The sequence below is a fragment of the Thunnus thynnus genome, chromosome 9 (genome assembly GCF_963924715.1).
Source record: "Thunnus thynnus chromosome 9, fThuThy2.1, whole genome shotgun sequence".
NCBI lineage: Eukaryota > Metazoa > Chordata > Actinopteri > Scombriformes > Scombridae > Thunnus > Thunnus thynnus.
Window position 1 is genome coordinate 196,644 of NC_089525.1, and position 144,179 is coordinate 340,822.

The window sequence follows — 144,179 nt, forward strand, 5'->3', positions numbered from 1 at the left end:
AAGCCCTTCAGCAGCCACTATGTTCTTCACTTCGCCATCAGTACGTTCCTGCTTTAGCTGCTCTGATCTGGGTCCAATGTTTGACTTGTGCTCATTTCAGCATTGCCATTTTTGGAAATTGATTTTAAGATCCAGAGTTAAAGTGACTTTCAGTGAGACTGATGTGTGTGCTTTTTTCTTTTTGTGAACTATACTCTGACATTGTTTAGTTCTTAAATCACTGTAGTGATTAACTTTCTTGGTGATTCTTCGCATGTGATGTTGTCCTGAATATTTTCTGTGTAAGAATTTGTAAACATTGATTTCACATTATGCCGGGATCACTCAGCTGTTTGTTTGTGTGTGTGAGAGTGTGTGTGTGTGTGATGGTCAGACGGAGTAAAATGGAGGGAGGGCTTCCTGTGTGTGATTTACAGAGCCATGGGGGAAAGAGAAAGACAACCATATTAGGAAATGTTTGGCTCAACAGGAGAGATGGCTCTGACTGTTATCACAGCCTGTCACATCCCCGCAAGCACACACACACATTCCCACTCAGGGCTGGTAGACTGTCTGCACTGTCACGTGTCCTTCCATTACAGATAGTTCATATTTTGCTTTAAATCAACTCTATTGGCATGACATGAAATGCAAAGTGTTGAAATGTTTGGGCTTTTAATTAGTTATTTAAAACTCTATATAGGATTATGGAATAAATTTACATATGGAAAAAAATTAAATTTAGTTAACTCAGTTATGTTTGTGTTGGCCTTTAGATTGAATATATAACTAATCAATTTTAGCATGAGTTAATAAATTGTAATTGAGGTCAAATGCATGCCTGTACACAATGTAAAATATTATTTTTAAACTTTATATATGTGTGTATTTTGTGTCATACTGAGGCACTTGGGCAGTCTCCCTAGCATCATGCCTTTTCCTTTCTGTGATGTAGATTCTGTCTGTATACAGTTTTTTCGTGAACTCATCCTCTGTGATTGACCTGGAAGGTGACCAGGAAAAAAAGTGCATATCTACATCACGACTCATTTAGTGTTTAACAAGAGAATGGATAGGCAGAATTCAGTTAAGTTCAGCTATCACCCTACACACCTGACCCCTGATAGAGTTTAAAGGATCAGTTCACCAAAATCACAGATATGTTCTCACTTTTGACTTTTGACAAGTCAAAAGTTGCTGTCTCACTTTTGACTTGAGACAGCAACACAACAATTCATGGTGTCATTTTTAACTGGAAGGGGTGCATAGGTGTGATGTGTGTTTGAGTGATGGGGTGGGTATGAAGCTTGCTGTGTAAAACAATGCACTATGATATGGCACCATGGCTTAGAAATGTTCGGGCCTAACCTTTGTGGCTTCCCATCCACAACAGGGACACACAATCAGACTGCTGTAGGGCCTGTCTGCACTCTGTACACACATGTTGTACAACTGACACTGTCAGTTGTACAACATGTGTATTCTTCATAAATTAGAAATTCATACATTTATATTAAAGATCTTCACAGTAGGGTGGGACTGGATAATGTAGTAATCCAATGAGAGTCAGATGATTTCAAGTTTAATGTCAAACATTTTTGCACATTAGATGCAATATATGTTTGAAATGTTCTCCATACTGAAACTGAATGACATTATTCTGCAGATTTTGATGACATTCAAATGATATGAAATCATTCATACGTCAGTGCCAGTTTTACCCATGTATTATATACATTAGCATATTCTTTTTTTTAACTAAAAAATAATTAAATATGTTCTGAAAATACCTTCACAGAAACCCTCCTTACAACAGCAAAGAATGGACATGTGAAAATAGTTATATTTATGTTTTACCTGAAAGGTAATTTTATATTCTGTAATAGTGCTGTACATGTTTAGCATTCCACTAAGCTACACTTCCCTTTCAGCAGAAAGTAAGTTTCTTTGAAAGTTTCCCAGCAGCTCTACAGGCTTGTCTTGATCAAGTGTAGAGTGTATGGACTGATTTCTCTGAATATTTCTGTAATGATGAGGCTGTAGAGTTCCAGTTCAGTCTCTTTTTGTAATAGTAGTATTTGTAGTTGTAGTTTAATGTATGCAAAGGTTGTAAAGCCAAACAACATAAAGTTTTCATTTACTAGTCCTCACTTTACAACTTATTTTTGTTATCCAATTCAAACCCCAGCCAAACAAAACATCTTTGGATTTAAAAAAAATAATACCTATAGAAGTTTAATCTAAAACAGCTGGCTAGAATGTATACTAAAAAATTACACAAAAAAATGTATCTGAATCAAGGCTGATGAGGATGATGATGTGATGAGGACAAAATGAGGGATGTTGCCTGTGGTGTGAAACTTGGGAACAGGGTGCAGGCTTGAAGCTTGATGTCATTTAATACAGACACACACATACCGGCTGGGAGAGGGCAGACGTGCTTGTTGCTTTAGTTTACACAGGGATAACACCTCCTGAGGAAAAACCTCAAGACATGCCCTACTGTTAGACTGTGGCTTTCTGTGTGTGTGTGTGTGTGTGTGTGTGTGTGTGAGTGTGTGTGTGTGTGTGTGTGTGTCTCAGAGTGTGTGTATAAGAGAAAGATAGAGAGCAGGTCTTTCTTCTTAATATGGACTTCTTGAGCCTGGAGTATAGGGAGAAGGGCAGCGTGAGATAAAAGCCCCCTCTCCCTCTGCTGCCTTTTAAGTGAGTCTCTCCCCACTATGACTAGAAAAGGGAATGTATGTAGCCAGCTGGAAAGAGGAGGGGGTGGAGGGTGAGGGGAGGGATGACAAACTATCAGTGGGAGTGATCGCAGACTGGAAGAGGGAATGTTTATCCAAAGCAGCAATCCCATTTTCCATGATCCCAAAAATAAAAGGCCAGCTCAGGCCTTATATGGGCACACTGGGAGTTTTGAGCTGAGCAGAATCAGAGCATTCCTGGAAAACACCCGGCTTCTCTCTGTCTTTATATGTCTCCTCTCTTCTTGATGTATTAGGTGTGTATCAGTGATAGAGAAGGAAATTGTTTGAGTGACAGTGCTTGTGCTCAGAGGACATTAAAAGGTCATGAGAACATTGTAATTATTTTAATTTATTTTAAGAATGTGTATAAAATATGTGCTTTGTTTGTTAAGGTGTTGCTGTTGAGATGAGATAATGGAGATCAAAGATGGAAATCCAACAGTCTTCACTACAATGCTACAAGATGGGTAAGGCCTCAAGAATGACACACAGTGTCTTTTTTTGTTGGTTTCAGAAAAAAAATTTTTTTTAGGAGTTTAATCAACATCTGTACTTTTTATATGATTCTAAAAAAGTTCCCATAGAGGCTTTTTATCTTCCAGACCAGCACTTCATCTACTGAAATCACAGGAAGCTATTTCCACACAGTCTTTAAAGACTGCATAATATAATTCCAGATGGTATTACTGCAGATTAAACAATAACATACTCATACCATTCAGAAAGCCCTTGTGAAACTGTAGCATTCATTAAGTTTTCTCGCTCATTTATCCTGGTTTTTCCTTTAAATGTCTTTTGTCTGTATGTCTGCAATTAAAATTGAAATTGGATTTTTAATATTTTTGATATTTGCTAGTATGTGGTACATCTGTCTCCTAATAGCCATGTTAGTATTTAAAGGATTCTGTAAAACAAACTGCTCATTCACTCCAGACTCTAAAGACTACAACTGTCTCACCAAGGTATCTGTCTCTGAGATTTCTGCCTCCACCACAGAATCTGTGCTGCTCACAGCACTGAAAATGTCATTTGAAAAACTCAACAGCATGCCTTTTGAAAAACATTCTTTTGGTTACCCTGAATAAATCTGTAAACCATTTCCATTGAGACTATTTTCTACTGTAGAAATAATTCCTATTCAGGGTTCTTTTAATTTGTGACCCATCTGTATGTCTTTTTGTAAACTGTGTGAACTGACCCTTTAAGGTCTGTCTTAATTTACAGTAGACAACTCTACAACTTCTGGGTTTAAGTTAGAGAAAACTACATGGTTAAAGGAAACCATGAGGTACAAAATGGGATGTGAACCCTAGCCACCTACGTCAACATCAAATGTACCACCTCAACCTACCTATATCACACTTCTTCATGCGTTGACCCTGATTATCAAAAATAATCAGTAACTCCAGCTGTCAGTTAAACATAGTGAAGTATAAAGATTTCCATGTGAAATAGAGTGGAGGAAAAGTAGAAAGTCTCCTAACATGGAAATACGCATGTAAAGCAGCAGACATACTAAACTGTACTTGAGTGTGTATGTGCAGCGTCAGATGTCTGCCATTACAATGTCTCTCAAAGTATGTGTGCTGTGTTTCAGATGTCAGAGACGAGCAGCAGAAAGGTGAATATCACTCACTCACTCACTCTCTCACACACACACACACACACACACACACACACACACACACACACACACACACACACACACACACACACACACACACACACATTTTCACCTTTTTTGTTTTACACTGCTGTTTCTGACTTGTTAGTAGAAAGACATGTTTCAAAAAGCCCTCAAAACATTCAAAATCATTCTAATTAGACACTAAATTGTATCTTATCTGTAAATTAAGACATTGTTGTATCATGACAGGTCTTTTCTACCACGTGAGGCTGATAATGTGTTTGAATCTGTTGGGCCACATGGCTTAGTGTGGTTTTGTGAGATTAAAAATCAATAATATTTCTTGGTCAGCTACAAAGTATGAAGTACATGTTGCTTAGTCAGAACAGAATAGTACCAGTCTGTGAGGAGATGTCTGTGAGGACAGACACTAACACAACAACTCGTGTTAGTCAGATAACATTGAGATAAAAACATTGACAACAGACAACACGTAATCATCTTTTTATGGTAGTCTGTGAAGTTAGATTACTTTTTTATTGTGTATATATTGTTTTTTAATGGTTGTTAGTGTAAGAAATGTGTATATTGTGTAAATACAGTAAGATCTGCAGCTCTCTACAGATCTACAGTGTATTCTACAAGAATGACTCAGAAATGCAGCAGGGAAGATTTCAGTGAGCTTTATTTCTGACAGTTTATCTTGTTTTTTGGTTGAATATGGATGGATTTCAGTATGGTTATGATTTGGCAGATTGCTGTCCGTATAAATACATGTTAGTTTTTTAATAAACATAAACATAAACTGAAGAGTGTTGAAGTGAGGATGTAACCGTGTAAAATGTGCTGCAGATCCACAGATCTGCACACAAGAACAGAGTTGTTTGTGTTTGAGTGAGAAAAGTATCACGAAATTTGAAGGCTGTAGTCACTGAATGCTTTTTGGGTGAAAACAATGCAAATGTGTATGGTATGATCCAAAATTGTAGCTATTGTGTCAAATGTGTGAGGAGTTTTGAAGATGTGGACTCAGTATTGAACTGTGCAGGTAACCAATCACAAGAAACTGTAACATGGCATCTTAAATGACTGACTGTGCTTTGTTTACTGCTTCCCCTTGTTTTTCTCCAATTGACCTCCTGGTCCATCCCTGTGGCCCATGGTGCAGTGCTGCATCTCTGGTCAGTTGGTAGTCTGAGATGAAGCACTGTAGCTCGGGACGGAGGACCGAAATATCAGCCTCTACACATCCACAGCAGGACAACAAGATCCACCAGCAGGTCTCCAGGGCTCTGGTTTGCTTCAACAGGGAGAATGATATGAATGAGTCATGGGACAGTGGACTCAGCTGACTCACAGGATCACATGGCACTTTGTAGATCACTGTCAGGCAGGATTTTAGATTAGAATGGACTGTTTCACAAAGCTCACTAATGTTTCCATCAGCAGGAAAGTTGTTTCTGTCAAAATAAATCATATTTAGAGGACAGAAAAAATGTATGTTGTAGAATTCATCACACAATAAGGAACAGAGAGATACATGTGAAAAATTTACACATTTCCTTGATAGTGTTAAAATATTTTGTTTAAATGTATTATAAATTACCTTTAAAGAATGCTTACTGTCTCATTCATTTCTATTAAGAAATACTATCACGTTCAACTTTTAAGACCAACCATTAAGATTTTCAGATAAATGAGATTTATAACAACCAATATATCATACACCAGATTACACAATTTAGGTGTTTAGACATACCATCATCAGGTCAAAGAAAGAAAGAATCAGTTTTGTGACAGTTTCAAAGCTTCAAATGTCTATAAATGGGGAGTATGGAAACCAGAGCTAGACTTCTCCATGTGAGGAATGGGATCTATCAGTGTTGATGTGATGATTGATGATGATGAATGGATTACATCATTCTCACTGACCTCTTTTTTCTCCTCTCTCCTGGGGTCCAGTTTTCCCAGGAATCCCTTGACCAATCAGAAAGGGGGATTCCTGGAAATACTGTTCTTGGGGGCGGGGCTTACCAACAACTCCATGAGTGTTCTAATGATGGGTGATATGCGTTGTAAGCAACATCTATAGTGTAATATCGTGTTTTTACTGACTGGTTTTACTGATCAGACACCAGAGAAACACAAGTCATTATCGTTTCAGTCAAGAACAGAGTTTGAAGTCACATGTCATGTTCCTGTTTATGAGATGAGACTTGTTACTGGAGAGTTTGATCCAATCTGGGTGGGAAAGTAACTGACTTCCCCTCCCTCCTTCCTCACTGCTGTGGGGCTGCAATGTCAAGATTCTGTGTAAAACATATTCTTCAGTGTTGAATAAACATTCAAAACAGAAATATATGTAAATATTGTCATTTTTATGGATAATGCAGTTTGAGATTAGAGCAGGGTAGAAAACCTGATAAATTGTTTGAAAATATGTTTTTGGCCTCAAGTCAGGTGTAATAAAAAAATAAATAAATCAGACAACAGTGACAGAACTGAATTTTATTGAACTGTACAGACTAAATGTGCTTTTAACATCAGGCCACAACAAAATTATGACATATGATGTCAAATGTTAGTTAAGAGTGCTAAAAAATCTAATAAAAGAATATATTACATAAAGAATAAAAATAATACTAATAAATGATGTATATGATGAAGACAGGGTTTGTGCAACTATATTTCTGTAATGGTTTACTTACATCATATTATATAAGAAAAGTAAGAGAACGGAAAAGTGAATAAACAAAAAGAAAGAAGACCAGGAAAATAGAACATATTTACTGTATTGCTGCAAATGTATATACTGCATTGTATGACCTACATTTTTATTATCAGATCTTGATGGGGGTGAGCAACTGAAGTATAAAAAGGTAAAATTTAAGATGAAACATTAACATGGCTTTGAAAAAGTCGATATACATGCTTCAAATATATATCATACACCATGTATCCACCAAAATTTAAGCGACTCTTTAAAAAAAAGTATTGTAACAAATATTTTCAAATATATATTTTTGGCATTTTATGTCTTTATTATACAGCAATAGCAGAGAGATAACAAGAAACAAGGGGAGAGAGTTAAGGTTATGGTATGCGTAGGCTACCAAGCACACTAACGTAGGTGATTCTTGGCCTGTTTAGATGAACACAAAGCTGATATTCTGGCAGGAATTGATGAAAAGCACACACAGAGCTCTTCCTTGACAGCTCTCAGTCACTCTCTGTTTTTAGTTTTTATAGCAGTTAGGCCTGAAAAGCCATGCTCACATATATATGTTTTATTAATGGGAGCAATGTTGAAATAGCTCTGTTTGCCACAATTGGACACTCCTTGGCAGTGGTCAACCAAAAATTGTCCAAAGTTGGATCAGCATAGCTCAGTTTTAAGCCACGATCTTGTCTCAGTTCAATTAGTTGCTCTTGCTGCAGCAAAGTCATGTCCTTTTCGAAAACTACAGCTGAGCTATATGGGTACCTGACCCAGTCAAATAATTCAGTGGAAGCTGAGGGGAAATTTAAGGATAATTTCTCCTCTTCAAATTTTCAAATTTTTCAAATGTTTACCTAACATCTCACACAACGCAACAGTGTTAAACAAGTCCTTGAAATTTTTGGGTGAGGGGGAACATTTCGGGGAGTGGTCCTTTCCAGATGTTGTTGCCTCACAGAGACTTTTGAACAGAATCTGTTTATTTTGTCTGTGCTTATGAGCAGATTTTTGTTTTAGCCTTGCCTTCATGTATTCAGTTCATTCAGATATTGAAAAATATCCGCCTTGCACACTGTGTCACTTGCCATTAGTTAAAAAGGTTTTAAGTTCCTCCTTTTTAATTAATGGCATAACTAAAAGTGCTGGACCCATTACACCCATTACACGCCTGTCTCCAGCACCTTTCTGCGAGATGACCATCAGACCTCTGTATGGAGCAATAAGGCTTTATGCTCTGCTCCCATCTCCTCACATAAAGTTGCGAATAAGTGGCTTTTCAGAGGTCTTGTTTTGATAAAGTTTATGATACACACAACACCATCCAACACATCGGCTAGGTCTGCTGGTTAAGTCTTGGTAACAAGTGCCTCGCCATGCAAAAACAGTGTGTGACCACAGCATCTGGGTTTCTCTCTCTTACTCTGCTAACAAAGCCCTTGGTGCACCTGACCTTAGCTGCTGCTCCATAAGTGCAGACACTCACACTATTGTCCAACTGAAGTCCTCCTTGTTTGAGATACTCTGACGTGACCCGAAAAATGTCCTCCCCTGTTGTTTATTCGGGCAACGCCTTGCAAAAAATGAAATTTTCTCTGATGGTTTCTTCATCCACAAAGCATACATTGGCCAAGAGTTAAGCATGTCCACTGATGTCCATCAACTAATCAAATTGCAATGCAAATTTCCCACTGGAGGTATCTTCTCCGAAACAACACTTTCGAAGTCTGCAGACATCAATTTGTCTGGCAGTTGTGTTATCCGAGAGGGGAACTTTCAATTTCTTTAACAGCATCTGGGCCAAACATTGTGCTCACAATGGCTTTGCAGGCCGGTAATATTAATGTCTCTACCACAGTGTGTGCCTTTTTGGATTTGGCCACAAGTTCAGCTACTATATAGCTACATTAGAAAGCTCTCTCAGACACCTTTGTGGTCCTCCTCATCAAAGTTGCCTATGTGTCAGTGTGATCATGCAAACAAAGAGAATAGTCTTTGTTCTTGTTTTGGAGTGATGGGTGTTTCATTTGCAAATGGCATTTAAGCTAACTAGGGACCACTGCACTGTTGGATAGCTTATTTCCCACATACTAAGCACAACAGTCAGTGCAGCAGGATCCCCGGTGAAAGAAAATCCAAACGACAGATAAGTGTCACTGTATTGCCTTGAGCTCAGCATTTTTGCTTTCGTTTGACCCCCACTTGTAGTGTGCTCTTCATCTGGGTTAGGTCTGGAAGGACTTTGATCAGGATCAAGTCCAGGGTCTGTGTTTTTCCTCTTCAAATATTTATCTATATATCCATCTTTATTGTAGCATTGTCACTTGTTCTAACAGACTACCTGCATCTCTAATTCTATTGTCTGAAATCAGCAAGGTCATTAGCCTACTAATTGCGCTACCACCCCCCACAGGCATAGAAGAGTAATAGACATTGACTTTGCCTACTACAAATAGCGCAACTGTAGATGCTCAATGAGAGCTGTATGAAATCATCTCTTTGGCACAACATAACTTTCCTTTTTCTGGAACAATTAGGTGGAATTGGATTGAATAATTTCCCATGGCACACCTGATGACCACAGTGGTTGAAAAACACAGAACAAGAAAATCGTGTCTCCACATTAAAGTTCATATAACAGTACTGAGGCATGTTCATCACAAAAGGAGAGGAAAACCTCTGTGGACCTGCAATCTCAGCATTATTTCACTGAACAGTTGTGTGGTGAGAAGCTGTGGCTGAAGCAGAACTTGCAGGAGAGAGTGCAAGGAAGAATTCTGCTACCTGTCCTGAACCTCAGGTTTTTTCAAGTCTGTCTTAATACTATACTGATGTGTCATTATATACGTGGAAATGTGTCTTGATCACTGTTGCAATTCCTACTTTCCATACTGACCTTGAAGCTATTCTCTCGGAATGTGACTACACTGTAACAAATGGGGGCCAAAGTTTGTGAAGCATCATATAAGCATCAGCTGAACTTAAGAGTGCCTATTTGCACAGAATGAGGTGCTGTAGATTTCTTACAGTGCAGTCACATTCTGAAAGAATAGCTTCAGGGTCAGTATGGAGAGTAGGAATTGTTACAGCAACCAAGGGCCATTTCGATGTACATAATGGCATATCAGTATTATATTAAGACAGACTTGAAAAAACTTGAACCTATCCTTTAAGCATGGAAGCTTTCCTTTCCTTTCCTTTTTGATAAAGCTTATAGTTAGGGCCGACCAGGCTCGCCTTGGATCAGCCCTTAGTTATGCTGCTATAGGCCTAGACTACTGGGGGACTTCCCATGATGCACTGAGCTCCTCTCTCCTCCTCCTCCTCTCCATCTGTATGCATTCATGTAACATCAATGCATGTCACTAACTTTGCTTCTTCCCCGGAGTTTTTTGTGCTTTCTCATCTCACAGAAAAACCTGACTCCCGGGCCGAACCTTCGCGGTCCTTCACAGTCCTGATGGCATCCTTCCCTGGCTGTTGCTGCTTGTGCTTGTTGTTGTTTGTTGTTGTGATTGTTTTTCTTCTGTCCCCCCTCCCCCTTTCCCTCTCTCTTTCTCTCTCTCAACACAACCGGTCAAAGCAGATGGCCGCCCACCAAGAGCCGGGGTCTGCTTGAGGTTTCTACCCGTTAAAGGGGAGTTTTTCCTTACCGCTGTCGCCAAGTGCTTGCTCATGGGGGAATTGTTGGGTCTCTGTAAATTAAAGAGTACGGTCTTGACCTGCTCTATGTGAAAAGTGCCTTGAGATGACTTCTGTTGTGATATGGCGCTATATAAATAAAGATTGATTGATTGAAGCTCATTCTTGAGTTTGGGGTCATTATGTGCAATGTAATCTAAGCTCAATGTCCACTCTGTAGCTTTTTCAGGGCCTTCAACCACATCTCATGGTCTTCATCAGCGAATGGAACTTGTACAGGTGTCATCATGTGATTTAAGTGTGGATCACTGGTCACATGATAACAAGTGGTTGTATATTGGAGGGGAGTAGTAACCCCTGTCTCAGAGTAGATAATAATAATAATAACTTTATTTATATAGCACTTTTCAAAACACAGTTACAAAGATGCAAAAACAAACGAAAGCCATAAAAACTAAGCACATTATAAAAACACAAAGTAAAATAAACTAAAATGCCATAAAATATAATAAGATCACCGAAAAGAAATTTTAAATAAGTGGGTTTTTAATAGTGATTTAAAAGATGAGAGGGAGTTGGCAGCCCTGATCTGGCAATAAGAGATCTGATAGTTAGCTTGGGGCAAGGCCTCTCAGGTTTTGTAAGTAATCAATAAAGTCTTAAAATCTATTCTAAAAGAAACAGTGTAGGGAAGCCAGGATCTTTGAATGAGCTGGAGGCGAGAGAGAGATTTTTTGCTGTTGCCAGAGAGCATGGAATTACAGTAGTCCAACTGACTGGTTATGAGAGTGTGAATAAGAGTTTCCAGATTTTTGGCAGAAAGAAATGGTTTAGTCCTTGATACTGTATGTTTCTGAAATGATAAAAACAGGATTGAACCATTGAATTAACAGGTTTATCTAGGGTGAGGTTTTGATCAAAAATGACACCAAGGTTATTGAATGAGACGCTCACAATGCTGCACAACATTCTTGGGTTGTACTGATTGTTTTCAATTAGAGTAGCAAAGTAAGCAGATCTCGAAATTTTAACCTCTGTATTTAAAGTTTTAAGAAGAGACCTAAGATGTTCCAGGTGAACTGTGAGTTTAGATGATTTCCACAAACAATCCACCTTGCGGCATTTTTGTTTCAGCTCCTGCATATTTTCATTCATCCAGAGTATTGAGAGGCAACTAGATTTTCTGGTCTTGAAGCAAGCAATTGCATCTAAAATGGAGGAACAAGTATTATTAAAATTATTCAACAGCTCACTTGCAGAAAGAGGTGAGCAAGAGAAACAAATGGGCATATTACATAAGGCAGCAATAAATTTAGCAGTAAAGGATGAGTTAAAAATCCTATATCTAGTTTTGGGGACTGTGATGAAGGTAGCACAAGGCAACACTCACAAGGCACACAAGGGATCAGCGTATCTGTTTTTGTTCAACCAACTATCTGTTCAACCAATTATCTGTATCCGTATCCGTATTCAGAATGGGCGGGGCAGAGAACTATAGACTTGAATGAATAAACCTCAGTAAAGCAATGAATACAACACATGCAGTATTAAGAAGTTGACACTTTTAAATGAAGAAGGGTGCCAGTCAGAGTCACATCTGACAAATAATAATTATAAAAGAGCAAGAAAATAGATCTGTCAAACCATACAAAACAATAAAGCAAATAGCAGGTGTAACAGGGTCAGAAATAATTATTATTATAATTATAATTATGAACAAAACAAAATAGATATGCCTGTCTTGTATGTACATAGTTTTAGAGCCACCTGGTGGAATAATAGCGCAACTGCACAGATAGCGTTCCTCTCTGCACACCGTACGTGCCTCAGCAAAGAAAGATACTATCAAGCTGGAGGTGGGTACACATAAGCAATGTTGCAACCAATGTGCCCATGTTTGCTTTAATGCCCATGTTTGTTTAATGCTTTAAAATGCTTTTTGCAACAGTCAGTAGCATGCATTTTGACTATAAACACTAGTAGTATTAGCACTAGTAGCAGTCAGGAAGTTACGGACATTTTTGGGCAGGAATAGTAACTTTATGCACGAGTGGTGCTTTGATTAGCATGTTGAGCTAATGCTAGCTAGCTAGCCTCGCACTTGCTTGCCTGCTCTGGGGCGTAATGACTTCTAGTAATTATTTGAGATGGTCATCTTTTGACTCTTTGTTACACAGACCTGAATGCTTGCAGTTGCATTACACGCTATTGAGCGGTGACTGTGTGTTGCTGATTTTTGTACCAGGTAGGCTTTTGTTAAGTGTGGGTTTTACGTATTGTCCATACAAGGTTTTTGTAAAACAGAAATGACATGTTGCACTACATATATTTCATTAGTTGTTTATGGATATAATGTTAATTTAGGTTGTTTTAGAATTTTTTTTGTGAATTTAGAAGAAAATAGCTCTTACTGCTTAGGTGTTCAATAGAAAATCATACATAATGTTGCCACTATACGATCACATGTTTGTTTTACAATAGAATGTATAGGAATAAAAGACTGATAGCATTGTAATGTGAAGATGTATTAGTCTTTTGTAAAAATCAGCAAAAGAAAGATACTTTCACGCTCGACCTGAATGCTTACAGTTGCATGACATGCTATTGACGGTGATTGTGTTTTGCTGATTTTTGTACCAGTAAAGAGAGCCAGAGTAAGAGCAAGTCCTGTGTGGCCATGCCGTTCTTCCTGCACCATTGACATCAGGGATACATCCCACCATAAGTCCACAGAAAGACACAACCCATCACACAAGTAGCAATGAAATATATATGTGACCAAAAACCAGCACAGCAAAAACAAATAGACCACAACTCAATTCAGTTTTCAATAGGTGTATTAACTAACTCAAGCAAATAAATATTGGTGTGTGTGTGTGTGTGTGTGTGTGTGTGTGTGAAAGACTTGTCCCACAATCTCAGAGTTCAATCCACTTGGTAAAAAGTCTGTTTTGTTTTCCCCACAGCCCCAAAACAGTTCAGCTTAATCTAGTTCACATCCAAAAAATACATGACCCCCCCCCAACAATAACAAAAAAAAATCTAGTTCACAACCACAAAAAGAAAAACAACTCAAAATTCCTTTCCTGGTTTGACCTGTTTTATCTTTTTATTCTGACTGGGAAATACACATATACCTTCTCCTGATATAGACTCTAGACAAGTTTTACCACGAGTTGGCTACATTGACGTGGTACTTACAGCGCGATCTGGTGCCAAGGGTAAAGCTGGCATATCTCTGAGATGGAAAGGTTCAAACAGACTCAATAAAACAAGAATAAAACATTTTCATGACAGAGGTGTCAACATTATAACTTCTGAGCTTTTGCTAAAAGTACATACACTGGTGGGCCTTTCCACAGACAGCATCAATGTTAGAGTCAAATGTTAATTTGTTGTCAATTATTGTCCCCAGATACTTGTACTGTCGGACAACTTCAACAGCCTGGCCATGAATAAAAGCAGGCAGAGGCTTCTTTCTGAAGTCATTTATCATTTCTTTTGTTTTGGAAACATTTATGTCCAAGAAGGAGTGTTCACACCATTAACTAAAATCATCTACCGCTGGACCATGGTCAATGTCATCGTCACTGAGCAGGAATACGATCACAGAGTCATCTACAAACTTAATGATGTGTCTGCCCACTGACACTCATTAGTGTATAAAACAAATAATAGTAGTGAAAGGACACACCCCTGCGGGGAGCCAGTAGAAGATAAGAGGACATTGGATAAAATGCCATTGACTCACCTTCTGAGATCTATTTGTTAAAATCTCAATCAGCCAACATATTAAACTAGAGTCATGTTGTGGATGCTGGTAAGTTGATCTGCTAAAATGTGAGGTTGGATACAATTAAAAGGTGAGGAGAAGTCAATGAAAAGCAGTTGTACAAAGTTCTTTGCACCATCCAGATGACGCAGGACCCCTGCCTGTGGCATTCTCAACACCCCTACCTGCCCTGTAAGCGAATTGGAGTGGGTCCAATTTTAACTGAGTTGCACCCAAAATCTCATCTTTTATAATTTTCTCAAAGATTTTCATGACCAGAGAAGTAAATGCCACAGGCTGAAAGTCATTGAGGAATTTTGGTGCTTTAGTCTTGGGCACAGGTACAATTACCGAATCCTTCTAGAGGTGAGGAACCCTGTGAAGTTGAAGTGACTTCACGAAGATGGAGGAAAATATGTAAGCCAATGGCTCTGCTCAGTTATTAAGAAGGCAACCACCAATATTGTCTGGGCCTCTCTTTCACTCCCCTGAAGAGTTTAAAAACTATGTCCCTATCAACATATATCTTCTTCAGTTCTGAGCAAACATTTCTGTACATAGACAGTTCCTTACTAAAATGATTAGAAAAAACAGATCATTAACACACACAGTCAGACTTGCCAGCAAGGGAAACGGGACTCTTCTTAGTCTGCATGCATTATAGACTTTACGCCCTCCATGCAGGGTATGAATTTCCAGTGCTCAGTAGGGTTTCAGCTTTGCCTTTATATCTAAGTTTAGCAAGTTTAAGTTCCTGCCTAACTCCTGCCTCTGCAACTCCCTGCTTCGAGTGACATCCCCTGGTTAAAACTGATGTTTCTCTGATTAATTTGGATACCGATGGTTTATTGTTAGGAAAGATAAAAATTAATTTCTTGGGAATTACTAAATCTTCACAAAAATGTATGTATGCAGTAACAGTCTCAGGAAGTTCATGCAAATCGGAGCAAAGATCTTTAAACAAATCCCAGTTTGTGCAAGTAAAGCAATCCAGGAGGCACTGGATAGAGTTCTCTGATCAAACCGGAACCAAGCATCGCTCAGGTTTTGTTTTTTTCAGGACAGGTTTTTAGGTCAGAGCCAAATAAACAACAATGTGGTCAGACATGCCAAGAGGTGCTCTACGCAAGGATTTGTAAGCATACTGTATGGGACCATAACAAAGGTCCAGACATTTCATATTCCTGGCAGGACAAGTGACATATTGATGAAAGTTACCGAGTGACTTTGCAGGCTTACAATGGGTATACACGAGAGTAATAAATATCTGTGTAAATTCCCTCGGTAAATAAAACAGTTGTAAGGAGACAGACAAAAGTTCAATGTCAGGAGTGCACAGTGTTTCCCTGACCACAACAGTGCTGCACCAGTTTTTATTAACATGTGTTTATATGCCCACCCCCGAGTGATTTCCCAGTCACTGCTGGGTCTCTGTCAAGTTGCAGTGGTTCCCCAAAACCATCGATTTCCAGATCGGATTGTAGGTCCTGCTGCTTGAGCCATGTCTCTGTCAAGGCAATAGGGCAGGCATTGTATTCTGGCAGGCCTGTATTCCGATAGGAACTTGACATTTGGAAGAGGAATCCTCTGATGGCCTTGTCTTTTAGGCCTTTGGCACACTCTGGCGTGTCTGCCCCTTTTCCTCACCCCCGTTGGCCTAGATGCCCAGCTCCTACTCCCCGTGGAAGCACCATGCCGAATGATCTCTGTGGAGAAAGATGATATGGGGTCAATGACTCCTGTGCCTGAGTTCCTGAAGTAGCAGGACAGTCTTTCTCCTCCTGGCTATACTGAAGTGGCTCCAAAGTCCTCTCAAAAAGTGATAAAAGAGCGTCAGAGTAAGGAGAAAGACTGTTAGTCTGAGGTGAATTATCACTGCCATGATCAATCACACACAAGTTAAACAATAACTTAGTAGTGATGGTAAAACGTGGTTAAAAATCAACAGGGTATGGACAACACACAACAACTGCTGCTGCTTGTCGCCATTAGACCAGCGCCATGTAGGGATGGTGGTCTATTTATTACCAAGCATAGACAAGGAGAATTTCCTTTTATCAGGAAAGGAAAGGCTTCAGAGCTGCTAAACAGCCCCAAATCAATGCTGGAGCATTTGTAACTATTTTTATATAAAAGAGCAACCCCACCGCCCCTGCCTGTTTGTCTGGGATAGTTTAAAAAACAATAACCAGCAGGGCTGGCTTAAACATGATCATTTGGTTACAGTCAAGATTCTCTGATCATGAAGAGATCAAGATAATTTGAAAGAATAAAACTGTTGCATAAAAAAGATTTAACAAGTGTTCTCATATTGAGAAATGCCAATTGCAATGAGAAACTGGCAGAAAGGGTAGGGGATGTCAAAAAGGAAGGTTTAACGTGGAAAATATTATTCTGATTTTAAAAGTTGGGGTTCTTATGTTTAACATCCTGGTTATCACTGATTATGGCAGGGATATAACTATAGTTATAGAGTAAGTGGTTATCAATACTGTGTGGATATTCTGGAACTGCCAGCTATCATTTGGGGTTTTATTATTTGAAACAGCAGCACCCTCTCTAACAATAGTGGGTGTGTTTAGAGTCCAGCTGAGGATTTTAGGGTTATGCTGGGATGTGAGTCAGAAAGAGTTAAAAGCTAAATATTTGATAAGATTGTACATCAGTTTTCTGGTTCCCTTCCAATTTGGGTTTAAGCCATCAGATTTATACAAGTCACATTTTGTCCAAAACTTGTCAAAATGGCTGACAAAACCAAAACCTGTTGCTGTACAGAAGTTTTACAACCACTGATGGAGGCTAAACAGACGCTGAAACATACGACAACAGATCTGGCTAACATGTTGAGGAAAGGACTAGATAGGAGACAGTGATTGCCCAGGTTCTCAATGGTTAATGCCAAAGATTCAGTATCACTCTGGAGTTTGATTGATTGTCTGGCCATGATGTCATTTGTACCTGCATGCACTATGACTGTGTGAACCAAGGGGTGAAGATCAATCAGTGTTGGTGTGAGCTCAATAAAGTCTGCTACTTGGCCACCAGAAAGGCAGTATGTTGTGGCACCAAGAAGGTCCAGAGATCTAATAATTGAGTCGCCTAGAACCAGAACTTCGGGGTTATCATAGTTTCCAGTGGCACTACACACAGAGAGTTTGGGTGGAAGCTGATGATTAGAAATCACTGCGCTGTCTAACTTAGCCTCATTAACATTGCTGGAGTAGATGGCTTTGTGTGAAGAGGGAGGCATTGGCTGTACTTGCAGGGCATGCATGGAGTTACCTCTGGGACTAATACTACCCACTGATGTTGAGGCTGATAATCGGGGATGTTTGCCAATAGGAGAGCTATCCTGGGAGTTGGACATATTAAGTATATAGCGTCTTTTGGATGATGTTGCCACATATTTGGCTTTGAGAGCATGAGAGGATGGGGAAACTGGGTTGTCAGTGACCTTAGCCAGAGAAATCAAGTGGTTGAAGAGCTGAAGAGAGTTATCTATTCCATGTGGATCGTAGAGAGAAAGAGAAAGCTTCCTCTTGCCTTTCACCACCATTGCCCAGGAGGAGCAGCCGGGAGCGTCACCCACTTGTGTCATGATTGAGACCTCGGTTAACCAAGAAGAGAGTTCCGTTTGTTGCTGGAGAAGATCCATGATGAGACATTCAATGGATTGCAGCTCAGTTTTTATGTCTGTGATTGCTGATGTTCAAGCCATTCTTCTTAGATCATTAGAATTCTGACCCAACTTAAGACCAGAACAAACACCAGATACATCCCTTTGGCACTCCCACATCACAAGGAGTCTGAACTTACTATAAACCATTCTGCACCTCAAGATCTCTGCTGGTACACCCTAAAGACAGAGGAAGGTTAGAGTGGTGTATGACATCATACTGACATTAAATGTTACAGCAGTGAAAATGTGAAACAGTAAGGACTCTGGACAAGATACTGAATGAACACCAGAAACAGACATCAGCTGTCTGTGAACACCACAGCAAAACCACTCACACCATCCACTGAGAAGAGGTCAAAGGTCACTGGCCAGGATGACTGGAGAAAGATCAAGGAGGACATTCACATTTGGGTTGCGTTTACTATCTCCCTCCATATACAATCTGTGTGAACGTTGTGCTTAAGTAATTTTGTTAGACAGACTGTGCAGTGTTGGGATCTTACTGGAGCTCAGACAGTATTTCTCTGCACCATGTGGACCTGGACAGTATCAAGTTGTGTTAATTAAGTGTTAAACATTGATCTTGTATGTGCCATGAAATCCAATGAAACTAGAAAATAGATTTTGGGTGTATAGACTCCTCCTGCCAACTTAAAATCACAGACTTATGATGTTTGACCACAAGGTGGCGCAGTTGTATCATGTAGCTGCACACAGCCTTCTGCTGACTCAGCCCTTTGTTAATGGAGACACAAGGACACACAGACCTTCCTCTTCCTCCTCTTCAAGGAACTTGACTTCACATATTCAGACATGGAGTATTTGTGTTTATAGGGTGTTCTCAATTCTCAAACTGATTATGGTGTCCCATATTTTCACATAATATGTGATAAATGATAATAATTATTGTCATTGTTTTTTCACAAGCTGGATTGTGTTTATCCATCTACTAACAGTAAACAGACATAGAGGTCCTCCCATGCTGCAGCCTGATGGAGATGTATGAGACAGTTTTACAGAAACACTCCTGTCTTTCCTGTTCTGGTCTATATGACAACAGGAACATTGCTGCTGCCAATAGACCTGTGCATGCAATACTCTGCTCTGGCTTTTACTATGTTCCTTTTGTACTTGTTGGTGGTTGGATATGTGGACATGGTGATGCTGAAGGCCTTTCTTGGCTATGAATGACACTATAGACACTTTGTTTTGACATGTATGTTCAAGTTGATTGTACTGACAGGTCTTCTGATGGAGGGTACCTGTCCTAGACACTAATATGTCAGCCAGATGACTGTTGGATTTGATCCTGAAGAAAGCAGTCTGCTGAAATATTGATCTTTAGAACTAATTATAGAGGAGGAGGAAGAATGATGTTGTATTTTGTGAGCTTATGTCCTGTTTAATAAGTAACATAACTCACACTCAACACAGATGTCATGCAGAAAGCCTCCAAAATGGAAACATCCACATTAAGTAGAACATTGTTCTCTTTGCCCCTCCCTCATTACCACCACTGAGGTACTCTTGAATATGGCCCTTAGCCCCAACTGCTCCAGTGGAGCTGCTCAGTGGCAGATCAGACTGTGGTTGTACTGGGCAATTTCCAGAAGTGAATGTGTGTAACTGTGTGTGAATGTGATCAGGGCATTCCTGCAAAAGAGAGGCTACCTCTCAGTGAAACTTCCCTGAATAAATAAAGGTTTAAAAAACAACAACAAAAAACTGTACGTTAGTATGTTAAATGAGTAAATCTAACTTGTTTTTGACTCAATATGTGTCTTGAAAATCTTATGCCTTGTTTTTTCAGTCATTATATTATTATATCCATATGAAAGGCAAATCATCCAGACTTTAAAATCTATTTCACACAGATAAAGATAGAAGATATAAAGATAGTAATACTGTAAAGCACCACAGTATAAAAAAAGAAAGACTGAGAAGGGAGCTGGCTGGGACAGGAGAGGTCAGGATTGGTCTGTCAGTTTGTCTAACTCTAAACAAGACAGAAATCTCAAAGAACCAGAAGCTAGCTTACGCACTCATTGTCCTGTACTGATAACATGTTGGAGCAGGAATACTCTTGAGAGGACCTCTAACTGTAAAGAGAGCTGCTGTATTGCATATACTGTACATCCTGTACTACAGCACTGTACACCCTGTACTACAGCATGGTACACAGTACACTGGATCGTCATAGCATAGCTTCCTCACTTATGTAATTAATGGTGGAAACAATATTGAAGAATGTATAGTGTTTGCTTTTAATACGATATAAGTTAGAAGTAGATATTCAAACCCAAAATTCAAACCAGAAAATGGACTGCATGGTAAATTAACTGTGTTTTCTAGTCTACCGACCACTCAATGTGCTTTACACTACATGCCAACATTCACCCATTCACACACACATTCATACACTGATGGCAGAGGCTGCCATGCAAGGTGCCAACCTGCTCATCAGGAGCGATATAGCATTTTTTATCCAAAGTGCTTTACAATGTTTCTAGTGCTCGCTTGCCCTCGCCCACACACACTCACACACTCATGGCACAACTAATGGGAGCAATTTGGGGTTCAGAATGTTGCCCAAGGACTGGTGGAGCTGGGGATCAAACGACCAACCCCCTGATTGGTGGATGACCCGCTCTACCTCCTGAGCCATGGCTGCCCAACACCAGAAACTTGTGATACCAGTTCTGCACACATTAATCCAAAGCACAGTTTTAATAAACAGAACAAAGATTTATTTAGATATTTACATATTGTGATGTGATTACATTTAGATCACATTTGTAATATCACATTGTACAACTTTGTACACAACAGCAGTGTTGGAGGTTGTGTGAACACATGAATACTAATGATTCCCACATCTTCTGGTCATGTGAAAAGATTGATGTTATGTTATGATTAATGAGACATTTATGGTTATGAGATCCTGTAAGAGCTTGGTTTGTGATTAGAAGTAGTATAAGAAGCTCTCCATAAAACCTAACATGTTATGTGGGGCAGCTGTGGCTCAGGATGTAGAGTGGGTTGTCCACTAATCAGAAGATCAATGGTTCAATTCCCGGCTCCTCCAGTCTGCATGTCAAAGTGTAGAGTCTGCAAGTGAAAGGGCATGATACTGAACTCCAAATTGTCCTGATGGCTGCGCCAGCAATTGCTGTGTGAATGGGTGAATGTGGCTTGCAGTGTTGAAGTGCTTCGAGGGGTTGGAAGACTAGAAAGGTGCTATAGAGGTGCAGTCCATTTACCATTTACCTGTAAAAAGCCAATCACGAAAAACTGCTATAAAACTTCCCACATTTAAATAGGGAAGTAAAAACTCATGTTCTTGTACTTGAATAATTCTACTCCACTACATTTATTTGAAGGCTGTAGTTACTGGTTACTTTGCTGATTGACATTTCGAAAGCCTATACTGAGCAAATAAAATATCATGCATTGTTATACAGTAAGTAAAATAAGCTAACAGTATATAAAATACTTTATTTACTTTACTGCTTTAATTAATTAATGCCTTGACCAGGAAGAACATTCTCACAATCTAGTTAAACGCTGTACAGGCCATTTGGAGTTTCAGCACAGCACTGCAGTCCTGCACTCTGTTTTCTCATGTTATCAGTCAATCTTTTCAACAATTCTTCCAAGTAAAGAGACTGAACTGGTTGAACAGCTGGTTGAGTGTCACATGTCCTTGGTTGCTCTCACAAAAGAAAACAGTGCACAAAGAACCCTTGGTATGTGTCAGGATCTGTCTGATTTAGCTCTGTGGGTGACCTTGATTGATTGATTGATTGATTGATTGATTGATTGACTGATTGATTACATTGTAAATGCACTTTGCTGTTATTGTTTACAGCAGCAGGCTGCACTGTCAGAAAAAAATCTTACATTTGGATAAGTCAAGTTAAACAGCTTAAATCAGTCATATTCAGGTGGTGGGGATGTGAGAAGAAAAACTCTCCTCACAGTCAAAGGAGAGCAGGCAGCACCAGGATAAAAATATGATAATCAACAGCTGAACACATTTTTTACCCAACAGATTCTCCATCGAGCCTCAACAGAGTTTCTTATCTTTGTACTTGTGATGTTTGGAATAGTTTGAGTTGGATCATCATCCCCTTTACTTCTCTTTGCTTTGCTGGCAGTGTAGTATTAAAACACATTCTACATTCTGCCTTCTGATTGCCTCTGCACCATGTCTTATATTGTGTAAACTTCCCCTTTACAATTAATCTGTCAAGGCTTTCTGCTACTTTATGTGTTTTAACAACAGTCTATGGTTTTAACACATAAATGATAGATGGTTGATTAGACCACATTCTGTCTTATTTTTACTCAAGTAGTTATATCAGTGGCTAATTCTACATAATGGATGTAGAATTATTTGTACTAAGGATGTCTCAGAGTGACTTACTCTGTTCTAGCTGAATAACACTGAGTAAGCACCCTACTACTGCAGTTTGTAGTGTCCAACAGAAAGTAAGCATTGATTTTATATGATATTTATCTGATGTAACTACATAAGGCTGGTGAGACAACTTTACACTTGGAACTGTGTCTATGTGTTTGTCAGTGGAGGAGGCGTCCACAGGTAAAAGCATGTCCTACAATATACACACGTCACACACACCTGAGGCCAAAAGTCTGTTGAAAGTCAGCATGATTATTAGTCAAAAAGGAGTGGCCGAGCAACACACACACACACACACACACACACACACACACACACTTCCCCATATGTGTGTATTTACACAAATAGAAACACACCTTGCTGGGTGTGGCTCTACTGAACTTTCACTGACTCACTACACAGCCATGATCACAGACTGACTGTTTAATGTATTTTCAGCAGAAAGAAAATATGTCATACAGACTTTTTGAAGAGTGTGCTAGCTATATTCTTAGTTGCATCAATGAGTTTTATACATAGAATATATTTTTCTTACAGAAGAATAATGAAGAATTTTCAATCATTGGCAATTTGTTTATTTTAAAGGCTACATCAGGCTATATTCACAAACATAAATTCCTCTTATTTGCTGCCCTTTCTTTCAGAAATCTAGTGTCTCTTAAAACCACATTGGTTTCTTATTACTGTCTTGATGAACAGAACTCATATAAAACATGGATATATTATATTTTCCTCTGATTTTTCTGAGCATATTCGTTTTCATCACTAATGATGAAACAATAACATAGTTATTTGTATTTACTATAAGGTGCACTATATTTAGTGTCTGCCATTTTATTTTATTTTTTCTGGTTGTTTAATACCACTCTAAGAGCTTTGAGAAAAGTACTAATTTCTTGAATTTTTTGAATGCTGTTAAACAAGACTGCAAGACTACACTATTTGCAATTATCAATGAAGATGTTGACCAAATTAATTTGATTTCAAAATAAATGAGAAATTCTACATCATTGTTAAATGGAATGGTAAATAGACTGATGTATTTGTATAGCACCTTTCTAGTCTTCCGACCACTCAAAGCGCTTTTTACACTATGAGTCACATTCACCCATTCATATGCTGAATGGGTACAGGGACTACCATGCAAGGTCCCAACCTGCCCATCAGAGGGGATCTAATCATTCACACATATTCACACACTGATGGCACAGCCATCAGGAGCAATTTGACATGTGGACTGGAGGAGCCAGGAATCGAACTGCAGATCTTGCGATTAGTGGATGACCCACTCTACCTCCTGAGCCACAGCCCCCCTGTTTTTGAAGAACTGTCCACATATGACATTTTGTGATGTTTATAGGTGATTATGGATATTGTCCAAAATATCAATATACTTCTCATTATAGAGTAAGTTATTGTCTGTTTGATAGGGAGCCGTGAATGAGTGAGTGAAGGAGGGATTTCAGATGTCTCGCAGTGTTTCAGTTGGTAAATGACAGCTGAGCAATTCTTACTGTTATATATATGCAGCCAGTTATTTGCTCAAAAAGAAAGATAAACATATCATGATGTCAACATATTCAAACACACAGAACACCAACAGTAAGCCATACTGATATCAGAAACAGAGCAGGGCCTTGCAATCACTTAACCAACTAGTGGACATCACCCATACTAACAAACCTAAACACAGTGTGCAGTGAGTCAGTGTCAGCTAAAGGTTGCTGATGTGGGGAACGTGTCCTCCACACCGTGGTCAAAGTACAGACCAAACAAACTGCTGCTCTCTGCTGTGTCAGCTGATAAGACACCAACATGCATGCACACACACCCACCCATATGTGTGTATTTAAAACTACAAAAAACACACTTTGTTGGGTGTGGCTGACCAAACAATTAATGCTGAAAACACATTTTAAAATCAAAATCATTTATAATGACATTAACATTTCTGAAAAGTTGAAACCTGTTTAGACCTACTCCATGTGAAGTGCCCTGAGATAACTTCTGTTGTGACTTGCCTTGACTTGACTTACGACTGCTAATCACCATTTTCCCAAAACACCGCGCCTCTTTCTCGGTTTACCTTGCAGAGGTGTGGCTTTACAGGTTCAACTGGTTTCTACAGGTTCTTACTATTTCCATGACAGTTAGGTAGATATTCACCTGAGGCTTTCTATGACATTCTATAGCTGACTTGTTTGCCCTTCCTGTACAGGCAGCACGCTCACAAACTATATAATCACCAAGAGTACAAGTATTTTAAACCTCTTTTCACATTCTATTTACTCATTTACCTAAATACTGTTTTAAAAGCATTACAATTTTAAAATAGTAAAAAAAAAAACCAGGAAGCAATTTTTAAATCACTCATTAATACTAACAACGCTCACACTTGACATCTTTTCATCATCAGTTATGTAAAGGAAAACAGCCCTTCTCAAGACATTTATTATTTGTGCGAAAGCTCAAGGGGCGAGACTACATGACCACTGACAATATTTCATTATGTTAATACTCCTTGAACCCACTGGACTAATTCATGAATATTCTGTTGTTTCATAAATATTTATGGTTTTGGTTCATTTTGTATAAATGTACAACGGGAAAGAAAAGAAAATTCTGCTGTTTCTTATTAAATCACTGTCACTATGGAAAACAGCATGGGTATTCAGACAGAGAGATTTTAAACAGGTGAAAACCCCCGAATCTGCAGTACACAACCTGAATACAATAAATTCAGGTTGTCAAATTTGAACCAGGAGGTTATTCTGCAACATCTAACTTTACTATGTACCTCTGATTTTTTCATTTCCTACGTGAATGAAGAGTTTTAAATAAATATAGTTATGCTGTGGTTGGCTCTTTTTGGGGCAGCTGTGGTTCAGGAGGTAGAGCAGGTCGTTCACTAATTGGAAGATCGGCAGTTCGATTCCCGGCTCCTCCAGTCCACGTGTCAAAGTGTCCTTGGGCAAGATACTGAAACCCAAATAGCTCCTGATGGCTGTGCCATCAGTGTGTGAATGTGTATGAATGATTAGATTCCCTCTGATGGGCAGGTTGGGACCTTGCATGGTAGCCCCTGTACCCATTCAGCATATGAATGGGTGAATGTGACTCATAGTGTAAAAAGCGCTTTGAGTGGTTGGAAGACTAGACAGGTTCTATACAGTCTATTTACCATTCCATTTAACAATGGTGTAGAATTTCAAGTACAGTCCATTACCATTTACCATCTTATTTGCACTAATACATTCACAGACCAATAGACTTGTAAAGATGGGTAACACACTGCTGGATCCCTGTATCTAAGCAATGAACTTGGCGAGTAAAATGCACTGATTGGTGGATTGTTATGAATTGTTATGAACTTATGAAAGGTGTAGTTAACATCCTAGAGACGAATTCTATTAATGCTAGTCAATATGTACAAGTTAGACAGGCAGAGACCCTGAAAGCAAAGGCTACCAGGGAATTATGGTATTTTGAGGTTAATCATTCAGATTAAGTATTATCTGCTGCCAGCCAGTTCATGTCATATCTGTTTATTTATTTTGCTTTTGCTATTTGAGCTCACACTATTAGTGATTGGGTTAGGTTTAGACCTGATTCATGTCATCAGCACATAGAGAGTGTGATTGCAGACCATCGTACCACTGCAGGTATTGTGAATTGTCCAATAAGTTTGTTTAATTTTTTTTTTCCTGTGGAAGCTTCACTATGTATAGTTCACTCAGCAGAATAAAAACCATGCCTGGGAGAGGTGTAAACATGTGCATGCAACAGAGACTATTTCCACTTGATGATAACAGTTTACTAACAATGGTCTGAAGGTAGGCTATTCTCCCATTAGCCCTCTATTCAACAAAACTCTCAGTCAGCTCTCCCAAAAAGGATGTGATGTCACAGTTCCAATGTGGCTAATACTGAGTAGAGCAATCAGATAGTACAGGGTATGAGTGTGATGCTGTAGTCTGGTAGTGTAATTGTCATTGTCCCCTGTGTGTGTTTTTTTTAATGTTGAACTGAAATGATGAAGGCACATCATGTTGTGTAACAGTGGTTGCACTGATTTCTGAGGGTGAGAGCCAATTCTGTTGGAGATGAATGTTTTATTGTTATGAATTAATCAGTACGCATAAGTTTAGTCCTTAGTCATTAGTTTAGGTCGTTTGATGTTATTAGTTCAGTCTTTTTGATATTATTACCTTGTATAATGGACTGAGCTACAACAGAAAGCATTTCAGTGCCATTATTTATGGAACATGGAATTTATTTGATGCATATGTGACAAATAAAAACCTTGAACACTACATAGATAGCGCAGGCAGGCAGATAAATGAAAATTTTTAACTGTTGATTCAGTTAACCCAGAGCTGATGATAAGTTGAGACATGGTTATTCTAGTGTCTTCATGTTTTTTTTTTTGAAAACTGATAGTAAAAAGGTGGTCCATGCACTCAGATCTGATACAAATTGCCAACACGTCTCTTCTCTCAGATGTCTTTTGACAGGCCCTGAAAAGTGCCATCATCAAGCCACTCTTAAAAAAGAACGATCTAGACACCTCACTAATGAAAAATTATAGGCCCATATCAAACTTCCCATTTTTAAGTACAATCTTTGAAAAAGCTGTTCTTCAACAGCTGAACAACTCAAGGCACTAAACAACTGTTTTGATGTCTTTCAGTCAGGATTTCGACCACACCACAGCACTGAGACTGCTCTTGTTAAGGTCTTCAATGACATCCACATAAACACAGACAGTGGCAGAATTTCAGTCTTAGTATTACTGGATTTCAGTCATGCATTCGACATGGTCGACTACAACATATTACTAGACCGACTGGAAAACTGAGTGGCAGTTTCTGGCACAGTAATAAACTAGTTTGAATCCTACTAAAGTACTCTGTGTCTATTGGTAATTACACATCTGAGAGGACAAAAATCACCTGTGGAGTTCCACAAGGCTCCATCCTGGGGCCTCTTCTGTTCAACATCTACATGATCCCATTGGCTCAGATTATGAAAAACAACTAATATTACTAAACAACATTACTGTAATTATGGAGATGACACACAAATTAACATAACTATATCACCAGGGGACTACGGTCCGATACAGGCACTGAGTAAGTGCATTGAACAAATCAACAATTAGATGTGCCAGAATTTTCAAAACTGAATTGGAGCCAAGGAAGAACAATTAAAAGTCAGCACTCATCTTCAATAGATAATTAAGAACCACAAATCAAGCTAGAAATCTTGGTGTAGTCATGGACTCACACCTGAATTTCAACAGCTACATTAAGACCATAACAACGTCAGCCTACTTTCACTTTAAGAATATATCAAGGATTATGTTTCAGCAGGATTTGGAAAAAATTGTCTATGCATTTATCTTCAGTAGACTAAACTATTGTAACAGTGTCTTTAAAGTTCTACCCAAAAAGTTGCAGCTGACAGCTTAATGTTTTATGTAAAGCATCTTGAGCTGTGTTGTTGCTAAAATGTTATATATAAATAAACTTGCCTTGCTTTCAAGGCCTGGTTTATCTGTCAAAGTGTGCTACATAATACTGAATGTCCTCTCAACTTCCAAACACAGTACATCACTGTTTCTATTGGCTGACAAATTTACAGGTCCAAATTGAAGAGGTGAAGTCTGTGTCCCGGGAGTTCTCATCAAACAGAAAAATGCTTGAATTTGTGTGTTGTAGAGGCTTGAATTGAAATGAATGGGAGACAGAGTGAATGTTCACAGAACACACTTACAAAAAGAGTGACTGTGGGTGCCAGGTATGGTAGGCTTGAATATATTCAAGACTGCAGCTGCTGGGCTTGAAAGGCAGCAATGTCAATGATGAACAATGACCCAACCACAAGACATTGTTGACTGTGGGGAAATGTCATGTAGCTGGGTTTATAACATGGGTAGTCAGTTTGACAGGTAACATCACAACACAGAATGATGGAGTATCATTTCAGAACACACATTAACAGCTGATGCCAGGACATTACCTTTATCCATCACGCAGACCAGGGTTTTCCATTCATGGAAATCTTGTGTCTCTATGGAGTCAGGCCAATTCAGTAAGATAATGCTCCCTGTCATGGTGCAACCATAGCCTAAGATGGATGTAGTGCAGTGTGATGTCACTCATTGGTTTGCATCAGAACTGGTTTGAAGCCCAGAGTTACTGATTATGGTTGGTGTCATCATTTCTGTTTGGCGCATGCAGAAACTACCACAGCTTGAGGTTGAGGCCAGTATGGACGTACCTTAAAGTGCAATGCCACCAACAGCCACTAGATGCCCCCACTGAATCCCATTCAAAAATCATCAAATTTCTCTCTAGACATAATAAATCAATAATTTTTTTCAAAAAGTCATTATGGTCTAAATCTCTTAAAGTGTGCTGATGGTCATTTTGGAAATGATTGCTCTGTTAATAAGATTTGAAGACTTGTGGTAGCTTTGATTGGCGGTTGGCTCACTTGCTGCTCTCCCCACCTCCATGACTTGCACTGAATTGGACTACTGTCACAATGTTTCAGTAAGTTTAATGTTACTTGATTACAATACCTGCCCTAGCTACAATTTGGGCTAACGTAGCTAACATTAGCCCGGTGTTAGCTTAGGTCCAAGGTAGTAAGGCGTGTTTCCAGAGATTGAAAGGAAACACCATGCATTCCTTATTTGGAAGGTCCTGGCTCCAATTTTTGGTACCCCTAGATTTTATTAACCCTTGAAAACAGACGTCCCACGGGCCCTAGACTGGCTGCAGGGGGTCGCTGTTTACATAGTCCAATTCAAATAATTCTAAAATAAAAACCATTACAGCTAGAGCTTTCATTCTTTTTGCAGGTGAAAGCTAAGGCTCTCATCTTTTACGCAATCACATTGTACACTTGTGTCAGAAGATGATGACACAATTATATTACATTACGTGTGGGTAATAAAACCGGGTAAAACGTAATGACAACGTGGGGTGGCACGGTGGAGCAGAGCGGAGTGGAGCAGAGTGGAGAAGCAGGTCAAAGCCAGAGAGATTGAGAGAAAATTGAGAGATTCAGATTCAGATATTGATAGAGTAAGTGTATTTTTGGAGCATATACGTGTCTTTTTTTTGTCATGATGATGAAGAAAAGAAGGCTTTGGAGGTTTTGTTCACGGGTGGTGACCAAACAGAAGAGGCACTTTCTTCTGATCTGGACTCCTTCAGTGAGGATGAAGACCATTTTGCTGAAGGCATCGATCCATATCAGGATATGTAATATTGTACAACAATACAATGTAGTACAACAACAATGTACATTTTTAGGGATTATTATTTATTTATTTGTTTGTTTTTTACATTTTAGAAAGTTGTTTTTTGTGCTGTTTGTGTGTATGGCTGGTGTGTGTGATTTTTGCGGGTGTGGGAAGTTTCAGACTTTCTGCACAAAGCAGAATGTTTCTGCTTGTAAAAGGATTATATTTTCAATTTCATCATTATTTTTAGTGATATGTTTCTTATAATGTCATTTTCATTTATCTTTGTTTAAACCCCACTGGAGATGAAGGAGCAACAGACATCCCAACACACATTTTGTATTTTGTTTAATTTATGACACAATTTCAATACTATATCAATCATTATGGTTTATTGGCTTGCATAGCCTTTTAACTGTACAGATTTTAGGGATATGAAGCATTTTAAGATATTCTGGGAAATGACATTACAATAAGCAAAAATACCAATGCAGGCACTGGGGATGAAACTAACAAAACGCCTTTGCACTCTGCTCATAAAAATGAGCATATCTCAAAAACTAAAAAATGTACAGAGTTCAAATAACTTATGGAATGTTAAGAAATATTTTGTCCATGTTTCTACATTCAGAAATGTTTTGGATCAATGTGTTTTGTGTGTTTATTCAGTAAATTTTGATGAAAAAACATGTCGATTTTTGTATTTTTTTAAATATATGACACAATTTCAATACCTATATCAGTTATTATGGTTTATTGACTTACATAACCTTTTAGCTTAGGTTGTACAGATTCTAGGGATATGAAGATATTCCAAAAAATGACATCACAATAAGCAAAAATACCAATGTAGGCACTGGCGGACCATTTCTATTGCAGAGTTCAAAGGGTTAAAATAATGCACAATTTGCCCTGAACAGTGTTGAAATTAAAAGATCTTTTATTGTCAGTGCATGTCTAAGTTTGGTTTGCAGTGGAACAAAACAAAAAAGTTATGAAAATAACTGAATTCATGCTTTTTCCACAAAGACATTCTAAATAAGCTTTTATTAAATTATTGGTACCCTTTAGAAGTTGTAAGAAATAATCGATATGTAGTGGTACTTTAAGCAGATCATCGTGTTTCAATTAGTATCACAGGTGTTTTCAATCTTATAATCACTCATGCAGCCAGTTTAAAAGGAGAAAGTTACTCTGCTGTTTTGTACCACTGTGTGCATCACACTGAACATGGAAAACAGAAGGAAAAGTAGAGAGTGGTCTGAGGAGATTAGAAAAAAGGTACAAGCATGGTCAACATTAAGATTACAAGACCATCTCCAAAGACCTTGATGTTCCTGTGACCACTGTTGCCAATATTATTAAGAAGTCCCATGGAACTGTAGCCAACATCTCTGTATGTGGTCACAAGTAGTCGTGGCCTGAGATTGAACTGACGGATTGCTTGAATGGTTGAGAAAGAACCAAGGAAAACTTCAATACAGATCCATGTACAATATTTCCAAGTTGCACCATCCATTGCTGTCTGAATGAAAATGGGCTCCATGGTAGAAGACCCTGGAAGACACAAAAAAGCCAGACTGGACTTTGCCAAAATGTATGTTTACAAGCCACAGTCCTTCTGGGAGTACGTGCTTTGGACAGATGAAACAAAATCAGAGTTTTTTGCTAAATCACACCAACCATATGTTGACACAGGAAAAAATGCTTTGCTGCCTCTGGCACTAAGTGCCTTGAATCTGTCTAGGGCACAATGAAATCAGAAGGTTATCAAGGCACTTTGGAGCGAAACATACAGACTAGTGTCAGAAAGCTGTGTCTTAGGTCATAGGTCTTCCAGCAGGATTATGACCCCAAACATCCATCAGAAAGCACCCAGTTTGCTCAAGAAGAGAGGGCCAAACTACCCATGAAGAAGTTTAGAAACCTTATTCAGAGTTACAGAAAGTGCTTGTTTGCAGTTATTGTCTCCAAAGGCTGTGCTACAAAATATTAAGATAAGGGTAGTGATATTTTTGGCCATGCCATTTACTTTTGCTTTGTTATTTTAAATAATATGTTGAGTTGTAAATCAGAAACAAAGTTCAGATATATTCAATGTAAAATAAAGAATGATGGATACCATGTACTTCTGTCAGTTTCAACTAAATACACAGAAAATTGATTTTTCTTTTTTTTTTTAAAAAAGGTGGAAGGGTACCAATATTTTTGGCCATGTCTGTAAAAAGCGGGATGTAGCAAGGTGTGATGTCGCCTGTTGGTTTGCATTGGAGCTGGTTGAAGCCCAGAGTAGCTACTTATGTGCAGTGCCAACTTTTCTTCTTCTTTGGACCCTGGTCTTCAAAATAAGGAGTGCCGGGTGTTGCCTTTCATGCTTTCAACAGGGCAGTTATTGTAATCATGTAACATTAACCTTACCGAAATATTGCGAATATAGTCCAAATCCTGGAGCTGGAGAGAGCAGCAGTTGAGCAAACTGTCAATCACAGTCAGAGCTGTTTATAGGCATAGGGGAGCTAAATGGTCGCCTAGGGCGCCACCGGCTGGGGGGGAGCCAAAGAGGAAGAAGAAATATTTTGTAATTTATTCCAGATGTCTGATCTACTGTTAAAAGTCACACTGGCATCCAATGCACCCCTTACACAAAAAACAGTCACTGCTGACAAACACCTGATTGAAGAGACTAGAGGTAGACTGTAGAAACTTTATTGGGGGCTGACGCTCTGTTGCGCATTAACCTGCTGGCTGCTGGGACAACCAGGTTACTCCTGTTCCATGCAAACATCATAATATGATCCACAGAAAGGAAATTCATAACCAGGATATTGATAATACCATGTGTGCAGTACAGTACACAGTGCCTGTGTATGCACAGGTGCGTCCACAACTTGAGTCATGTCAGTGAGTCATTGCATTTAAGAAAAGATAGTCTGTGATTATAAACAATGATCAACACCTTGAAATTAAAGTAAAAGAATTGATGTCCTAACCCAGGTAAATCCAGGCATTTTGATTGATTGAACAGTTTATCCACAATAAATCCAGATGTTCACACAAAATGGCAGTTTCAGTTAATGACATGACGCAGCAGCAGTGAACAATGTGAGCAGAGTTTTGCATCTGTTTCATTAATGTTTTGCAGGTGAACCACACCTTTGAAGTGCGGTTGTTGGTGAAAAACTTTTGTTGTATTTTGCTAATGCAGAAGTTAATTAGTGTTTCTAAATCCTGTCACAGCATATTCACATTGACATCCTATCTCTATAGATATTACAGAAAATACTATATGAACTTTAAAAAAATATTATAGGGAAACAAGCACATTATATATTTTTAATAAATTTATCTAAGTTGCTTTTCTAATTTTAATGCACACCTGAAATGTGCACTGTAAGCTTTATAATGAGGTAAAAGAAAGGGATTACAATAAATATTGGATCATAAATGTGGTCAGAACAGTCATAAGTGAAAGTCTTGTACAAAGAATACCTACAGCTCAGTACAGAAATGACAGACTGTGCTGAGGACAAGGATGTGCTGCAGTAAGCATATTGTCTCATTTCTGGTTGCTGTGTTACTGATAGCAGTTTTGCTGCTCTCAGCTCAGTTAATTTTGCTGTATTCTTCATTACTGTTTCCATTTTAGCTGCTGTACATTTAAACTTGCACTAGTTCTGCTCAAGCACTCTTTGCTCTCTCCTCCTTTTAATGACTTTCTCGCTAATCCCACAGTTGGTTATATGCTGTTCAGATCTGCTAGTTTAGCTGTTTAGATTAGCAGCTAGTGATGGCTTCTCTCTCCCCCTTTCATTCTCCTGCTCTCTCCTGCTTGGTGTGTCATATGTTTAGCTATTCCTCTCACTCCTTTAGAGATAGTGGTACATGTAATAAATATAGTTTATTTGCCATGTTGGAGGCAAGAATCAGTTCAGACTAACCCTAACTCAACCCCATAGAAACTGTCTGCCCCCGACCACTTAAACAATTAAATCTAAAGTAAACAGAAGAGGAGTTATATATAAAAACCTAATCCACATCCCAGTCATAGTAATACTCACATTCCTTGAGACACTGGCTGAGGAGGTGGAGTTGCAGCTATTTTCAAATCAAGGCTATTAATTAACCCTAGACCTAAACTTAATACCTCATTCGAAAGCTTTGTTCTTAGTCTTTCACACCCAACCTGGAAAACTTTACAGCCAGTTCTGCTTGTTATAGTGTACCGTCCTCTGAATTTTTATATGAATTCTCAAACTTCAAATGTAGTCCTTAGTACTGATAAAGCAATTATGGTAGGTGACTTTAATATTCATATGGATGTCGATAATGATAGCCTCAGCACTGTGTTAATCTCATTCTTAGATTCACTTGGCCTCTCTGAGTGTAAATAAACCCACTCACTGTTTTAACCACACCCTTGACCTTGTTCTGGCATATGGCATTGAAACTGAACATTTAATAGTCTTTCCACAGAATCCTATTTTATAGGACCATTACATAACTTTTGAATTCCTATTACTGGACTACATGCTATTAGACAAAAATGTCTTCACCAGATGTCTGATAGTTCTGTAGCTAAATTTAAGGAAGCGATTCCTTCAGCATTTAATTCAATGCTATGTCTGGATATAACAGAGGACTCTAATGCTAACTTTACTCTCTCCCAAATTGATAATCTCGATGAGGTTAGCTCCCAAATTTGCAATTTAAAGCAAACATCTCAAAAACTTCAAGGGATATGACATTCTTCCAAACTGGAGGAATCTTGCTTAGGCTGGTAAATTAGTCTTAAAAGGCCCTCTGTAATGCCAGTGCCACCATCATTAATAGAGGAAAAATAAAAACAGCCCTAGGTTCCTTTTTGGCACTTTGGCCAGGCTGACAAAGTCATAACTCTATTGATCCATGTATTCCTATAGCTCTCAGTAGTAATGACTTCATGAGTTTTCATGACACTTTAATGATAAAATTCTAACTATTAGAGACAAAATTCATCACCTCCTGCCCCCAACCAGCACCAATTTATCCTCAAACCTGATATATATTTAGACTTTTTCTCCAATCAACCTTCCCGAATTAACTCAGTGTTTTCTCTATAATAGTACAGGCCTGGCGGGCCGCCAGGCCAACGAGAACCCCTGCCAGGCCAAAAAATATATTTTTTAATTGCCTAAAATAACACCAAATACCCATTCATTTGCAAATCAATGGCGTTTGGGAGCCTCTGAGCAGCACTGTTTCAAAGTGTGAGTCAAAGTCTGTGTCGTTGCCTGGGAAACTGTAGGTAGCGTAACTCCTTTTAAGGAATAGGGCAGAGCGTAAGCGAGTGAGTAGTTAAGCGAGAGAGCGAGCGTCAGAAAAGTGACGGTGAATGTGACCGGAGCAGAGGAAAAGGTTCACAGTAAGTTGTCAATCTGACAGTAAATGTACAGTACAGGCTACAGTGTGTCAGTTAATAAATGCTGCAGCTTGTCAAGACCATGAAAGGTCACATCTGTTGTTTCCCCTACTTCAACGATTTCTTCATCTAAACCATCAACCTGTCTCTTTAATCCCTCTCAACTAGGCTGCTTAAAGAAGTTGTACCCTTAGTTAGAACTTCTTTACTAGATAGGATCAATCAGTCTTTTTTAACAGGCTATGTACCACAGTCCTTTAATGTAGCTGTAATTAAACCTCTTCTTAAAAGGACTATTCTTGATCCAGGTGTTAGCCAACTATAGATCTAGATCTAACCTTCCCTTTTTTTCCAAGATCCTTGAAAAGCAGTCACCAATCAGTTGCGTGACTTTTTATTTGAGGATTTTCAGTCAGGATTTAGAGCGCATCATAGCACAGAGAAAGCACTGGTGAAAGTTACAAATGACCTAACTGCATCAGACAAAGGACTTCTCTCTGTACCTTAGTGCTGCATTTGACACCACTGTCCATCACATCATATTACAGACTGGAACATTTAATTGGCATTAAAGGAAATGAATGAAACTGGTTTAAATCCTATTTATCACATCAATTCCAGTTGATACACGTTAATGATGAATCCTCCATGCACGCAGAAGTTTGACACAGTTCCACAAGGTTCTGTGCTTGGACCCTTGAAGTTTTTGTGCCCGATCCCCTTATCGACTCTGGCTGGCATTACCCTGGCTTCCAGCTCCACCATAAGGAAACTGGGAGTTATCTTTGATCAGGTTATGTCCTTTAACTCCCACATAAAACAAATTTCATGGATGGCCTTTTTTCACCTACGTAACATTGCAAAAATCAGGCACATATCGTCTCAAAGATGCAAAAGAACTAGTCCACACATTTGTTACTTCTAGCCTGTATTATTGCAGTTCCCCATTATCAGGCTGCCCCAACAAGTCTCTAAAAACTCTCCAGCTGGTCCAGAATGCAGCTGCACATATACTGACAAAAACTAGCAAACAGATCATTTATCCCATTTTAGCTTCTCTGCACTGCCTCCCTGTAAAATCCAGAATAGAATTTAAAATCTTTCCCTAACCCATCTACATGCCTGCAATAAAAAGCCTTTCAACTGTGGCGTGCCCCAACATGCAAAAAGGTGTGAGGGCCCAATCATCACTGCTTACAGCTTTAATTATTGTTATTATTGTAGCTGTGCTTCTGTGTCCCTCTCTCCCCCTCCCTCTTTCTATTTCAGCCCAACCAGTCAAGGTAGATGGTCACACACCTAGTGCCTAGTTCTGCTTGAGGTTTCTTACCGTTAAAGGGGAGTTTTTCCCTTGCTGCTGTCACCATGTGCTTGCTCATGGGGAAATGTTGGGTCCCTGTACATTAAAAAGTACGGTCTAGACCTGCTCTATGTGAAAAGTGTCCTTATATAACTTCTGTTTTGGTGCTATATAAATAAAACTAACTTGACTGTGATGTGGATGAGTCAACAACACTCCTGCACAGATGATCAGTAACCTCAATAATGTTATATTACAGGGATAGTAATAACCAGGTTATGTTCTATAAAATATCCTTATACAGTATTTACAATCAGAAAAGTCTTAACAGGAACCAGAAAATAAAACACTACCTGAAAGATGATGTTGATGACATGACAGAATAGGTTAGTGAAGTTGAATAGTTACATTTAAAATGAAGTATCAAAAAATTATGAGAATTGTAAGAAAATATTCTAATGAAAAGATAGAGTCTTTCAGGGACGCAAGTGGACATGTCACCTAACACACCAAAATGTCCAGAAATGGCCTTGATCACAGCTGTCAATCAACACCCACAAAGCAGAGCTACTGTAAGTCTTCTACACCTATTTAACAGAGCAATCATTTCCAAAATGACCACCAACACACATTTTTTTCATGAATTTAGCAATTGAGACCTTAAAGACTTGGTAAAAAAAAAACAAAAAAACAAAACTGATTTACTATTTCTAGAGAGAAGTTTGGGCTTTATGAATTTAAGTCAGCTGGAGCCAGCATCTAGTGGCTGTTTGAGGCATTGCACTTTAAGGTACTTCCGCATTGGCTTCAGCCTTGAGCCACGGTAGTTGCTGCTTGAGTGCAACAATGATTTGTTTTAATAGTTTTTGGACCACTATGGAGCTTCATGGCTGTGACAACCCTCCCACTGTCTAGGAGGCTGCTTTCTGGCAATTGGTGGACAGTGGAGGGTCTTCAAATGATTTAGTTTATCCAGGCCTTGCAGGCTATAAAAGCTGGCTATGTTCTCACTCTTTCAATTTTCTGCAGCTGGCATGCATCACCGTCTCTTCTGCCATTTGCACCTTGTTGTACACACTCTACAATTTGTATTAGTTTTAGTATGTTACATTTTTACATACTACAGTAAAATATACTATTGCATGGACGCCCTCCTCGTCACATTCCTTGAGCCAGTTTGTGACAATAGCACATTGGAATAAGATATATCAGGCTTTGGATACACACACAATACTTGTTGGTAGATCAGTTTATTGTTGGTTTGGCTATGAGTTTTGATGACAGACAAAAAAATCACCAGACTTATCCTTTAATGATCATCACTGCAGTCTCATGACATCAGGACCAACACTTTTGTGTTCAAGTTGAAGTAGTGGATAACTACTGCAGGATAACGGTGTTGTGTTGATTGACCAAATTGAAGTCAGCACCTGTTGCCTGCAAACCCTTCATCTAACCACTTTACTGTGGCTGCTGTCCTTTTACTATGCCTCCAAAAAGAGGAGTTATATGACTCAGCACGACCACATGGACACACTTATTGTGATACAAAGATGGGTCATGCTTTAGGTGCTTTGCAAGTTCAGTTTCATCTATTTAACAACAGGCAGCAAGAGCAGAAACAGCAATCTGAAGTGATGGCATTATTTTATGAGTGAAATTCCTTTTTCTTGACTTATTCTATGATTATCACCCATTTCAATTGTTTAAATAAACCTTCAAGAACATACAAATTGCATTGTATATTTATGATATATCAATATTGTTCAATGACATCTCTTGAGTATAAATTAAGGAAACTGCTTTTAAGTAGCATCCCTATACTCTTTCTAGCTTTGAACAACTCAGGATAAATGGAAGAGCAGAGGGCTCTGTCTGGATTCATTCTATGTATTTCCACTGTTTTTATTTTTGTTGCCATTCATGCAGAATAATGGACCTGCTTTGGGTACAACACACTCAACTAGAAATGTTTAAGATGTTCCCACAATAAAATTAAGGATTAATTTGTGGGTTTATGTACTTGGACTGTATAATGTTGAGTACTGCATGTTCAGCCAGTGTGATGGCAGCAGATTAAGAGGAACAAAACTCTACACAAATGAGCAGTAGAAGAGAAAGGGCATTAGAAAACATTTTTTCTTCAAACTACACATGTATATTGTACAAGTGCTAATGGTGTGGAAATGAATATGTTATGACTTTTATGTCATTGGCAATGTCATTATTTGTGCAACCTGAGAATATTAGAGTCAGTGAGTGTTCAGGCAGAATCATACACATTATGTTTCACATTTTCTTCTGAGTTTTCATTGTGTAAGAGGTTGATAATGACTTGTTCTTGGAGGTCTGAGTTATGTAATGTTTTTATTGGTATTTCTGGAGAAGACCATAGGTTTTACAACAGATTTAATAATAATAATTCAGAGCTCTAAAGAGAGGGAGAGAGCCACAGTATCATTCTACCATTGACTGTTGCCATCGGCTGCTTATATTGTCAACAGGCAAACTCCTAATCACCATAGGAAAACAAAAAAAGAAAAAAAGAAATCCAACATTTTTGATTTTTTTAGTAAATAACATCCAGGTTTGCATCATTCAATTTTTTCAGAAAAAAAAGGGAAACAGTTCTCAGGTTTACATGTTTTTAACATTTGCTTGATAAAAGGAGGGAGTGAAATAATTAAGGAGTGAAGAGGGGAAGAGATGTTTTGAGAGGTTTCCACTGGGAGAGAAAAACAGAGGGTCAGCTGACTATCATCATAACTTCAGTTTCCAAAGAAACCTTACAAAAAGTCAACACTGAAAAGGAGGACAGAGACAGGGATGGATGGATGAGGGTGTGTGTGTGTGTGTGTGTGTGAGAGAGTGTGTGTGCGTGTGCGTGTGCGTGTGCGTGTGTGTGTGTGTGTGTGTCAGGGTTGGGGGCAGGGGCTACAGCCTCCACATCCAAAAAACCTGCTTTTTCATTCTTCTTTTCTTTTGGAGTGGAGAGTTTTATTATATATACACATGAATATATAGATAACACAGCAGACAAAGGCGTGTGTAAATCTATACATTACCATTACATAGATAGTTATTATGGAAGGAGAGACACAGACTTTCTGTTTGTCGCTTGTCCAGGAAGAGAGACTTGTTGGTCCTGGTCACCAACGCTTCTGCAGGTCTGCTCAGGCAGAGACCACTCAGAAACCTACAGACACACAGAAACACAGGCAGTATCATTACCACAATGTTCAGAAGCCCACAGACAGTGGCTTCAGAGAAATGCTGGCTCAACAGCCACACAGCCACTCAATCTGTGTTGCTCACCAGCAGGGTACGGTCTAAAAGCAGGTCAGCAGTGAAGAACAGGATATACCAGGAAGGGAGAAATTATAGATTAAAGAATAGGACAGGTCTCTCTAAAGGCAGCCGGCTTTAAGAAAATACCATGGGCCATAACAAAGCAACACCATTATTAACATCATAGTTTGATTAACATCAGAAAGTTTGAGGATTCAGAAACATTTAAAAACACAAGTTATGCCATGTAAAATGAAGAAGAAATACTTAAGATTCTGCACTATTTCTACATCAGCAAGCAAATTTTAGCAAATTTGTGGCATTGACCAACTTAGTCCCTTTGTACAAAAGGTCAGATTTCCTGGACTTGTGTCCCTTCCATTGTGGCAGCACTTCACAAAACAGATGGCATCAGGAGAAAGGACAGGAAATTAAAGCGTGATTGCAAATTGGTCTTCCAAATAGACAGTGACCCCAAGCGTACTTCCAAAGTTAAGGCAAAAAGGTTTAAGGACAAGACAGACAAGGTACTAGAGTGGTCATCACAAAGCTCCGACCTCAATCCAACAGAAAATTTGTGGGCAGAACTGAAAAAGTGTGTGCGAGCAAGGAGGCCTACAAACCTGACTCAGTTACACCAGTTCTGTCACGAGGAATAGGCCAAAATTCCTGTAACTTATCCTGAGAAACTTGTGGAAGGCTACCCGAAAAGTTTGACCTAGCTTAAAACATTTTAAAGGCAATGCTGCCAAATACTAACTTAATGTATGTAAATCCTGACCCACTGGTCATGTGATAAAGGAAATCAAAGTATTCTCTCTTCTATTATTCTGACATTTGACATTCTTCGTTTAAAGTAGTGATCGTAACTGACTTATGACGGGGAATATTTAATAGGATTAAATGTCAGGAATTGTGAAAAAGTGAGTTTAAATGTGTTTGGCTAAGGTGTATGTAAACTTTCGACTTTGACTATATGTGCATTTGTTTCATTTCAGCTCAATGTAGAGAAATACACCAATACGAACAACCACCTTACTGCCTGTGGCTATGACAGCACTGTTGACACCACTTATTTGTGACGTGGCCGCCCCACAACTAGGAATGCCCCTCAAAACCCAGTTCTAATTTGGAACAGGTTTGAAAATTTAAAGAACTTGATGTGTTCTTTTGTCAGTATTTCTTCATGTTATGGTGTCACTTATGGTCGTGCTACAGTGCTGCTCTCTGTGTCAGTCTTTGACTGAGGCGGGGCTCAGCTCCTCCAAACACACACACAGTCTCATGGAGACTTATTCTAATCTTAACTATAACCACCACATGCCTGACCCTAACCCTTACCCTTGGTCAGAAGGTTGGTAGTTCAATCCCCAGCTCCTCCAGGTGCCCACATGTCAAATTGTCCTTGGGCAAGATACTGAACTGAAATTGCTTCAGATGACTGTGTGTGTGTGTGTGTGTGTGTGTGTGTGTGTGTGTGTGAAAGGGTGAGCCCACAATTCATTGTATCTGTGCTGCTTAATAATAGCCCATAAAAAATTCTGATTTGCCTATGTCAAAATCAAAAGATTCAGATTTAACAGTGTTTCAGGGAAGCGTCTATTTCAGATTTTATCCACTAGATGGTGTGATTGTTAATTGATTGTTGGAGTTATAAGCAGTGTCGCAAAGTTGGAGGAGCTATTTTTCCCACAGACATTGGGCTTCATTCACAAACAGTGCATAGGCACAAATCTGTGCTCAAACTGTGCGTATGAACGTTTTAAGTACAAATGCAGAATTCATCAATATGTTCTTACCTGAATTTGTTCTTACTCTGCTCCAAAATTTAGAACTGCCTTAGACCATGTGTATGCACAAATCATAAACGTCCCACGGTCTTCAATGGTGTGTTGCTCTTCATTTCAGAGCATTTCTTGCGTTTTTATGCTTCCAAATTTACTATTTATTTTTTTAAATTCTTTTTTGACCGACTGAGTATATTTAAAGCAACATTTAAAATGGAAAACTGTCTGGAACATGTTTACTCCATGTATTGAATGAAATGAATTTGCTCAATAAAGCTGGGAAAAAAGTCACACTTTAGAAGGAAGAAGGCCCCGTCTGCTCCTGTCTGCATCAGTGGGAGTACTGTGGAGATCTTGAACACTTACAAATAGCTGGATATTCATCTGAATGACAAACTGGAATGGTCAACCAACACTGAGGCCATTTACAAGAAGGGCATGAGCTGGCTCTACTTTTCGAGAAAGCTCAGATCTTTTAATGTGTGTCATAAGATGCTCAACATTTTCTATCAGTCTGTTGTGGCGAGCACCATCTTCTTTGCCGTGGTGTGCTGGGGAGGTGGCATCAAGGCAAAGGACGCCAACAGACTGAACAAACTCCCAAAAAAAAGTTGGGAGTTTGTCATTGGCTCGAAGCTAACCACACTGGAGGAGCGGTGGAGGAAAGTCTACTGGTAAAACTGCTGACGATCACGGCCAACACCTCCCACCCCCTCTATGACATTACAGCTAGGCAAAGGAGTAGTCTTAGTACCAGCATCAGGCAGACCCAGCCTCAGGGAGCAGCACTGAAGATCATTCCTGCCAAGTGCCGTCAGACATTACAATTCATCTGACTTTGCCAAGCCCGGTGACATCACACTGTCTGTGGATTAACTTTGACCTGACTCTTAACTTGATGAGAATTTATTTATTCACTCAGTCACCTGCTTTTTTAATCATCATAGCCTCTGTGTTTGTATTTGTTGTGTTTTTACTGTGTTTTAATGCCTTACTTGTATTTTCATGTATTTTTGTCATCTGTCACGGCTACTATGACAATGCAATTTCCCTTTGGGGATTAATAAAGTTTTCTATCTATCTATGTAAATATTAATGACCCACTTATATAGCAAAGACTAGTGGCAACAGGAAGTAAGCCTTATGTTACAAACTTCCTTTGATTTACACACATTTAAAGTGTGTTGTCCACATTTGATAAGCACTAACATAATGACATGCTGCTGTAAGCGTACTGTGTCATTTCCGGTTGCCCACTGTGTTACTGATAGCGTTTTTGCTGCTCTCAACTCAGTTAATTTTGCTATATTCTTCTTTACTGTGGATAATTACCTGCTGTACATTTAAACTTATATTAGTTCTGCTCAAGCACTCTTAGCTCTCTACTCCTTTTAGCAACTTTTCTTGCTAATCCCACAGTTGTTTTAGCTTAGCAGTTAGCTTAGCAGATAACTTAGCTAAGCAGTTAGCGGTGGCTTCTCGCTCTCCCTCTCACTCTCCTGTTCTCACTTGCTCGGTGTGTCATATGTTTAGTTATTCTTCTGCCTCCTTTAGTGATAATGATATGTGTAGTGTGTAGTTTATTTGCAGTGTTGGAGGTGAGGCTCAGTAAATTGGAAGCACGGCTCCGCACCATGGAAAACCAACCATTAGCTAATATAGTTAGCCAACCCCCAGTAGCCAGTGGGGGCTGACCTAGCGTAGCTCCTACTCCCCCGGTAGCTCCCAAGCAGCCGGGAAGCCAGGGTGGCTGGGTGACTGTCCGATGACGCATAGCCCTAAGCAGAAGCCCAAAGTTCACCATCAACCAGTTCATGTTTCTAACAGGTTCTCCCCACTCAGAAACACACCTGCTGAAAAAACAACTCTTGGCAGCTCCATAGTGAGAAACATGAAGTTAGCGACACTGGTGACCATTGTCAAATGCGTTCCTGGGGCCACATCGGGCGACACAGAATCAAATTTAAAACTGCTGGCTAAGGATTAGCATAAATATCGTATGACTGTTACTCACGTCTGCGGGAATGACTCCTGATTACGCCAATCACCAAAATGAATGTTGAGTTGATGTGTACGTATACAAAGACATGTCGGATTTGTAGTTTTCTCTGGGCCCCTGCCTAATCTGACCAGTGATGACATATATAGCCACATGTGATCATTTAACCACTAGCTGTCAAGGTGGTGTCCAGCAAATGACGTGGGCTTCATGGGCAACTGGCAGACTTTCTGGGGAAGACCTGGTCTGATTAGGAGACGGCATACATCCTACTTTGGATGGAGCAGCTCTCATATCTAGAAGTATGGCTGAGTTTATTAATAGACCAAAACCATGACAACCCAGAGTTGAGACCAGGAGGAAGAGCTGCAGTCCTACACACTTCTCTGTGCTTAATTAGAGCAGTTACCCACCCACAACCACATAGAAACCGTGTATGTCCCCCAACCACTTAAATCAATTAAATCTAAAGTAATCAGAAGAGGATTCATTCATAAAAATCTAATAAAAAAATAACACCACCTCTGCAATAGTACAACAAAATAGGAGAATTAAATATGGACCCTTAGACATTAGATCTGTCATGTAAAGCCGTATTAGTAAACAATTTAATCTCGGATTATCATATTGATTTTATTTTGTCTTACTGAAACCTGGCATGTCATGAAGAATATGTTAACCTAAATGAATCAACTCCCCCCAGTCATATTAATACTCACATTACTCAAGACACTGGCCAATGAGGTGGAGTTGCACCCATTTCCAACTCAAGCCTAATTATCAACCCTAGACCTAAATTTTATTACAACTCATTTGAAGGCCTCGTTCTTAGTCTTTCACACCAACCTGGAAAACTACAGCCAATTCTATTTGTTATAGTGTACCATCCTCCTGGCCCATACCATACTGTTTATCTCATTATTAGACTCAATTGGCTTCTCTCAGAGTGTAAATAAACCCACTCACTGTCTTAACCACACCCTCAACCTTGTTCTGACTTATGGCACTGAAATTGAACATTTAATAGTTTTTCCACAAAGTTCTATTTTATCAGACCATTACTTACTAACTTTTGAATTCCAATTACTGGACTACACACCGTTGGAAAAAACTCCTTCATGCAACATCCGATATTCATGAAGGTGCATATACCTTTCAGCTGACCTCTACTTAATATGTTGCTGCATTTATGACCCTCGTCTGTAGCACCACCTACTGACAACTGGAAATTTAGCCTTATGTGACCAAAATCATCCCATTCAAATGAAATTTGGGGTGGGGTCTGCACTTGAAATATAGCAACATGAAGTATGATTAGTTATCCACTACATGATAGTGCTGTAGCTAAATTTAAGGGAGCAGTTCCATCAGTACTGAATCCAATGCCATGTCTCAATACAACAAAGGTCTCTATGCTAACTTTAGCAGATAAGATTGTGTCGCTGGCTCAATGTGAATGCAACTTGACTCCATCGCCCCTTTGAAAAAGAAACAGAGTTGTAATAAAATTTAGGTCTAGGGTTAATTAAACAAACTCCCAAACCCGAAAATTAAAGCAGACTTCGTGAAAGTTTTAAAGGATCTGGCGTTCCACCAAACTGGAAGAATTTCACTTAGTCTGGCAAGATAGTCTTAAAACATATAGGAAGGCCATCTGTAATGCCGCCTATTACTCATCATTAGCAGAGGAGAATAAAAACAGCCCTAGGTTCCTTTTCATTACTTTGGCCAGGCTGACAAAGTCATAACTATTGATCCATGTATTCCTATAGCTCTCAGTAGTAACGACTTCATAAGCTACTTTAATGATTAAAATTCTATTAGAGACAACATTCATCACCCCCTGCCCTCAACAGGCACCGATTCATCCCCAGACACTGGAACTTTAGAAACAGCTGTAAAACCTGATATATATTTAGACTGTTTTTCTCCAATTGACCTCCCTGCACTAACTTCAACGATTTCTTCATCTAAACCATCAACCTGTCCCTTTAGATCCCATCACGACTAGGCTGCTTAAGGAAGTCTTACCCTTAGTTAGCACTTCTTTACTAGATATGATCAATCTGTCTTTAGGAACAGGATATGTACCACAGTCCTTTGAAGAGCTGTAATTAAACCTCTTCTTAAAAGGCCTACTCTTGATACAGGCATTTTAGCCAACTATAGACCTATATCTAACCTTCCCTTTCTCTCAAAGATCGTTGAGAAAGCAGTTGCCAATCAGTTGTGTGACTTCTACATTACGATAGTTTATTTGAGGATTTTCAGTCAGGATATAGAGTGCATTAAAGCACATAGACAGCATTGGTGAAAGTTACAAATGATCTCCTCACTGCATCAAAGGACTTCTCTCTGTACTTGTCTTGTTAGAACTTAGTGCCACATTTGATCATCACATCCTATTACAGAGACTGGAACATTTAACTGGCATTACAGGAACTGCAATTAAGCTGGTTTAAATCCTATTTATCAGATGGACTTCAGTTTGTACATGTTATTGATGAATCCTCCATGCACACAAAAGTTAGACAGAGTTCCACAAGGTTCTGTGCTTGGACCAATACTATTCACCTTATATGCGCTTCCTTTAGGTAATATTATTCGGAAACACTCCATAAATTTTCATTGTTAGGCAGATGATATCCAATTATATTTATCAATGAAGCCAGATGAATACAATCAATTAACTAAACTCCAAGCATGCCTCAAGCACATACATAAAGACCTGGATGACCTGCAATTTTCTGCTACTAAAACCGAAGTTATCATCAAACATCACATTATCTAATGATATAGCTATTCTGGATGGCATTACCCTGGCCTCCAGCTCCACTGTAAGAAATCTGGGAGTTATCTTTGATCAGGTTATGTCCTTTAACTCCCACATAAAACATATTTCAAGGACTGCCTTTTTTCACTTAAGTAATATTGCAAAAATCAGGCACATCCTGCACTAGAACACTGCATTCCCAGAATGCAGGCGTGGTTCCTAGAGTCTCCCAAAGCCTTCAGCTATCAGGTCCCTCTCCTGTGGAACCATCTTCAAGATTCGGTATGGGGGCAAACATTCTCTCTGTGTTTAAGAGTAGGCTTAAAACTTTCCTATTTGATAAAGCTTATAGTTAGGGCCTGCAAAGGCTTGCCTTGGATCAGCCTTCAGTTATGATGCTATAGGCCTAGACTGCTGGGGGACTTTGCATGATGCTCTGAGTAACTCTCTTCTCCTCCTCCTCTCCATCTGTACGCATTCATGTACAATTAATGCATGTTACTAACTTGGATTCTTCCCTGGAGTTTTTGTGCTTTCTCGTCTCAGGAAAATCTGGAGTCTGGGTTGGGGACAATGAGGGGCATGGCTGGGGAGATGGTGGCGTGGTCCTATGGGTGTCCTGCCTCAACACCTTCTCCTGCTAATATTGCTATCATTATTACTAGTCACATCTCTATTATCATCATCGTTGTTAGTCATTATCTTTATTATGCTTGTCTGTGTTTCTCTCCCCCCTCTCCCTCCTTCTTTCTCTCTCAACCTAACCCGTCAAGACAGATGGCCGCCCACCTAGAGCCTGCTGCTTGAGGTTTCTACCTGTTAAAGGGGAGTTTTTCCCCTTACTGCTGTCCCCAAGTACTCACTCATGGGGGAATTGTTGTGTCTTTGTAAATTACAGAGTATGATCTGTTCTATGTGAAAAGTGCCCTGACATAACTTTTGTTATGAGTTGGCGCTACATCATAAAATTGAATTGAAATGAATTTCGTGTGTGTTTTCTAACACCACATAGTCGACACAGGAAATGATAGTTATCTCCTATATGCATGTCCAATATTCAGAAAAATGTATATCTGTGTCTGTTGCCCTCTGGTAAATGTATTACTGCATCGTGTTGCTCCACAATAACAACACTGACTGCAGTGTGCCTTGACGTGCACAAAGTTGTGAGGGCCCGATCATTGCTGCTTGCAACTTAAATAATAATAATAATAATAATAACAATAATTATAATATTACTATACTTATAATACTACTATTATTATTACTATTATAGTGCTTCATTGCATTTTTGAATGAATATTGGCACACACGTCAGAACTGGTGAAAACGCACAGGCATGTAGGGATAAAGTTGCTTTGATGTTCATGAAATTTGGTGATCATTACTCTCATCATTCTAGACATAACACTTTCTCTTCGCCCGACAGGAAGTCATCCATTTTGGATTGTGTGTGTCAATTTTCATTTTATGAACTCTTGTTTGAGGCCTTTCGGATGCACAAAAACTCATGAAACTTTGCACCCATGTTGGAAGTAGTACATATTTCAATTTGATATCACAATGGAGCATGTTGGCTCTATAATGCCCCCAAATTACTTTTAACATTTTTGAGGTGCTATGGGAGCTCAAAAACTCATAAAACTTTGCACATGCAACAGAAGTGGAGAAACCCGATTTCTGATATGGGTCTTGGGCTTGGGTCTGGCAAAATGGCTCGACAGTGCTCCCTTAAAAATTTCAGTCAAAGCCCCCACCTTTAAATTTGACATAGATGTACAAAACTTAGTAGGCAAATGTAACATCTCAAGACATAAAAAAAAAAGCATCTTGGGGCCATACCTTAAGTCTAACATGAAGTCAGCCATTTTGAATTTGCTTTGTTTGAATTTGTGCAATTTTTTTGCAAAGTGAACCCATTTATAGGTGTTGTACTTGATCAACTCTTACAGAATTAACCCAAGAAACTTCAAATTTGGTAAGTGACATCTAAGTCATAATTTGGCATACACCACATGAAAGCATGGATCCAACCTGCCTTGTATCTACAGTTGAGGCTGGTGGTGGTGCATTGGTGTGAGGGACATTTTCTTGGCACACTTAGTGTCACTTGAGCATTGTTTAAATGCCACAGCCTACCTGAGTATAGTTGTTGACCATGACCATCCCTATATGACCACAGTGTACCCAACTTCTAATGGCTACTTCCAGCAGGATAACACACCATGTCACAAAAGCTCAAATCATCTCAAACTGGTTTCTTGAACATGACAATGAGTTCACTGTACTCAAATTGACTCCAAAGTCTTCAGATCTCAATCCAATAGAGCACCTTTGGGATGTGGTGGAACAAGAGCAACATGGATGTGTAGCCAACAAATTTGCAGCAACTGTGTGATGCCATCATGTAAATATGGACCAAAATCTCTGAGGAATGTTTCCTGCACCTTGTTGACCCATGCCACTAAGAATTAACGCAGTTCTGAAGGCAAAAGGGGTCGAATAGTACTAGCAAGGTGTTCCTAATAAAGTGTGCAGTGAGGGTATGTATGTTATGTTTTTGTTAAACTCAATAAAGATGTTGGGGAAAAAAGGAAGTGATGTATAGTTACAACTTCTTGTTGCCTCACCCTGAACAATGTTTCTAATCATTTCCATGTGTTTGCATATTTTAAACCCCACTGCACACTTGTTCCAATTTAAAAAAAACAAACAAACAAACAAACAAAAACAACTTTACAAACAGTGCTCAATATGATTGATTCAGATGCTGCCTTTGTCATTCCTTAAGTGATCAAAGCAAACATTCAGCATTTGCCATCACAAATCACATGAACATATAACATGGAAAATATTAATAAAATAATAGAGAGCTGTTATGCTATGAACAGATTGCAAAAGGCAAAACAGGAACAGGACAGGGATGTCAGGGAGAACAGGAGCAACATGCCCTTAGTAACCAAGAACATGGATTTCAGAATGAAACAGGTTTTTCACAAACCTGTCTAAAGACAAAAAGAACATCCTTAGAAGTTATTGTGATTTTGATCAGACTCACAGTTTACAGTTTTTCTGAATCCACCTTTTTAGTCCTCAGCTCAGTTCCAGTAACATTTTTGTGATGTCACAAGTGTCACATTAGTACTTTTAAGACCTAATTATAGCAGTAACAAAATATTTTACCAGAAGCCACATTTTAAGTATTGCATTGTCCAAAAATATATTATCAGTAATTCAATATATGTGCCCTATGACTGTTTATTAACAGTGTACTGACAGAGAAGTCAAGTGAAAATGAAAATTTATGTAGTTGTTTAAGTTTGTCAGAGGGTAGTGAAAAGCTTTTAAATGTGGATTCACACTACTGAAGGTTGAGTTCTCTCCAAAATTAGTACATTATTGTCAGTTTTACATGTTGCCCTTTTACCCCATCCTTGAGTTTAAAGGCCAATTCATAGTTCCTGCTGCAGACTTGCAGGTGGACAGCGAATGGAGTTCCATACATACTGTGATTGGGGGTCTGTGGACATGTTCCACCTGTGCACTAGTAAACAAGGTTGCCCACAAGCTGTGAAAACTTTCCAGAGCTGTAAAATCCAGTCAATGAATATTACAAACCACTGTGCAGCGTTTTCCTGATAAGCCTTTAAACGCAATAATATGTTACTCCAACCGGACTTGCTGGATCGTATTTCACTGTCTCACCCATACTTTAAACAGCACGCCCACACCAACACAGTCCCTTGTAGTGTTTTATACAGGGTTTTCAGTCTGAATGCAGCTGAGGAGTTCCTTTATGTTACAGAATAACAAGTCAAAAAAAAGAAGAATGGTGTGAGCAACAGCTTAATGAGAATTGGAATACAGTACACAAAACAGCCATCCTTGTCTGCTTTTCTAGCGCATGTGCAGTTGGCACACTTGCAGTGCGTGCAGTCCACAGCTCGTGGACATGGGCAGATGATGTACACAGACATGCTACACAGACACATACACTGACTATAAGGTTGCGGTTTCATAAGGCTCCGTTTTTGTTCAGTACTATGCTCTTTTTTAATTAAAAAAAAAAAAAAAAAAAAAAAAAAAAAAAAATCACACTCCATTCAGAAAACAGGTAAATGATTATGAATGTGTTAGGTGGAGGTAGAAATGTGACTGTCAGAACTACTGTCTGCTAATGAGCCTTTGGCCTCAGGTCAAGTGTGCTTGTCAGACAAGGTGTTGTTATACATGCCAACAGCAAACTTGCAGTCTTCTAGAAAAGATGGTTAGATTGTCCAACAAGGCAAGAGCAGTCAGGACCAGCAAGACAGAAGTGGGTCATGTGACCCTCACCCTGCACCCCCGTTGACGGGTAGTGGTCTTTCCAGAGACCAAGAAGTTTGCTCCACAAAGCTGAACAAAAGTGATACAGAATATATTCAGCTTGGTTTTACTGACACTGAGCACAAAAAGAAAAGAAATGCAGTGAAGTGCTGGCTTGGCTTGAAACCTAGCTTGATAACAACTTTTGTTTGTTTTTAAGCCCTATTGTCACTTTCTGCAATGCTTCTTATTTGATTGAGCTTCAAGTCTCCGTTGTGGTTATGTTATTTCAGCTTTCATTTTGTGAAGGGGCAGTAGTGGTTAGCCCTATCTCATCATAACAAGAAGGCTGAGAGTTTGAATCCATGACAGGTGGAATGGATGGGTGTTAAGTTGGTCATTGTGTGGACCGTTATCTGATGTCTAACTCATATTATAATAATATTATATTTTTCATTATATTATGTTAACTATATTCAGTAGGTTCACAAAGCTTGGTTACAAATAGCCCTTACAAACAGACAGAATGACCACTTCATGGGACAACACATTATCTGACCTGGCTTTGCAAACCACCGCACAACCAGGACTGGACCCTTGGCTTTTGTGGACTCTTGAGATGAGAATGTCAAGTAATGTTATTGATTTTTTAAGACATTATCTCTAACCAACCTACATTCAGTCACATTGATATGTTTGATTAATTCATTCCTTCATACAGGCTGCCATCTACCCCTGTAATGTACCTATAAAATACAACGACAAGTCTTACTGTGTATGTTAATTTCCTAAGTCAAGTCAGCACTGTTCCACCAGTTTTAAGTGATGTAATTAACCATGTCCAATCTAACGTGGATAGACAAAATGACTCAGGTGTTGTAGAATTGTGGCAGGTGCATATGAGCTGGTACACAAAACAAATGTCATATCAGTTGTATGGTCATGCTTTTTCTTCTGTCAACACAATGCAGGACAAAACTAAGCTAAATGGAATTACTGTTGGAAAATGGTGGAGTGGCGCAGCCTCTCAGTGCAGTGTTTGTGTGACGGGTGTGCAGGGGAGAGATAGAGAGAGAGGGAGTCTGTCCCCAGGACAGGCAGGTGTGTTAGCTGTCAAAGCAGATTAGGTTAGCAGTAAACCATGAGTGGAACAGTTCAGTATGAGCTAATTTGTCAGAAAATAAATGCTACAGCTACTCTAGAACCAACCATAGTTCTTGAGTTTTGTTTATCAGTAACTGAGGACAGTGATATGGTTATCCCTGACATTAGCTACAACTTTGCCCCATAAAAGTGAAGCAGTCTCCCCTGTGCTGCCTGACCATAGTCTGGAAATTAAGCAGGTTGTGTCAGATGAAGCAGTCTCACACAACGTTTTGTTGAAATATCACTATACCATGAAATATTCTGCTGATAGAATACTGAGATAACAGAAGTCATTCAAGTGTTATTCAAATATATTTATTTTACTTGCCTTCATAGTCACAACAGATTTTAAACAGAGCCCATTTTACTTTGACTTTCCTGTTTTGGTTAACATATCTAAGTGCATTTTCAAACCTATGCTTTGTTTGCTCTGGTACGAATCAGTGGATAAGTCAGTAAACTTGGTGCATTTTCTTCTTGGTTCAGCTTCTTTTCACACAGAAAAATCCATGCAAACCAAAATGCATCACTACAACCCACGCAAGAATGTTCACTCCGCTGATTGGTCAGATGAGCCTGGAGCAAGAGCAAGAACATAAACACAGGAAGTAATGTTCGCAATTTTGTTGCGTTAGTCTCTGGCTATTTACTAGAAACTGCTGGTTTCACTTATCCGCATGCGAAGCACTTAGCTCAAACTTGCAGAGTACGCATAGTAGTTGGGGTCGCATCCCATTCCCCACCACAATCGCACCAAGGGAGAAAACAAACCAGAGTACGATTCAACTGGACTTAACAGCGCATGTCCAAAGCCATAAAGTGTTGAATGTGTACTGAATGTTAAATGTTTCTCCTGTCATAACCCATGATTTTCTGTTTATTATTCAGTATGAAGAATTAAAAAAGTAGAGGAAGAATTAATAAAAAGATCCACTGTGAGGGTGGAGAATCTTGTGCACAGGTGTGTGTAATGAGATATAATTATTATTAATTATATATTTTTTTTTACCAAAGTAAATGTAACAATTTAACATGATATTGATTTGAGCCAATATCATGATATTGATACCCAGCCCTATGAGTATCTAAGCTGCATAAAACAGACAAATTAGTCAAAGCTGAGTACTTTTATATCTTAAAACATGTCTTCTGTAGACAGTGAAGTGTGGGCAGACACTGAGGTTCATCAAAACTGACGAAGAAATGTTAAATACTCAAGCCTGGAGAAATGTAGATGGCTGGTTGTGTCTTAAACAGGATTTGTCACCCTGTTCAAAATAACAATGACCTCAAAGGATTTCCTGTTTAACTGTGAACGTGCTTGTAAAATATTTACTTTTTTTTTTTTTTTACATTTCATTCAGAAAATCATGTGTTTTGTTACATAGATTCTTAAAATCTCGATTCAAGTTGTCTCTTTTCTATTTAGCTGTCAGAACTTGTTTTTGAATTCTTTCTGAGTGCGACTGTGAAGTCGATTACACAACAGCTCTTACACAACCATTTTAGCACTGTTTTCCAATCTTTTTGTTTCCCATGTGAATGCACCATGGCAGAAAAGACTTCATGTTTGCCACTCAGGGAAGTGACCGTGGCAACTTCTGCATTCAGTGACATCACTTACATACCCTTTAGTCCACTCTGGAAAGACCAATATTGCTCTGGTTATTGTTCCTAAAGAGCCACACCTGGTCTCCATCTTAACAACCAGGTGAAGATTATTAATGTCACAGTAAAATAGCACACGAAAACAAATGTTATGGAAGGAGAGATAAAAAATATGAAGATATTTTTAATATTATCTAGTTTAAAGAGGGAAGGCTGATGGAGACAGACTGCAGAAAATTCAGAGGTGTGTCATCAGAATGAGTTGGTCAGCATTAATACAGTGTCACAGTGAAGAGAGCCCATTGTCCAGCCCCAACAAAGGAATAGAATAGCATGGCAGCAAAGTTAGTAGTCAAATTGCCCAAGGACGTCTTTGCTTCTGCAAGACAGACCAATTGTATCAATTTGATTTAGGATTTTCTGTGCTTTTAGGGTGCCTCCTCAAACTGGTTTTTGGCTTCATCATTCCAACAAGAATAATTAGCTTTTTGGCTTTTGATTTCCAATTTGGTGTTTTTATTCTTTAAAAAAGGGGCACTGGGGTGTGGGTTGGGGAATAAAACAATAAGTAATAGTCCTAAATACAAAACTGAATGAATATATGAGCAATTGGCGTCTGTAAAAAACGTCGCTTGGCTGTTTGCTACTAACCTTTCATGTTAGGCTTGGGTTTGTCAGTTTGCTTGCCTGTGGGGGTTTGTGCCTGCTGGCCCTGGCCCCCGGAGGACGCCCCCTGCTGGGCTGCTTTCTGTTTCAGCATGGTCCAGTCAAATGTGTAGTCATACTGGTGGTTCAGAGTCCTAAAACACACAGAAACACATTATGGATTAAAGAGGGACACAGGAACATGAACAGGAAAGAAGCAAGGAAAACAAAGGCAGAGGAAAAGAAGCACAAGAAGGAGAGAGGGAACAGTCAGACAGGAAGGAAGGGAAGGAAGGTTGAAAGAATAGTAGGAAGTAGGGTTGTAATGGTACATTTATTCGTCCAGCTGCTAAATATCATTTATGTTTGCCTTTGTTCTTTCAGGCAACTGCCTATCTTCGACTGTGTAAGGCTATATTCAGACCAAATCAGGTGGTGCAGCGTTCAGCCGCAGGGTCGAGTGGAGGTGTGGGGGGTTGAGGGCGTGTTTATTTGTGCTCTAGAACACAACCGCTGTGAAACAATCGGAAAATAACGTTTTATTGATCTGGTAGCTTTCTCGCTACCAGAGCTCCCTCTCTTCATTCACGCTCTAGCTTGCTTGACCACAGCTGCTCTCTTTCTCTCTCCCGCTGGTGCTCTCAGCTCTCTCTCTTTTTCTCTCATCTTTTTTAAGATGTGTCAAGAAGCTGACACGAGAAGAGAAATGTCCTCCCCTCCTCCTAGTAGTGTCTTTGTGCTCCCTCATGGCAGAGTTTAAAGCTCTGATCAGTCTGATCTCCAGCTGTGATTGGCCACTGCAGCCTACAGCCGTGGTGACGTCAGGTTGTGTTTCTCCAAAAGTTGACTCTTTCCAGCCGCAGCCCAGTGCGGCACCGCAGCGGCCAAAATGGCTGCAGACGAAACGCACTACCCCTATTTGAATGAATGGGAGGACTGGTGTTTCCACCCCACTGCCATATTTGGTCTGAATACAACCTAATGATCAAACCAAAACAGCTAATCAAAGGTCATGGTCAGTATTCAAAGTGTGACCAATCAGAGGAGTGGACTGTATTTTTCATTGCCGCCTCCAAAGTCTCAAAAGTCAACCTAACGACCGAGCCTTAACCAGTTGCAAGCACAAAGGAAAGGTCGAGCTTGCAGCTCTGTGCTCACGGGACCGTATTTTTGTGCATGAAGAGCAGAAATGCTCTCTTGCAAGGATGCTTTTCTGCCCGCAGATACTGTTCTGTGTGCTCGCATAGCAGAAATGCTCACTCACAAGGATGGTTTTCCGCTCACAGATACTAACTTTGCGCTTGTATCATGTGCACATGCCTGGGGGAGGGTGGGGGCCATATTGCTTCAGATTTTATCGCGAGTGGTACAGAAGATCTGAATCAGCGCTTATTTGAAACTAAGGTGTGAACATAAAACACATTATGTCCTTTGTCCCTAGATATGTGTATGTGTGTATACCTGAAGAGGATGCGGAACAGTTGGCGCAGGTACATGTAGTCTGGAGCCTCCTCAAAGCGCAAGCCACGGCAGTAGTTCAGATACATGGCAAACTCTGCTGGAAAACCCTAGAAACATGCATTCATATCGTAAGTTGTGTACGTGTAGTAAGATAACTTTCACCAGTGCCCATGTTGAACATGGTCTTACCTTACAGAGGACCTCAACAGGGGTGGACATCTTCTTCTCTGAGATCTTCTCATACTTTTGCTTCTTTGTGGCAGCCTGAACAACATAGATTACAATTACATATATAGATTAATAACATAGATTACAGCATTAACAATGCTACTATAAGCGTATGGCCTCAAACAATATACACACACACACATATACATATATAGATAGACAGAAAAATAGATAGATAGATGTTCCTATTAATCGTGGCTAAAATGGCAAGTAATGAGGTAAACGTATGTAGAAGTAATCTCTGTAAGTAGGAACGTCAGTTTCAGTTAATTTTGTTTGACAGACCGACATCCATTAACCGGTAACCAACCAGTTAATTTTTAGTTGTGACGTAGCTTTCGTTTTTGAGAAAGCTTTCGGTAAAAGCTTACATTAGCTTGACTTTAAACTCATCCTTCTTCTCCTCAAAGTGTTTTTCAATGTGTTTAATCACAGTAGCTCTTGATCTTGATGGCATATGAATATAAATGATAAGAATATAAGACGACCTTGATTATAAAATGACCACCTTTTCCAACAGCTGTTTTTGGAAAAATAAAGTTACTTTTCGAATATAACTCACATCATAGTATAGTTACATAATGTTACTCACATACTCTCTTGGAAGCGGTAAAAAATTATTTTCTCTGGTTAGCATTTATACGACTGCCTGTTTGTCTTTTTGAGATCCTTATCTGTCACAGTGGTATTTGGCAGCTTGACATGTTTCATTTCTGCAGTAGAGATGTCCGAAGACACTGTGGACTCATTTTCACTTGTCATGAATGCATTTCCTCCGTGGCAGAAAAACACGTTACACGAGCCTTCAGAAACTCCTGCAGGTCTAACTGGACTAACACTTTAAGTTCTGACTGACTAACACACTCACTATAAACAGACTTTAAGACACTCGCTAGCCTATGCTACAAACAACCCATAGTGTAACACTCCATGTAGAAGTCAATTATACACGGTCCTTTCTCTATTCAAAAAGAATCTGATGTTGTGAACATGTAATTGTCTAGCTGTTAGCTGAGTGTGTACGCAAATTAACTGTTGATATTCCTATCTGTAAGCAAAAAGCACCAGCTTCAGACTGCTCTCAAGTATCGGTTTCCGATAGTTTTTTCTACTTTCAGCCCGAGCAGACGTTGGCTCTTGAGGTGCAATAAATGACATTCAGCCTCACTTGATGTCAGCAAACAACTATTTGCTATGTAAGGACATAGTGGAGTAATGGCGACCTGAGCAGTGAATGAAGTCACACTCCCTCTGTGTGTTGTTATCCGCCCTTCTCTGTTCTTTGTTTTGGTAGCTGGTCCCACCATGCACGAATGTTAGTGTGAATGCAAGCGTGTATGTGAGTCCCTCTGTGTCCTCCACATCCGTTTCCAAGATGGTGGCCGCGTCACAAACTTTCTCAAATTACAGCTAAACAGTACACTAAAAAATGCTTCTGAAAGTGTTTGAGGTCAGAAAAAGGCAATGCAACAGAATCTTGATCCGTACTTAATTAGCACTGCCTAACTTGACAGTTTGAGCTATCGATTCAAGGACCGCTTTAGTTGTTAGATGTAAGCACTGTAGTGCAACATCTTGTGGCTGAATGTTGTGTATTGCAACTTAAAGGGATTTCTTTATATGGTCAGCTGCTCGACGCACAGTGCGCAAGTTCACTGCTCCGCTCCGCTAACATTATGGCATTTTTCCATTGTTTTAGGGGTAGCCACACCGAGCCATGACTTCTGCTTGTACTATTCCTCCCTACATTATTTCTAACTGATCCGCTGAACTAGGAGCTCCAAATATCTCCAGATGTTGTTGTGTCGCCCAGTTTTTAGCATTGCTAATGAAGCTCTGTTAATTGAGTGAGGAACATGTTTCATTTCTTGTAAATTCTTCACAATAAAAGTTTCCCTTTATTTAGTCATTTAAAAGCTTTTAATATGAAGCAGTGAAGCAGGATATGTTGGGTTTACATCGGCGGTAACTTAACACGACTGATACGGCTGGCCCTCAGCAGGCTTATGGAAAGCTGGCCAATCAAAACAGAGTCAGCCCATCAGGAGCTAAGACTGCCCGTTAGAAGACAGACGCTTAACTTAGGGGCTCCATAAGACAAATAAGGAGTTTTTGATATGTGAATCATGGAATGCTAGTGGAGTCCCAGAATAAAAGAAGAGTTGGAAAATAGCATAAAAAGGTCCCCTTTAAAAAAAGCAACATGCAAAAAGACAATATAAAATACAGTTTAAGAACAGATATAGATGAAGGCAAGTTATATTTTCATACCTTTAATCCCTGCCATGGCAGACTGGTTCTGTTGAAGTACATCAGCACATAACCTAGTGACTCCATGTCATCACGGCGACTGGACAAACCAATAATGTCAGTTGTTAATTACAGAAGCGGGGCAACACTGCCTCTCCACATAATAAAAAATAATGTATATTAGATATTACATTTATTACTGTCATGGAAATTGAAAACTTTGAAAGGCTGGTTATACCTGTGTTTGCAGGACCAGGACAGGCTGCAACTTCAACATATTCATCTAAAAGTCAACTCAAGTCCTTCTTGGGTTGCTCTGCTCAACCCGAGAAACCAGCTCCCATGTTTTCAAATGCCAAGACCAAACACATTTTACTCATTAGCTTCATTGTAGAAGCTAATAAGTAAAATGTGCTTACTTCTAAAAAGGCAAACTTGTTTTCTTTGAAAGTTATCTTTGAGAATAAAATATGTTTGTGTGTATGTATGTGCACAGACCTCTGTTCAATGCCCAGGTGTGCATTGATGGAGGCATAGCGTGCTGTGCCAGTCAGGTTCTTGTCTTCTCTGTAGGGGATGTGCTGTCGTGTTCGGTTGTCTCGGTACTTCTTCGCCAAACCAAAGTCAATAAGGAACAACTGATAGAGAAGGAGAGAACACATGATGGTTGTCTGTCAGTGACACCCCACAGAATAATGATAATTATCTAAAAGGTAAGTCAGAAATGACAACACACAACATTACTTCAACATATTTTCTTAATTTTAAACTCTGAAAATTAGCTGACATCTGTTGGGTTTCATGAGTCCTGTGGTAAAACACAAATGTCAAAAAATATTACACTGGATTGAGGTCCTTGTGACAACATAAACATGCACAGGGATACTTTAGTGTCATATTAACAACTATGTCCCTAAAAAATTAAGTCTCTTCTGACTGTCCCAATGTAGCAACAGTCATCTTACACCACAGTAAAACTAACCAACGTCCAGATGTGTTCTGTGGAAGCTGTATCAGACACATATTTACCTTCACTGTATTATTGTACAATATGATATGCAGAGTTTTCCTTTTATACGTAAGGCACCTTCTAAGATATAAAAAACAACAAAAAAAAGTAAAACAAATTTAAGTTTCATTATTCTATTAATAACACTCTGTTGTTGTCATTAGGTTGTGAGAACACAGTCTACACTTGCCATACTCAAATACCCTTTTTAAATGATACAATATTTTTGCATATAACAGATTCTGCAGTGGATTAGAGTTATCACTGTGCTGATCCATTGTATGATTGACTAAGATTGCTCAGTTTGGCATTCAACACAACATCAAGTTGCCCAGTTTCACTTTCCAATAATGTATTCAGTGGCTTACTTGAGACTAATTAAGCGTCTGCTTTCCTAAACCTATGCTGTTCATCACTTTGCCCTTTTGTTGACAATTATGCCACTGAGATTAACTTTGAGAAGTTGTGTTACACAGGTATCTGTTGCAGAGTCAGATTTTTCCCCCTACCAAATAATGGTGGCATCATCTGTAATTCTTAATGATTCAGAAGATAAAGCACAGTAAAAATCCAAGGTATGTATACTCAGTGACCATGCACAAGTTGAAAACTTCACCAACAAGCAGACCAAAAGACACACTAAAACTAGACCATCACAAACTCACCATGCCTATGTACTGACTGCTTATCTGAACAACAGCCAACCAGGAAAGTCTGGGTTTCTAGGCCAAAAATAGCAATAATATGGATTCTGAAACCAAAAGCAAGTGTATCCAATTCAGCAGAAAAGAGTTCAACAGGGTGCAAAATGACAGGCAGATGGCTCTGCATTCATGTTCTTCTGTCTCACCTCCTCCAGCTGTATACTTTCTCAATAGTAAAGACAAGCCCTGTGGGCAAACCATCCATGGTCAGTGTTCGCCAGAGTAGTAAAAAGCAACATTTTACTGGTGTAAATAAAGTCCTGAGAATGCACCTATGTAGTGGGAGTCTGTCAGTTCAACCAGTTCAAACTCAGTTTAAGATTAATCAACACACCATATTCCATGTTTTATGCTACTAAAACTGCTTAAAAAACAAACAAAAAAAACTGTGGTACAATGTCATGTCAACAAGATCTCTAGAACTGGTACATTTAGTGATTGTTTTCATCATCTTTTACCTGATTAAAGCCACAGGAAGGTAATGTCTCATAAAAGCAATCTGTCACACAAATGTCTGCCATGTTGTCAGTACATATAAGTGGTATAGATAACAAAATATGTCATACATTAAGGTCCTTTAATAAAAGAACAGAAAAAACCCAATTTCAAGAGTTAATTTACAACCTTTACATGTACTTGAAAGGGAACACAAACTGAAGTGAAACAGAAGTCGATAAGTCCCCCAACACCAAACTCTGCATTCTCACAAAGAAACCCCATTGAAAAACTACCACCACTATGAAAAACTTGACATCATAAAGCAACTTTACGCAATAGATGGAAATTCCATATCCATATACACTATAACATGATAAGGACCAAATGTGACCGTACCAGACAATATGGACAATCAACTTACACATAATGTGTCTTGAAATTATGGTACATTTATGAAAGCAGCATTTGTGAGATTTTAGGTGCACCTCCTCCATAGTACACCTTAAGCATATCATTATACTCATCAGTCCATTATCATTTCAAATTAATCGTTAATTATGCTAGCTGGTTCAGGAAAATGTTTACCTGTCTGAATTTTAAATGAGACACTTGCAGCTAGTTCAAAGCCCTGAAGGGAGTTAAGCTTTCTAGTTTGTATAAATTAGGCTTGCTAAGATGTCTTGAAAGTGCTGCCAATGGTTACCTTCATTTGCACAATTTCACCAACAAATCATGCACCACACCAGTAAATTTCAAACAAAAACAAATTAAAAAGCAGAAAATCCAGTTAAAACTTTACAGATTGAAAAAATTTAATAAGATTGAATCCAAACAGAAACGTATCAATCCATGTTTGGGAGGGAGAAGCAGCCGTATCCAGTGTCAAAGGCTAATTCCTACCTTCCTTGTGATATGTGATATTTACATTGGCCTGAGAATAGTCTTAGGAACTTTAGGAACAGGTAGAGATTATTATGGTAGGGTATGTCGCAGAACCATCACCAAAGTTTAACATTCCATTTAAATTGAACTTTTTTTGTAATAAACAGGCCGCTACTGAGCATTTTAACATGAAGCAAACTGGTGCCTTGGTTTAGGGGGGTTGATTGTGGATTGAAGAAAATAGACAAACTTCAAAGCTTCAAAGTAGTTAAGCTTCTTCTCTTTGCAAGACTGCTTTCATCTTTAGACTTGGCCGAAATTATTGGTACCCTTCCATTTTATTTAAATAATGCACCATTAATCCTGAGCAGCGTTGAAATTAAAAGATCTTTTCTTATCAGTGTGTGTCTATGTTTGGTTTGCAGTGGAACAAAACAAAAAAAAGTTGTGAAAATAACTGAATTTATGCTTCTTCTACAAAGACATTCTAAAATAGCCTGGACAAAATTATTGGTACCCTTGAGAAGTTGTAAGAAATAATTGATTTGTAGTGATACTTAAGCAGACTATTATGTTTTAATTAATATCACAAGTGTTTTCAATATTATAATCAATCATGCAGCCAGTTTAAAAGGACAAAGTTACTCTGCTGTTTTGTACCACTGTGTGCATTACACTGAACATGGAAAACAGAGGAAGTAGTGAGTGGTCTGAAGAGATAAGAAAAAAGGTAATGGGCAAGCACGGTCAACGTAAAGGTTACAAAACCATCTCCAAAGAGCTTGACGTTCCTCTGACCACTGTTGCTAATATTATTAATAAGATTAAGGCCCATGGAACTGCCTTAATCTCCATATGTGGTTGCAGGAGGAAAATTGGCCCAAAATTGAACAGAAGGGTTGCTCAAATGGTCGAAAAAGAACCAAGGAAAACCTCAATACAGATCCAAGCTGATCTTCAAGTTCAAGGTACAATAGTTTCAAGTCGCACCATCCATTGCTCTCTAAATGAAAAAGGGCTCCATGGTAGAAGACCCAGGAAGACCCCACTTCTAGGAGGAAGATACAAAAAGCCAGACTGGACTTTGCCAAAATGTATGTTTACAAGCCACAGTCCTTCTGGGAGAAAGTGCTTTTAGACAGATGAAACAAAATAAGATTATAAAAGATTTTTGTAAATCACACCAACCCTATGTTTACAGAAGAGAAAAGTGAAGCCTTCAAAGAAAAGAACTCCATGCCTACCATGAAACATGGAGGCTCAGTGACGTTTTGGCGTTACCTTGCTGACTCAGGCACTAGGTGCCTTGAATCTGTGCAGGGTACAATGAAATCAGAACACAGCTTAGTGTCAGAAAGCTGTGTCTTAGTCGCAGGTCATGGATCTTCCAGCAGGATAATGACCCCAAACAACATCAAAAAGCACCCAAGAATGGATGATCTGTGGAAAGAGCTGAAACTTGCAACTGGGTGATGGCACCCATCAAACCTGAGAGAACTGGAGCAGTTTGCTCAAGAAGAGTTGGCTAAACTATCAGTGGAGAAGTGTAGAAACCTTATTTAGAGTTACAGAAAGCGCTTACTGCCTCCAAATGATGTGCTACAAACATTAAGTTAAGGGTACCAATATTTTTAGTCATGCCATTTATTTGTTTTATTATTTGGAATAGTAAGTTAAGTTCTAAATCAAAAGCAAAGTTTCAGTTATATTCAATGTGAAATAAAGAATGATGGATACCATATACTTCTGTCAATCTCAGCTTAATATAGAGAAAATTGACACTTTTTAAAAAAAAAAAAAAAAAAAAAAAAGGTGGACGAATACCAATATTTTCAGCCATGTTTGTATGTAATGGCTGTGACTCACCCACTTAAAAATCATTTGAATTTGAAGCATCATATTCACAAGCTGGACACACATTTTACACAAACAACCAGGTTTAAATTAGTTTGAATATTATTGGCCTAAGTCCTTTTACTGGCTTGTATATGACAAGCTTGCTTGGCATTTTAAAAATAAATATTAGTGACTGATTGTTTACTTTGTAATATTACCAAACATTTTATCAATAGCTTGATTTTTTCTAATATGCATCTTTCAGCTCAGTTGGGACTTCATGAAAGAATAGAAGGTTTGCAATTATTAATATTACAATAAGGTTCCAGAAGCTGCTTCTACGTTTAATCACAGCTTCTGCCTCCTCATTCTCAGCACAATAGCTTTTCTGTCCTTTCACATGCTGCTTTTGCATTTATCAGTACAATTGCTAAGAAAAGTCAGTTCTGGGTGACATTTTGCTAAGTCTTAGCCAGCAAGCCTGCCATCTAACAATATAGGATCAGATTAAATCAGGTTTAATACTACCTTAACCCTGAGATCAGGTTTGATTTTGGCTCAATATAAATTACTACAGAAAGAATCCTTGCATTCCACTTAGATGAATGCTTTCACTACTAATAGGCCAAACATCACATGAAAGAGACCGGAACTGGCCTTTAACATAGGTAAGAGGCCATCTGAGCCAGGATAAGAGGGGCTGGGTCCCCTTGTTTCAACAAATAGGAACAATAGCTACTCCCTATGCAATGCTAATGGAAAGTTTGCTTTCCTCTCCCACTATAATGAAGTGCACACTTGGTGGAGGAGTACATATATTGGGTATTATGAATGCAAGATGGGTGCTGGTGGTCTGATTCACTATAAACCTGTGTAGTTAGGTATGATTGCAAAGCGACAACTGCTGTTGTGAGGCAGCTGGTGTTGTGGTAAAGGTCACACCTGGTTTAATCCTGAGAAAGATGGGTCCTGAGAAGAGCTAACAGCCAAGCTTCTTTTCCTCTTCCCCACTGACGAGTCTAAACACTAGGGCAGACAGTAGAGGGGCAGGGGTCAAAATCACACAGCCTCTATCCACCTTCAGTCACAGTTAGCATGAGTACAACAGGCACTTCTGGTTGCACCCACATGGTTTGCTCCCTTTGATACAACTAACAGAGTCCTGTACAGCTAGGATAGGCACCTCCTTCTGTACATCCAAGGCTGGACCTACACAGGCAAAGAAATCCACTTTAAATCTTTGTGGTACAGATATGATCATTCTGGCCATCAGTCTAGAAGAAACCACAAGACTGTGATTTTCTTCTGTCAGGACAACCATGGAAAGATCAACCCTGTACAACAAGAAGCCAAAAGTGTCTATGGAAACGTAGAGATGTTGAAACTTCAATATCATGTCTGACAGTGACAATGAAGGCCAGTGCAGACAGGCAACACCACGGCTCAGAAAAGACCTTGGGGAGAGGGGGATTGGGGCAGCAGATGGTAGAGAGACCAAGGTTGTCCCTTTTCCACTAGAAAAACAAAGAATGCATATAGAGTATCTGCTAACAAAGAAGGCTGTAACACACTCCTGGCATAAAGTTAGTTGTGAAATAATGTGGTGGTTTATTGCAGAGCTCATTAGCATTTTAGAAACCAACAAATTAAAAATTTACAAACATTCTTGTACTGGAGCAAAACCACAAGTACTTGTGAAATTACATCATGGACAACCCAAACAACGGCAATCCCAACTTCACGACAATATATCACTAAATATACATGCTCCTTTTCCACAGAGCACCCCAAAATCTAAAACATGGATGGATCTATTGAGACCTCTTTTACTAAGTAAGCACACAAGACCGGCTGAGCTCAATCCTAACCCAAGTCAGAGAGTTACAATTGTAGTATGTATGGATATTGTGGTAAAATCCAAGAGTAAAGAAAGCATGTGAGACAGCATGGGCTGACCAACAATATATTTTTAAAGCAAGAATTCACAAAATTCACCTTATCTCATTAAAAATCAAGCGCAGGCTTCAACTATAACATGTGAGCAAGTGCCTGCTAAGCATACATTTTAAAGCATTATACAGTTCAGAAGCAACACTAAGATACTGAACAGCATCATTTAACTCTAAACACATCAATATCGACTCTAGTACTTATCAGGTCCTGATGTCAGTTAGGGGTGTAAAGATATATTGTTGCACAATATTTAACAAGAAGTGATGATGCGCATATTGCACACACTCAAAAGTGAATTGCAGTACACAACAGATAAGGTGTTTGGAGAGTGCTAGTCCAACAAAGTTTTTTATCTTCATAAGGACATTCTTATCTGGGCATTTTTTATTCCAGTTAAATTTGATAAGGATTTACTTAAATTAAAAATTTATAATGGAAAGTCTATGGGAGCAATGTTTGAAAGTTCATATCTCCAAAACTGAAAGTGCTTAAGTGTTCAAACTTGATGGACAGGTGTCCCATGTGAAAATGCTTAACATATAATAAAATGGGACCAACAGCGCCACCATGTGGTCAGTTACTAAGTGTTTTATGTTTTGGCTGGCCCCACCTTGTGGCCATTAGTGAAACACCACCATACTACTTATTAAGTACCATATATCTTTAATAATATTCTATGGTAACAAATTCAGCAAAGTTGAATTGATGGGGATGCCGAACAAGTCTGTAGTAGTGAAGACAATTTCACCTGCAGGTGGTGCTAAAAAATTTTAAAAAATTGCTGTTGCAGTGGCAGCAGCAGCTGGCAGCTCTCACACGCAATTTCTTCAGAAATTGCAGAATTTCCTAGTTAGTATTTCAATTTGTCATGGACTTGTGTTTCATGCAACTTCTCATATGTGGTAGTGTTTATCGTGTTGTGAGTAACTATGTGTGTGTGTGTAATTAATATATATACATATACGCGCACGCGCACACACACACACATACATACACACAGTGCATTCAGAAAGTATTCACACCCCTTCACATTTTATGTTGCAGCCTCATGCTAGAATCGTTTAAATTCATTTTTTCCCCTTCATCAATCTACACACAATACCCCATTAATGACAAGGTGAAGAGAGAATGTTAAGACATTTTTGCAAATTTTTAAAAAAGGAAAAAATGAAATATCACATTGACAGAAGTATTCAGACCATTTACTCAGTACTTACTTGAAGCACCTTTGGCAGTGGTTACAGCCTTGAGTATTCCTGGTTATGGCGCAACAAGCTTTGCACACCTGGATTTAGGAATTTTCTGCCATTCTTCTCTGCAGATCCTCTCAAGCTCTGTCAGGCTGAATGGGGACCATCGGTGGACAGCCATTTTCAGGTCTCTCCAGAGATGCTTGATCAGGTTCAAGTCAGGGGGCTCTGGCTGGGCCACTCAAGGAGATTGACAGAGTTGTTCCTAAGCCACTCCTGCATTGTCTTGGCTGTGTGCTTAGGGTCATTGTCCTGTTGGAAGGTGAACCTTCGGCCCAGTCTGAGGCACTGTGCACTTTGGATCAGGTTTTCATTAAGGATATCTATGTACTTTGCTGCGTTCAGCTTTCCCTCAACCCTGACCAGTCCCCCAATCCCTGCCGCTGAAAAATAACCCCACAGCATGATCCGGCCACCACTATGCTTCACTGTTGGGATGGTGTTGGGCAGGTGATGAGGGGTGCCGGGTTTCCTCCGAACATGACTCTTAGAACTGAGGCCAAACAGTTCAATCTTGGTGTCATCAAACCAGACTGTGAGAATCTTGTTTCTCACAGACTGAGAGTGCTTTAAGTGCTTTTTTGCAAACTCCAAGTGGGCTTTCCACTGAGGGGAGGCTTCTGTCTGGCCACCCTGCAATAAAGCCCAGATCGGTGGAGTGTTGCAGTGACGGTTGTCCTTCTGGTAGTTTCTCCTATCTCCACAGAGGATTTCTGGAGCTCAGCCAGAGTGACCATCAGGTTCTTGGTCACCTCTGTTATCAAGGCCCTTGTCCTGGGCGGCCAGCTCTAGGAAGACTCTTGGTTGTTCCAAACTTCTTCCATTTAAGGATTATGGAGACCACTGCGCTCTTGGTAACCTTCCATGCAGCAGAATTTTTTTGTAGCCTTCCCCAGATCTCTGCCTCGATATGCATTGTCAGATGTGAAACCTTACATAGACAGGTGTGTTCCTTTCCAAATCATGCCCAATCAATTGAATTTACCACAGGTGGACTGCAATCAAGATGTAGATACATCTCAAAGATGATCAAGAGAAATGGAAGGCACCTGAGCTAAATTTCAAGTGTCATAGCAAGGGGTCTGAATACTTATGTCATTGTAATATTTCAGTTTTTCATTTTTAATTAATTTGCAAATAAAATTTTGTTTTCACTTTGTCATTATGGGGTATTGAGTGTAGCTTGATGAAGGAAAAAGTGAATTTAAACGATTTTAGCATGAGGCTGCAACATAAAAAAAAATGTGAAGAAATGAAGGGGTCTGAATACTTTCTGAACTGTATATACACACACTTTCTTACAACACAATAAACACTACCACATGAGAATATTTTTTTTTTCGTTCTTATAAATACTCAACACTATTAATGTTTCTTTCTTCAATATAGCCTCCTAACCCTCCTCCCAGTTACAGCACTAACTAGCGCAACTGCAAAGCAGTCCCCCCACACTAAACTCCTTTTAACAGCCAACATGACTCATGTTTTAATGCTGTTGTTCATCATCTGTGCTGTGAAAACATCAGATTTCCACACAGAGAAATAAAAAGTGGGCAACTTGGTATTAGTTCAGTTACAAAATCTTCCACCACATAGCATCTCTCTTGCCTGGCTGCTGACAACACTGTCAGGTGAGAGTCAATCACACTGAATGGTAGAGGAGGTTGTGCCAGCGTCTGGTTTAAAAGTAGATTAGCAGACTTTCCTAACATTCAACGCTGGAGCTAAGAGCGTCAGGGTTGAAGAAGGAAACAGTAACTCTGCATCGCGCTATCCTAAAGAGAAAAAAAAAGGCAGTGATTCGACTGACAAAATGCGACTCAGGGGTTTCTCGACTGATGCATTTAACCATCAAAGTTTAGGGGCCATAATATTGAGTCTATCAATCGAACCATGAATTGACTGTACTGTTACATCCCTTGTACTGGTAAAACACTGCTTCTTTGTGCTCATCCCTGCACAGCACTCCATGTAAATCCTGGAAAATATCTGAACACACTGTATGACATGCTTCCAACACGCTCAGTCATATTCTTTTTCTTCATCCAAGAACAATCATGTACATTTGCTTCATACACAACTAAACCATACCCAACAGTTTTGCTCCTTCTGCATTTAGTACTCACACAGCAAACATGTTTTGCCACAAAACAAGCACCGCATTTGGCTTAAATTCCTACAATATGCACAGACACCATGGCCTACAACTGCCTAACACTGACATTTGATAGTGGGAAACATATCCTCATACTCTTTGTTTCTGCAGTCAAACTGGTTTTACAATAACCAGAGATGTCTTGAATCAGGGCCAATCAAGCCACAGTTTAATGGATCATATCAGCTAAAATAAATCTGAAATATAATCTCATCACTGTACTCTTTTGTCCACCTCGCAGTGCTACTGATGCAGCACTGCTCTCCCTTACAACAGTATACAGCACCAGCATTTTTCAGTATTTATTTTTAGTGAAACTTAGCAGTGTTTCTCCTATAATTGTACAGGCCCGGCAGGCCGCCAGGCCAACGAAAACCCCCACCAGGCCAAAAAATGTTTTTCTTCAATGCAAATAATAACGCCAAATATCTATTAATTCGGAAATCAATAGCGTTTGAGAGCCTCTGAGCAGCACTGTCCTGAAACATGAGTTAACCTCTGTGGCGTTGCCTAGGAAACTCTTGGTCACGTGGCTCCTTTTAAGGAATAAGGCAGTGTGTACTTTGTGTGTGTAGTGTGAGAGGTTACATGAGAAAGCCAGCGGCCGGAAAGTGACGGTGAATGCGAGCAGAGCAGAGGAGGAAACACTGGTTGGGGTGCATGGCTTTACTTGGGCACCAAGTTCTGACACCGAGGTTGGTGAAATACACTGATTCGCTCTGCTCTCATTCTTATTACCAAAGAATGGTAGTGTACAAGACATTTAGGTAGCAACTTAGTCATTTTTTATGCCGGTGATAAGTCATATCAATTTTCACCAAAGTTAATCCTGAGACTAATTTAATGACAGGCCACAATTAAACTTGGGTATTGACGGGTTTGTGTGTTCTCTGCAGCCAATGTCTGTACTCAGCCAGAGATCATTTGTGGGGGAAGATACTCTACTCTGTAACACCATTTTGCAAATCCCAAGTGGACTGAATGTTTTTGGAGTCCCAGCAACTCTTAACAGAGTGAGAAGTCTTCTCTCCAACTAATCGCTTCACGTCAATTTCAAGAGTCCTATTCTCCCAGTTTCATTAGTACATCTATAATTTTATCCAATCAATTTTGGGTTTTTTTGAGCCAGGGCCTTCTGTATTTGGAATAAGTAGTTTGTGTAAAAAAAAAAAAGAAAAAAAGTGTTATTTCAATGAGTCAGATATACATTTTAATAAATGTTTTATCAGATCAAACTTGGTATCAGCAGGTACTAAATATTAAAGTGACTGATCGGGACATCCCTAACAAATTCTTTCATTTGGCATGGACATTAATAAATAAATATAGCAGAGAACTTAACCCCACATTACAGTTCTTATGTAATGACTGGCTTATCTTGTTGAGAGATTATATACAACGTAACGTACATCATGGTAAGTTTGAGATATCTCTGACATACCATAAATTTTGTCCCCATTTAAATTGGAGCAGACAGATATTGTCCATTCTCTGGTACACAGTGAATAAACCTATCACCAAGAGCCCTGAAACACCAAGCCGAGCTCAAAAAACTTCCACCAACGATGGCTGATTCATCAAATGAATTGCATTGCCTTAAGCCTTCTGTTAACAGTTTCACTTCAACACACTGCAAAGACCCAGGCCAACAGCCAGCTGATAGCCAACACGCATGAACATTATGTATGTCAGTGGAAGAGGATAACTGCTTAGTATTCTGGATGTGCAGTACAAAAAAGAAAACTGAAAGATCAAGCATTATGACATCTTGTTTAAACTTGCACAGTGGTAGTTTGGATTTGCTTAAAGATGGACTTATGATTGGATTTAATCAGATAAAGATTGTTAAAAAAAAGTGTTAAAACATGTAAAAAAATTCATAATATATTCTGCTGTTTACTGTAACATGACTCATCTGTTAAATTCATAATTTTGCTAAGATGTTTCCCATTGATTTTGGAATGAAACAATTCTCATAAAAACAATTCCATTAAAATAATGCTGTTATATTTGATATTCTCCATATTAGCCTGAACCCTTATTGTCTGCAGTGTTGTATTTGTCTGCAACAAAACAAACAGAGTTAGACTGAACTGTCTGGGACGAAGGGTTGGCTGCAGCAAAGTGATCAACTCGTACTGTCGATAAGCAGGAAACATCAATGGAGGTTGGGCTGCACACCTGCTGTGCAGCAGAGTACAGATTCTTTTGGAAGTTGGTCAAATATACATCCCATGCTTTAACTTAACCAAATGTTGCCTGTCTGCAAAGGCTCAAAATAATAGGTACAGAATATTCAATTTTAATTTCAGGCAACTTAAATATACACACTGATCATATGCAAACAAATTATATCACAAGGAGCACTTTTTTCTTGTGTGGGTGGCCAGGAAATCTGCATCAAGGTCAAGCATGCAGAATCAGTTCTTCAGAAAAATTCCAGTACACAGAAACTGGGCTACACCGCAATGCAATATTTTAGTTACATCAACAATTATCCTTACAATAAAGAGGGAATCACATAACTTATGTAAACAAATGTTAACTAGGTCTTAATTTGATCAGTTTGGCCTTCATTCGTTTTATTTCCTACAAATCGTCTCAGTGATAACACTTGTATTGTGTGATGCACTACATTGAAAAACAAGATTTGTGATCACAAAGTCACCAGTGAATTACATCAGATTTTTTTAAAAAGGAGATTTTATCTTTTTCCTTTTGTTTCGGCATATCCTTGTGGATGGGCAAGTTTTAAGAGAACAATCTGATAAAACTTCTCACTTTTATCAGCAGTAGCGTGGAGTGGGTGTGAAGGGATGCTTTAAAAACGGTCAGTTCACTCAAATTACACAAACATTCTCTCAACTTTCTCTTTCTTCAGTTGACTCATAAATTAGTTTTTGAGTGTTACTTTTCAAACCTAAAAAAAATTCATTAACAAGTGAAAAATGAACGATAATTGATGCTGAGGAACGAACATTCACTTAAATTAAAAGTGTGGGCCCACTTTGGATTTAACAATACAAACAGGCCAAACAAACCTAAAAAAGTCTATAGTCTGTAAGATCTGTGTCATGAAAGTCTGGTGTATGGGCAACACACGGAAAATGTACATCTACCATGTGTATCACTATCCATAACATGGAAAGAACAGCTAATACCAAAACAACTCTATGTCAGCCTATACTATAATGTGCAAAGGGAAGCTACCTTTATGTCTCAAAAGGTACTGTGAGCCTTCTGCTTTGCTGCACCACACTTGTTGAACAGCCTTCCTAACCATCTGAGGGCAGCACAGACCCTAGACTCTTCTAAATAATGCCTAAAAACCTTTCTATTCAGGAAGGCATTTTCATCTTAACTCTTACTACTATTTTCTTTATCCTTTGACAGCTGCTTGTTAAAATAGGCCAAGAGGACACTAAACATTGTTTCTCCTCAGTCTTCCTATACTCTGTGAAAACATCCTTTAGGAAAAAAATGTGATTGTTCCTTGCCTTTCGAAATTGTCTAATTCAAAATGCAGGGTATTGTGCTGTGCGATTTGCTGCATATCACAGAACTGCCTGGGATGTTTGGTATTTTATGGTCTACTACACTGTGTGTAGCCTACATTTTACATGAGATTTAAAGGGATAGTTTGTATATTTTGAAGTGAGGTTGTATGAGGTAGTTATCCATAATCCATGTATTACCTGCAGTAGATTTGGGTTGGCACACTCCTAGTTTGGAGAAGCAGACAAGGGTACCGGCACAGAAGCTAAGCAATGTACTGCTGTGGACACGGCCAGCAGTAAAACATATTTGAGCCAAAAAATCAGTTTAAGTGTATGCTATATTAAGAATACTTTCACCACTTTACCATGCTGTCAGCTCTTTCCTTTCCCATATTACGCCGCAGATCTGTTCTGCAGTGTAATAAAGTGCACAGCACGTGTAGAATATGGAAGTTCTACAGTAGAGAAGATGCAGGACCAAAGGAAAGGGCTGTCTGACGGCATGGTAAAGCAGTGAAAATATTCTAAATATAGCATACACTTAAACAGATAGATTTTTTTTTTTTTTTAATTTTTTAAGGTGGGCCTTTATTTAGGTGGCTAAAATACATTCTGCTGCCAGCTCGGTCCACAGCAGTACGGTGCTTATCTTTCATGCTTAGCTTAGCTTCTTGTCTGCTTCTCCAAACTGGGAGCATGCTGACCCTAATCTATCTGAAGGTAATATACTCACTACCTCATACAACTCCACTTCAAAAAATACAAACTCTCTCTTTAATTTTCGCATCTTGCACCAGTTTATAATGACAGCGCTATTGTCATTATTGTTTATCTACTGTAATCAATTATAGAATTAAAAATGCCATCATGTTTATTTGCTGTTCTGCCAATAACTGCCTAACCAGATGTCTTGTAATTGTCATGTGCATCTGTTCCTAAGACTTGCATGCAGGTCAGCATAAACACTTTGATATGATAGATTTCAGAGATTATTAAAATTATAAAACCGAAATAGTAATGAAACTTATGGGGAAAAACATGGAAACTTTTTTTTTAAGTCATAATATGTTTTTACATAATATGTATTGATCAATACTGATACTAAATGATATAGACACTGATAATGCCGATTTTAGTTTTACATAAAAGATACATTTTGATTGCTTTGTACCTTTATATATAAGTTTGGAAATAAGACTTCAACCTGGGCAGTGCAGTCTTAAAAAAGATTATCTTTCATAGAGTTTCCACCATGAATACAGCACTTTTTCAGATCTCCCCCACTGCATAGGGGTATAACGGTACGTGAATTTGTCCCGAACTGTCATGGTACGGACGATATGGTTAAGTGCATGAAGTTGTACAAAGAATACACTCCGTGACCTCAACAATTACTGTCAAAATAGTTTAATGATCCACTTACTCTGACGTGCCGAACAATAATTCTAGAGCGCGAGTTCCACCCGGAACGTTATGGCAGCACACCACTTAGCTGTAGCACGCTCATGAAAGTATGCTAACCAGCTTACCCAAGGTAGCCTGGTCACCCTGGTTACCCTGTAGCCAGAATGACAAACGAGAGACCCATAACTCTGACCGAGTGCAACACTATTATTAAAATATTCTCAGTTATGTCATCATTAGATTATTAATATTGTTACTGTGGTGGAGGTAGCTTCAACTACTTCATATACAGTTAGACCATAAATCAGCATAAAAAAGCTGTCAGTAGGTGTCCTGGCTCCTTGCAAGAGGAGAAAGATTGTTTTCTTTTTCCACCACAGCACAACTAAACTGCTTCATAGTTCCAGCCAATGAGCCAGTGTTGGATGTTTACATTTTTCAAAATCAAGGACCAAAATATTATTTTCTATCTTTCTTTTTTTCTGCTATAACCAAAATCGTACCGAACCGTGACCCCAAAACCGAAGTACATACCGAACCATGAATGTTGTGTACCGTTACACCCCTACCACTGTTCTTAAAGCTATTACATGTTTAAGGATACTAACAGCAGATTAACTGTACAGGTTATGACCTCACTTCTTAGATTATTTTTCCATATAAAAAGGGACTAATCATAATTGGTGGCTGGAGGTGAAACCAGACAAAGCTGCCATTTGTCACAGGCACTAACATTGAGACATTTTATACGGTTTGCAGGCTTACAAAAATGTACTAAATACAAGTTTTTTTTCTGAGACAGCAGTTGTGGTGGGTCAAGTCACAGCTCTGAAAAAGTTCTGATGGAGGTAATAAGTATAAGTATGATATCATCATGGTAAGATCACCATTACTAAAGCTAAATCTGTAGATCAGCTAGGATTAACATGTCTACCATAACATACAGCTGTCAGACAACAGCTCTATATAGATCTTCAATTAATCTATACTTAAAATACAGATAGGACTTGTATGGGTCTTACCTTGTTACAGTGACGGCCGATGCCCATGAGAAAGTTGTCTGGTTTGATATCTCTGTGGATGAAGTTCTTTGTGTGTACATACTCAATTCTGCTGATCATCTAAGGATGAAAGAAAGGCACTGGTAAAATATTGACTTTTTTGTTTTTTTTAAACCAGCCTCTTAATTTTCTACCATGACAATGACATACTGAAATGTGTTAACATTTTAATGAAAGTGGTTCCATGAAAACATCTTGCAAACAAACAGCGTATCCTGTCCAGAGATGTAGGGGTGACATCAAATAGACAGGTTCACACTGACATTCACAAATTTGGGCAATTTCGTCAATAGGCCTTTTTCACTGCGGACATTTTGCCTTGTTAGAGATGAAAAAACATAGGTATTATCCCAGTTAGCCAAGCCAATAAACCAGTATACACAATAATACTGGAAAACTGTAATGTCTGTTATTAAAGTCTATTCACCAGACCTAAATGTCTTTGGCATGTGGGAGGATAATGGAGTACCTGCAGAATATCCGAGCAGAGATCATGCTTACTCTAAACAGACACCAACTAGCAGGTTGTAACCAAGAACTTCTTGCTGAGTGGTGGTACCACCCTGATACTTGTATCCATGTTCCTCAAGCATGGTCACTGCTTAAAAAATTGTATTAAAAAGGTGGATATGTGTATGGGTTAGCTACCTGGTCTGCAAGCATAAGGACCGTCTTCATGGTGAAGCGACGAGAGCAGAAGTTGAATAGGTCCTCCAGACTGGGCCCAAGCAGGTCCATGACTAGGACATTGTAGTCCTTCTCCTGGCCATACCATCTGGTGAGGCAACAGTGATATTATGAGGGTGGGTTTGTGGTCGATCTGAAGCAGCCAGAGCACATTGTCTGAACCAACTTAACAGGTTGAACACAGATCTGACACAGCTCCACTTTCTAATGACAGGGTTAACATGCATTTATAAAGGAATTAGTGTTGTCAAAAGTACAGCTTTATTGATACATAAACACTATAAATCACTATAGATCATGGCAAAAATCATAATCACAATTATTTTGGTCAATATTAAAATCCCAATCATTTAACACAATTACTCATTGACTCGCAACAGAAATGCTTCCATTTTATTGAATTTATCAATCCACACAGACTCCAAGACACATGCAAGTGTCCTCTCAGCTCCCCAGAAGCTTCAGCTGACGGATGCTTCTGTGGACAGAGGAGCTGAACACAGGTTGGAGTCGGTGTGGACTGAACGGCTGGAGCACGCTTAGGTGCCATGTCTCGCTTACTACCTAAAAGCAACAAATACAACAGTGTTTCCTCTACGATTTTTTCAGCAGCTGTGTAGTTGTGCGCATGCAGAGCCCACAACACCAGGCCCTATATTTGCAGGCAGTAGAATAACTTAAAACTACCTTAGAATTGTTCCAGATAGGTTTATTCATGTCCATCAAGTTAATTTACCAGGAGCTTTTGACAATAGAAGACCTTCTAATAAATGTAATAAATGTTAAAGAATGAAATGCCCCAACACAGAAAATGCACACCACTTTTAACTGCACATAGATATAAATAGAAAATATGAATGAATAACATTAGATAACAAAACACAATAACTGTCTCATAACACTACTGTCTCACTACACTGCACCACTACAACACTAAGCAGTCTCAGAGGCATAGGCTACATCACATTAACAAATTCTATTCAACAAATTGATACCACCCTAGGCTACACTTTTTACTAATAACAGTCACATCGTCATGGGCATTTTGAAATGTTGACTTTGTTTAACTTATTTCTGGTCCTTGTGTTATAATCCTACTGTCTTTGCTGTGCTATGTGTAGCCCATAGACTGTATAAAAATAAGTCGTAGCTGTAGTGTCTCTGGTTTAACAGAATCATGCTGGACAGGTGACCTCAAGCCGGAGTACATTATGCCACCAAAAGCTACTGTGACTAAACGCATTGAAAACAGCTGGAGATGAAGAAGGATGAGCTAAAAGTCAAGCTAACCAGGGCAGACAAGCTAGCTCAACCATCCACCAACTGCTGGAGAGCTCTCACAAACGAAGGCTACATCACAATTTTTCTTGAAAATTATCCAGTTACCAATTAATGGATTTCAGTCTATTAAAAGCAAAATTAACCAAAACTGGCATCCCTAACCTGTACCTTTGCCTCTATAACCTTTTTGCTTACACAGGTGCCATTGTTGGCCATTACATTTTTTGTAGTTCCCAGCTGCAATTGTTGCAAGCATTAATGGTGAAAGCTTTTTTCATTCATTGTAAGATTAGCTATTACCAGTGATTTGGTCATTATTTGTCCTCAGCGTTATCAGGCCTGAGAAATGTTATAGCCATTTAGGAAGAGACTGTGACACGTGTCAAACCCACGTAGATCATCTGTCTGATTGGGTCAACGTGCATCAGTCACATTGTAGTTTTCACTTAAACTAGATTTATTTAAGATATAATACTTTGTGAAAACAGAGACAGTCCAATTTCTGATTACAAAAAATGTTCAAAGTTAGCAAAGTGCATAATACTAATCGACAAATGCTCCAATTCAACTATTTGTACTTTTCATGATGCGTGACCCTAAAAATCTGAAAATCTGCGCTCTTAGCCTGCCAGCCTCTTACCAGTGAATCTGATAGGTCACTAAATATGGTGCAACATGGTGCAACAAGTACTTGAAAATTACAAGGCTACAAAAAGAAAGAGAGGCTTTCTACTTTTGTGGGAGCAACAATACTCCTAAGTAGAAAACAGCGACTGTGTTATGTCTTGTACAGTTTGCTGGTTAACTCGCCAGCCGGTTAGCATGCTCACTGTGTGACTTTGACAGCAGCAGCCTCTGCAGGAGACACAGCTCTGTTTAAGTGTTAATCACCAAGGTTTATAAATGACAACATATACAGTTTAGTTAAAAAAAAAAATGCCTGCTGCTGATCACCAGGAGTGTTTTATTATGAGAAAGCTGGCTCGAGCCAGCTCAAGCTCTACCACAGATATCACTCCTTCAGTACAGATATTACAGTTGTTGCTCTGTCTCCATTTGTTTAACTGCAGTTAATATAGGTTTAAACCTAGAGAAACTAACTTGAGGTTTAAGTCAGAGTGAACACAAATAAATGACATTATATTCTTTCTCTCACTGTTCACTTAGTACATCTCTGCAGATCACTGAGATTAATGTTGATGTTAATGTTAATTTGTTTGAGATTATTATCAAGGTCTTTCATACTCCCTGAAATGTTATAAATTCTGTTCTTTTTTTATGTATTCCATACTACCTGGCTTTATACAAAATATAGAGAAACCTACATTTATACACCATTCATTTACTGATCCAATATGTGCCTAATTTTATATTTTGCATATTTGTGTAATATATCAACATTACATATCAATAACTAAAGGAAAACAACCAAATCTAAAGAAAACTTCACTGTTGTACATATTATGTATAATGATTATGGAAAAAAAAAAGAGTTATATTCATTTTTTGGCTGCCGGACCAGTGAAAATATAAAAGGGGCCAGTAAAACTGATCTACTAGTCAAGTGGGCCAGTGGGGAAAAAATGCTATGTTGAACCCTGACAGTTGCATACACTTCACTGACAAGCCTTTGATTTACACCTAATTACATTGAATAAACACCAGATAAAAGTTTAAGATCCCCTCTGCACCTGATATAAGAGATATACTCTGAAATATATTCTACTTTGAAAAATGATTTGTCTGATATGTTTTATTCCACAAAAAAGTTAAATTACCAAGGTAAGGTCCTTAAAATGACATCTACTCTTTCTTCCCCACGAAAATCCATAATCTATGAATTTGCAAATATTTTTCATTTTAAAAGCTCAACTACTGACAGAAGATGTCTCCAAACCTGCGTTACTGTTGGTCTGAAAGGGCAATGAACTAACACTTTTAAAAAGGTGCATTACAGCATGTACACAGCCAGTGTTTTTTCAAATTCAACATTAGGCGTGGTTTATTGAATAGGGTTGACTCAGTGTGAAAAAATGCAACTAGCAAAATACAGAAACTATTGCAGGAGGTGACTGTATAAAGGTAAACCAGGTTATAGATGAGTGAAGGCGGGGCAGCAGTACCAGCAGGTTGGACAGGTTTTAACAAGACTTGGCTGCAGCATGAAACAAAAGCCCCTTTTACACAGCCCGTTCAAGATGGGAATACCGAGCCCTTCATCTGCCTTGCTGTTCTGTATAAAAAAAGTACGGACATGGGGTGGGGGGGCAGAGTTGATCCGCCAATAAGCTGGCCACAGAGGTAGTTACAGAGCTGGATCAACTGTTTGTGTAAAAGGGACAGCCGGCACGGCGGGACAAGAAGCTGGTGCTGTGGTGTTAGCAGGGTTGAGCGGAGGTGTGTTGGGATGTGGGCGTGTTTGTGCTTTGGAACGTAACCACTGTGAAACAATGAGAAAATAACTTTTTATTGATCTGATTCACCAGCTTGCTCACTACCAGTGCTCTTCATTCAATCTCTAGCTCACTCGACCACAGCTTCTCTCTCTCTCTCTCACTGGTGCTCTCAGCTCTCTCTCTTTTTCTCATCTTTTTTTAAAATGGGTTGGGAAGCCGACAGAAAAGTCTAATTTAACTTTTAACGTTATCAAACAAAAAGAAACGTCCTCCCCTTGTCCTAGGAACATCTTTGTACTCCCTCATGGCAGAGTTTACAGCTCTGATCAGTCTGATCTCTGTCACACCCCTGAATCCGGAAAAAGCATGTAAAAGCACACATGGAGGCAGCTTCATGCCAGCTTTGTGTGGTTCAATGTAAAAAAGCAAAGGTGGCTCAAAAGCCGATCCTCTTTACAGCTATAATGCGGGTTCTCTGTATAAAAGAGGTACAAACCTCCAGTACAAAGATTCAATAAAGAGTCTACTTCCACAACATTTAAAAAAGGTGGAATTTTTTGCTTCAAAATTTGAAAAAGGAAAAAGACACAAAGGGACCAAAACAACCACAAACATGGCTGGCCTTCTGAGACTCAACTGATATTCATTGTCCTGTATGGGGAAAGTTAATTTATGGTCAGTAATTAAAAGTACCATTTCTATCCAGCATAATAAAGCAGTATACGAGGCAGTGTTTCCATACAGGATATACTCAAATTGTGTTGTGTGGTCCAATATGTTCACCAAATTTCAAAATCACAAATTCAGAAGACACTAAGCAGCCAGACAATTCTCCGTTGTCTGTTTAATAGCAGCTGACACTGACACTAAAATAAGAATTGCTGGTCCACCTTAAAGGTCAGTCCACCTTAAGTAAGCCTTCTTCAATAGACGAGTCTTTTCTTGGTCTTGAGAAGCTGCAGCATTTATTAACTGACACACTGTAGCCTGTGCTGTACATTTACTGCCATATTGACAACTTACTGCTAACCTTTTCCTCTGCTCCCCTCACATTTAACCTCACATTTCTGCCACTCACTCAACTACACACTGACTACACACACACACACACACATTATGCACTGCCCTATTCCTTAACAGAGTTACACTACTCTTATAACAGTACCTTTCACGTAGATGTCCTTTGAAGAATGATGAGAGGGTGAATGACTCAAAACAATTCCACAATAACGTAGGGTGCCATCGTGTTCGCACAGTGTGCAAGTGAAAATCATTAGTAGACCATTGATACTAATGACTGAAATTTTAGCAGCAGTGCTCATAATTTTGCAGCTCCGGAATCTCAATAATGGAGCTACCTGGCTAGCTAGTGAGCTGTACCCAGTATGCCATTCAATGGTGTAATTTTGTAAACGTACAATTATTAGTGTCACAAATTGTGCGATGGTGTTTTGCACTGTTAAAGAGTGTTAGTTGTGGGTTAATAATTGTTGTTTTATAAAGTTATAACTATTAGTAAGAAGGTTATGCAGTTAACGGGGGTCCTTCAATATACTCTACATAGCTTGCCCCGACCGTCGCACTCTTCACAGTGAACAATATTACATATTTTACTGCCTAAGAGCTAAGTCAATTGTTTCACCTATGCACTGCGATGGTGAAATATGAAAAATGCATATTGCACAGGAAATTAAAACCACCCAACACTACAAACCATTATTACAACTCATTTCTTGGAGCCTACAAAAAGTCTTGAGTAGCCAGCACTAGAGCTCCACAATAGCCATGAGGTGCAAACAAATGTTAATTGACATTTAACCCATGTGTGTTTATATCCATGACAAGGTTACCTAACAAAGGTGGTCTCATTTGTAAAGGAGGTTCATGTTCAAAGTTCAGGTTTCAACCAAGTCACCATGCCTCACAGTCTCAAGTAAGCCATCTGAATACTGTATATGGCTGTGTGTGTTAGCGCTGTTAGCCAGATATTTAACAGGGAAAGAAAATCAACACCAGCAAAATGCTGGTATATTCTGTCTGTTTATCTGTCAGCCATTTTAACAGGTGCACAGACAGATACTTTGTCCTTAAAAAGATAGGTTCACAATTTTTCAATGCCTATATGAACCCTGAAACATGTTAAGCTGGCTGTAATCATTCCTCCTGTTCATACTGGCCATTAAAAGATGCCTTCCTAAAGCACTTTCAATGTAAGTGATGGGGGACAAAATCCACAGTCCTTGTTCCATGAAAAAATGCATTCAAATATTCATCTTAGGTATGAAACTTAAGCTGTCTGAATTAGTTATATCAAGTGGTTAACTTCCAGAGGTACAGCCCAAAAGTGACTTTTAGGGGGGTAAAATAATCTCCCTGGGACTTCATTTAGACCCTTGTTCCTCTGGTAGAAATGCAGGTAGGGTTTTCAGTCCCAACGAAAAGTTCCTGAATTTGAATGAGACTTTAGAGGCTGTTGACAATGCCTAAACACTTGCTGAACAGACTGAGATCACTTTTTGATTTGGGTTTGCAGTAAGAATACAGGGAGGACTGTCATGCCAGAGGTTGAGTTTTTCATTTTTCAGACAAATAAAGAACAACCGATCCAATATGAGGGTTGGTATGACTTTTAGAAGGTAACACCACAACAGGTACCTTGATTATTTTCTTCATTAGCACAAGAAGCATAACAGGGCCAAAATAGCGCATTTCACTCTTTGAAAGTATGCAATGCAGTTAATGGTACCTACTACATCATGCAAGTCTTTGGTATTCAAGACATAAAAAGGTACAAATGAATGTATTCTATATAAATATGTATAAACTTGTGAGGTAATCGATCACACTAACTGAACCATATTAATGCTAAGTAAAACCTGCACTATAGTTAGAATAACAGGCATTTCCTGTCACCTTAAGAAAAAAAAGTAATAACTTTTACTTAACAACTTTATGTGGCAGACAAGGGAATGAAAAAATAAAGAATATCAAAAGGAATATAATTGCTATTTTTGCACAGGAAAGGAATACTTAAACAGATTTGGTCTACAAGTATTATATTTGTTTGAAGCCAATGCGGAAGTGCCTTAAACCTGCATTCTTTCTAATGTCCAGCAGGGGGCGACAAAGGCAAAAAGAACTCCGATTGTATGGAAGTCTGAGAAAATGACTACTTGATTTATGATCCTAGTAAACACTTTTCTAATGACTTTATGGTCTCAACCGCTAGTATTAAGTCTTCTCCATGCATCATGATGTTCATTTTGTAAATTACAGCTCGATTTAGAGTAAAATAGAACATGGTAAAACAGCTTATGCTTTAGGGCGTGGCTATGTTGTGATTGACAAGTCGGTACCACAGCAACAACGTTGATTACTTAACCTAACCCCAGACTCACAGAGTATAGGCGTAGGTGCTGCTATTTCACAGATATTTTCAGTTCATTTAAGTTAATTGTAACATTTTGGTCGCTTAAAAAAAAGTCTTGTCCAGCGTATGGTTGTGATAAAAGATCCTCTAAGGAGTCAGATGTTCAGTTTTTTCGGTGAGTGCATTTTGTTGTAATGGTTTTAGGCCTATTTTGCACTAGCAGAAATTAGCATTAGCATTTTCACTGTTAACCACAGATTGTACATGCACCGTGCTAACCAAGCTAGCAGCTAGCGCTATGGTCAGCTCGACCCTCTCATCGAAATATGGTCACTTCAGGCTCCAAAAATCAAACATGACAACGATCAAATCCAAATTGACGATGGTCAAAATCACTAAACTCAAGGTTTCAAAACTGCAGTTCACAAAACCAACGGGTGACGTCATGGTGACTATGCCCATATTTTTTACAGTCTGTGGTTGAACCTAACGTGTGGGCATCTAAGGCCATTCTGCCTATGATGCCACATTGTAACATTAATAGGAGTCTAACGGTAACGTTACATGTTTTCACACTTAACTGTTTTGTTCAGGACTCGCACTTTGGTATGCCCTCCACCTGAACAATTCCAGTTGTTGCATTGACGAAAGTTAAAATATTAAGATCCAGTGTGTAGAATTTAGTGGCATCTAGCGGACTGGACTTGGCAGAAATAGAATATAATATTTAAGTGTGTTTTAATTAGTGTATAATCCCATGAAAATAATCCGTGTTTTGGTTACCATAGAAAGAGCCCTTTGTATCCAGAGTGCTGCTTGAAAGTTTGTGAACCCTTTAGAATTAGTTCTATTTCTGCATAAATATTACCTAAATTGTGATCAGATTTCCATTCAAGTCGTAAAACTAGAATAAAGAGACATCAGTTAAACATATGAGACAAAAACTTATACTTGTTCCTTTATTTATTAAGAAAAATTATCTAATGTTACATATTTTAGCATAGCAAAAGTATGTGAACCTCTAGGATAATTCATATGAGGGGGAAATTAGAGTCGTTTCAATCAATAGGATGCACCATTTCCTGTAGAACAAGAGGTTGCCGTGGCGTCAATGTGAACCGGGGGGTCACCAAGTCACTGAATTTATACAAAAAAACCCAAAACAATGTGTCATAAGTCGCTGAGTTTAGTTACAGATTAAGATTTTGCAAAGACTGGGGATCTTGCAGGGTCACTGTTTGCAAGACTACAACTAATTAATTTTAAGATTATTTACCATCCTGCTCCTGGTGAAGTTTACAAACAGAAGCTGCCTTCGTGTGTGCAGTGGTTTGTTTTGTAAAACCAGACAAAAAGAAAATGTCATTCAGTTATTACTGAACAACAACTGTGAAGAGAAACAAAACACACTACACAATGACAATGTTATTAACTAATTTTCATTTAACAATTTTTTTTTAATTTACTTATTTTTAACAAATAAAATTTTTTGGGGTAACGTTTCTTAGATCATATCAGCTAAGACAATCAAATTTCAAAAAGGTGTTGTCCTGTACTGGAAATTGCCTTAAATTTCCAGGTTTTCAGGATGTGTAGGAAAACTAGGTATTTTTACAACGTTAAAACAGCTACATAGTTTATACAGCTGCCCACAGAAATCACATTCAACCATTTATCTGGACACAGCACTTTCAGCTGCTGGATGCTGGAGTATTTCTATTTGGAAACCCCATAAACTACATGGAATACAGTAGAGACAGCAGCAGCCTGGATAGCAGAAAGTCACAGGTTTACTTTCTCCAACTGGACTGAAACCACGTGAAAATTCAGTAAATACACTACAGACACACAGCAGCTGACAGAAAGGGGAGGTCAACTTAGTAGCTTTAATATGAGCTTTGAAGTTTTATCAGGACATCAAGCATATCATGTTTAATTGGGACTATAGTTTAAGAACATGTATACAAAAGGCAACCATTTACTGCATACTGCCTTTAAAAACTGAGTACAATTAGCTGATAATCATCCTGATCAGCCACCATCAGTAATCAATACAAAAACACATTATAGGACTGTAAACCATTAGGGATGTTCTTAATTATTTATTTAATTTTGGCCAATTAATACTATCAGTCAAACAGTTAAAGCTGAAGTGCGGGACTTCTGTCTCCCCCTTCTGGTGGTGAGAGTAAAAGAAGGTGCTTGTCTGTGTTTGTCTGGCACAGGCATGCAAGCTCACTCTTATGTGCATGCCGAATAACAGATACACAGAGAGGGCTGGCAAGAGCGGATATGTTTTGACAGTCTACCGGCCCACAAACATGGGATTTGATCTAAAAATGAAGCCTTTCTTATGAAAAAAAAAAGTTTGCTGTATTTGTATGTTTTTTTAATGGGTCACAGACCCTCTTCGATTCTAAATGGTAGCCTACATTTCAATCTTGTCGGTTAACAAGCGTCGACTATTGGTCAGAAAAAAAAAATCAAAATGAGCACCCCTATAAATGATAAATCAAACCAATAACAGCAGTCAACATTAGACAACCTTATCATACTTTAGCAGTTACCTAGTGTTTCTGCGGTGGTGACAAAATGTTGAAAATATAAGTATTAGCAGTTTGAATTAAACTGAAGCTCCTGCGCTCTCTAGGGATAATATTATGCCAAACTTCCTTTAAGAAATATGACATTAATTCCTCATGTGTCCGCAAAAACACTTAACTCTAGAAACACAAGATAAAAGGTGCCATATGTCGACAGTCTTGTCAATTCAGCATTAGTATAATCCATAAAGATAACCTGTGTGTACAAACCTTACATCTTGGATTATTTTTGCCTCAACTCCGTTGGTTAGCTGAGTTGTTTTAGTGGGAGAAGACAGTGGGAATGAGAGGAGAACCATTTAAAAAAATTTAGATTTCTCAATAAAATACGTGACGGTGAATTAACAATGTTGACACTGTGAATTCACCATCTATCGTGTGTGCGTGTGACGGTATTTGAGGAGTTTTTTCAGCCGCTGCCATACTAACTACCCAGTTTGCTGCTTCATGTTTGGTGCTAGGGAGACATGTAATACTCCAGGAGGCCACAAGGGACTCCAGGGTAACATCTAGGAAACTAAAGGCCTCTCTTGCAGTGGCTACAGTCAATTTTCATGAGTCCACCATCAGCAGAACATTGAACATCAATGGTGTGCATGGCAGAGTTGCAAGGAAAAAAGCCACTTCTCTCCAAAAAGAATATTGTTGCCGTCTACAGTTCGCTCAAGACTACATGGATAAGCCAGAAGGTGAGTGGAAAAATGTTTTGTGGATGGATGAGACCAAAATCAAACCTTTCAGCTTGAATAAGAAGCATTATGATTGGCAATGAGCAAACACTGCATTCCAGCATAAGAACCTTATTCCATCTGTAAAACATGGTGGTGGTAGTATCATGGTTTGGGCCTGCTTTGCTGCCTCTGAACCAGGACAGTTTGCAATCATTGATGGAACTATGAGTTCTGAGTTTTACCAGTAAATTCTATAGGAAAATGTCAAGGTATCCGTCTGTGAACTGAAGCTCAACAAAAAGTGGGTCATGAAGTAAGACTACAACCCTAAACACAGAAGTTGTTCTACCAAAGAATGCTTAGAGCAGAAGAAAGATAATGTTCTGCAATGGCTGAGTCAAAGTCCTGACCATAATCCTATAGAAATGCTGTGGAAGTACCTGAGGCAGGCAGTTCATGCAAAGAAGCCCACCAACATCCCCAAGTTGAGATTGTTCTGTATGGAGGATTGGGCTAAATTCCTCCAAGCTGATATGCTGGGCTGATAAGCAGTTACCGGAAACATTTGGTTGAAGTTATTGCTGCAAAAGGGGGTCACACCAGTTACTGAAAGCAAGGGTTCACATACTTTTGCCTCACACAAATATGTAAGATTGGATAATTTTCCTTAAATAAATGAAAAAGTTTATTTTTTGTCTCATTTGTTTCATTGGGTTCAATTTATCTTGTTTTAGGACTTGTGTAAATATCTGATCACATTTTAGGTCATATTTATGCAGAAATAGAAAAAATTCCAGGGACCAGGAAGTACCCAGCCCGGTTCACATTGCCCCCACAGCAAAATCTCTTGTTCCACAGGAAACACTGTATATTTACATGTCACTTTTCAGAAAAATATTTTATAAGTAAAATATATGATCAGTTTGTTATATAATGCATTGTTATACGTAGATTAAACTATTCAACAGTTTAATGTACAGCTCTAAAATGACAACTTTAAAATGCTGCTCACATGCAGCGATCAGTGTTTCCCAGAGAATTAGATTCTATTGCGGTGGTAACTGACCGGAGACAGGGAGGGGGATAAAAAGGAATTTTAGAAATACTAGTGCAGGGCCTGTTCCAAACAGGCATGTTTGGAACGGGCTGATTTCTCAATACCTAGAGAGAGTTGTGCCCACCCCCTAAACGCCTCTCATTCAGACTATTGGTAGATGCTATAATTTACCGATGCTCCCTAAACCCCTGAGCTGCAGGCTATTGGTCGACACTACAATTTACCAATGTTCCCTAAACATCTCACATGCAGGCTATTAATAGACGTTATAATTTACCCATGTTCCCTAAACACCTCATATGCAGAATATGTGGAGACTACAACTTTGAATTGAGCTGAAGTTGATCGGATGAACTGTAGCACCCACTCCAAACGTGCGTCCTTTCTGAGACATCCTGCACTGTCTTGAACATACAACTTCCCATTTGTGAGGAATGGAAATAGAGCTTTACCCTCTAAACTTTCTCAACTGTCTCTGTGGCAGTTCTTATCACTACAGATGTAATCCCATCTCTGAAAACAATGTGGGTTGCAATGGCAGAGTTGCACTGTCCATATTTCCACTTGTTGAATCCATGTGCAGAAAAAGAAGAAGTAACATTGTTTATGGAGGTATTTTTACACATATTTTTATTTCTAAACGTTTAATTTCTGAACGTGCCAGCACCAAGTCTTGAACATACATGCCAAGTTCTGTTCACAGTACACAGCTCAATGGTAGAGCTTAAGTCTCTTACATGTTTTGAAGTCATTAATACTATGGAAGTAATCCTACCTCCTACCAAGATGTGGGTTGCAATCATAGACTGTAAAAAAAAAAAAATGGACGTAGTCACCGAGACATCACCCATTGGTTTGCAAACTGCCGTTTTGAAGCCTCGAGTGTATCCATGGGAGATTACTGAGGTAATAAATCAAGTGAGAAGTAGGGTCATTTTCTCATAGACTTCCATACAATCGGACGTCTTTTTACAGCCAGTGTAGTCCCCCCATGATGGCCATTAGAGAGAATGCAGGGTTTTGGCACTGCCGCATTGGCTTCATTTTTCAAGCCCAGAGGTTGCCGCTTGGTTGCAATGGTAAAGTGGCGCTGTCTGTATTTCTGCTCATTGACTCCACAGGCAGAAGAGGAGGTAAATCAATGTTATTTATGAGGTATTTTTATACATTTCTTGGGAGCTGCTCATCCAAACACCTTAATACATTGACACTGCACTTCCTCGTTTCCCCAGCAGTCCAGGTATGAAGTAGACTGGATGAATGGTTCTCAAGATATACGAAGGACAAACATACATACATAGAAACAGATAGACAGAGATGCCTACATAGCAATGCATGCATGTTATGTAAGACTTAAGCATGTAATTATTAAAAAATGTTGCAGGAAAAAAAACTTGAAAATTATCACAGAGGTACTTGGGGACCTGTTGTACAAGAATATGGTTATGATTGCTAATCACAATTTGATAAGACTTTTTTATAGGACTTTTCAAATCTGTATGTAGGAATTAATGGGATATTAATATAATTTTAGCATCCAATTATTAAAATGCAGTAAAACAACATGGAAAATAACCAAAGATATCCAGAGACTCACACAAGAACATGCTGGGTTTTGCTGACTACAACTGCTGCTAACAATTTGATTTGATTATTTTATGGAATTTTGAAGATTGGAATGTATAGCATTGAATGGGCAACTGGTTTTGCTTTGCTGTAGTGAAAGAACAAGAAAGTAATAGATGTATATATTTCAACGGAAAATAACAAATTTAGAAACTTTCTTGATTTAAACAAACTTTGTGGCCATTCAAATATAGATTCCTCAGTTTACGAGGTGCATTTGAATGCACCATGAAGTAACATAGGCTTTGCCATACAATGTAGATTTCAAAGTACACGAGGTGCACCTAAATGCATCATGAAATCCCTGTCAGCACCCACATGCTTTACAGCGATGTAGACACGCAATTGATTTTTAAGTGAAGATAGCACAGTCGCGCCTCTCCAAAGTGTAGATAGTGTGGCATAATGTCACCGCAGTCTTCTCTGCATCATGAAGACTCATGAAATTTCATTTTTTGATTCAGAGTGTGCACAGAGAGGATGGGCTATTCACAGATGGGTCTGTTGTCAATGTATTTGTGAGAGAGGGAGAAAGAGAGTGAGAGAGGGAGAAAGAGGCTGTGCACAGCTCTGCAATTAAATAAGATTTTACCCATTTTAAATAATAAAAAAAAAAGAAAGAAAATCAGTATGTGGCAGTCAAAGTTGATATTGTGGTGGGCCACCACAAATCAATGTAAGGGAAACATTGTTGGTACATTTTGCCGACAGAACTTATATACTTTTACTTAAGCTTTTGGATGCAGGACTTTTACTTGTTGAACATTTTTTCATTGTGGTATTATTACTTTTACTTAAGTAAAAGAGCCGAGTACTTCTTCCACCACTGGTAGAGATGGTAGACATCAAACACTTTGCCAGTGACTTCACTCGTTACTTTAAGTAATATCTTACATACCTAAATGTAAAGATAAATTCCTGTAGAGTCGGGCTCTACAAAATGTCAATATATTACACAACTCTATTGCAGTAAGTATAAGCTGCCATGACTGTTTGATAAATATTCACAATTTAATACATTTACACTTTTTTTCTGGCTAAATCTGAATGAACCTGCATTGATTGCAAATGACTTCTCATCACTTAAAAGCTCTTTTGGATATAATATACCTGTTACAGTGTACACAGCACCATATCAATGTCCATTGCACTTCCACTTCTGTACAGCTCGTAGCCACTATTACCACATTCCTGCACATACACCACCTTCACCATTTAGCCAGTTTATGCACAAATAAAAAGATGCCACAGAGTCCAAAATATGTCAGCAACTGCTTTTCAGTGACTATTCAATTTAACGAGCCCCTTCCTAATACTAACAACATGAAGTTAAAGCATGAATATGAATTCTAGTAGACAGTGTATATTTTACATTAACAGTATATTGTATTGAAATGGGGCACAGATTGCTCTGAGGGGCTACATCCCACTCTTAATAGGTACTTCAGCCCAACAAAATATTCTGTGACCGGTTGCAGTCTATGACAAAGCCAAGTTAGGCCTGGAATCACGCGGTTAGAATACACTTCTACCGTGGTGCTTTGATTGTTGTTTTCGCTCCTGTGCTCCGACGCCATTTTCTATCAGGGTAGAGGAAGACATGTTGGGAGCTAACACAACAAAAGAGGAGCGGCCATTTCCAACCACACTGTAGCTTTTCCTCACCCCTGACAACTATTATTCACGATAAAAGGCACAACTGAGGTCTTAACGGAGCTGATACACCCACTTAAAGTAACTAAAGATGTAAAGTGAAAAAAACGACGGGATTTTTTTTAGAGTTCGCGGAAAAGATATCGGTACTAGAATAGACTAAGTGATGTTAGGCAGATTAGCAGGCCTAATGCCAGCAAGGTTTCTTTCACTATAACATTAGCAGTCTTTTTCACAAAGCAAATGTTACCACAGTAGTGCATATAAATAATAAAATATAACGTTAATAATACTGTATTACTTCACTGTCTGCAACAACACAACTCACAACACACCATAAAAAGAATCCCCTTACCTTATGTGTGGAATCCCGACACCACCTTGTAGGATTTTGTACAGCTTGCTTTCGTATAACAACTGTGGATGCCTGGCTTTTTGTGACTCCAATTTGACTGCTACCTCCTGAAATTGAAACACACAACAGACGCTCATTTTTTAACCTACAGCTCATTTGTCACTGCGCGAGTTACAGAAGCTTTGATGACAATCATCTCGGCACACACCGTATACTGAATAATACCTATTTATGCATCTTGTAGCAGTTTTAGTCAATTCAACAGATCGAAGGCTACAGCCTGGTTAACATACAAAACTATGTTGCAATTTGCTTCAGAATTTTTTGAGCCAGCCGCCGTTCGGTCCAGGAAGAAATTAAACTACCAACTTCCCTACAAGACCATAGACAAATGTAACGTTAAATATTAATTGCGTAAATTACCTCTCCATTTGTGATGTTGATGGCCAGGTATATATCGCCGAAAGATCCCGATCCAATTTTTCTGACAAGCTTGTATTTTCCACCGACTATGAATTCGGCTTTTGAGCCGCTGCTGCTCGCCATAATATCCACCAAATGACAATCTCCACCCAATTCACTTTAGGAAATTCTGTGTGGCAGTCTAGCCCAATTGCCAGGATAACATACAGAGTCCCAAACCAGATGGTTTTGATGAGGGTAATTATGGACTAGCGTTAGCTATTACGCCACACAATCTTACAAATAACCTTAACGTTCGCTAACGTAACAAGCAAGTTGGAAAATAGATTTCTCCTGGCGTTATTCGCTTTATTCACAGGCTACCAGCTACTAAAGATCTTCCTTATAATTAGACCTCCTCCAAAAAACACGGAATACCGTGTCAGTATCAAAGTATATACATCCAAACCTCAATCCGAAAAAGCTTACGGCCTTCAACAATCACCCAGTAACAGCCACCTCTAAGTAGCAGCTAGTCAAATCTAACGTTAGCTAACGTTAGCATCAAGCTAACGTTATCGCAAGAACCACCACGGAAAAAAATGTCCCGGCCTCCTCCGTTCTGAAGGGAAAACGCCTTTTTAATTACACTTCCGATGGTATCGTTGTCTTTTCAATTTTCTCAGTCCTTAACAGCGTTTTGACAAACTTCAAGGGTCGCAACCGTCCGTACACAGTATAACCCACTCACTCCGCCATCTTGTCTTCTCTACCCTTTCTCTCAGCTGGTTTCCGTTGGAGGCGATTAGCTAAGGTTAGGTATCTCATGACCCCTTCAGGTGCTGTCGGAAATAATGAAATCAAAACTCGACACGTGAACGCCGCAATAAGGTGATAGATAATTGAGATTCCAAAATTAATGTATTTTCTATTGCACCCACAATGTACTCAGTCAGCAACTGCAAAGTTGAGAAGTGGTTTAATGTGCAGCAGTTTTCGGTTTAGTCCAGGTGATATGTGAAAATTATGTTCACTTTTTCATAAAAGCATGAAACTTGGCACACTTGTACAGTTTGGGGCCCTGAACATTTTCAGAAATGGAGCCATCGCAAAAACACTTCGTGGCGGCCATGGCGGACATTTTGCTTTCCGCCATAAACGAATTATGTATTTTGCACCATATCACCTGAACCAAACATGATAACACAGAAAAGGTGATGTCTACCCACATGTTTTGATGGTCAAGGATTACAGTAATACCATATACAACATCATTAACTGTTCAGGTAAATAGTTAATGGTGAATTAAGTAACGTTGTGAGAAGGATTATAATGAAATCGCAGTATCTGACAAGATGCAGAATGAAATTTCAAGCATATTTCATGTAATCTTTAATTTACAATCACTCTCTGGGTGATTACATTAATGTCAACAAGGGGGAAACATTGCCTGTCAGACCCGTGATGGGGACCAAGAAATCTTCTTCAAACATGAAAATCAGGCCTACCCCCATCACTCTCCCTTCATGGTGGACTACGCTAGGGAAACAAGACTGATCTGTTAACTTGCCTAGAGAACAGTATAAGCAGTGTCCCAGACAATGAGGTTCAAATACTAGATGGGTCAGCAGTCATAAACTTGCTGAAACCTTCAATGACTTTTCCAGTGAGATCTTTACACTTCATATCAAAGAGAAACTTGAAAGGGCCAACATAGTGGATGTTGTATGGGACAGCTATGACGTTAACAGCTTAAAGTCTCAGACAAGACAGAAGTGGGTAAAGGGGACAAGAACAAGAGTGGATGGAAAAAACAAGATACCAACCAACTGGAAAGGCTTCCTGAGAGTGGATGAGCACAAAACAGAGCTCTTTCACTTTATGGCCAGAAAGCTTGTGGAAATGTCGACTACCAAAGTTGTTTCCACTTGTGGACCCAATGTTCTATCATCTCACCCACAAGAAACAGATCAGATTGCCCCTTGCATACACGAAGAGGCAGATACAAGGATGCTACTCCATGCGGTGGATTCTGCAAGAAAGGGATTTAAAAAGATCACCCTGTGGACTGTGGACACAGATGTTGTGGTCCTAGCTATTGCACATGTGTCAGAACTGGACATTGAGGAGCTGTGGGTGGCATTTGGGACTGGCAAGAACTTCAGATACATACCTGCCCATGAGATTGCCAGGTCTCTGGGTCCTGACAAATCCAAAACCCTTCCTGTATTCCATGCCTTCACTGGCTGTGACACAGTATCTGCATTTGCAACCAGGGGCAAGAAGACACCATGGGATACCTGGAATGCCAATGACATGGCAGCAGAGGCCTCCATGGCTTTGTCAAAGCAGCACCTCAAAAGAGCAGTGACCCAAGGAGGACACTGTTGGGGACAAGCACTTGAGGTGGCACCAAATATGCCATCTCCAACAGACTGGGATTGGATGGACTCAAGCGATTTGAGACCATTGTGGTCACCTCTTCCACAGGCAAGACAGTTCATCCTTTAACTCTTATGCCTGGGACACACAGCCTGCGTGAGCAGAACCTCTTGCTTTTCATTTCAGTGCCCATGTTCACAGATTAGAGCAGCCACACAGCAGCGGTTCCTCATCAAGAGATTCAGGGTCTTGCCTATTTTTTCTGTGTGATATGTGTGGTTCTCAGCAAAAATAGATAGAGAAAAAGATCTGTTGACAGTCATATTAACATCATACCAGCAACATTACACCTTTCTCTATGGTTTCAATGTCTATATCTGTAGAATACGTCAAAGACATGAAGTGTCACCACTGCGGGTCAGCCTGTGCGGTGCATGCCGGGGCAGGGAGCCTCTCTGATGGGGAACTCCAGTGCGGAGAGTCAGTGACACATAGAGCTTCTTTTCTCGACTCCTGTCGCTTTCTGTTATATTAGTTCAAAGTGGAACTCCTGCCTGTTGTTTCACCTGCTTCCAGATGGAGAGTTGGTGTTGTCATTTTCCTTATTTGTTGTCAGTTTCCCTCCTGACAGTTTGGAGGTTTGTCTGTCCTTTGTGAGGGGTGTATGTGGCTGACACAGTAGCCCCAACCAGACCCCACCATATCCATCAGAAAGAAAGCTGCTTTCACCTCACATATTATTTATTTATTTTTAACAATTGAGCACACACTTCTTAATCTTTTTCTGACTAAACTAAATACAAATGAAATTTATAATGAAATGATATGAAACATGCTATTATTGATGGCCATTATCAAAGCCAAACTCTATATATAGAAAGATAGAGCTGACAGCATTAGCGCCTCAGCAGCAATGCTGTCTGTGTGGACGCTGAAAGCGTGCAAGGCGCAGCAGTTCAGCAACACACACGCACTGCTGAGGTTCACACAGGCTGTGTATCCCAGGCATTCGGTTGTGGCTGCAAGAAAGGCTGCCGGGGGCATTGTAAATGCAAAAATGCCTCATTAAGGTGCACAGCTCTGTGTCAATGTGGAGGAGACTGTGAAGGAGACAGTGAAGAATAGGTTCAACAACAAAACAATCAAACAAATGTGTTTCTGAAATACATTTTTTGAGGTAAATCTTTGTGGTTGACACATTCTTTTTAAGCTAAGTTGCTAAGGTCATATTGACTATTGTTCTACTCTTGTCAAGATTAATGAACAAAAGGATTAAAGGTGCAATATATGACATTCAGCTCCACTAGATGTCGCATTACAACACCAGCATCTCAGGCCAAAACAAATTTGCATGTTGCTTACTCAGTAAAGTTAGAAGAAAAAAGAAAGAAAGAAAGTGGCCCCTGAACCGACAGCTTATGAAGCTGTAACATGAGAAAGTTTGTAACCCAGCTGCCATTTTGAACACAGGGAGGACACAGAGAGACTCACATGCACTGACATGCACACTCACATGCACTAACATGCACGTGCAGTTGGACCGGCTATCAAAACAAAGAACAGAGAAGCTCGGATAACAACACACACAGAGGGAGTGTGACTTCATTCTCTGCTCAGGACGCCATCACTCCATTATATCTTTACATAGCAAATACTTGTTTGCTGCTATATTGATGTTCAAATTGTCTAGAGATGGACCCCCGAATACATCTCAAACTTGAACCTATAAAGTGGGACATTTAGCAAAATAACCTTCAAATAATCTTCAGAAAAAGACTCTAAAGAAGAGGTAACAGCATTAATCAGCAAGAATAGAAGAGGAAATACCATCTTTGGATATATTTTTTAAATCAAAACAACTAGCCAGAAGTTAACTGCTAACTCCTACCTGCTACTGTTACCAACAATCCAAAAGAGAAACTGCACTGAGGAAACTAACAGAAGAGTTATTTTGTGAAGATAAGAAGAGAAATTAAGGGGTCCTTGTTGGTGATATTCTCTCTCTCTCCTTTCTCCATGAACTGGTATGGCGGCACGACCAACGTTTGTGGAGGCCTTTCCTAGTTCCAACTATGCAGGTCTTTGTCCATGTCTACATCTACGTCTGTATCATGTGTGGAGTGCAAGGGAAATATGTCTATGATCATCAGTTTCTTTTGGACATTCGTAACAAAGACTTTTGCTACCAGAAATACTGTCTGGGAGAGCTAAATCAGCTGAGTGCATTTGGTCTGCTATGCCCAGTGGACTCAAAGGAGACCACGGCCTTGCCTGGAGCTGCACCAGAGAGGAAACACAGCGCTTGAGCGGGGCAAGTGCAAAGGAGTGCAAGCTAGGCTAACTGTTAACCCATACAAATCGGCAGTTCCAACAATCATGTTGCCTAACGTTCTCTGAACAGCAAAACAGATTATAAAACTCCCCCATGGCGGTCATTCATTGACATGCAAGAGCTGTCTAAATCAAACTGATACACGTATTTTTCTCTCTAAATGCACTATACAGCACCGCGCTGCTAACTACTCATTCTTTTTTTGTTTTTTTCTCTTGGGATTTTTATGTTTTTAACATCTTTTTAAAAGGCATTTTTAGATACACAGTATATCTTTATCCTCTCTGTTGTTGTTGCACTGCTGTGGGCTGGGAAGAACAGCATTTCATTTTTTACAAAAAAATGACAATAAACTAAATCTTGAAAGCTGCTAGACACCCTGGCTGTGGTCAGAAAGTACCTCCTATTGTCTTTTTCTAACCACTTTTCCTTGACCTCAATGGAAAACATGACAAGGTCAAGGAAAGGTGTGAAGGGGAATTCATAAGGGCTTAGGAAAAGGCAAACCTGGTTCTAAGAGAATCCGACTGCACTTACACTGGGCTATGTAACGGCGGATGTTATTGATATGGGTCTTCTGTGGTGAAACTACAATGTTCTGAAGATGGACTACAAAAAGCACACCTTAGACACTTTGCCCTGTGTGTTCTCACCATGTTGTTTCATGACAACAATAAATGTGGACAACACGGTGAAAAATATTATTTCATTACCAAGGTCAGAATTGAATTAAAAAAAGGAATGTAGGCTACCAGTCATAAAACTGAAACAAAATTGTCACACTAAGAATGCTTGCTCACGCTCACCCTCCTGAATCCAAATGATTGTATGAAAATAAATGTTAAATGTATGCAAGAAAGGCATAATATGTTAGGCCTACAAATCACTGTAATATCATCATTCTTAAGTTTCAAACATGTTGAATTAAAAACATCATCTGACTAAAAACGTCTCCTATTCCTTTTTCTTGAAAGACATCTCTGTTTTGGTTAATATGCTGATTATGATCTGTTATTAGCCAAAGCATATAATAGCTTAAGAACCACCACACAACTCAGTAAACACCTTGAAATGTTGACTTGATTGTGCTTTTAAGTTGTTATGATTGATACAGGCTGTGGATGTGTAATGTGACAAAATAGTTGATACCCCAAAGATATTAATATCAGATAATCAAGGGCCCAACACTACTGCAGTCAATGATTGGCCAATAACCCATCTACCCAGCTGAGTAGTATATATCCCAATGGGCCCATCTTCAATTAGTGACCTATAAAAGGGCAACTGGGGAATATCAGAGATAAACAGCAAAATTGGGGCCATGGCTTCCAACACCTTGCTAACAGCCCAGCCTTCAGCCACTGTGTGGGAGCCACTGATGGATGCCACATCTGTATCAAGGCTCCCCATGGTCCACACACAGAAGATTACCTCAACAGGAAATTCTTTCACTCTGCCCAGCTTCAGGCAATCTGTGACAGTACTGGCAAATTTCTGGACATATTTGTTGGTTACTCTGGTTCAGTCCACGACACCAAGGTGCTAAGAAATAGTCCAGTGGTTTTCAGGGGCTATTACCCATTGGCTGGGTACTTCATCATGGGGCATGGGGGATACCGATGTCTGACTGCACCAATCACTGTCATTACTCCATACCGTGAGGCAGTGAGGGGAAGAGTGGAGGCACACTTCACCGCTCACTGTTATGGATATTCCATAACTGACCAGGACAACAGAATGTCAAGCTGTACTCTTCTGTTCTCTCAAACAGAAGATAACACATGTTGTTTAATAAACCAGGAGCCTCACAGGCGAACCAAGGCCAGAATGCAGGTCATCATCAGACGCAACAAGACAAACCAAAGATACAGATTTAGGTCATAGGTTTATGATTCGGAACTGACGAACTAGTTTCTATGATTGGCTTAAAGGCTGGTTTTGGACTGTGAGGGTCAGACGAGTTTGGGGACACCGTACGAACAGGAGGTGTCCCTTGAGTCGCTCTCCCTTGCAAGGTTCTTCATTAAAGTTTTCCCAGAATCATCATACGAAGTTTGGTTTGGTCTTCTCTTCTTCAAACTGACAACTGCCAGTGCATCAGCTCCGAAAATCCACAACACTCACCATGCAAGAGTCCGGATTATTATAGAGAGGGCCTTTGGCATGATGAAGGCACGGTGGCAAGGGATCTTCTTTAAAGTCCTGGAAGTGGATCACACTTTTGCTGCAAATGTCATCGCAGTGCGTGCAGCGCTCCATAATGTCTGCATCACTGCTGGGGACTGCTGTGAGAAATACAAATACCATGGGCTGCCTAAGAAACACTTAATCCATTAACTCTCCAGTGGTAAATGGGCATACAACTGGTCAAACTATTTTAAATAATGAATGTAGTGTCTGAATGTAAATGGAAGTATTTAGTAAACAACATGGTGGTTATGTTCTGCATTTATAGCCTACATGTGTTCCATTCTAGGCTCCTTTTTCCATCTGGGTGGCCATTCTATTTAGTTTGTATATTTCACAAGTGTAGGTTGGTCACTTTGCACTTGGGTACTTCTACCCTTATTCACCAGGTATGCCCTGGTGTTGAAAAAATGTCAATGTGCATCACAGTAAAGAACACATTATGTTGCATGTACAACAGAACTCTTATGTGTTTGAGGTGACAATTCTGAAAAAGTGGATCCTGACTTCTATTGCTATTGACCATCTTGTAAGAGGTGAGAGGAAGAGGCTTGCACAATACATTGAGTTAGGCAGTGGTGAGTACAGTGGTTGGGGACAGCTTGTACAGGTGGGCTAGATTTTTGTTTGTGGATTGAAGCAATGTGTTGCTCAGTACTATTCCATTCTTTCAGCAACTGAAGACCTTTGTATTTCACTTCTTTCACACAAAGACACAACACAACAGGACTCAATATAGTTATTTTATTTTTTTAAATTTTTTTTAACAAGTTCTGCGAAACGGGCCAGGAAGCTCTCATTTTGTTCATACAGAGCAGCATCCCTGGCCTCCTCCTTTTGTGCCTGGGATTTTAAGAAGGCCAATATGCCCCCACCACTCTTTGGCCTTTTAGTGGGTGGCTGGGAGCTGGTACCTGGCATGGGCTCCTCCTCACTACCTGTATCATGTACATGGCATATACATAGCTAACTCCGCCGTTTTTGCATGTGTGTACACAACAGTATCATCTGCGTACATTTGTAGTTCTACATCATGACACTGTTGAGGGAGATCATTAATATATAGGCTAAATAATAGGGGACCTAACACTGACCCTTGTGGAACACCCATTGTGCACTTCATGTTACTGGACAACGTGTTAAAGTCACAAACTTAACACATTGTAACCTATTAGATAAATATGAAGACATCCATGCCATTGATCTAGCTGAGAAGTTAAATTTAGAGAGTTTCAATTTTAAAACATCATGATTGACTGTGTGGAATGCTTTATGCAGATCTAAAAATACAGCACCAACTACTCCTTTATCAAGTCTTGATTTAATTTGCTCTATGAAGTGCAAGGTAGCAGTTTCAATGGAATTATTTGCTCTAAGGCCAAATTGCATACAATTCAGACCAAAATTGCTTGTATTAAGAAATGTCGTCAGTTGTTTAATGACAACTTTCTCAGCAACCTTTGAGAGTACTGGCAGTATACTTATTGGTTTGTAGTTACTGGTTTCAAGGCAGACTCCAGATTTATAAATAGACGTGTGGTGTCATGGTGTCAAATGGGAAAGCATCTCTACTTTTGGAGCTTTTTAAGGAGCTGATGATAATGATGATTTTCGTAATTTTTTTTCCTAACTCATATTCAGACTCAAAATAAATAAATAAATATATAAAGACAGAAGCAACAGTAAGATAATCTTCAGTTAACTTTCCCTGTACTTTGAGTGTAAAATCTCTCTAAAAATTTTGGGTCCCTTCTTGTGAGATTATCGATGTTTTTCCAGATCAATTTACTGTTGCCTTTTGCCTCATTCAATATATTAAGATAAAAATGAGGTTTAGCTTCTCTTAGCTCTTGGATAACTTTGTTCCTTAAACCTTTATAAATCAGCATGTCAGTGTCTCTTCTAGTTTTAATTGCCTTCCTTAGTGCAGCATCGCTAGATTTCATAAGTTTCCACAAATTTTCATTAAATCACTGTAAATTGTTTTTATTCGTAGATTTTATCTGTATCCTCACATTAAGTCTTTCCCTCACAGAGTTGATCCTGTGAGTAAAAGTATCACAGCCATAGTTCAGATCATCAGACAGTACATCATCCCAGTTCAAGCTGTTAATTTCACTGACAAATTCTTCTTGCTTAGCTCTGGCTATGCTTTGAAGGATCATTGTCTCAGTTGCCGTGGTCGTAAATCTATTTTTAGTCAGTTTTCTCTCACATAGAGTTAGGTTATGATCTGATAAGCCAGTGATTAAATTATAGCTTTTAGTTATTCTGGTTAGTAAATATCAGATCAATTTGTGCACTGGAGCATTCTGCAATCCTAGTTGGGCCTTTTACTAGTTGTTCTAGTTGGAATTTCTCTGTGATTACTTTTAGTTTTTTCTTCTTAGATTTATCCTCCCAGTTCACATATGTAATAATTCTTTGTTGAGATTGCACTCTTTGAAGACTTCTGTGAGTTGATCATAGAAAGTGTCATCTGCAGAAGGGGGCCTATAGACACCTATGATGTTAGAAAACATTTGTTGGGATAATATTATTTTTATCCCAACATATCCTAACATGTTATCCACATTGTAAACCACATGTTCACATGATTGATGTTGACCCCTCCTCTTCTTCCATTGGATCTGTCTTTTCTGAAACATTGGTATTGGCATCGTAAACACACTCGCAGGTGTTGTTTGTTTCAACCATGTTTCAGTCAGTCAGAGGAAGTCCAGATTTTGACAGAAGATGAGTTAGATGATTGCTCTTTGCAGTAATGCTTCTGATGTTAAAATGTCCACCAAATAGCCCCCTCGGAGGACAGTCCTATGCAGCAATCCCATCCAGGATCCTGGTGGCCCAAGGGTAGAAGCTCCTCTTAAGCCCCTCAGCACCGGCCTGGTACACCCAGAACCTCCTCTTGACCTCAGCGGGGAGAAAAGACCGCCATCCAGGTGGTTAGGATCCCCAGAAGATCCATGTGGCCAGGACTGTTTCCTTCAATGTTGAGATGGATGTACGGATGGTCTTGCTTGTCCATGTGGTCGGGATCACAGCCGGTGTACATCCTCTAAATCTTTTCCTCAATGTTTAATCTGATGTTTATGTTTGAAAACCTGAACCGGTCTGGTAGCAGAGTCTGGTAGCAGGGGGGTGAGCTGACCACTTGATAGTGACCCACAGTCATATGCCATCATATGCCAGTCATATACCATCACTGTCCAGTAATGTCCAATATTATTCACAAAGCGTTTACAGAAGTACACAAATTTAGCGAAGCTGACAGAGAGGTTACTGGATAGGTCCGTGCCTTCTTGAGTCCAGGGTGCATAGAGAGGCTCCAGCATGCTTGGGTTACATTACCAGCAAGGATCCTTTAAGTTTTCTTCTTGTTTTCATAAAATAACTCTTCTGTTAGCTTCTATAGTGCTGTATCTCTTTTGGAATATAGAAAACCCCCGTCTGTGCAGGTGCCGGTGGGCGGATTCTTCAACGCCTATTAACACTATGGATAACAGAATATTACTGAAAGGGCAGTTGGGCCAGAATGCACACCAACCAGTAATGGAATAGTCTAACTGTTACTAGCCATTTAACTTTGTGGCTAATGATAATTGCTTTCACCTCAAATGTTTAAAAGTTAATGAAGTGTGTAGATAATACTAATTACGTTGCAGTTCCATATAGAATGCTGGGATAGACAGTGTAAGCCTGTTTTAATTGTACAACATAATATCCACAAACGCTAGCCCACCACAGTTCCTGGCCATCTAATTTGCTTTATCATGTATTTGGTTTTCAGGTTATTCCGCTTTTTGGAGGCCTGATTGGGGGTCACCTGACCTTCAAGCCTCATTTCCTTCACCACCTGCCTGTAGATCTGAATTAGCTTTATTTGCCATCAACATTTATATTATAAGCGTTTTAACCCACAAATATAGGCCACTTACTCCCAGCCTGATTTGGCTGCATTCCTCTTCCCACTGAAGAGATGATCCAGCTTTTCCCTTGCCTTTATCAAGGCAAAGGTGTCGGCATCTGTGACTGAAGTAAAATTAATTAATGATATCACCTAAGGCTGGCAGTACAACAATACTCAAATGAAGAAATGACTAATGCAAACTAAGAATATGTTACGGGTCCGTGTACCCTCCAAAGCTGTGTTCAACTTGTTTGATAACAGGATAAACAAATATACAAATTATTTTGTTTTTCCTTGTTCCATGTGAATTAAAAAAAAAGGAAATCTACATGCTTTTTCCATTTTCATATTCATATCAGCAATTTGAAAGGAAATTAAACCAAAACCAGAAAACAACTTGTTTTTCATTTTTATTGTTGTATGTATATTATCTGCCCCTACTGCATCTCAAATAGTCAAATACTCTAAAAAAGACTATTCGCTCATCAATTCGCTCAACGCACAACATAGCGTCTATCAACTTCTGGGATATGAGGGTATGGATGAGTGCTTCTGGTTTGAACATTTTCGCACTGCTGTTTTCACAAATAACTTACATTGATAAGAAGTGAAAAGTAATTAGTTGTTCCATTGCAACATCAGCCTGCAGCAGAGCTATGCCTCCACCACTTTATACTGAAGGTAACTACCATATTATCAAAAACCTTAATGACACCATTAAAACATCCATTCTACAAAGTGCCTCACAAAAGTACAACAAAATTCTTTCTATTTTATTGTCATATATGCTCCACTCTGGCATGGTCAAAAAGCTGACAAACAAATATAAAGGTCTACATTAAACAAAAATGACACAGCTGTGATTTGATATTAATATTAATGATGCACCAATTGCAATTTTTTTGGCCGATTCTGATTTCCAATTTTTTAAAAGTCTGACCTACCGATTCCAATTTTATAAGATTTTTTTTTTGGACTTAAAGGTATTACAAATTGTGAGTTTTGTGTCTTCTTCACTCATGCTAAAGAACTTCCATACTAACAACATGTGTGTGTGTGGTTGTAGTGTCTTTGCGCTGTGTACGCAACTGCACGTTGTGTGTGTGTGTGTGTTTGTGAGTGTGAGTGTGTGGCTGTGTGTGCTGTGTGCACAACACGCATATTGTGTGTGCGTGTGCATGGCTGTGGCTTTCTGCGTGCTGTGTGCGCGATGTGCATGTTGTGTGAGTGTGAATATACTGTCTGTGCTGCAGCTGCTTCTCTGTGTGTGACATGAACCATAGTGTGGCTATGTGCAGAAAATTGGACCGGCAAAACAAAGGATATATACTACTTCTTTATCAATTAACAAGTTCAAATCCTCATCTTCATACTCCAAGTCCGAATGCAGTCAATGCTCGAGCCCAAGTCCCAGTCTGAGTCATCGATGCTCAAGTCCAAGTTGAGACTCGAGTCAGACTCAAGTCTGAGTCCTGGACTCATTTACTACAACAATGGCCACTAGGATTATCGCCACCTGGACGCACTTCCTATACATCCTGCTTGGAAGCAAATGTCTGTGGATGCCACCTTCCTCCAGAGTTTTCAGCTTTCCCTGACACACAAGTTGTGCTTGACTGCACTGAAATATTCTGTCAGACTCAATCCTCTCTCCTGTTGCAGAGTGAGGTGATTTCCACATACATATTATGCTAAATTCAAGGCCATGATCGCCATGGCTTCCCATGGTGCCATTACATTCGTGTCTGGCTTGTATGCACGGCCCATGAGTGACCGTAAGATTTTCAAGCTGTCTGGCATTGCAAACCTACTCACACCATACATGGAAATTATGTTTGACAAAGGGTTCCTTGTGCACAATCTGGCTCTGTTAAAGGTTTACTGGCCTGCCTTTCTCTCAAGAAATATCCAAATGGGTAGGGAGGATGTCAGTCAGAGCCAAATCTATTGCACTTCTGAGGATCCATGTGGAGAAGTGCATCAGGATGGTGAATGCAACAAACTTTTTGACAAAGACATATCACTTTCTGTGTGTGGAAACACTGAGGAGATATTCAGTGTGGCTTGCTACCTGGTCAACTACCAGAACGGACCATTGGTAAAGGCATGGGCACATTGATGATGAATAACTCTAGACTTATGTATTAATGACATTCACGTCTTGCTTATTCTGTGCTTGTAAATAGTTTCTGATGAATGTTCTATAGTTTTGTGTTAATCACTTACCAGAATTTATTCATTAAACAACCTTTTGTTGACAGAGCTTTTACAATAGTTCCTTAAAAAAGTAATTAAAAAATCACACATATACATGTATATGACCTCTTAAATACCTGTTCTCCACCACTGGTGAAGTGAATGGCAGTTACATATTACAACTAAGGAAAGTTTAGAGTTCTGCATTGTTTTACACACCTGGCTCAAGGCATGGTAGCATTAAGAGGAGTCCACATGTAGATGCACATTTAAGGTAATATATTTTTTAAGAATCAATGCTATCAGTATAGTGGTTCAAAGAAAAGTGTAGTGCATATCAGTCTATTGGAAATCTAAATGCCAAAAAGTGGTAGAGAACCATCTTCAAACTGCCATGTAAAAAAAAAAAAATCTCCCTTCTTCCTAACGGTTGCAGCCACCTTGCAGTCTCTGTAGGTGCATTGTATGAGAATATCCTTCTCTGCAAAAACAACAAATCACACCACTCCATCCCTGTAATTAGGAGCTGGCCTTGAACCTGCCAGTAGTAGTTGTGAGTCTGTTTTAATTTCAGTGTGCCACTCCATATTTTCAAGTAGCTACAGTCCACATAGCTCATTGCATTTGGGCATTTGATTTTGAGCAGTCTGATGAATGACCCTAACCAGGGGACGTCTGGATGGATGACGTAGCCACCAGGCCAGTAATTTGTATTTTTTACTCGGCAGCACTCCTGGATGGCAATCAGTTCTAGTGCCAGTCCTCTCTTCACTGCAGCCATTTGAATCACTCCATTTCAAATTCTTTGTGCCAGGTGTTCAGTAGAACTTTGATCTCTGACATGACATATTTCCCTGAATCAGGAAGAAGTTATTCTTGGCCTCCTGACACGGTACCACTCCAGTGTTGCTCTGCTCCCTGGTGGCAACCTCTACTTTCCTTACCATTTCTAATGTAGTGACAAGTGACTGTAGATTGTGGTGCTGTTCGTGACTGCGCACAAACTAGCAGCTGGTAGGCTCCAGCCTATAGCCATCTACAGGAAGAGGTGGTGGTGGAGGGGCATCTGGGCATACTATAACCCAGCTCACTGGTAATGGATGCTGGTAAGAGATGGGACTACCTTCCTGTACTTTCCCAAAAGCTGAGTCAACCAGTGGGACGTTCACACTTATTGCCATGCTGATGAGGAGTGGAGCAATGTCTGCCAAGAAGTCCTTGTACACCTCGTCGACTTTGAGGATATCTGGATGTGGCAGCTCCCCCCCATACCTTGGAAGCCTTCAACTCCTTTGAAGAATTTAATTTCACAATTAGGACTTTAAGAACAATTTACACTCAAACAACAATCACAAATAATCACAAAAAATTATATAGTAGGCTGTACAATTACATAGGACAGTAGATGTAAACTGTAAACTGCATTGGCTTAGTGGTAATGAACACCATGTCACTCACTCGACCTGGTTTCACACCCTATTTATTACACAAAAGAATTGTCAAGAACATACTAGATCAGCTCCTGGTACAAGGGAAATCCTCATTAAACCATGGTTTGGTTGTGAATATATACTTACCATGGTCCTTGGCTTGTGCAAGCGCTGCTCTCTTTCTGTGCAGCTAAGGATGCGAGGGTACAGCAGCCAGTTGATTGTGGAGTAGTGCGTGATCTGGAACAGCAATGCAACATTGTGGTTGCCACACAGGAACACTCTGCCACTGAAATGTCCACTGGTGAGCAGTCCTCAAAGACAATCTAACTAGATATACATCTTGAACCCACTTTCCCTTTTGCTCCTCGGGGATGAGCTTGCTGCTTGTACTAGCTGATGTACATTGCTGATGGTAATGTTCAGTAGGTCTTGGAAGCATCTTGTGTAAAACATAGCCATCCTCTTATCTTTGTATCTTTTCTCTTGTATCTCAGGAATGGAAGTGTACAATCGCACACTCAATCATCTTGTATATACTGTAAAAAATACTGTAATCAGCCAAATAAATGTGCAACAAATATTAGATTTAATGGTAGAACATAACTGCTCCCTAGCTTACTGTGTTTTCTTTCTTCTTCTTTCTTTTTATTTAACAGGAAGGTATTAACAAGTCCATTGGCACCACCTACTGCTGATCCACATGAAATGTAATGTGAAAAAGCAAACTGCAGAAATTGTATTTATTTTATTTATTTATTTCACAGGGACAATGCTCATTAATCAACAACAACAACAACAACAACAAAAAACTGTAAATGAGCCACAGTTAACCTGGAAGGCTCATTTTTATCTGTTGTCCCTGGCCAGATGTTGAAGAGGCAAAATTCTAATCTAAAATTAGAATAATAAAAAAAAGATAGTAGAGTATATTTAATTCAGTTCATTTCAATGCAACCGTATATATTTCAGCAAGAGGAATTGTACACAGCAGCATAATATAATATTGTTTAGAGAACAGTATAGTTATATCATATCATATATCATATTATATAGTGTATGTTGGGATGGGTAGTTTGTGAGCAGCCTTTTGGTGCTGTTCCTTTGTTTCAGGGGAACAAAGGAACAGAGGTGCCTTGTGGCCAGGCCTCAAGGTTTACATGTAGGCCTTCTTTGTGTGATTCCATGGTTGAGGCCCAACATCCCCCCTTTGGTCTGAAGAGTGGGATGCTGGCCACAATCTTCGGAGCAAACCAAGGGCCGAAAAGTCCCTGTGGGTTGGAAGTAACTTGGTGGTTACACAGTCCATGTGCTCCTGAGACAGGTGGGAGGCTGGAACAGTCTGCATATTCCAGAGAACAAGAAAGGGTTGAAACAGTCCATACAGTGCACAGTTCAGAGTTCACAGTAGCTGTCTGGGCAGCTACTGAGGCAAAGTCTGAGGCAAAGTCTGGCTTGTTACAGAGGCAGAGTGTTCTAACAAACCTATGTACATTCAATATTAACCAACACAATCCTTTTGCTGCTCTTTGGTCATTACCAATAATACAACACCAAGTCATGAAGAGAAGAAAAAGGAAAAAGGAAAGGTGGTTAGGTTAATAGGCTCACTCCTGAAAGAAGTTGGAGTTGGCCAGTGGATTGGTGCAGACTGGTGTGCTGGAGGGGAAGGAGGGAGTCCAGTCTGGCCTGTGTGCGTTGAATGTACCTGTAAGAGATGTGTGAATCCTAATCATAACTGGGTTTGAAGTGCAATGCCAAGACTATATGTCAGATGTGTCTGTGAGGATTGCATAGCAGTAGCAGTAGCAGATCTAAGGACTTAGTCTAACTTACCTACTCACCTATGCTATACCTGACCTCAAACCTGACATAATATCTAAGGCATGCAGAGGTTATGGAGAAAACAGACTACAAACTAACAGTGACCATGATACCAGATGCACCATTGTAGTTCGGGGCACCTGCGTCCATGGGGTGGGCTGATGGAGGCACTTGGCAGTCATCTGGACTGTTGAGGTTGGGGACTGCACCATCAGGGGTCGCGAGGCTAATAGCTTGCATCTCCTGGTGGACTGGGGTCATCTGCTCCTTTACCTGTAGGGCTTCTTGGGGCAACAACTAGCCTGCAAACAACTCTCTGCTAAGACAACCACTAGTGCACACTGTATACACTACACAACCACACTGGATATGCTGATAGCCTGATTTGAAATCCCAATAGGCAGAGCACTAGTCAAAATTTCAAAAACTGAAATTTTTGGAAAATTATTAATAATTCAAAAATGATTAATAATTGATTATTGTGTATAAATATTGCAATAAAGGCTGATATCACGGGAGCCGCACACGGGGCACCAATATGTGACATCAAGGGAACCTCACACAGGAAGGCACCAATATGTTGGGACGTGTAGGAAGTGTTTGGTTATTAGTAATAATTCATAATTATCATAGACAATTATGAATTATGAAATCAAGAGATTATTAATGTCAATCAATAATTTGGGCATCAACCGTTGATATCAGGGGAGTCTCATGGAGGAGTGAGGAGCACGGTTGGTTATTAGCAATAATTAATAATGGCCCATCGGGATCAGATCAGACTTTAACCGACATGACGTGGTCAAAGTTTGATTGAAATGTGTAATGTCAGATGTGTAGAGACAATAAATAACTGCAGCTGGACGCAGAAAAATACTCACATATTTGAATGGAGAGTGTGAGCGAACCCACACCTTTTTGAACATTTACTGCTTCCACATAGTTTTAGATATAAACTTCATTTGAACTTCAAATGAGTCACGAGACTTTGACCTACAAATCTTGAATTTACATGTTTTTTCTATCTCTTACTGTTTTTGAGATATTAGAGTTTGACTTTTAAAGCCTTTTCTTGCTCCTCCTGTGATTTTATAATGAGTGTGAATTGCGGAATGTTTCACAGCACTGAGGGAGTCACATGACCAGGAGCAGTTGGAGAGGAGAATTTTAGAGTACACTTCTTGTGAAATCGCCTCATAAATCCCATGACTTTGGCCAAATCTTACATTAAAAATTATATTTTAGTAGGACATTTCATGATGAATCCATTGATACAGGTTTGAAAGTGGTCAGACTTATAGTTTAGACGTCAGAAGCCTCTGTTTGACACAAAGTTCATGCCCATAGATTGCCTCCACATTGTAAGGTGTGATGTGGCACTGCAACTTTGAGGGCTTATAAAATCCAAACCGTTTGAGTTGTTATATAGTTTTTAAGAATTTTTTTTCAGCATAGTGTCATAAGTCATCTATTTAAGTTTGAAGCTGATACCATTAACACCCTTGGAGGAGATAGCGTTTAAAGAGCTATGTACAGGGTTGAGCACATGCAGGTGAATGCATGTGTGTGTGTGTGTGTGTGTGTGAGAGAGACAAGATGGCGACGTGATCTGGCGTGATGACATCAAGGGTTTGGGACGCGGACGTGACTTTGAGAGGAAGTCAAATGGCAGAAGTACGCCGGTGTCTTGGTTAGACAATAGCAAGATGGCGCCGCCTGGTGTTCTGCGTCTTGCGCTCACCCAGTTCCGTGTAAAACACACGTGTCTGATGGCGGATAGCAAGGGACAGGCCCCACGTTATTTGACCATCAGATGTGCAAAAAGATGTCGGTACGTGTATGTGTGTGTCCCCATGTGTGTGTGTGTTAGTCGCAAGAGAGGGAGGAAAGACCGTGAGGGGGAGAAGCGGCTCCTTTGTCCACAGAAAGCTTGCGTATGGACGGCAGTCTGTAATGCACTTTGTCTGGTTTCTGATCAACAAAGCAACTTACTTTCTTCCTCACGGTGTCACAAACACAGCAGTAGTCCCGAGCGGGACAAACACAAAAACAGTCTAGCGTGGTGAACACAACTTAACAGACAGCAAACTTCAAAATACTCCTTGGAGTATAGCAGGACAAATGGACTGGACGGCCCGTCACATCACACAACAAAACAATAGTAATAAGGCTTAAAAAGCTAAAAGCTAACAAAACAACAACAGTACTGAAGCTGAAGGTAAACACGCAAACTAACACTGCCTCTGCCCAGACTTAAGCCTCTTACTTGGTCGCTTCAGAAAGCGAGCAGGGTGTGTGTTAAGTTAAAATAAAGTTAAGCGGTCTCTCTTGGATCCAGGGATGGTGTTCGGGTGAACATGGTGAAGTCTCGTCTCATCCAGCGAGGGGATAGACTTCTAGCGGTGGAGAAACACGTGTGAGGGGTATCTTCGTTAGTGAAGCTGACTCACAGAGGCAGCGATGCTTCCTCCAACTCAGTTCAAAATGAAGGCGTGTTTCTCTGGGTGTCCTCTGGTTTTAAAGGGGCGGTGATGTCACAGCTGTGCACAGGAGTGTCTCTGCCAATGAGAGACTGTTGTTGAGACCATTTCCTGTTTAGCACCTAAGTGTGAAATTGGTGCATGTTGGGATATGGAGTTTGTGAGCAGCCTTTTGGCGCTGTTCCTTTGTTTCAGGGGAACAAAGGAACAGAGGCGCCTTGTGGCCAGGCCCCAGGGTTTACATGTAGGCCTTCTTTGTGTGACCCCATGGTTGAGGCCCAACAGTGTAGTATAATGAACAGATAGTAAATGTGTGTGACAGTTTCATGTTGATTTTGTCTATCCTCATATTACAACCTTGAATTTAATTTTCTCTCTCTATCATCTAGACTGGTCAGTATAGTACAATGCTGCTATACTTTTACATTTTTATACTGTTTACTACAGTAGAATTATAGTTTACTATAGTATAGCAGAATAGTATAGTATAGTTTAGTATAGTATAGAGAACAGTATAGAATTTAGTATAGTATTGTATCATAAAGTATGGTATATAGTGTTACTGTTTAATGCTGATTATTTATGTACTCATACTAAAACTCTGAAATATTTTTTCTCTATCTAACATCTAAACTTTTCACCATATTCTTGCCTACAGCTATAACTGGATATTTGTTTTTCCAGCCTGTTTTTCATTTGATCCAGTGGTGTAGTCTTGTGGCCCTGACGTTGGTGAGTATTACCTGGCTGTTATAACGCAGCCAATCAGCTTGTGTATAATAGGAAAACGTGTGAAGAACACACCTGTTTCCAAACACAGGCAGACACACAGAAACAAGCACACACTGGAAAACATGAAGCTGGCTGAGCTGCTCTGTTCCGTCCTGCTGCTCTCTGTCTCTGGTGAGTTCAGTAACAGCATAAAGTACTGATCATAAAAATCTATTTAATTTCAGATTCTGTCTCAAAGACTTTTAAACCAGAGACAGTCAGCTGAAAGTGCTGGAATTTTCTGTCTTATGTGTATGTCTTCCTGGCTCAGTTTTCTTGTTCAAGGGACTTACTACAAATGTGAGACAGCATATCGAAATGAGAGAGAATAAAACTGGTCACTGCACTAATGTCAAGAAAAAAGACACTTGATCCTATAAAAAAGTATTGGAAAAAAATGATATCAATAGGCTGGCAAAATTATCTTTGCTTTTTTAAGAAAATACAATTTCATTAAGTCTTACCAAGAGACATAATGATTATATGAGATGGTTTAGAAGGTTTTAGGTTTTATGGCAATGTATTGTTCAGAGACTGTTAAGTTAAATTATTTTTATGTTTAGAGTAAAACATCTTTTTAAGATAAAAATAATCTTCATGATCTAAAACCAGTATGTCATATCAAATTGATGTGATTTATGTGAAAAGTGTTTTTATTTTTTTATTAAGAAGGATATAGAAATGAATGTGCTTTGGTGCTTGACCTGTAGCAGGACATAATCAAGCCTCATCTTTATTTAACCATTCATTGTGATGGATAATTTTTTCTCTGCTGTGGTTTTCCCACAGACACTAATTCTGTGGTTCAGATGTCTACTTCCCATGGTTTGTTTGTTCTGGTTTAAGCAGCCATACTTGTGTACAAATTACATAGCGCACAGATACGTTGATACCTGACAAATCTGGTCAAATACTAAGTTTTCCACAATGGTTTTAAACCAGTGTTTTAACAAAATAGATCAACTGACAGAAGTCAATACTATCAATACCAGATCATGGTTTCTAAGGAATAAAGTTATTTTAAAAAGGCTTATTATGGTGTGGCCTAAAACTTTTTTTTTTTTCAACTAAAATTACCATCTTCAGTTTCAGTGTTTCCCCAGACAACAGAAGCAAAACACAAAGACTGACTGGGCTGCATTCCTCAAAAAACTGGTTATATTGTTGCACTCTCACATAATGGACTCATTATGTGTGAGAGGTGTGAGGCAATGTGTGTGTGCATTGGGAGTAAGGACATTTCATTACTACTTCACTTATACTTCTTCAAAGGGCTGTTGGAGGGTTCAAACTTGGTTTAAAGTTTAAGTTTAGAATTAGCTTTTGTTTAGGGTTAGGGTTGGTATTAGGCATTTAGTTGTCATGGTTAAGTGTTAAGGTTAGGAACTAGGAAATCTATTATGTCAGTGAGGGTTCTTGCAAGTATTGAAGTACAAACATATTTGTGCGTGTGTAGTCCTGTCCCAGGAGGATGAGACTGAGATCCATTTTCCCAACAGCGATGAGACGATAATGTTGGAAACACCAGAAGAAGAAGCTCCAGCTGAACCCAGAGAGGTAAGAGTGCTGAGGGAGACCTGATTCTGTATTTTCATTTAAGCAATTTAAAATGGTTTACAGATTGAAAGTTAAAGGGTTAATTTTCTGGGTTTACTGCAAACTGCTGCCACTGCCACAGAACTGTACAGTGCCATATCTGCAATTAATCAAGGTATTCACAGAAGTCATAACCAAACTAAGCCAGGCTAATTTGAAAATGCCTCTCTAATTTTTGCTTTGACTGTTTTGTCCTTCAACCTAAGCTGGTGTCGTCACATCCCAAAAACTTGGACATTTTGAAAACGCTCACCAGAGTGGTAAAAATGTTTTACGGAAACAATTACATAATATTAGCATAGATACATTTTGTTCTGTTGCCTTTCAATGAATAGTTCACTATTTGTACAATACACTTTCTCTGCAACTACCCTTATACTCCTGTGCACCATTTTATTTTATTCATTACTGCTGACAGCTGCCACACTCATCACTGTGAGTTCTATGAAAAGGTCAGAGGTCATGACTGACAACCAGAAGATGTCATTTAGAGGGCCTTGCTATCTAAGTTGCAGAGATATTTAACATCTGTATTTGAGTTCAAAGTGAACATATATATATAAATATATACAGCACCAGTCAAAAGTTTATGTATATATATATATATATATATACACACACACATATATACACATATATACCACAAGGTTTTTATGGCCAATGCCCTATCAGGATCCATTTACCAGTGCTCTTAATTTCTGTCTGTAAAATGCAAGCCACAGGAAAGCATTTTACAACCACTATTTATATTAACAGATTAAAAATACCATGTAAAACATGCCATCTTTAATGATGCAGTAAACTGATGGAGTGACTAAGCATAAACACATGAACACTAACTTAGCCTCAAGCCACTAGCTTGTAGTCTTGAGCCTCAACCGACACTTACTCAAGCGACATCACTGCTGCCAGAGTTTGAACTAGAACAAAGAAAATAGCTCACATCATTCCTGTCCTGTTCTGCACCTGCTTCTTAAGGTCAATTTTAAGTGTCCTGCTCTTGTCTAAAAATGTGTTCATGGACTTGCCCCTGACATGTCCCTGGTAGATCCCTCAGATCCACAGACTCACTGCCACTTATTGTACCCAAAATGAAGACAATGACCTACAGTGAGGCTGCATTCTGTAGTTCTGAAAAGGGCAATCTTCTCATAATATAAAAGTGAAATATAACCATAAACCTACCTTGATGCCTGAGTGTAATAATTATGACTGCCTGTGTTTGTGTAAAGCCTGGCTGTGAGAAGTATGAAGGAGGAGTCTGCACCAGGGAGTTTGATCCAGTATGTGGCAATGATGGAGAGACCTACAGCACAGAGTGCATTCTCTGTGAGCAGAACAGGCATGTCACACACACACACACACACACACATACACACACACACACACACACACACACACACACACACACACTCACACACACACAATCTCATGTCATGTATTGTTTTTTCATACAGGGAACAGAAGAAGAATGTGAAAGTGGCAAGCAAAGGGTCATGCTCTCCTTAACTGTCTGTGGTGTGCAGTGACACACACACACATACATACATTTCCAGGTTGTAATAGGTAGATCATATCTTTTCCTATATCTTGCCTTCTCAATAAAGCTACACACTTCAACATGTCTTCTGTGTTATTATTCCTCTTCTTTATTTTATGTATTTTTTTATTTATTTTTATTTTTTATATAGCGCCAAATCACAACAAGAGTTATCTTAAGTCTAATCCGTCCTACAATAAGTCCTACCATCACAAATTCTACAATGTTCAGTTTTGTTGGAATTGTTTTAGAGGGGAGTTGATTCAATTGTATGATAATTCTGGAGGATATAGTTTGTGCGGCTGGTGATCTGTATTATGTTGTACTGACAATTGTTTCTCTTATGTTTTTGTACTCTGTTTATAACAATGCTGATAGGCTAAATAACAGAAATACCTCTCTGTATTATGCAAACAAGGTCAACAGTACCACAAAGTACATCCACGAAAATGAAAGCTGCCAGCAGCGATGAACGGGCCCTCGCGCCTCCACACACGTCGGGCCACAACGCAATCGAAGGGCTTCCGTCATGGGCATGTAGATGTCTTCAGACCAGGGCTGTTTTCAGACAATGCAAGAAGGAGATAAACATCACTTCCTTTGTCCACTGTTTTGCCAGCTGTTGGGGCTGCTTTGCTGAAATTTCATAGGGGGCGCTATTCAGCCACTTTGCATCACTGATGGAATATTGTCATGTAGATTTGTTCAGGCCGGGACTCTTATCAAACATGTAAAGTTTGGTGCAGACTGGAGCATGTACAATAAAGTGATAGCAACTTCCTCTGTCATGGCGAAACATCAAATCTCAACAGTGTGAGATTCGCTCACACTCTCCATTCAAATATATATATATATATTTTTTTTTTTCTGTGTCCAGCTGCAGTTACTTATTGTCTCTACACACCTGACACTACACATTTTAATCAAACTTTGACCAGGTCATGTGGGTTAAAAGTCTTTACTTTTGAGAGTGACAGGTTAGTGATAAAGTGCTGCAGAAAAATAAAATCAAAGCTAAAATTTGTAGCTCTGTACTGCAGTTTTTCCTTTATTAAGGCCCAAGCACCTAGCGGTTCGCTCACACTCTCCATTCAAATATATGAGTATTTTTCTGTGTCCAGTTGCAGTTACTTATTGGCTCTCCACACCTGACAGTACACATTTCAATCAAACTTTGACCAGGTTATGTGCGTTAAAAGTCTTTCCTTTTTCTAAAAATAGACTTGATGAAAATTAGGAAGTGAATTTCTTTTACACACAAACTCATCAAAAGTTTTCAAATTATTAATTGAAATTACAGTGAAAGGGCCCAAAACTTGCATAATTTTGATGACACAGGGGTGAGCAAGACAGACATGTCTCACCCTGCAGAAAATTCTCATTCCCACACTGTTGAGATTTGATGTTTCGCCATGACAGAGGAAGTTGCTATAACTTTATTGTAAATACTCCAGTCTGCACCAAACTTTACATGTTTGATAAGACTCCCGGCCTGAACACGTCCACATGAAAGTATTCCATCAGTGATGCAAAGTGGCTGAATAGCGCCCCCTATGAAATTTCAGCAAAGCAGCCCCAGCAGCAGGCAAAATTGTGGACAAAGGAAGTGATGTTTATATCCTTCTTGCACTGTCTGAAAACAGCCCTGGTCTGAAGACATCTACATGCCCGTGACAGAAGCCCTTCGACTGCTCCGCGGCCCGATGTGCACAGAGGCGCGAAGACCCGTTCAACGCTGCTTGCAGCTTTAATAATGGCTCTAAAATTGTGAGATGCTTACATTTTTAGGGCCTGAGCCCAAAGGGCCCTAATGTGTTTCGTGTGTTTGTTTCTGTCTTATTATTCTGCCACTTCAGATCTAAATTTGACCCCCTAAATATGCTCAAAAACTCACCAAATTCAGCGCGCACATCAGGTCTGGTGAACAATTTGATAAAATGTAAAAATTATCCCCCAAAGTGCCAAAATGTGCTTTCTAGCGCCACCTATGTAACTAATATGGCCACCACGGCGCGTAGGAATGTCGTAGAGAGATAGAACCAAAACTCAATTATTCGTCTCATCAAGACCTACATATCATACACCTGACCTAAATCCAACAGGAAGTCCACAATCTCAAGTTCAAAATAAGACTTTGCCCCAATTTTTGACCCCAAACAAATGCTATCTCCTCCGAGGGCGTTAATGGTATCGACTTCAAACTTTGATACATGACTTATGACACTGCGCTGAAAAAAGTTGTTAAAAACTTTGTAATAACTTGAATGGTATAGATTTTATAAGCCCTGAAAGTTGCAGTGCCACATCACATGTACCCCTTACAGTGTAAAAGAATGGGGGAGGCATGGACTTTGTGTCAAACAAAGGCTTCTGACATCTAAACTATAAGTCTGACCACTTTCAAACCTGTATCAATGGATTTGCAATGAAATTTCCTACAAAAAATATGATTTTTAATGTAAGATTTGGCCAAAGTAATGGGATTTATGAGGAGATTTCACAAGAAGTATACTTTAACATTCTCCTCTCCAACTGAGAGGGAGAGAGAGAGGAGGGAAGAAAGGGGGGGAGGGTTGAGTGCCACACACAGTGGATGCTAGTCCATAGAGGCAGAGGAGGTTGATCCTCCTCTATTTTTTGAGAAGCAAGAGGGAAATCAAAATATAAAAAAGAATATTTGGTTGAAATAAACCATTACCAAATCTCAATTTTAACATATTAACATATTTTTTCTCTCTTCTTTGGAGGAGACGTGTAAAATGATGGTCCAAGGGAGGACAGCCTCCCTAACCAATCAACAACCAGAATGCAATATTAACATTGAGTTGGTCCAATGATAGCTTCCAGAATTCATCTTCAATTCTCTCCACTGTAAGGCAGAGTAGCAGCAGTAGATAGCTCCTTGTGTTAGCCAATGCAACAGCTGGCTTGTTGTAGTAGCCTGAAGGACTCTTTATACATCCATGGAAGGACTATTAAGGACTGTTCTTAAGCTAATGGGAGAAATTATCTGGACTGTGCAGCGCAGCAGCAGGACACCGCCAGGGAGGCTAGAGAGAGAAGCAACCGGAGAAACAACCAGGAGAGTTAACTTGTTTGTCATTGTTGCTAATGATATCAGACTGGTTAACCAGCAGCCATTAAGTTCTGTTAACTAACTAAAAAGATGACCAATAGTCACAAATGGATGTTATGACATGAATACTTCATCTCCATGATAAAAAGAAGACATCAGATAACATGAGTCAGATACAGCTTCTCTCTCTCTGTCTCTTTGGTCGCTAATTTCATCTCTGATGGTTAAATGTCTCTCTGTGTGGCTGTTGTGTGAATTTATCTCCTTACGAAGAATGCAACAGAGATATACATACAATGTGTTGCGGGTAGTTTGCTTGTTGAAGTTACAGTGAGCTGTCTGGACTCACTCATTCATGTGATATTGATCCCGTTTTTAATTGACTGGTTGTTCAGTCACCTGTTGATGTTGTATGATTAGTGAATGAGTGTGCAGGTCTGGCTGCTTGCCTCTGACAGTTTCTTTAGTTCGTTTTTAAGCTGAGCCGTATATTGAGTAATAAGCTTAAAGTAACCAGAGTAACAAGTGTTAACTAGTGGTGTTAAACTTTGTAATAACTCCAACGGTTTGGATTTTATAAGCCCTGAAAGTTGCAGTGCCACATCACCCTTACAATGTAAAGCAATGGGGAGATCCGTGATCCGTATGGATTGCCCCCCACGGTTCGGCAGGCATATGAATTGCGGATTAATTGCAAAATTTAATGTCTCATTTAAGACAAAGTAAACAAACTGCTGTAAGTACAAGTCACGGGCAGACAGGGATTTTGAAGGGTAACGATCATACCAGCATCTAACGGGTCCGAAGTGACATCTGTGGGTATGTTTACACACTGTTTGATGTGCTGCAGCTGAGCAGCTAATTAGCATCTAGCTGCTAACTGACGCTGACGATGTTTGTCTGGTGGCTTGTTCAACAAGCTGCAGGACAAGACGTGTGTTCATGTTTCTAAGTTATCATCAAGTTTTGATGATGTGGACAGGGGCTGTTTCATTCACTTCCGTGTTTAAAAGAGGAAGGTATCATGTCTCATATTGCAATAATTGAGCATTGAATATTTCATATATTAAATTTTATTTTATTTAAACATTGGACATCTTAAATGTCGTTTGTCTTGAATGTTTTCATTTAAGACCATGGGCAAAAGTTCATTGCTGTTTCGTGCTGTACGTGTGTTACACACTAAAGAGAAAACAAAGTTTTATTTGTCTCCCCCCTTTTTTTTGCTGATCCTAAAAATGATCTGATCCATGACTCAAATCCGTGATACGACCCGACCCCTAGTGTTAACATGTCAGCTTTGTAGACTATATTTTGTATGTCATGCACATAGATAAGAATGTGTAAGTCATATATTTGATACATGCATTAATACTTTCTGATGTGAACCTACACTTTTAGATCTGTGAATGTTTTTAGTGTTCAGTCTCTCTAGTATTCAGCACTGATCTGTTCCTGTATCACATTATAAGCTTTGTGGTACTTTATATATTTCTGTACACTAAGAAAATACATAGGAAACACGTGTAAATCATGTGATATCTTGTCTGTTTTTGTTGAGAACATTAATCTGTTGTCACAATAGAACAATACTATAAATTGTCGGTAAAATCACACATCTGAACCACTCCATGGCTAAAATGAGCTCTTCTTTGTTTAGAAACAATATATATATGCTAAATTTCTATGAAGAAGCAGCCTTTACACCACTCAGGGGTTTTTGTTTTTAAAAGCAAATTGTTTTATTGGCATATAAAATTGCCCCCCACCCCTCTGATTTCATCAGGTGGGGGACAATGAGATAGTTTGATGCAGTATGTTGATTTTCCTCCTGTCCTCCCCAATTTTTTGAGTCACCAGCCGCCACTGGTGTGGCGTTGAATGCAGCTCATTTTTGTAGGATACAGCAGAAAGGCCTATATACATACAGTACATTATATACAAACTTTGTATGAAGTTTGTTGTTATTATCATTTATTTTACACTAATTATAGGTCTTATATTTATAATTCAGTAGTGGGGATGACCTATGAAGGGAAGGGAAAAAATGGAGTGAGGGTGATAGTTTAGTGATAAAGTGCTGTAGAAAAATACCATCAAAACTAAAATTTGTAGCTCTGTACTGTAGTTTTTCCTTTATTAGGGCCTGAGCACCTAGCGGTTTGCTCACACTCTCCATTCAAATGTATAAGTATTTTTCTGTGTCCAGCTGCAGTTACTTATTGTCTCTACACACCTGACAGTACACATTTCAATCAAACTTTGACCAGGTCATGTGGGTCAAAAGTCTTTACTTTTCTAAAAAAAGACTTTTAGGAAAATTAGGAAATTAATTTGTTTTACACACAAACTCATCAAAAGTTTTCAAATTATTAATTGAAATTACAGTGAAAGGGTCCAAAACTTGCATCATTTTGATAACACAGGTGTGAGCAAGATAGACATGTCTCACCCTGCAGAAAATTCTCATCCTCACACTGTTGAGATTTGATATTTCACCATGACAGAGGAAGTTGCTATAACTTTATTGTAAATGCTCCAGTCTGCACTAAACTTCTCCCAGCCTGAACACGTCTACATGACAATATTCCATCAGTAATGGAAGCTGGCTGAATAGCGCCCCCTACGAAATTTCAGCGAAGCAGCCCCAGCAGCAGGAAAAATAGTGGGCAAAGGAAGTGATGTTTGTCTCCTTGCATTGGTCTGATGACATCTACATGCCCTTGACAGAAGCCCTTCGACTGCACCGCAGCCTGACGTGCACAGAGGCGCGAGGGCCCGTTGAGCGCTGCTTGCAGCTTTAATTATTATTGTTATTCTCTGGCCAGGGGATGTCACTGAGCAACTCTTGCCCTCCTGCCTCACACATCCATGCCAGTTTTAAGACTGATCCCTAATAACCTGATGCCCCCAATGGTTTGTTACACAGAACCATGAGAGAAGTCATCCTTTTTTCTATCGTATTGTATTTATTTATCGGGACAGTGTACAGATTTTAACATAAATGATGCACTGTACCAGATTAGCTTCAAGATAATTCTCATCTGGAGTCCCTTACAATTAAAAAATATAATAGCATGATAACAAACAGTACAAAGAAAAAAACACAGGACACACTACACAAAATACAAAGCCACACACAACAGTACATCACATACACCCACAATGTCAGCCAGAAATCAACAATGCAAGCAAGCAAGATTATTTGAGAAGACCATGAGATCAAATCCAGACTCAGTGGCCACAGAGCTGAGCAGCCTTCAGCAGATTCTTCAACCTGGTTCTGAATGCACTGATTGAACTGCAGCTCTTCATATCATCAGGCAGGACATTCCACTGAGTTGTGGCTTTCACAGAGAAAGCTGACTTTCCAAATGCAGTGTGACGAAATGGTATGGTACAATCATGTAATAGAATGTTGAGCGAGTGGCAACAGCTTGGAAAAGGGCAGGCACTTTCAAAAAATACTTGGCAGGTGATTGGATGAACCATCTGTCTATCACCGTCCATCACTCTTACCTTGCAAGGCAGATAGATTTGCGAAATCACAAGATCTCAAGATCTCAAGATCACAAAGTCATGCGAAAATCTCATAGGACACTGATTGGTCTGAGCCACCGTGGTTCGGACACAAGCTGAAGCCTGACAAGATGGATTCTTGCGTGATCTTGTGATGTTGTGATCTCACAAATCCAGCTGCCTCACAAGGTAAGCTCCCCGATGCACTATGCTGATTAATCATTATAGCTTTTTCTGAACCATTATTAGCCACATTCAGGTTTAGCACTGATCCATGTTTTAATTTGACCAAGCAGAGATGTGTTGAGATGAAAACTCAGGAGCAGGATAGGCTCAGGAAATATATTAAAAAAACACGCAAATGTTCCAAACAAATAAGCTAGAAACTGAAGCTTTTTACACCATTCAACCTTCATTTTGAGAGTTCTCACTGAATTATTTGTCACATACAGAGTAAATAAGTAAGTAAGCAATTAAAGTTTAGTTGCATGGCACTGTTCACAGATACAAAATCACAAAGTGCTTTATATTAATTAAAAAATACACTGAAAGGCAATATTAAAATGTAGCATCGACAACAAACATCGCAGAGCAAGTTAAAATCACAGCAACAATAAATTAATGAAATGTAAGACACAGACACAGAGACAGAGACACATAAACAAGTGCAAAAGTTCCAACACAGATGAGGAAATAAGACAAAATAACAACAACAAAAATATAATAATAATAATAATAATAATAATAACAATGAACAATGAACAATTAATAAAGTGGAGCCACTATTCAGACATGCTAACCAAAAGCCTGTCTAAATAAAATTCTAACTATTAGAGACAAAATTAACCACCTCCTGCCCTCAACAGGCACCGTTCTCTCCCCAAACACAGGAACCTTGGTAACGGCAGTAAATCCTGACATATATTTGGACTGTTTTTCTCCAGTAGACTTGTCTGAACTAACTTCAATGATTTGTTCAGCTAAACCATCAACCTGTCTCTTAGATCCCATCCCAACTAGGCTGCTTAAGGAAGCCTTACCCTTAGTGAGCACTTCTTTACTAGATATGATCAATTTGTCTTTAGTAACAGGCTATGTACCACAGTCCTTTAAAGTAGCTGTAATTAAACCTCTTCTTAAGAAGCCTACTCTTGATTCAGGTGTTTTAGCCAATTATAGACCTATATCTAACCTTCCATTTCTATCCAAGATCCTTGAGAAAGCAGTCTCTAATCAGTTATGTGACTTTTTACATAACAATAGTTTATTTGAGGATTTTCAGTCAGGATTTAGAGCGCATCATAGCACAGAGACAGCACTGGTGAAAGTCACAAATGACCTCCTAACTGCATCGGACAAAGGATTTGTCTCTATACTTGTCCTGTTAGATCTTAGTGCTGCATTCGACACAATTGACCATAAAATCCTTTTGCAGAGACTGGAACATTTAATTGGCATTAAAGGAACTGCATTAAGCTGGTTTAAGTCCTATTTATCAGACCGATTTCAGTTTGTACATGTTAATGATGAATCCTCCGTGAAGGCAAAAGTTAGACATGGAGTTCCACAAGGCTCTGTACTTGGACCAATTCTATTCACCTTATATATGCTTCCTTTAGGTAATATTATTAGGAAACACTCCATAAATTTTCATTGTTACGCAGATGACACCCAATTATATTTATCAGTGAAGCCAGATGAACCCAATCAGTTAAACAAACTCCAAACATGCCTTAACGACATAAGGACCTGGATGACCTGCAATTTTCTACTACTAAACTCAGATAAAACTGAAGTTATTGTGCTTGGCCCTAAACACCTTAGAAACACATTATCTAATGATAAAGCTACTCTGGATGGCATTACCCTGGCCTCCAGCACCCCCGTAAGGAATCTGGGAGTTATCTTTGATCAGGATATGTCCTTTAACTCCCACATAAATCAAATCTCAAGGACTGCCTTTTTTCACTTACGAAATATCACAAAAATCAGGCACATCCTGTCCCAAAAAGATGCAGAAAAACTAGTTCACACATTTGTTACTTCTAGGCTGGATTATTGCAATTCCTTATTATCAGGCTGCCCTAACAAGTCTCTAAAGCCTCTCCAGCTGGTCCAGAATGCAGCTGCACGTGTATTGACTAAAACTAGAAAAAGAGACCACATTTCTCCCATTTTAGCTTCACTACATTGGCTTCCTGTAAAATCTAGAATAGAATTTAAAATCCTTCTCCTAACTTACAAAGCCCTTAATGGTCAGGCACCATCATATCTTGAAGAGCTCATAATACCGTATTATCCCACTAGAACACTGCGCTCCCAGTATGCAGGCTTACTGGTGGTCCCTACAGTCTTTAAAAGTAGAATGGGAGGCAGAGCCTTCAGCTATCAGGCTCCTCTTCTATGGAACCATCTACCGGATTCAGTCCGGGGTGCAGACACCCTCTCTATGTTTAAGAGTAGGCTTAAAACGTTCCTTTTTGATAAAGCTTATAGTTAGGGCCGACCAGGCTTGCCTTGGATCAGCCCTTAGTTATGCTGCTATAGGCCTAGACTACTGGGGGACTTCCCATGATGCACTGAGCTCCTCTCTCCTCCTCCTCCTCTCCATCTGTATGCATTCATGTAACATCAATGCATGTCACTAACTTTGCTTCTTCCCCGGAGTTTTTTGTGCTTTCTCATCTCACAGGAAAACCTGGGTCCCGGGCCGAACCTTCGCGGTCCTTCACAGTCCTGATGGCATCCTTCCCTGGCTGTTGCTGCTTGTGCCTGTTGTTGTTGTTGTGATTGTGATTGTTTTTCTTCTGTCCCCCCTCCCCCTTTCCCTCTCTCTTTCTCTCTCTCAACCCAACCGGTCAAAGCAGATGGCCGCCCACCAAGAGCCGGGGTCTGCTTGAGGTTTCTACCCGTTAAAGGGGAGTTTTTCCTTACCGCTGTCGCCAAGTGCTTGCTCATGGGGGAATTGTTGGGTCTCTGTATATTAAAGAGTACGGTCTTGACCTGCTCTATGTGAAAAGTGCCTTGAGATGACTTCTGTTGTGATATGGCGCTATATAAATAAAAATTGATTGATTGATTGATTGATTGATTGATAATAATAATAATAATAATAATAATAATAATAATAATAACAATGAACAATTAATAAAGTGGAGCCACTATTCAGACATGCTAACCAAAAGCCTGTCTAAATAAAAACGTGGACAGCACATTGTTTCCATTGAAACATAAGTATCTGGTTGGATTTTGGCCATTGTGCTATTGTAATCTGCATACTAACCCTTGATAAACGAAAAAACTTGCCTTTGACTTGCAAGACACATCTCAAAGATTTGAGACTTGACTTGGAGTTGTCCTCTAAAGACTTCATACTTGACTTGGACTTGAATCCAAAAAAACAGCTCTGACTCAAAGTATTGCAACGGACTCTGTGACATGTTAAGGTTTACGATTATGTTACCAGTAGCCTAAGCTATCAGGCTGTGTTCAGAGATATTAGTCTAGTTAAAGCAGCTATAATCGATATTTTCTATAGAGGCGTCGCTCATAGTGCTGTACCTACAGAGAATTATCACCCACATCTGCAGCTCCTCTTGGCTTTACGAAGCTTTATGGGCGGGTTCAACTGTTGTTTAACTGAAACGACTCGTTGTTCCTTTTTAAGTCTTAATTTGAAATTTGGCCGGAAGATAGTATTTCAGTCTTGTTAACGCCCTCTTGACGCCGCTCCGCACCGATGCCTGCTCTACGGTACCTGGATGAGACAGATCTGCATCCAGCTGTGTTTACGCGCACCGTGCCAGGGCATAACAGACACGAGACAGGAGAACATTCACCGGCGGGTGGAGAAATTTCGTTTCGTTGTTAACCGTGAAGGGTGGCTAAAGTAGCAAGTGTCCCACGAGACCCGGTTGCTGGCTGGAGACGAGATAAGGGGCAGGGGGAGGGGGCTCATCCGTTGCCCTGGTGAATTCATTAACACGTTAGCATCCAGCTAGCTATATTCTTTGGTACCTGATGTAACAACGAGGTTTCCACCGAAAATCACGAATGTCATCTCTCGTTTCTGGAGGACTGAGCTCGACATGAGTCTAAAGTAAATACCGCGTCCGGTTACGGGGCGATATATTGCGTTCGTAGAAGAAGAGGGGTCTTAGAGATGTAGAATTGGGTTTCATGAAAGGCTAGGGAGCTAGCAGGCTAGCTTCATGGAAATAGAGTTGAAGGTATGCAGCTGCTGCAAATCGTAGCTACAGGCTACATACCCAGCTAGCTAACATGGACTGTTTGGTTCCAATCAAAGCTGACGGTGTCTGAGATAGGTAAATACAATGATAACACTGTATTTGGCAGCCAGCTAGAAGGCCGACGCGACAATGGAGTCTTTCCTGCAGATAGCTCCCCACTCCCTGGCCATAGTGCTGTCCAGGGTCGGAGCTGGGGAGGCGGTGGGGGCCGGTGTGTTAGAGAGCGACGAGCTGCCGAGACACCACACCGGCTATGAGATTTTTGCCGATTTCAAAGCGGAAAATACCCAGCAACACGCGTGGAACCAACGGATTACCGAGGCTGTGTCCGAGACCTTCTTCCTGGGATGGATAGACGAGCATGTGCTGCTGATACAGGGGAAGGAGGACCATCTGGAGGTGCTGAGGGAGGGATGGATGCGGAGGTCCCTTAATCCGCCTAGGGGATTCACCATCAAATACCTGGGTAAGGCCTCCACACCGAACACTGCTGCCTAAGTTTAGGGCAGCTATTATTCATATGCTTGTAGGTGTGTTTCCATTGCCATTCATCATCATCATCATTATCGCCTGTTTCTCTGTTGCGAACAGAGACTCAGTTCTCTCCGTGTTTCACATCTTTCCGTCTGACCAGCAACTACAGTATTTGGGTGTGATGTAAAATGAGTGAATGCTTTGAGATTATACACTGAATATAAAATACATCTTTAAGATGAGTATTTCCAAGAGAAAAGTAAAATGTTAGTGAGAAATTTCGATGCCTTGTGCCACATTGTAGGCTACATTTTCAGAAGCAATGACATCACAGGAAAAGTTGTTTATAATTGCTTTATCACTGTATCTGCAGTCTTGAAAAGTTTTGACTTCAGTTTCCTCAAAATAAAAAGGCCACCGAAGATATTAAAAAGTTTTGTATTGCATTTACAAGTCTTTAATATCCTCTCTTTCATGCTGTAAACAGTAATGTTACTCATACAATGTTTTTGTGTTTGTTTGCTGGCTGTCGGGAGATGTTGTATACCTATAAAATAGGAGTGGGAATGGATTGTTTTGACAGAGGATTGTACAGCTGTTCAATCATGTTTTGTGGTGTTTCAGTCACTAGACGACACTAAACACACACTACACACTGCTTGTTCCTGTTACTAATTTTTATTAAACAACTTTTTTTTGTTTTACAAATAAAATGTTCTTTGATCATATCAGCTAAGACAATCACATTTCAGAGGGTGTTGTCCTGTACTTGAATAAAGCCTTAAACTTCTGGTTTGCACGGGAAAACAAGGTATTTTTACAACATTAAAACAGCTACAAAGTTCATACAGCTGCCCACAGAAACCACTTTCAACCATTTACTATCCGGACACAGCCCTTTCAGCTGCTGGATGTTTGAGTATTTCTGTTTGGAAACCCTGCAAACTGCATGAAATACAGTAGAACAGCAGCAGCCTGGATAATTATATAAAGGCAGAAAGTCACAGGTTTAACTCCTCCAACTGGCCTGAAATCATGTGTGAAAATGCAGTAAATACACTGTAGACACACAGCAGCTGACAGAAAGAGGAGGTCATATTACACAGAGAAATATTAGCTTTTTCTGGGTGAATAAATGTTAATGTGACTTATAAAAAGGGAAGTTAAAGGTCAACGAGAATGCTGAGCTTTCAAGTTTCATCAGGAGTCATTAATAAAACCATCAAGCATATCATGTTTAATTAGTAAAGTATTTTAAAAGCACACACAAAGGACAACCATTTACTGCATACTGCTGTTAGAAACAGTACAGTAAGCTGATAATTAGCCATGAACCATTAAAGGGGCCATATTATGAAAAACTCACTTTTTCAGTGCTTGTACGCATATATTTCGGTCTCTGATGTGCCTACTAACACACAAGCTGTGAAATAAGGCCACCCAGTCATTTTGGTGTGGGCTGGCTTGCTCTGTACTCATGTGATTCAACAAGCCATTCAGATTTGGTGCACCTTCTTACATCACATGGGGTAAAGCTAGGCTAAGCTAAGCTAAGCTAAGGGTGAAAGATTTGCCCGCATCGCGGGGCTGGACTGAGGGACAGAGCCGCTGCTTGCTGACAGAAGGCTGCTTTGCTTTTTGAGCCCCGGCAAGCTCTGCAGGAGAGAGGTGGCCGGGGAGCAGAGCCGAAGAGTCCTGCATCATTGCTGCTGCTGTCTTCTGGAGGAATAAACACCTGATTCTGCTCACCTGTGGGAGGATTTTATTTTTTAAACTTCTGGGATTAAGCTGGCGCTAACACTGGGTCACACACCACTTCCGCTGCTGGCATCAGTAATAAACATCTTAAATGCCGGTGAGTTTATATAACTTTAAAGTTAAACATTATGTAGATATGTATACACAATAAGGTTGCTGCTGTATTTATGCCATTAGATGATGTTATTTTGAGCGTGGATGGAGCAGCTACAATGTTAGCATAGCTCTGATTGATCCAAAATCCATTCACAAAACAAGCATTCCAATAGTTTGCTTGTCATCTTGCAGACAGACCTGACAAAGGATGAATTGATGATGAATTGATTGAATTTTATCCGTTTATTGCAATTAAATCATGACAAAATCATAGTTTATTTACACTTGAACCAGCTGTTCTGAACGGGGCTGTTTAGATAAGATGAGAATGCCGCTGTGGCTCCTTGTGGTATTTTGACCAAAGCATGTCAGACCCCAGGGAACTATGTTAACTTGTGGAAAGGGAGTATAATATGGCCTCTTTAATCAAACCAATAACTAACAGCAGTCAACGTCAATAATAATAATAACCTTTAATAAACTTTGCTTGCCATGTATTCTGTGAAACACCTACAGCAAGGAACTTTTGCCCATGGTCTTAAATGAAAACAACGTTCAAGATGTCTAATGTTTAAATAAAATCTTAAAATATATAAAATATTCAAAGCTCAATTGTTAAATTAAATGGCAATATGAGGCATGATACCATCTTGTAAACATGGTAGTGAATTAAACTTCATCAAAACTTGACAATAACTTACAAATATGAACACACGTCTTGTCCTGCAGCTTAGCTTGTTGAACGAACAACCAAACAAACATTCACCGGGGAAAAGTGCATTACTAATGTCAGTTAGCAGCTAGATAGCTAATTAGCTGCTCAGCTGCAGTACATTAAACAGAGTGTAAACATACCTACGTATCTACGGACCTGTTAGATGCTGGTTTGGTCATTGTGCTTCATAATCCCTGTTAGCGACATGCTGTCTGTCCATGACTTATAGCTACAGCAGTTTGTTTACTTTGTCTCAAATGAAACATTAAATTTTACAGTTACAGTTGTGTGCCGAACTGTGGGGCGCGATCCGTACGGATCACTGATCAATTATGTTCCATTACACCACTAGAATAAAGACAGTTAAGCCTAAGCTTAAAGATAGTGAAACATGGTGGCCCAAACTATCTGATGTTTCTGTTGGGCTAATTTTATGCACTGTGTTGCTTTGCAAGCATCTTTGGTTTGCTTTGTTGTGTGGGGATCAGCAGAAAGACCCAGGGTGGACTTTTGAGTTGTCTTTCTTTTTGTTTGTCAAACTGGATTGAACTGAACTGATATGGGGTTGTGGGGAAAACAAAACAGGCTATTTACTGACTGGATTGACCTCTGAGACTGTGGGACAAGTTAGACACGCACACACTCACACACTGAAAAACGTTTTCTCTGCTCTTGTTATTTATGTTATGACTTTGAAATTTTCTAGGGGGCACCCTCAAGCCATTTTGCAACACTGATGCACAGGACCCATATCAGATATCAAGTTACGTGACTACTGATGCATGTGCAAAGTTTTGTGAGTTTTCGAGCACCCCTACTACCACAGAAATGCTAAAAGTAATAAGGAGGAGCTGTAAAGCCGATGTGCCATTCCCTAGCCCAACTTTGATATGAAATGTCAATATTTACTAGTTTGAAAATGGGTGCAAAGTTTCATGAGTTCGTAAAATGAAAATTGAAGCACGAAATACAAAATGGCTGACTTCCTGTCAGGTGGGAAAAAAAATTCTAAAAATGTATTGTGTCCAGAATGATGAGAGCAATTATCCCACTGAATTTCATGAACATCTAAGCAACTTTGCCAGGGACCATTTGGCCCCTGGCACTTTCGTGCTTGGGCCCTAATAAAAGCTGCAAGCAGTGATGAACAGGTCCTTGCACTTTGCACGCATTGAGGGAAGCAGCAGCCATGGTATCACTATTGGAGGTCTGCTGAAATGGTTCTGAATTGTCAGGATTATCAGACACTGTGTGAATGGGTAAAATATTATTTCTGACGTGCAGTGCGTGGTGCAGGATATGACTTATTAGAAAATGTGTATACATTTGATGAACTATGTGTCATTTAGGCCTCACTTCCTGTTGCATGTAGGCAATACTACATAAGTGAAATATTAATGCAGTGATATATATTTACGTGAGGACAACTGACATGGATTTACATTTTCATGAATATTGGATATTGCATGTAGGAGAAAACTATCACTTCCTGTGTTCACTATTTGGCACCAGAGAATAACCACTAATTATACATTCATTCATAATCACATTCATAATTATACAGTCATTTTGCTGTATATTGTGTAGACCACACCATGTAAATCAGATGATGTTCGTCACATATTTGCTGATTTCCTGTTGCTAGTAGGTGGCGCAATGACTTTGACTTAATATTGACATCTAGATGTGTTCATGCCAGGACTGTTATCAAACATGAGAAATTTTGGGCAGATTGGACATTGTAAAGTGGAGTTACATCAACTTCCTATTTAATACCTCAATCATGTTTTGGGCAAAATTGATCGGCATGCCAAGCCGAGGATGTGTGGATTATAGTTATGGTGGTTATGGTGATGTGTGGTTATTGTGGATTTTTTTTAGTCATCCTCCCTCTCTTTGTTCTTCAAAGGACGTCTATGTGAAAGGTACAAGAGTAGCGTAACTACGTTAAGGAATAGGGCAGTGCGTGTGTGTGTGTGTGTGTGTGTATATGTGTGTGTAACGTGTAGTTGCGCGAGCGCAGAGGGCGAGCGGCAGAAACGTGACGTGAACGTGAGTGGAGCAGAGGAAAAGTTTAGCAGTAAGTTGTCAATCTAGCAGTTAATGAACAGTACAGGCTACAGTTTGTCAGTTAAATGCAGCAGCTCCTCAAGACAAATAAAATAAGGCAGTCAACCTAGGGGAAACACTGAAATGTCTAGGAGGAGTTTGTTAAAGTACAAAGCCTGTAAATGGCTTCACTTTGCAAAAAAAATGCAAGTATATTCAAAATGGCTGACTTCCTGTTGGACTCAGGTTATGGTTCCAAGAGGCTTTTTTTAAGTCCAGAGATGGTACACTGGCCTACCAAATTTCATACACCTACGTCAAATTTTCAAATTTGTTTTGACTTTGAAATTGTCAAGGGGGAACCTTCGAGCCATTTCGCCACACACAAACCCAAGACCTGTATCAGATATGAAGTTACGCCACTTTTGAAGCATGTGCAAAGTTTTGTGAGTTTTAATTTGGGTCATCTCCAGCAATTCTGTGACTGTGGAAAGCGGAGATTCGTTTCTCAGTGGATTTATCATTTATGAAGGTTAAAAAACAAATTTAGCCCCCATGCCCCTCGCGAAAGTGTGAGCTAACTTTTTGAAAGCCCTAAATCCAAAATGGCTACCCTCTGCCATTTGGGAAATGATCTTTTCAATGGTTTGGCCTACAATGCTGGGTAGTACATTGTTTCTGGGACTTTTTGGGTTGAGGAATTTATAATTGATGTCGTTTTGATGATTTGAACTATTTTTGAACATCAAATCCAAGATGGCCACCAATTTTCAACGCCGAAAGGTCGGTTTTTCAAAGTCATTGTAAAGCCTTCATGAGAGCTTTAATGAGAGCTCTGCTTATGTTGAGTTGAGTTATAAACAGTAGAACAACAAGTAAGCACACAGACATCATCTCAGAGATAAAAAAAAGTCAATGTTTGAGGTTGATTAGAAACAAAGCTTCTTTTTCTATGGTCACTAATTTCTGAATGAATTCAATTGAATTGAATGATAAAGGTGTTTATTAGAATACATTGGCATACATTTGTACATCAATATCCACTTTATGGCAGTACAAGGTACTTAACAAAGTACTTAACAAGGTATTTAACAAAGAATTTTACAAAGTATTATAACTGAATTTGCAACTTTACTATGAGGACATGGACAGCTACACTTCATCTGAATTTTTTGATTCTCCACACTCATACTTCTCTTCATCGTTATTACTCTCATCTGAACCATCTTCTTCTTGCCCATAGAACCCTGAGGTGTGGTCACTACCAGTGATCACATTGAGAGGTATGATTATGTCTTCAACCTCTTCTGGTGGGGTGAGGTGATGTCAAAGGACTCAGCATCAAAATCCTTCATGCATGCCTGCAGGTCGTGAACTGCCTGCTCATCCGTCTTCATCCTCGCTGGCTGGCATTCAACATGTGTCCTATGGCGAGGCTGGTACTTGAGGTTCCGCCTCACAGTAGCCTTCACCCTTGCAACGTTGTTTGGGCGCGAGTTATTGAGAACAGTTGCTTATCGTTCTGTAGCAGCTGAAGTCATCCTTGCTTTAGCTTGAGCTCAGATTCATAGTTGTTTCTATCCAAAGGTCCAGCGGCTGGCAGGAGTAGGGTAGCCCTGTCAACGACTTGGTGAAGTGATTGTTGAAGAAGGCCATTTGCTCATCTGACAACGAAGAGAGCATTGCCCAACAATCTGGCAACCACCTCCCATAGTCACGGTTGTTGTATTGCATCAGTCCAGGCAACATGTTGTATGTTGATGATAGGTACTCTGAGCCATTTCTTGCATGACATGCATCAAGATTTTGTACAAGAGGGTTGGACATCTCCATGAACGAGACCCAGAAGTCCCCCATGTCTGTGCCAGGTTTCTCATAAACTCTGTTGATCAGCTCATATATGTCACCATTATTCTCAAGATCACTACGAGCTCCTTGTAGAGCTTCCTTAGTCTCAGTTAGTACAGTGCGCAGAGTGTTGAAGTTCTCCTTGATGTCCTCTGATAGTTCCTCATGCTCAAGAATCTTTGGCAGTCGTTTCTGGATAAGAGTCTCTCTCCAGAGCAGGATGTAACCCACGCCCTGCCTGTAGTGCTTCCCTTGTAGTGGTTGGTCAAGGGAGCCCTCCCCTACTACCCCTGCAGTAACCAGAGTGTCTGCCATGACAGAGTCCTTGAATCTCTTGTAAACATAGCACAAAAAGTAAGGAAATTTGTGTTTGGTAGATTATTTCTTTATTGTAACAATGCTTCTTGGCAACAAATCTTATACTGTTGGAAAGCCTGTTTATTTCCCTTTTAAATGGTACCACATTTGTAAGGAACATGCATTTGTGGGAGGAGTTAGGGGTTAGGAGTTGGAGTGTGCTCTGGCTTTTGAATCTCATGTCACGCTTAGTCACATCTTACCAAACAGTCATAATATAATAATATAAGTTTATATTTAAGTTGTCTTGGCAACATATCTTACAGGTCACACATTATTGGGCTATTTAATATGCTATTAATGAATTTATTAATTTGGAAATTGGCATATTCCCCACCAGACGTTTCGGCCATTGATATTTTCATCTGCTGGACAACTGCATGTGATACTGGCAAAAGCTGGCATATACCGGCTATAGCACAGAGCAGGATGGAGGAGAGACGTATCACTCCGCTACTCTATGCTGCGACTCCTTTGCTGCTGTAGACTCACTGAACAGACACTTAAGTTCATAACTGTAGCATCAGTCGTCTAACTAAGTATTGATAACACAACTATCCTTCCTCCCACGCATGATCATGTTTTGATTCAGAGTGCGCACGTGGAGGAGGGACTAAGCAGAAACGGGTCTGTTGTCAATGTGTTTGTGAGAGAGAGAGTGGGGCTGGGGGCCGAGCGAATCTATGCCCTGTATGCAGCTGTACTATGAAATAAGATTTTACCCATTTGAAATCGTAAAAAAAAAAAACAATATAGGAAATCAATATGTGGCTGTAAATGTTGATATTGTGGCAGGCTGCCACAAATAAATGAATGTATGGGAAACCCTGAGATTGAGATATAACATGTCTGGTGCATGTAATGACTCCCCGGCCCATCTTGCCATGAAGTGGTGGTGTAAACATCACCATATTTGTCAAGTCCTGACCAGTTTTTAGTTTTTGATTGTAAACTCTCCCATTTACCTTGGCTGATAGTATCAGAGGACTTACCAGGCTTGCCACATTTCAGTACACATTCATAAGACATGCTTTGTCTTGTTGGTGCTGTAGAAGTATAGAGCAGTGTGCACGGAGACCTGAAAAAAACAAAAAACAACTCAGTTAAAATATGTGGACATGTTTGCCTAACCCTAACCCTAACTACTAACTAACAGGGCAGAAAATCCTAACTTAGCCTTAGCTCTTTCAGTGATCCAGATTTAGCTAGCTAACCTTCTACACATAAACAGAACGTTTATAACTATATCAAATTGTGGTGGAAGTTGATCGAATAAGGGACACTAACAAAGAGAATTTGTCTTTGTATATTTACTTAGCTTTTGCGCAAAAGGACCGAAACCAACAAAGTCACAGTCAGCGACTGCCGAGGAATTGATCCCGAGTTCATCCTTACCAGGGTTTTTATATGCATAAGAACAAAGAGTCAGTAGTTACATTCAGTGAGGGGATAAACATCAATGGTCTCAAAAAAGGTTAATGTGCAGGCTAGACTATATTTCAACCTTACATCATTTAGCACGTAAATGTGGTATACAGATCAGGCATTGTATTGAGAAAGACAGTTAATTTATAGTATCAGGGGTTTAAGTAAAGTTCAGCAGAAATGGAGCCAGCCATGCTTTCTACAAAACAGTATAACACAGAGAGTCACACTTAATACAAAGGTTATTCACTAAATGATCATTTTTCCTTTACACAAATATGTTTTTACATTTTTTATATCACTTCCTGAAAATGGTTTTGATGGAATTGTAGTCTGTTTTTTGGAAACCAGGAAACTACTAACAGGGTGGAAAGTTTTGAGCTAAGTTAGCCTTAGCTCTGTGAGTGATCCAGATTTAGCTAGCGAACCTTCTACATATAAACAGAACTTTTATAAGTATATCAAATACGTTTTTACATTTTTTGATCGTACCAACTTTAAGAGGGCAACTTAGGGGCAGCTGTGGCTCAAGAGGTAGAGTGGGTCGTCCACTAATCAGAAGATCGGCAGTTCGATTCCACATATCGATGTGTCCTTAGGCAAGATACTTAACCCCAAATTGCTCCTGATGGCTGTGCCATCTGTGTGTGAATGTGTGTGAATGATTAGATTTCCTCTAATGGGCAGGTTGGAACCTTGCAATGGTAGCCCCTATACCCATTCAGCGTATGAATGTGTATGAATGGGTGAATGTGATTTGTAGTGTAAAAGCGCTTTGAATGGTTGGAACGTGCTATACAAGTACAGTCCATTTACCATTTACCAAGAGTGTGACAGAGTAACATCATTAAACATGAAAAAAAAAAAGACATGAGTGAAAGTTTATGCTGATCCTATGTTACTCCCTTGAGTTCCTTGGAATTTCAATGGAATTGTAGTCTTTTTTTTTTTTTTTTTTTTTTTTTGGAAGGTGAGAAACTATGAACAGAATGGAAAATGACTTCAGGGACACACAGTAGCCTAAATGATGAAAATGGTAAAAAAAATAACCATAGTTCTTCCTAATATATATTATCAGAGAGAGTTTAAAATGGCCTATAAAATAAATAAAGAATATTTTGAGTATTTTACAATTTTATGGCTTATAGTTCTTGTCGAAGTTGATTACTTTGCATTGGGGACATAGTAAAATCAAGCACATATACCAAGATTTGTTTCTCATCAACTACAAACGTTGACCTCTTTGATCTCTGAGATCACCTCCGTGTACTTACTTGTTGTTTTACTGTTTATAACTCAACTCAGCATGAGCAGAGCTTTCAATAGAGCCTAATATGAAGGCTCTGTGACAACTTTGAAAAATTGACCTTTAGGAGCTGAAAATCAGAGGCCATCTTGGATTTGAAGATCAAAAATAGGTCCAATCATCAAAACGACATCAATTATGAATTCCTTGACCCAAAAAGTCTCAAAAATAATGTACAGTGCAGCACTGTAGGCTAAACCATTGAAAAGATTATTTCCAACATTGCCGATGGTGGCCAATTTTGGATTTAGGGCTTTCAAAAAGTTAGCCCACATTTTTGCGAGGGGCATGGGGGCTAAATCTGTTTTTTAACCTTCATAGATGATAAATCCACTGAAAAATGAACCTCCTCTTTCCATGTTCACCAAGCGGGTCTGAAAAGTGAAGCGAATGTGGAAGTGCCTTAAACCTGCATTCTTTCTAATGTCCATCAGGCTCCACTGGCTGCAGAAAGAAGTCCGATAGTATGGAAGTCTGAGGCCCTGTTAACACCTGGTATTAACATGCATCTCAGGTGATCCAATCAAAAGTGGACAGCTTTAAGTATGTCTGTTTACACCTGGCATTAACATGCGTCTCCACATGCATACTGAGTGACCACTTGTGATTGGATCTTACTTCCCTGCTCTATATGCAAATAAACACGGACATAATTTCCGTTTTCAAAGACCAAATCCGTTTGTTATTAACCAGCGGGAGGATCAAACTCAACTTGTTTGATAACAGGATAAATATTCAGGATATATATATATAAATAAATAATATATAGAGTTGGAATAGAGAGAGAGAGAGAGTGATATATGCACCAATCTCCCCACAGCTGCATCTCTCCATTCAGAGACACTGTGCGCATTTATGCACAAGACACAGCAGCACTTCATTCCTTATTTAAATCTCCGACATGCCGACAGCAGTGGTCAGGATCTAATATTAATTAATGTTCTGTGTTCTACACATCCAATATGTCAGCTGTTACACACACGCAGTCCAGGTTGATACTGTTTGGAGTAAAGCAGTCGCCTTCCTGATAAATCCTGAGCTCCATTATGTCGAGCAGTGCAACAAAACTAAAAACTGTCGTTATTAACTTGACAGGACAGAGGAAACTAACCAGCTATGTTTAGCTTCTGAATTTTATTTAGACAGACAAGCGAAAAATTAATGGTTTAATTTCTATTTTAATTGTCAATTTGAAGAGGGAAACGAAAAAAACAGGAGGTCGATTACATTTTTAATTCATATGAAAAATAAAATAATTTGTTTATCCTGTTATCAAACAAGTTGATGCCTAGTCCGCCAGAAAATAGAGGACGTCAGTTGAGTAGGCAGTCCTTCATTGTGGCCCAGGACACATTGCATTTACACTACTAAAAGAATGTGGCCACATGCGGCCCAGACCACCCCTGAATGTGCTCTGAATGATTGGATCTCAATCTGTCCTCAATGCGTCGTGGGTGCGTTTACACCTGTATTTAGAGCTGTTCACTTGTGATCGGATCACCCGAGACGGATGTTAATGCCAGGCGTAAACAGGGCCTATGAGAAAATGACACTACTTCTCACTTGATTTATTACCTCAGTAAACACTTTCTGAAAGAGTTTATGGTCTCAATCACTAGTATCAAGTCTTCTTCAATGCATCATGATGCTCATTTTGTAAGTTATGGCCCCATCCAGAGTGAAATAGATGATAAAGCAGCGTACGCTTTAGGGTGTGGCTATGTTATGATTGAAAAGTCACTACCACGGCAACAATGTTGATTACGTAACGTATCCATGGCATAAACAGATTTACACAGTATAGGCGTAGCTGCTGCTATTTCTCATGAAAGTTAATTGTAACATTTTGGTCGCCTAAAAAAGTCTTGTTCGGCATTTGGTTGTGATAAAGGACCCTCTAAGGAGTCAGATGTTCAGTTTGTCCGGTGAGTACGTTTTGTTTTAACGGTTTCAGGCCTGTTTTTCACTATGAAAAATTAGCATTAGCATTATCACTGTTAACCATAGATTATAAATGCACCATGCTAACCAAGCTAGCAGCTAGCGCTATGGTCAGCTCCAACATCCAAAAATGGTCACTTCTGGCTCTAAAAATCAAACATGGCGACTGTCAAATCCAAGATGGCAATGGTCAAATCGCTACACTCAAGGCTTCAAAATGGCAGATCACAAACCAATGGGTGATGTCACGGTGACTACGTCCATATTCTTTAACAGTCTATGATGGTCACGGAATTGCTGGAGATGACCCAAAAGCACCTCAAAAATGCTAAAAGTAATTAGGGAGCATTATAGAGCTGATGCGCCACACCTAAGCTCAGTTGCGATACTAATGAAAATATTTACTAGTTCAAACATAGGTGCAAAGTTTCGAAAGTTTTTCGCTCATCATCATAATAATAATAAAAATCTCTACAAAAACAAAAGATTCCTTGCACTTAAAGTACCAGGGACTGTTTTGCCCCCGGCAGTCTTGTGCTCGGGCCCTAAAAATAGGCTCCTGGCACTTTCTTGCTCAGGCCCTAATTAAAATAGATAATATCAAAGTTTGTGCACTCTACAAAAACTTCTGTTGAAGTCCTGATTGTCTACATCAACCAAGAGATAAACTGATCACTTTAAAATCGACAAATGGTGCATTTCATTTGTTTATAATAGAGTCCTCTCCTCCATGAGCACTGCAGTTAAAAAAGACTGGTTGGGTGAAAACAAGCAAAGTAGAACTGCTACCATGTTTCATTAAAATGAAATGGGGCCCTTTTTTGTGGCACAGACTGCATGTTGGAACACCACATGCCTTTCTCTTGGGTTCAAAGAAAAATTCCAGGTCTTTCTGGTAGTCCATTTCAGCCATGGTAGTCCATTTACTTTGACTCGCATACAGTTTGTCAGGTGAAAACATAATAATCACAGCATGGTTTACCCTGTTCATAATAGAGAAGTCCCTTTCATAGTTCACACTTGACACTGGAACTGTAAATGCGATGGCAGAGAGCTGAGCCAGATTTGAATAGAGAAGCTCCTTCATCTCCACCAACTGTGACTTCTAGTAGGATGAAGCAAATATTGTCAAGAGCAAGATTTTTCATTAAAAGTGCAAGATTTTTCATCAAACAATTAATTTTCAAGAATTTCATCTAACATTTGCTTCTGCTACTCACCTTGAAAATACCCTGGGCAACATACACCTTGAAACTGGCCCATTCCTTGAGCAATGCCCCCTCATCCACAGAAAGGAATTTTCTGGCCAGTAGTTTTAAATTTTCAATGCAGTTATCTTCCTCCCTCTCTGGAGCTCATGGGCTGATTACAATGAATGCAGCTAGAATGTTCATCTCCAGGAATCTCCTCTCCAGGTACTCAATCAGATGGTCTAAAAAGGTTTAGAAAAGTATTAGAAATGATAATAATAATACAGGTTATTTGTATGGCAATTTTACCATATTCAAGGCGCTTAACAGTACAAAATAATCACAACATTAAAAGGAGGTAATATCTCACATCTATGGAATCAAATAGGTGTCATTAATATTTTGAGCTTGTGAAATGGTTTGTGAATGTGTAATAAAGTTTTGCAAATGTAGAAATATTTTGTGCATGTGTGAAAACGTTTTGTGCACAGATATAATGTGCACATGTGTAAAAATGTTTTGTAGCTGTAGAATATTTTGTGTATGTTTAAATTTGTGCAGAAGTATTTTTAATAGTGAGGTTTCACAAAGTCTGAGAAACTGGCACACAAATTTCCTAACTGTTTATGCAACACTGAAGTTACAAGCTACAAACTACAAGTTACAAGCACAAATTTTGACCCTGTTTTTACAGCTGAATCCAACGGATGGTTCCGTTGCATTCATCCACCGGGAGGTCTTGAAAGATAGGCGACAGTACGGGCTGTCCCACGACCCAGGTGGGTTTAATTGTACTTGGGGATGCCATAGATATTTATGCTAAACGTTTAATGTGTTGTGTATTTAGCTTGCAGTTAGTTCACTGTTATTGTAAGGCAACACAGTTGTCCAAATCCATATTTTCAAGTTCAGGAAGGCTGCTTTATGTACCCAGAATAGAACAGTATTGTAGCTTTAGGATGTTACCAAATGTCCACTAGCGTTACCAAAGTAGCAGCATCAATGCTGGCAATTACACACAGATAGGTAGACACGAAAGCTAAACCACTTTTTTGTATTTATAGTTTTATGGATTTATGACAGTCTAGCTCCTGTGGGATTACAGAGGCTCCTTTGTAAATTTGAAGATAGTATCAGATTCATATTGACTTGCTTACTCAGATAAAGTTAGTGTTAGCTATTAGCTTAGGTAAGGTTGATGGTAACAGTAAACCAGTAAATTAGCAGGAAGTTGATTATATTTTCTGTGGTTCTGTTGGTTTGCCTTTTAATCTTATTCTGTTTCTTGGCACATGTAGAGCTAATGGTGAATTCATCCCTGTGGGTGCTTCTACGAGATGATGGTCTTGTGGAAGTGTGAGCAGTGGACAGGAGCATAGCAGGGGATGTGGAAAACGGTGCAGAGGCTGTTGATGATTCTGGCGTTGAGGATCCTGCTCAGAGTGTTGGTCAGAAATGCAGGGAAATACAGACAGCTGTGGAGAGTAAGGCCGTATTCAGACCAAATCAGGCAGGGCAGTGAAAACGTCAGTTGTCCCATTCATTTGAATGGAGGTAGTGCATTTCGTCTGCGGCCGTTTTGGCTGCTGCGACGCCGCATCGGACTGCAGCTGGAAAGTTGAGCCAGAGTCAACTTTTGGAGAAACGCAACCTGACGTCACTGTGGCTGAAGGCTGCAGTGGCCAACCACCGGCCACTGGAGATCAGAACGGTCAGAGTTGTAAACTCTACCATGAGGGAGTACAAAGACATTACTTGAAGGAGGGGAGGACATTTCTCTTCATTTGATAACGTTAAAAGTCAAGTAGACTGTGCTGTTGGCTACCCGACTCATTATAAAAAGAGATGAGAGAAAAAGAGAGAGAGAGAGCTGAGAGCAGGTGAGAGAGAGAGAGAGAGAGAGAGAGAGAGAGAGAGAGAGAGAGAGAGCAGCTGTGGTCAAGCGAGCTAAAGAGTGAATGAAGAGAGCAAGAAAGCCGGTGAATCAGATCAGTAAAACGTTATTTTCTAAATGTTTCACAGTGGTTACTTTCTAGAGCACAAATAAACACGCCCACAACCCCACACACCTCCGCTCGACCCTGCGGCTGAACGCTGCACCGCCTGACTTGGTCTGAATATAGCCTAAATGGTACAGCCAATGATTAGAGACAATTCCAATGTTGCTGCATATGGAGGCACACATGTTGCAGGAGGGAGTGTTGCATGGAAGATCAGGAATGACCCCCAGGTAACAGCTGATCTGCCAGACACAGTGGAGGATAACAGACAGTATTTGCATGGCAGTGTGGAACTCTTGGTCTCAGGTCACACACTTATCATCCCAAATTGCTGTTTTTGGAGAATGATATCCAGAAAGCCCAATTTCATGTATATGAGGATGTAGCTTCCATTTCAGTTTTTCAATTGTAAGTAGTTTGAGGTGCTTTATACTGTTAATAGCTTACTCATGTACATGTTACATAAGTAACTTATGTACTTATGTACATGTATATGTTTTATTTTCTATGTAATATTTCTTGTGTTATTGGGTTTTTTTCAATAAAGTGACTACAGTTAATTGTTTCTGAACAAATATATGTTTGTTACACCTTTGTACCATTAACTATTTTTACTAGACCCTCACCTTCATTTAGAGTAATAGCAATTAACAGTTAATCATGACATGCAGTCTTTAAGAAGCTAAACAAAAGGAATTATAACTTTTTAGAGTTGTAAGAATTTATTTGGCTCAAAAATAAATAAATACACAAGGTTGGATTGCAAGTCACAAATATAAATGAACACCTATATAGAGGGTAATTTAAGATGGCAAATATGTAGTTGTGGTGTGGTGACTGGATATGTCACAGGAGGTCTTCATCTAATGTAGGGGCAAACCTCTGGAAAAAATACATTTTAAAAAATCTCAAACAATCCACATAGTTAAGCCTTACATGCCAAGAGAAAAAAAAAGTTTCTGTTTGGAAACATTAGTAATTTACAGATGTGGCCTGTATTGTTTTGAAATACTTTGTTACTTTTCTTTTTTCAGAAAGCAGCGCTGATAGTTTGACCAGAACTGACACTCATGCCAAATAGATTAACTGGATAAACAATATTCATATTTTTTATGTATGACTTAAGCATAATAACCACCTATTGGTACATTTTCATGCAATGTCATGCCTCCTGCTGTCTACAATGGCTGAGTGGTTGAGGCTGGTGCAGCAGACTGCAAACCAGGCCAATGTGGATATTCTGACGTGGCTCAAAGTTGTGGCATCCTAGGCCCTGATAACACTCATTTTATTACCATGGCACTCTGAACTTTTGGGATGGAGCTGTTGTCTTTGGCCTCCTTCAATATCTGGAATAGTGAGTGACAACTCATGTCTGCTAGCGAAAGGGTGTTATTTTGGGTCACACAAAGGTGCAGATATGTCTGCTAATACAGCGCTGCTTCTCACGGATGTATTTAGCAACTAATCACAAAATGATTTTACTTATTGGCACAAGGGAAGACTGGATATTACTCTGATTATAAAGATCTTAGAAATAAAGCTTCAATATCATCAATGGCAGCGCAACACATTATTGTCATACAATAACGTCAACTGCTGATCCATCTGGGGATACAAGCTTGCTCAGGGCAATTTTTCTCAGAAGCATTTTTTAATGGTTAGCCATGCAACACTTACATTATGTAATCAAACATGTTAATGCAGAGTAACAGTATGTAATACGACCGAGTGATTGGTGTGCCTTCAGCTTAAAATGTTTCTTGCCAATGTTGATGCTGCTACTTTGGTAATGCTAGCAACCATTTGCTAACATCCTGACGTTACATTACTATTCTATTCTGGGTGCATAAAGAGACCTTCCTGAACTTCAAAATATGCATTTGAACAACTGTGTTGCCTTACAATAACAGCAAACTCATTGTAAGCTAAATACACAGCACATTAAATGTTTACCATTATTATCTACAGCACCCTCAAGTACAATTGAACCCATATGGGTCACAGGACAGCCCGCACCGTTGTCTATCTTTCAAGACCTCCAGGGTGATGAACGCAACAAAGCCATCTACCCTCTGATTGGACAGATTGAATCTACGTTTGACCAATTGAATTTAGTTGTAAAAACAGGTTCACAATCTGTACTAGTAACGTGTAGTTTGTACCTTGTAGCTTCAGTGTCACATACACAGGTTGGAAGTTTGTGTGTCCGTCTCTCATGTAACTTCACTGTCACACACAAAGGTAGGACATGACTGTTGTGTTAAATTACACATACACAAAATATTTTTACAGCTAAAAACATTATATCTGTGCCCAAAACTTTTTCACACCTTCACAAAATGTTTCTACAGCTACAAAACATTTTTATACATGTGCAAATTATATGTGTGCACAAAACTTTTTCACACATGCACAAAATATTTCTACAGCTGCAAAACTTTAATACACATTCATAAACCATTTCACAAGCTCAAAATATTAATGACCGTTATTTGATTCCATGATTTTCTGAGGTCCTATTTGTCAAGTTTGTAACTTGAAACAAAAAGAGCATTTCATTACCTGAGTGCGAAAACGGGTCCAAAAAGGGTCTTGGTCATTATCTCCATCCCCCTTGTTACATCTTTCCTTCTCCTGTATTTTTTAGACTTTTCACCTGATCTCCCAGCTTGCTGAGGAATGACCCTGGTGGCTGCTCATCCCTTGCCTCCTTGATTTGTCAAATGGTCTCAATTGTGACAGGAATCTAAAACATTAACATATTAAAGGAACAGGGTAATTTTCCATAGACAAATTGGTGTAAAGGTCTTCCTTAATAGCCAAAAAATGAATGACTTCCTTTTGGAATAGCTTTGAAAGCTGCGTCAGGTGGGGGAGGACGTTTGCCTGGAGATAGATGGCAGCTGCAAACTGGGATATGTATCAAAATAGTCCAAAACTATGTAATATTATATCATTCGATAAGGTGTACTTTGTATCTGTAACCATAGTTTGTAAACTTGTAGGTTAAGTAGCACTAAGTATTTTTTCCACACAGCTTGTGAAAGTGAGCTTGCAAGCCTCTGTCCGAATGCAAAGACTTGCAAAAACTTAAAGCTGGAGTGCAGGACTTTTGACTCTCCATTCTGCCAGTGAGAGAGTAATTACAAAAACACTGTCGACACGTACTTATGTCATAGGCTCCACCATAGCCTATTCCGTTACTGTTGTGGTTGTCAAACAGTGGATAAATTGTTTTGAGCGTCACACGACCCCTGTGAAATGACATGTTTCACTATCAGAATTTGATCCATTCGGTTCGGTAACATTTGGAATGTCTAGGAGAGCTGCACGATTAAATTATTTTATCTCCATGCAAGTTAGCAGAGAGCTAACCTGAAGTTAGCATGCTCAGCCGGCGGAAGTCTCAAGTGTGCATGCTCTGCCCATAATTCAATTCAATTTAATTTTATTTATATAGTGCCAAATCACAACAAAACAGAGGAGCAGAACAACAACAGCAACAACAACAATAGATACATGACTAGCAACAACAAACAGCAGCAACGGCTGGAGAAGGGCATCCCCACGGCTAAGGGCCACACCCTGTTCCCTGGGGTTTCATGCGGATGAGAAAGCACAAGAACTCCGGGGAAGAAGCCAAGTTAGGCCAGGTTGAGGAGGAGGAGAGAGGAGCTAAGTGCATCATGGGAAGTCCCCTGGCAGTCTAGGCCTATAGCAGCATAACTAAGGGCTGGTCCAAGGCGAGCTTGGTCTGCCCTAACTATAAGCTTTATCAAAAAGGAAAGTTTTAAGCTTACTCTTAAACATAGAGAGGGTGTCTACACCCTGGACAGAATCTGGAAGATGGTTACACAGGAGAAGAGCCTGGTAGCTGAAGGCTCTGCCTCCCATTCTAAGTTTGGAGACTGTGGGAACCACAAGTAAGCCTGCATTCTACAGTGTTCTAGTGGGGTAATAGGGTACTATGAGCTCTTTAAGATATGATGGTGCCTGACCATTAAGAGCTTTGTCGGTGAGGCGAAGGATTTTAAATTCAATTCTGGATTTTACTGGAAGCCAGTGCAGCAAAGCTAAGATGGGAGAAATATGATCTCTTTTTCTGGTTTTTGTGAGTACACGTGCAGCTGCATTCTGGACCAGCTAGAGAGTCTTGTTAGGGCAGCCTGATAATAATGAATTGCAAAAATCCAGCCTCAAAGTAACAAATGCATGGACTATTTTTTCTGCATCTTTTTGAGAAAGGATGTGCCTGATTTTTGCAATATTACGCAAGTGAAAAAAGGCAATCATTGAAATTTGTTTTATGTGGGATTTAAAGGCCATATCCTGATCAAGATTCCTTACAGTGGTGTTGGAGGCCAGGGTAATGCCATCTAGAGAAGCTATATCATTAGATAATGTGTTTCTAAGGTGTTTAGGGCCAAGCACAATAACTTCAATTTTGTCTGAGTTTAGTAGCAGAAAATTGCAGGTCATCCAGGTCTTTATGTCCTTAAGGCATGCTTGGAGTTTAGTTACGGATAGATTTCATCTTCATTGATTAATATATTTGGGTATCATCTGTATAGCAATCAAGATTTATGAAGTGTTTCCGAATAATATTACCTAAAGGAAGCATATACAAGGTGAATAGTATTGGTCCAAGTACAGAACTTTGCGGAACTCTGTGTCTAACTTTTGCCTAGCAACTGCTAGTCAGTTATTTGACTATGTGACAGCCATAGAGCATGTGCAGTATGCATTCATCTGGCCAGCACAGAAATGTCAAACATGACACCAGTTTAACTCTGGTATTCTGTGAAATTAGGGCTGCTCGATTAATCGAATTTTATTTTCAATTACGATTTTGGCTTCCAGCGATTATGAAAACAAGATAATCGAGATAAGTCGATTATTTTGTCACAGTCCATTTCACAATGATGCTCTGGTTTTGTCTTGTGGAATAAATTCAGCACATCAAGTGTCGGAGCAGCCGTACAGCGCATGGAGAGACAGACAGACAGAGTGGAGTCTTCCTCACAGTGCATATGTGTCTGAATTAAACAGTCAAATGTTAAGTGGTGGACTGAGACATCTACAGGCTACTTTGTTTTAGTTTCAGTCAGACTTTGGATTCGATTATTTTAGATACAAGGATGTTTTCCTCTGTGTAATGATCTCTCCTTTCATCCAGTCACTCAGAGCTGCGCTTCCTCTGTCTGCA

General features: G+C 39.4%; 3 protein-coding genes and 2 long non-coding RNA genes across 11 annotated transcripts in view; 4 read left to right on the forward strand and 1 right to left on the reverse strand.

The window, feature by feature from the left end:
* LOC137188869 (uncharacterized) overlaps window positions 1-6,710 on the forward strand; it is a 12,236-nt gene extending 5,526 nt beyond the window's left edge. The window contains exons 3-5 of the long non-coding RNA XR_010929541.1: window positions 3,119-3,193; window positions 4,324-4,347; window positions 5,522-6,710. This is a non-coding gene — a long non-coding RNA (uncharacterized lncRNA). The remainder of the gene's footprint in view (window positions 1-3,118; window positions 3,194-4,323; window positions 4,348-5,521) is intronic.
* A 32,176-nt stretch (window positions 6,711-38,886) lies between these two features.
* On the reverse strand, window positions 38,887-91,109 carry csnk1a1 (casein kinase 1, alpha 1). Of its 4 annotated transcripts, none has more exons than XM_067598450.1 (11): window positions 90,340-91,109; window positions 89,917-90,023; window positions 74,866-74,992; window positions 74,179-74,277; window positions 63,840-63,923; window positions 58,527-58,666; window positions 58,050-58,128; window positions 55,740-55,814; window positions 55,551-55,657; window positions 54,132-54,244; window positions 38,887-39,734 (listed from the first exon to the last, which is right to left on the reverse strand). In XM_067598450.1, the coding sequence occupies exons 1-11, from the start codon at window positions 90,460-90,462 to the stop codon at window positions 39,727-39,729; spliced, it is 1,062 nt and encodes a 353-aa protein (XP_067454551.1). In that variant the 5' UTR covers window positions 90,463-91,109; the 3' UTR covers window positions 38,887-39,726. The 4 variants fall into 4 exon arrangements, with proteins under 4 accessions (XP_067454551.1, XP_067454549.1, XP_067454552.1 ...); XM_067598448.1 differs by having other exon boundaries at window positions 54,096-54,244; XM_067598451.1 differs by lacking the exon at window positions 63,840-63,923 and having other exon boundaries at window positions 54,096-54,244; window positions 90,340-91,107.
* Window positions 91,110-109,863: 18,754 nt separating this feature from the next.
* On the forward strand, window positions 109,864-113,046 carry LOC137188707 (trypsin inhibitor ClTI-1-like). Of its 2 annotated transcripts, none has more exons than XM_067598334.1 (4): window positions 109,864-109,962; window positions 111,287-111,387; window positions 112,659-112,768; window positions 112,884-113,046. In XM_067598334.1, exons 1-4 carry the CDS (start codon window positions 109,914-109,916, stop codon window positions 112,933-112,935), a joined length of 312 nt encoding a protein of 103 aa, XP_067454435.1. In that variant the 5' UTR covers window positions 109,864-109,913; the 3' UTR covers window positions 112,936-113,046. The 2 variants fall into 2 exon arrangements, with proteins under 2 accessions (XP_067454435.1, XP_067454436.1); XM_067598335.1 differs by lacking the exon at window positions 109,864-109,962 and adding an exon at window positions 110,818-111,060.
* Window positions 113,047-122,845: 9,799 nt separating this feature from the next.
* Window positions 122,846-144,179, forward strand: part of LOC137188871 (storkhead-box protein 2-like) — a 147,991-nt gene continuing 126,657 nt past the window's right edge. The window contains exon 1 of one of the 3 annotated variants that reach the window (XR_010929542.1): window positions 122,846-124,277. Coding sequence is in view for 2 of the 3 variants with exons in the window: in XM_067598453.1 (XP_067454554.1) it covers window positions 123,941-124,277 (337 nt within the window). In the remaining variant the exon portion in view is untranslated. The remainder of the gene's footprint in view (window positions 124,278-144,179) is intronic. The other 2 variants (XM_067598453.1, XM_067598452.1) reach the window with 2 other exon arrangements.
* The window catches only part of LOC137188872 (uncharacterized), a 3,994-nt gene continuing 2,444 nt past the window's right edge, over window positions 142,630-144,179 (forward strand). Inside the window, exon 1 of the long non-coding RNA XR_010929543.1 lies at window positions 142,630-144,179. This exon is cut by the window's right edge and continues 483 nt beyond it. This is a non-coding gene — a long non-coding RNA (uncharacterized lncRNA).

Excerpts from the sequence above, each read along its gene's own strand:
- LOC137188707 (XM_067598334.1), top strand. The coding sequence starts at position 109,914 with ATGAAGCTGGCTGAGCTGCTCTGTTCCGTCCTGCTGCTCTCTGTCTCT. Across the intron at positions 109,963-111,286 it reads CCTGCTGCTCTCTGTCTCTG|TCCTGTCCCAGGAGGATGAG; the intron begins GTGAGTTCAGTA and ends GTGCGTGTGTAG. Across the intron at positions 111,388-112,658 it reads CTCCAGCTGAACCCAGAGAG|CCTGGCTGTGAGAAGTATGA; the intron begins GTAAGAGTGCTG and ends GTTTGTGTAAAG.
- csnk1a1 (XM_067598448.1), bottom strand. The coding sequence starts at position 90,462 with ATGGCGAGCAGCAGCGGCTCAAAAGCCGAATTCATAGTCGGTGGAAAA. Across the intron at positions 90,024-90,339 it reads TCAACATCACAAATGGAGAG|GAGGTAGCAGTCAAATTGGA; the intron begins GTAATTTACGCA and ends TTTCAATTTCAG. Across the intron at positions 54,245-55,550 it reads CTGTTCCGCATCCTCTTCAG|GACTCTGAACCACCAGTATG; the intron begins GTATACACACAT and ends TGTGTGTTTTAG.